Raw genomic sequence first — 103,440 nt, 5'->3', positions numbered from 1 at the left:
GTTCCGTGTGTTCCGGGATTGAAAGATCCCTTCACTTGAAAAGTATTTAATAGGGCCCCATCTTCCTAGCTTTTCTCACTTGCTCCCTCTATTTAGATATCAGCAACCTTTCTCTGTTTGGCTTAGACGACACCAGGACAATCTTATCACACACGTCGAAACCACACTGAGTGCTCCACATTCTTGAGTACCAATAATGTCAGTCTCTGATTCTCTCTACACATCTTAGCTCTCCACTAAACTGATTAGTATGCGTTTCGCAACTTTTGGTCTATTGGCTGTCCTGCCAACTTTTGGCTTGGCTAAAGACTGTGGTATCTTCTATGACTGGTCCGGTACCAGCAATTTAGATGTTTGGCGGGATCTGAAGGCTGTAAGCATGTGCAGCGACATTGGCGGCGACATACCTAACGACGAGCTTGCCCTGAAGAATGGAAATGGCGTACATCGCTGCGCCGTCTGTCGCAATGCTCGGGGTGGAACAAAGGACTACACCCGAACTATTACGCAGCAAAATGATAAAATCACTTACTCAGTCAGGTGTGGCTGGTTTGGAAAGAGCAAATGCTCTGCCTAGATGGAGAGATAGGACGGTGTGTAAAGGCCTTCTTGGGTTTCAGAGTTTAATATAGTCTTTGGAAGCATATATAAGCTGGCTAATACTAAGAGTACAATTTACACCATAATCACTCTTAATTCTTATTTAACTATAAGTACAAATAAATTAAGGCAATTAATAGGGGCGCATCGTCCTTAGGGGCGCTCCAGCGTTTATAACATCCGATTGGCCCAACTTTTCAAGATCCATAAATACTTCGCCATGAAGGCAGTGAAGCCAGCTCTCTTAACAATCGTAGCTCTTGTTGTTGAATTGCACAGAGATGCTAGGTGTGCTTAGTAAATTCAAGGTCATTATTCTTATTAACACGGTGAAATCTCTCTAGGGGTTTATATCCTATGTGATTCCATCTAGGACTTTGAAGCGTAATCTTGAAGTCAGGGGGAAGCTCCCGATTATTCCAACAGTACTTTCAAGTCCAGAAGCAACTGCGACATCAAGGCAATAACCAGCGAAGTGTCTAGAATTGTTTAGTTTTAGAGCTCTTTGGGCGTTGGTATACCGCGCGTAATAGACATGTGTGTGTGTGTGGAGATCTATAGTGCTGCTGATGTTGGACCAGCCGCTGTTTTGGGAACGTATCCTCGATAGCAGCACAATGATGATTTCAAATCTTTCCGTCATCAGTGGTCTAGCAATCCACCAATTCATGAGCGTGTGAATCTGTTCTCGGCGCCATTGACGGAAGTCACCCGTATCCAGGTTATGGAAGACGAGGAGCTTGACTTCTGCAAAGGCATCTTGTTGGATTACATTAATGGGGCTCGGCATGCGTCAGGAAACTGCCGGTTGGGCATAGACCGCGCAGACAGTTATCTTAACCCATCGCGCATATGCTATCACTCTGTTGGGTATGCATTAGGTACAAGGGGAGATATTCCTGCCGTTCGCGTCCAAGCTGGAAGCGATTCTGAACATCATCACGACGAAGACGACTGAGTTTGTTCAGCAATAGATGGTGTTGTCGAGTTTTGGTTTTTTTTTGAAAGAGCAAGCTGTTATTCGTCTGATGAAGTAGGTGCCCGAAGTGGGCCATGCTATCCCATTTGTGGCATAAAGTTGGAATTCTGCCTCATCCGATCAGTTCTAGATTAGAGAAGCCGTATACCAGCTGAAGGTCACGGATGTGATGCCTTATTGCCTTTAAGGTTCTTCGCTTCCCCTAAGAAGGCCATGGCACGAAGAATGCGACCATGGCTGTCCAAGTGTCATACGCACTCCTGTCTGGAGAAGTCAAAGCTAGGCTTATAGGGACAGGATAGACAACACCAATGCTCTTCTCGACCGCATTCTAGTCACGTTAGTTAATAAATAGTAATTTATAATTTCAGATGAAAGCTTTATATAAATTATGCAAGTTGTTATCTAGTTGTTTTACTACTCGGAAGTGGTATCAGTCTGGCCAAGCTCGGCAAAACAGGCGAGTTGAAAATCATGACATATTAAGACTTGATCCGTTTAAACGGCAGGTACGGTCCATCTTTGAGACTGCTAAACGCCCAGGATGTCTGATACTGGCCAGCAAACTTGCCCTTTTCCTCACCCACTTCTCCCAAGCTTGACTCGACCTTTCGGAAGTCATAACCTATAATAACAGCAGCCAGCGCGAAAGGAATCTCAATCAATGCTAGACTCTTACCGGGGCATCCCCGTGGCCCCTGGGAGAAAGCGTCAAAGGCAGAATGAGCCTTGGCCACAGCTTCATCACCAACCTCATCCGCAAGCCAGCGCTCCGGCCGAAACTCCAAGGGGTCGTGGTAGTACTCCTCATTGTGATGTACTGCATAGATGCCCGTACCGATCTCACAACCCCTGGATGTGAATGTCAAGATCGTTACTCGCGATTTGCATTCCACCTGGCATGACCTCGCGCCACATCGCACCTCCAGCCGGCGGGCTGAGGCATATTGACTCGAGAATACAAGCACGGAGATATGTGCACGAGAGCAGTTTTGCTCCCTGGCAAATGTCTTGGGGGGGTAGTGATTGTGGACCTGACCTCTTTGGTGACGCGGGCATATGCCGAGGGATTGCGAGACAAGTAGAACAGAGTCGCCGCAATGGCAGTGGACGAGGTGTCAGAGCCTAAGAGTGGTTAATACCAAGACGGCATGAAGGAAATGTCCTTCTCACCTGCAATTATCATCACGTTGCTCTCGGCCCACAGCTGCTTGTCAGGGAGGCCTTCTCCCGTCTCGGGATCTTTTGCGGCAAGCAGTTTGGAGAAGAGATCGACCTTGGTTTCTTGGCCTTCCATAGCTTTCTCTCTAATTTTCCTTGCCTCCATAATCTCCCTGCTCTTTACAGCAAACTGGTACGCCATGCGGCGAGCACCGGGGAACAAGAGTAGGTCGAACCTCATATCTTCAAGCTCAGGAAGCATTGTAAGGAAGCTCATACGACGCATTTGGCCGAGGACGCCATCGATGACCCAGTGGTTCTCTGAATTTGTAAGCAGGTTGTACGAGGTACCGAATACGAGATGGGACATGACATCAAAGGTAAAGTAATTACTCCAAGACGCCAAGTTCTTCGGAACGGTCCAGCCGTCTTCACCAACATCCGATTGATCAGGCTCAAAGTGATCCATAATCTCGCCTAACCTGGTCGCAAACAGTAGCGCACTCTGCCGCAGTTCCGGATCATAAGCTCGGATATGAGAGTTGGAGAGCCCTTGACTAATGAGTCTCTTGAGTTTGGCATGAACTTGATTGTCTACCGTACTGATGCTAGAATGCACGCCAGGCACTAGCGACATTTTGCTGTATGCCTTGGACTTTTGTGTCTTCTTGGGATGATTGTAAATTGCTATCACCACCCATTAACTGAATATTTTAATAGAATATAAGTGTATCTATACTGTAACATCCACAACCCCTCTTTCGCCACCACCCCTCTTTCGCCAGGCAAAATTAAAAAAAGCTCCACCAAAACTCATCAACTTCACTTATACGAAAGTCAGCCTGAATATATAGCTAACTGAGAGAAACTACCTCTTTTGATCATAAAAATGATTGGGTATGATGGTTTTGACCTTGTAAGGCTGTGCGGGGTACGAGATTCATGCATGCTGTGCTATGGAAATGTTGAAAGTTAGATAACCAAATTCCTCACCGCTCTTTTCCGTGTTTTCTATCCTATGTCTATGACAACGACAAGAAAATGTCTAGGTCAAGACTTCGATGGAAATACACAGAGGACGACATGGCAAAGGCCATATTAGATGTTACTGACAATGGCTTTTCACCCCCTCAAGCCGCTCATAGACGGGGAGTGCCCCGAAGGACTCTAATCGACAGACTTCACGGCCGCGGGGCCGTAAAAGAGCAGATCCACCCTCATCGACGCTTGTCCAAGAGCCAAGAGGATAGGCTGGCTTTCTGGATTCTCCGTCAGGAGTCCTTGGGCTATGCTCCGTCCCATAGTCAAATCCGCGCTTGCGTCATGGGCCTGCTGAGACAGCAGGGCGTACATCCCGACTTAGGACGCAACTGGGTGATCAAGTTTATCAATTGCCGTGCAGATCTAAAGACCAAGATGTGTAGACGTCAAGAAGCCAAGAGGTTCGACTCTTTCACACCTAGAGCGGTTCATTGGTACTTTGATATCCGGGATGGCCAGTATGGCTGGATCAAGCCTGAAAACACCGTCAACGTTGATGAAGGCGGTATTATGACTGGTTTTGGCAAGCATCTACCTCTATTCTTTATCAGTGCTTGAGTTTTGTCCGACTAACCCTCTGGATCTAGGTCTAAATAGCCTGGTTGTTGGAAGTGCGGACCCGAAGCGCAAGGCCTTTCTCAAGGACCACAAACTAGAAATTGGACATCATTTATCGAAGCTATCACTGCTGACGGCCGTGCTTTAGTTCCTGGCATAATATTCAAGGGGAAGGAACTGCAGAAACAATGGTTCCTTGACGAGTTCAAGCAGATAGCAGACTGGTATTACATAACTTCGCCCAACGGGTGGACTGAGGACCACATTGGCATCGAATGGCTTGAAAGAGTCTATCTGCCCCAGACTACGCCTGCCGACGACTCTGATGCGAGACTAGTCATTTTAGATGGTCACGGAAGCCATGCAACAGTATGTTCTCTATTTTCCCCACCTCAAGACCAGTGCTGAGTGATGGAAGGATGAATGGATGGCCACGTGCTTTTTGAACAACGTTTATTGCTGCTATCTACCAGCACACTGCTCTCATGGACTCCAGCCACTGGACAATGGAGTATTTAATGCGTCAAAGGCAGCATATCGACGACAGTTGGAAAAGTTCGCTTCGTTGACTGATTCCGCTCCAATGGACAAGGTCAATTTCATCAGGGCCTACGCCAAGGCTCGCCGAGCTGGAATGACCAAGAAGAACATACTGTCTGGCTGGAGGGTCACTGGAAACTGGCCACGTGCGAAAGCGTTACGGCACCCAGAAATCCAACAAGATAGGCCAAACGGCAGCCCAAGAGTGACTCCTGAACCAAGGCCATATCTTGGCTCGGACGATACGCCACAGACGAGCCGTCAAATTCGTGACCTTGGGTTGAACAAAACACCAAAGACGCGGAGACGGTACAACGTGATAGCCAAGGGCTTCGAGGCTCAACAGCAGACAGTAGCGGCGCATACTGCGAGGATTGCTAGCCTAGAGGAGGAATTGGCTCGCCTGAAGAGAGGGAAGAAGAGGAAGGCGGTGCCGAATCCTAACAAACCTTTCATGACTCTTGGAGAGACTCTAGCTGGTAAAGAATCCATACCAGAACGGGTGACTCGTTATACGCCTGTCGGGGTGGAATTTGTCTCTTCAAGCGAGCAAGAGTCAGAATCGGAGGCTGGCTCTGTCATCGAAGTCAGAGCGGAAAACATACCCCATCAACCAACCAGGCGGTCGCAGCGGATGGTGAAAAAAAACCAGAATACAATAGATTAATCTACTTATAACTCATTAAATGAATGATTTTATGCATTGCTGCCAATTTGGTCAAATTCTGTGTAAGTGAAGTTGATGAGTTTTGGTGGAGCTTTTTTAATTTTGCCTGGCGAAAGAGTGGTGGTGGCGAAAGAGGGGTTGTGGATGGTACCTTTGAGGCCTTCTGGGGTGTTGATCAAGACTCCGTTTGGCGCATATCGAACGCAATTGCCTGACACTTCTAGTCAGTCGTCGACATCAGCTCGAATCGTCGTACATACCATATTTCTGGTGACATTCCCAGATATCAAGGTGAAGATCGCCATAATACGTGTGGTAGACCGAATACCAGCTGGTCAGCTTGGCGAGGAATGGCCCAGGGTACTTGTGGTAAGGATGAAATAATAATCGATAGATGCAAATATACAGCAACTAAATTGACTTAGCACAGCACTCTCGTTGTCAGGGAATATTCGCAAATTTCTTACAATCACCAAGATTCCAAGGCCCGCTGAAGGCGCGAACAAGATCCATAAAGGAACAGGGCTGTTGGAGAATACGGCCATCTTGGCGGTTGAGTGTCCTGGAGCTCACAAAGAAGGTAAGAGACAAAGAGCCAAACGAGATGGAGAGTTGGTCTAAACCGGAATGAAATTTCAAAGGCGAAAGCCAGTTTATGTGGCCTCACACTTCCCGATGGTTCCAGTGCATTACGTGGCCAGCATTTAAGTTCACGTAGCGGGCGTACAGTACGATTAAAGTTTCTTATGGATCCTGACAAGTTTGTGTAGCACGACGCGTGCTGCTACCCCTGAATTACAGGTGAGCTTCATTTTGCGCTCTCAAAAGTGTGTATTAACCATCCAGTCTCAGGAAGAGGGACGTTGGTGCATTGGCCGGCGCGTATCAGTTTCAAGTGCCGGCCTTGCTGGTGATCATTCATATGTACCCTGGCAGAGGCACACACATGTACATGTGTCCTGATGAATTGCACTGCTACTGTAAGAGACGTGATTGCACTAATCATGGTCAGGAAATTTAACTAACGCGAGAAGGATCTCAGGGCTTCTAGTCAGCAAGTAAAGCGTGATGTCTTTGTTAGGGGTAGTTGTAACATGCCATGTTGGCTTGGCTCTTGTCGAACTGCAATGTTTCCCATTATTTCGCCTTGCTTTTAACTGATGCTCAGCGTCTTTATCCAAGCCCGACAACAGTCAACTACGATACGATGGCTCGTTTCCGAAGCCAAAGAGTCCATCTGGACTAAAAGGGAAACCAGACATCTTGAGAAAGCTTGGTCACATGTTGGTTCACAAGACCCATCTCACGCGTAAGACAGGAGAGCTGACAATAATAGTAAGAGTTTTCAATCAGCTCAGCATTCTCTAGGGCTCTACCTCCGTATGTTGGTTGCGCTATATCCTGCCGTTATGCGGTTCCAGAAGCACTTTTAACTTCGAACTTGTCCATTGAGAACATGGTTGAGCAAGCATTTGCCCGAGCTATTCTGCAGCATCCACTCTTCACGGTTGGTAGAGACAATGACGAGTCAAAGAAGCCATGCTGGGTACGACTGGACCGCATTGACTTAAACAACCATGTAGAGTGGAAGACAGTTCTTGAATCCGAAGACTACGACAGGGTCTTCCAAGATACACTGGAATTGCAGGTGAACAACAATTATACACACCTCAAAACCTGGCTACAATGGAGATCAGTCATATTAAGACCTGCCGAATCCAAGTTCATCGCTATCGTCTTTGCATGGGAGCATACAGCCGGCGATGGCAAAAGTGGAAGGTTTTGTCACGACAGCTTACTTGCTTGTCTTGACTATGATTCAATTGACAAAAAGACTGTAATATAGAAAGACCGATTATTCGAGGTCCCAATGATGGCCCTCACACCTGCACTGGATCCAGTATTGTTAGTAAATAAAGTAGTATATTGCAATATAATCCATATGCTATGGACTTTCTCATATTATGAAAATATGATACGCAGACCCTTGTAAAATTAAATTATAAGACATAAAAAAAGAATCGCATGTATGATACGCAAGCATGACAAAAATCCCTCACCTTACAACATTACTATTCAATCAGATAATTATCAACAATCCAATATGTTACAATCTTCGAATGAAGCCAGGATACTTCTTATACTTCAAGCCCTTCAAAATGACCCAAAGTTAAAGGTCAAACGCGCTGCAGAGATCTATAAAGTCATGCATATAATGCTATGGCGCCGATACCAGGGCATTCAATCGCGACGCAATACTATCCAAAAGTCAAGGCGACTATCTCATCTAGAAGAACAGATAATCTTCCAATTCATTCTTAATCTATATTCACAGGGATTTCCCTTGCGACTGCATTTTATAGAAGAAATAGCTAATTCTCTGCTAGCTAACCGCGATGCATTGCCTGTTAGCAAGCACTAGACATATAACTGTATAAAGCAATAACCACAGCTAAAGATGCATTTGTTTCGGAAACATGACTACCAGAGAGCCAAATGTAAAGATCCAACTATTATTTATGGTTGGTTTAGGCTTATATGGAATATAATCGCGAAGTATGGCATCCGATCAGATGATATCTGGAACTTTGATGAGACTGGCTTTATGATGGGCGTGATATCAAGCGGTATAGTCATCACCAGCTCGGAAAGGCGTGGACGGCCAAAATCAGTCCAGCCTGGAAACCGGGAATGGATTACCGTCATTCAAGCAATTAATGCCGAAGGCCAGGCGATCCCGCCGTTCATCGTAGGTGCGGGACAGTATCACCTCGCCAACTGGTACCGAGAAAGTAGCCTTCCGGGCGATTGGGCTATTGCAACAACCCAACATGGCTGGACCGATAATGAGATGGGTCTCGAGTGGCTAAAGCACTTTGACAGGTCTACAGCCAAGCGATCCAACAGTCGCTATTGTCTACTGATCCTTGATGGTCACGAAAGTCACCACTCGGTCGACTTCGAGAGATAGTGTAAGGAGAACAAGATTATTACGCTTTGTATGCCGCCTCATTCGTCTCATCTACTTCAGCCTCTTGATGCCGGGTGCTTTTCCGTGCTCAAGCAGGCATATGGCCGAGAAATCGAGCATCTGATCCGATGCTCTATAAACCATGTTTCCAAAACCGAGTTCTTCCCGGCTTTTTATGCCGCATTTCAGGCCACTATGACAGAAGAAAATATCAAAGAAGCTTTTAGAGGTGCTGGGCTTGTTCCACTTGACCTGGAACACGTGGTCTCGAAACTTGATGTGCAGCTACGGACTCCAACGCCGGTTGAGGAGGAGACTGGCCCCTCTACCCCATGGGTCTCAAAGACGCGAAAGACTGTGCTTGAGGCAGGGTCGCAATCGGAGTACCTCGCAAAACGAATCAGAAGGCATCACAGCAGCTCCCTGGAATCAGTTCTGGAAGCATTAAAGTCTCTTTCCAAGGGGACAAAGGCGGTTATGCATGAGGTTAGTTTATTGAGGGTCAGGGTCCAAGATCTTGAACGGGCGAATCAGATACTAAGCCGGCGGCGGAGGGCAAAAAGAACCCGACTACAGAGAGGAGGAGCAATTGCAGCAGAGGAAGGAAGGCAGGTGATTGGTCAGTTGGATGCTGATACGCAGGTAGTGGATGAATCGTCGAAAGGTTATGGTCGGGGAGGGTCGGCGCGAGGGAAGGAAAGGCGTTGTGGAGCATGCGGCAAGACAGGACATAATGCAAGAATATGTCATATAGTTGTTTCAATATCTGGTGAAGAGTCTGGCGATTAATTCCAATTCATCAGATGATTTGTGGTATTTTTGTGATGATTTCCATTTTGAAGGTTAAGATTTGTTGGTGCACATACTTGTTTGGTGCACATGCTTATCATGTACGTTAGATAAATTTTCGGACAATATTCACTGACTCAGTAATTTCCATGTCATTAGCGTTATAGCTTCGGAAATTGTTATCCGGTTACATGGGCGTCTCGGACCGTGGGAACTAGTCAGAAATATCTAGGTCGTGAGAGGGAGATGGCTAGCATTTAAAGGCATGATGTGATACCCGGAGTCCTTTATGAGCACTCACAAGCCCCGTACCTCTAACGCCGTCTTGATTTTATTATTTACCATATCTGCAGTTCAGTAGAAGCCCAACCCCCAACCGCAAACAATGAAAGCATTTCAATACAAAAAAGCCGAAACAGGTTTGCAGCTGTGCGATCTGCCCATCCCAGAACCTGGCCCTGAATACGTCCAAATTCAGGTCATGGCCGCTGGAATGTGTCATTCAGACTGCCATATTCTCACCGGCCAGAAAGACCATTGGTTCAAGAACCTGCCGCTCACCTTTGGTCATGAAGTTGCCGGGATCATCACCCAACTCGGCTCGTCAGCGAGCGGCGAGTTTCGGGTAGGCGACAGAGTTGCCGTCTGCCACATCTGTCATCCGATAGAAGAACGCCACTGGGACCTTAGCATTGGCCTTGGGTTCGACGGTGGCTATGCCGAGTATGCAGTTGCGCCCACGAAGCGGGTCATCAAAATCCCCGACAACGTGTCCTTTGCCCACGCAGCTGTGGCCATGGACGCATTGGCCACGTCCTATCATGCGGTCGTCACTGAGGCCGAGGCCAGACCCGGAAGAACCATTGGCGTCATCGGCCTTGGCGGCTTGGGAATGGCAGGACTCCATTTCGGCACCATCAAGGGGGCCAGCGTGTATGGATTCGACACCCAGAAAGACAAGTTCCATGAAGCCAGGCAGCTGGGAGCAAGTGGGTGTTTTGTGACTGTTAGGGATGCCAAGAGTGTTGTGTTTGATACAATCGTCGACTTTGCCGGCGTTGGAGTCACCACGGCAGCGGCTGTGAACGCCGTAAAGCGAGGCGGTAAGGTCGTGGTTGTTGGCTTGGGCGTCTCTACGATTCCCGTTCCGGTCGAGCCTTTGATCCTAAACTCGGTGACTATCGTCGGATCCCTTGGGGCACACTTGAATGACACACAAGATGTTCTAGCGCTGTTGGAGCAAAAGAAGATTGACCCGCTGTTGGTTGAGGTCCCCTTTCTTGATATTCCTGCGAGCTTGGATCTTTTAGCTAAAGGGTATGTTAAGGGAAGACTGTGGGCAGACCCAAGCAAGGGGGCTGATTAGCTAGTACCTAAAGCATATATCTCTTTATGATTGGTCAAGACTCTGTGATCATCGATATCAGCAAGACTGATCTTGGAAAATCTTTGCTTAGCTAACTAAATGGCGGTTTACCGGCCGATCTCTTCCAATCTTCAATTGAAATATCTACCATTTGACCAAGTGATGCGGCAATATATGCGCCGGCGCCTGTTACAAGAGCAACCCCGGGAAAGTACGTTTCTGTCTTGAGAAAAGATCTGTGAGCAGTGTGTAATGTTAAGTGAAAAAATGACCATGCTCCTCCAGAAATTACGAATGCCTCTTGTTGACATAAATGAAAGCCATCAGATGGTAATGATTTAGTGTCAAGGAACATGATCTTCGAGTCAAGCTCTTATCTTCCTCAGTCGTGGAGTAACAGAGATCACGCGATCCCGGCTCATCCGGAGTATGCCTGGCCTGCTACTCGAAGATACCAGGACTCAGGGTTGAGCATTAATAGTACCCCAACAGCCAATTTCTGGCAGTTGGCTTCTGCAAACAACAACATATCGTAAACTCGGTTTGTGTGATGTTTATATTGCGCAGTAGTGCTGGGTGAAAATATATTTTATTGAACTTGATCGTTCATTATTGAGATGAGAGTTCTTCTCGGGTTTATATATCTAAATGATTTCATCTAGGACTTTCAGACTGTTAGTCTGAATCCTGAAGGGAAGGGGGATCCCCGGATTTTCCAACACGCCCCCACCCACCTTGTCTTCAGGGCACAGAATCATCGTGCACTTCAGTACTCCAAATAATACGACCTGATTCCTCGACCGGACATGCACTAACTCGAATTGCTTCTAGAAAGTGACCATGGCTGACGGTGTTCAATGGTTTAGTGAGTCCGTCTGCTACCTGCTCGTGTGTGCTAACGTATTGCACATCAATGTTCCCGGCTTCAACTTCCTCTCGGATATGGTGCTCGACTAACGGAATGTGCTTTGTCCGTTGGTGGAGCTCAGGATTTCTGCATAGCTTTAGGGAACCGGATGGGCATATGTAGCAGAAGGAGCAGTTCGGAGAAGAGGTTCCTTGTCCAGGCCAATTCTCTGGCACACTGGGAGAGTGTTGTATATTCAGCCTCAGTGGTCGATAGTGCTAATTACTGTTTCGTGCCGTTTGGCTCTCCATGAGACTGTAGATCCTTCAAGTTGAACGAGCCATCCGAACGTCGATCTTCCCGTAGCATTGTTACCTTTCCAATCCGAGTCGGCCCAAGCTGTGATGCTCCAAGCGGACTCAGGATCTTTCTTGACGCCCCCAAGCACCAGGCCGTGGTCTCTTGTCTGCTGTAGATAGCGAAGACCTCTTTTGATCAGTCGTGAATGTACTGGTGATGGATTCGACCTGTATCTTGAGAGTACCGAGAGTAGAAAAGCTAGGTCGGGTCTGGTCTGGGTCATTCCATACATCAGCGAGCCCGTTTTCGAGCTATAGTCTTCTCGTTCTTCTGGAGAAACCGAGTCGCCATTGTCTCTTGGTTATAGCGTCGAGAGTGAATTTCGCTCCATGGGAGTCTTGACCGGTCGGCAATCCTCTAAGCCGAATTTCTTCAGTATTCCGGTAAAATATGCATCCTGGGAAAGATAGATCAGCCTTGAGTTCCTGTCTCGGGTTATTCTTACTCCAAGAAAATGGCTGGCGGGACCGAGATCAGTCATTGTGAAGATCTTTCCCAGACGGGCTTTGTACCTTGGATTGTTTCCTTGTTGCTGCCCATGATAAGGAAGCCATCCACATATGTGATGATGATCACTCCCGTTGTGGGATTGTGATATACGGCCGTGTCAGACGTTACTTGTCTGAAGTCAAGAGATTCTAAGGTCTTCTTCAGCTTCTTTTGCCATTGCCGAGGCGCCTGCTTGCGTCCATAGAGGGATTTGATCAATTTGCAGATCTTCTCAGTTGAGAATCCTGGCGGACCGTCTTCTGGGTGTTGGCCAAAATACTCGACAACTCCTTCCGGCATTCCGATGAAGTCTTCTTCGTCGAGATCCCCTTCCAAGAACGCCGTCGACACGTCCATCTGCTCAATCTCCCAGTCAAGACAGGCAGCAACGGTGAGGAGGATTCTCCAAGTCGCCGCTTTGGCAACAGAGGTAAAGGTCTGGTTGTAATCAAAGCCGAACGGTTGTTCAAAACCTCTGACCACTAGCCGCGCCTTGAACTTGTCGAGGTTGCTATCCTCGTCTTTCTTGACCTTGTATACCCACTTGACTGTAAGTGGCCTATTGTGAGCTTGGCTGCGGTCCAGCATGCGCCAGGCTCCTTTCTTGAGGAGGCTGCGCAGCTCACTGTGTATTGCTCTGAACCAATGGTCCCTTTGCGGAACTTGAAGTGCTTCAGTCATTGTTTTGGGCTCAGTGATCACCTCTTTTCGGAGATCGGGCAGCTTAGCTGATGTCATGGATGTTGTCGTCTGTCCATGCTGAAGATTGTTCACTTCAGACCTTTGTGGGCTTGGAGTCTTTGACTGCTCCGTGGCGGACTGTGGCCGGCTTGAGATGGGAGCTCCGTTCCTGCGGATTTCCGGCTCAACATCATGCTTAGTTTCGGTCAGGAGTTCTGTCTCCCCCACCTTTTCGTAGAGCCCTTACTATATTTCTACGACGCAGTCACAAAACACATGCAGTCAAGATATCGGTTTGCATGTAGGCGCCCAGGAGGTAGCATCGCTTTACAGATTATACTAAAGAAATAAACCAGCTAATAAGAAGGTTTATTACACACTTTTAACTAAAACCTCTGCTAGGACCTCTTAAAATACTATCCCTCTTTCAGTAAAAGAAGATTTTGCAAGGGTATAAGCTAATAAGAGGTGGTGAAGTTCCTCTTTTATTGAAATTGGGACGGACAATAGGGATGTAGGCACTAAGAGGATAGAATACTCCCTATCGAGCCACATTTAGCCGAAGAAGAAAGAGAGAGCTTGATTGCTGCTCCCTTCTTTCTAATTTACATAACGGAAATTACTACAGGCTATGATATCTATGTATCACACTGAGCGTGCTTAAAGGGTTAGAGTGAATATGATGAGCAGCAGCAAATGTGTTGATTGATTGTTCTTAAGTTGTCTCTTGTGCGGGGTATTCCATCCTGCACAGTTACTTAAAGCATATAGCTAGATTACTAATGCCTACCCTGCGACACAGATCTATTACGCCCGGTAGGCCACCGCCCATAGGACTAAAAACAAAAAATACATACATTTCGCTAATTGATGTCTTGATCTCGCAGAGCCCCTATGTTTCCCCCCTTGTTCTTCTCTGTCTCTTCATTGTTCTCCTAGATCCCCGTATCGGTTAGTGGTAGTAGATCAACTTGAAGCCCAATTCCTCCAAGTGTTCAGTTTCCTATCTTCGGCGGCTGAAGCGGTGCCTGCTTTTGGTTGTACGAAGGGTAGCTGTTGTTAGTAAGTGTGTTTTCGTAATCGGAAGCTCATCGGTCTTGTTGTCGTCTTTGCTCTAGGCGACCTGTAGCGATTGCAAATCTGATCGTGGCTCGCACCGCTTCAATATTCGGTGTCCAATTCTGTCCATCTGACGCTGCCTTGCCTCCCAGGTGAAAGGATAGGTTGCCACGCTTTTCTTCTACACATTGGTACATCATCTCCTTGCGCTGTGCTGTACATTTTACGCATCGAAAGAGAAAGTGCTCTACCGTTTCCTTTGCCTGTCCGCATGGACATTCATCTGTTGGTGCTGATCTGATCTGATACAGATATCCGTTTAGTCGCGCCATTCCGGTTCTGAGCTGTGCTAACACGCTGGCTTCTTTCCACGATAGCTGATTGTAGAGCAGACGAGTGTGTTTTCCGGGTAGAGCTAGGTCGACCTTCTTTGAATGCCTGCCAGCTCCATCTGGTAGCTTTCTCTCATTCCGCAGGCCTGCCCTTGTTCCACTGAGAATTGTAGTCTTTGCTTTAATCGCCCCTTTTCGCGGCGTGGCGCATGGCTCGGTCGCATGACGGGCTGACATCTTGGCTATCTTCTGGATTTTGAGTTCACCACCCGATGGTAGCAAGATGAGATCGACTCTGTTTCTGTCTTCTCGGAGCTTCCCTACGGCATCATATATCCTCCGAATATGGCTTTGGCCTGATTGTTGGCGAGGATTTCCTATAGCTTGTGCCGCCGATCTGTTACTCGTCACGATCACAACGACTCGATACTTCATCTCCGGGAGGTAGTTGAGACCATGAGCGATAGCTGCCAATTCGGCTGCGTAGGGGTTGTGTTCTTCTCTCGTGCCCAGCGTGACCGAAAAGTTCTCAATAATCTTGCCGGCCCTCGCGACAGCTACGGGAATCCGAACGGTTCCTCCCATGCCAACGAGATCGTTCCTCGCGGAGCTGCTTGTCGCTATTATGACCGCCCATCCTGCTTTGGCTAGTTCTTTGATCTGGTCTTCGTCTTCCCCTTCCTGTCCGCTCAGCACGGCTTGCATACGTGACTCCCACGGAGCGAGGGCGAACGGCTGAATGACTTCCATGGTATTTCTTGGTAGCTCTGTGCATACGTCTGCAGTGCGTCTAAGAGGAGATATGAAGCGCCGAAAAGCTTTGATCCCTCGTAAGAGGTTTCGGACTGGGTTAGTCCGCGGCAGCGTATGAATGTCTACCCAAAGCTTGCTTACTCTTCTCCAGAACCGTTCATGAATGGTCGCTATGTGAGATTCCGCTTCAGCTACCCCTGTAGCCACGCTTGTAAATGATCCTATGACTGCCTGTGCTCCTACTCTTTGTACTCGATAAATGGCATATGCCGACGCCGTTTTGCACGCATGCATCCGGACGTTGGAGGCATAGTCTACTACAGGAGCTACCATAGCTGTAAAAGGCTGCCTCGTTGTCGAGGGAGCCATTCCCTTCAGTCGTTTTAGTTCCATCGCAGCTCCTAAACCCTTTGTTGCTGCCCTTGCGATATGTTGCTTGTAGTGAAGTCGCGAGTCCATGACGACCCCGAGAATCTTGACCCGATCCTTCGGAAAGACTCTCTCACCCTCGATAGTAAATGGTTCTGAGTCTACTCTACCTGTGTACCTGGTGAAATGTATGATCGCCGTCTTTTCCGCCTCAAACGTCGCGCCGCTGCGTCTCTCCCAGTCAAGAGCTTTATCAATGACCGCTTGTATCCCTCTCCGGTTGCTCGGGCTGTGGGCCCAGACACCCACGCAGTGTAGTCATCAACAAATGCGATGGCTCCGCCATTCCTGTCGATTTGGGTCTGCACTAGATCCGCATTGAAGAATAGGAACAGCATCGGTGATAAGGGTGATTCTTGCGGAAGTCCGGCTTGCGGTAGAGGCCTGCTCTCGGAACTTTGCCCATTAATCACGATGGTCGCTGTTCGCTCGGAGCAAAATGCATCCACCCAGCGTAAAATCCCTTCAGGGATCCCTCTTCCTTTCATCTGCTGTAACAATCTCTCCTTACATACACCGTTATATGCGCCCTTCACGTCGAAGCTGATGGGACTCACAACGTGACGTGAGCGCCATGTCGAGAAGATGTGCTCCTGTAGAAGTACGAGTGCCTGCTCTGCTGACCGCTGCTTGCGCGCACCGAAATGATTGATCGGAAGAAGTCCGTGAGTCTCGACCGCATAGGAGATCCTCTCGGCAACAACCGACTCCAGCACCTTACCCAGCGTAGCGAGACGCGAGATCGGTCTCCAGGCTTTCGCGATCGTATAATCATCTTTGCCTGGCTTCTTGGGTGGGATGATTCGAGCATGTCTCCACTGTCTTGGTATAACGCCTTCTTTTAGTGATGTTTGAAAGATGTCGAGGACGTCGTGTTTGACCGATGGCCAGATCTGCTTCCAGACAATCGCTGGTAGTCCGTCTTCCCCTGGCGCCTTCCATGACTTTGTCGCCCATAGCTGACGCTCAACTTCCTCCAAAGTCAGGTCCGGCATAGTTACAGGGGCTCTCGGATGCTGCAGCCCTTCGCCTTCGATGTTGATATCAAAGGATCACAGGTAATGCTTCCTGGTGTTGAGAGGTCAAAGCAGAAGAGTAAGGGATGAAGCGAGGCATCTTTAGACGATATTAACCTTGTTTCTAATACTTAACGCGTCGTCGTTGCCCTATGCAATATGCTTCCTTGAGTGACATATCACGTCTTTCTCGATAACCTCTTCGTGTCGGCAACCCTCTTTAGACTGCTTCGTCAGTATAGTTACGGAGCTACAGGCACAGCACGCCCCAACTGCGGTATTCATCGCGAGCCACAACAAGCGAAGCTTCGTGATAAGCAAAGGAAGTCAGGGCTTGGCTTTAATGAGATCCGGGTTTTTACAACGCCTGACAACTTGGTAGGAAGCTTCGACAGGTCCTCATATATTTCCCTTACTAATTTATCCTCATCTTCCCCCTCTAGGTCCAGCAGGTTGCGTGGAAGGATAACAACCTCGTGCTCTTTATGACTACTGTATTCAGCTGTGATGAAGATGACCGCATTGTTACAGAGAGGAAAAGCCATCCGGCACAACACTAACAGCAAAACCTGCACAGCTTTTCTTTGGTAGGGAAGCTTCTAAAGTCATCCCTATACCGACAATCGCTGCTGCTTATAACCGTCACATCAACCACATCGGCAGGGGTGACCAGTTAAGGTCATATACAACATATAATCATCGACTTCGCCGAGGGACTTGGCAGGCTCTTATATGGACCTTCCTCCTTGATGTTATCCTTAATAATACATATATCTTACAGCGACGAGGTCATACAAAATGGAAGCCATTTACAGATCCAAAAGAGTGGGAAAAGCATATATATACCTCTCTTTTTAACACATATCACAGTCAAAGTCAGGCACGGAAGAGGAACCGTACAGGCATTGAAGAATATAATGATGACATTCAGGGGCAGCTTTTACACATACAAAGGAGCATCAATCGTATCAATCGGCATAAGAAGGCAGATTGCCTAGCTTGTAAGGGCTTTCGGAAAGGTCAACTGCGACCCAAACGCCAAAAAAGAAGCTATCTACAAGAGATATCAGGGAATACTACAAGACATCGCGGCGGCTTAAGTAGGCAGACTGTTAATGGGTGCGCTAAGTGCGATGAAGCAATTTGTAACAATCAATCAAGATTGTTGGGACTTCTATCATCACCTAAATATGTGGGGAAAGAAGTACCTTTAATTTCCTGCCTCGGAATTGGCTCTACCCCTCTCGAGTGACCTGCGCGGAGGGTTATGCCAGTTAAAGGGATAGTCTGTTCCTCTAAATCAGATAGTTTTCGTGACTCAGGGATAGTATCAGCCCGGGCTTGCATCCCGTTTTTGCGATCATAGAGACTGCTATAGCTGACTTGGTATATCTTTGCGGCTTGTCGCAGACTTAATTTGGGGCCATTCTGACAGCTCTGAAGAGTACGAGTAATCTTAGCTTCTTTATTAGGTTGTGATATTGTAAGTGGTTGGGAGCTAATTAATGAGATAGAGAGGAAGGTGTATGAGGGATTTTTGACCGACTCGCTTATTGTGCACGTGAATTAAAATACTAAATTCAAAATCATTCTACTTATTTATCTTTTTTTTCCCCTCACAAAATAGTTCATTGCGTGCTCATAAGATAACCCATGTAACTGTCAGAGATGTTGAAGAAGTCCATAAGAGCAATCACATCTGCCTACATCTCTTACGACCCGCACTGGGTTTGTACTTAGAAGCACCATCTCTATAGCTTTTGGACTGAGATCAATTAAGGAAGGGAACTAAATAAAGTTTGCTTACGGCTTGAAATCACTCAAAAATCTCCATCTGCTCTGCTCCTTCCATCCATTCTTCCTCCAATCATTTGCCTTCTTAGGGAAGAAATCGATCAGATCAAGGAGACCACTGTCGTGCGCAATGACAACAAAAACATCGTCCTTCGCGTCAAAATCTATCAATTTAGCTATTGATTTCTCCCCTTCAGAAACGTCCCGACCACGAGCTTCTGAGAGAGAGTCGTAGAATGGCTTGTCTCGGACGTGTTGTGGGTGAATTTTGACCAAAATCTCACCGGGGCAAATAGTTCCAGGCAAGAAAGGCGGGTTGGAAAACGGGGAGGGAGATACGGTGTCTGGTAGAGGTTCATATTGTGTTGGACGAATAGAGCCGCAGTGATGACAGGTATCGGCACCCATGAGCATGAAAGTTGAAGGGGTGGTTCGGGCAAGCGCGGCCATATGGCCAACAGCGTGCTGGGCAGATTAGTATATAGGACAGAATAATCTTGGAGGGTTGCTAACGCCGGGTGAGTTGAGAAGATAAAAGCTTCCATCTTGAAAGTAGTCAACGGCACAAATTCCTCCGAGTTTTGTGGCACCTGGATGGGTTTCGAAATCAATTTCGTGGAGATCACGACCCCTTCACATCAGCAGGCGTCACCGAGAGGAACATTAAAAGACTTACTGATAATCCGTCTCCAGGATCAACCCTTCGGGATTGGCGGGATAGCCGGGCAGAAAAGTGTCTTTGAAGCCAGGGCCTACAATAAGGGATGTTGAGCCTGGGAATGTCGAAGGATCCCCGGAATGATCGAGATGCCAGTGGCTGCAGCAAGGCTGGAAATTAGTGACCATACTTGACTTCCAAGAGAAAGGATCTTGACTTGCCTCCAGATGATAGCATTAATATCGCTTAGTGCAATAGAACCTTCATCTTGCAGGATAGAAGCGACATCCTTCTCAATTGTTACACCGGCTCCCGGAATCTTAGACTGTTTCTGCAGATCAGTAAGTATAGCCGGGGGGAAGCTTCCGAGATCTTTGCGAAGGGCCAAGTCAAAGAGCAGTTTCTGACCAGATGAATGCTCAATCAAGAAAGAGTAGGCAGGACATTCCAGAAATTCATGCCCCGGGAGGGGATTCTTGATGAACATTGCCATGGGCACTCGCAGCCGTACAGTGCTATCGATGACTCTTACCCCAACCACGTTCGGCGAGGTCGGGAGATCGAAGGTGGGAACAGATACGTTTTGCGCCATGACAAAGAGAGGAGAGTGTAGATGGGATTTTACGTGCGCGATTTAATTCGCCTCACTTGAAATTCCATTTGGTCAGTAGGATTCGCACTCACTATTTATGCCAAAACCTGCTCTATCCTCTCTTCAGGTGCGGATTTAACGTAAGACCTCATCCCCCATCCCCCCATCCCCCTCATCCCCTCCATTTCCCAGCTCAACCCGCAGGTATTCTCGCAAAGCATGCAATGGCAGCGCTAACAGGGCGCCACTACTAGAGACATGATACGTTCGAGACGCATAATCGACGTTCCATTCGCTCAATGAAAGTAAGGTCAATAGGGATTAGAAATGACATCACTCTCTTTTCAAACGGCCCATGGCCTGATTGCTTTAACCTTGGACTGAGCCGATGCAGCCGGGCCCAGGGTTGAATGGGTAGTGCCAGCAACTCTGGCTTCGCGCCTCTTATCGAGGGCCAAACTTGGGTTGATTGAATCGGCCTAATTTTTATGTGAAAGAACAGCAGGTTTTCAAATGCTAAACTGATAGTAATGTCTACATAACCTCAAATACAAAAGGAGGCTCAGCCTGAGCTTCACCTTCGTCTTTAAAGGCACATTCTGAAGAAAAGGACAGAAATCGCGCTTCGGACCCTATGTCTGATACCGTTCTTTACGTTACTACAAGTAGTTGAGGAGATGTTAGATACGCACGAATACGATGGGGTCAGTGTATCCAAGTGTGGACCAGAATGTGGTGATGTTATTTATCGTCGACTTGATTCTTTGATCAGTCTGTCAGAGAGGGGTTTCAGCCCTCCTTTGGATGCAATAAGGGAAGTGGAGCCCAGTTCCAGCCGCCAATCTAACAGGAGATAGCCCCACTGTTCATGACTAGACGCTTACGTTGACTGCATTTGGCCAAAGTATCGTAGGAACTCAAGAAATTGGCCCTTCTGGCATTTTCACTTTTGGCTCTAGCCGTGGAGCGTTCGTAGTTGCCGATAAAAAGAGTGGAGGAAAATTATCGGCTCAAATAGACTTTGGCTACTGCAAGTTCCGGATTTTTCGGATTTAAACCATAATATTCTCCGCGCTTTAACAGAAATGTAACTATGTCGGTAGCTTCTGCCACACACCTAGTTTCTTGGTAGTTGCGTTATGTCTATACACTCCATAGATGTTCCTTCTGTAAGACACATCTCGCTTAAACAATAACTTTTGAAATAAATTTTGGAGGAGAGATATCACACATTTATCTTCTTTATGACTTTTGAAATGGCAATTACTACACCGGCGTGACAGAATGGCTACACCGGCGTCACTCTTACACAGGCGTCATTTCTACGGCTTCTGATTGGTTCATCCATTTTTTGTTAGTGCATTTAGATTCTGCCAACACCGCTCGTTGTACCTCTAGCTTAGCTCCCCACCGCGACGATCGACGCGCCCGATGAAGCTCTTCACTAGCTAGCTACTGCACTCATTACCTCTTTGCCGCGTGTAGTGTTGGAGAAGTGGCATGCAAGATGGTGTTACACAGACAGCCACCTCAAGGGACGATGTCTCACGATGATACCAGAATTGTTTGAACAGCATTACAGATCTGTTGCAGGATCAGCAGGCCTCGTATCTTGGCCTCTCCTCATCAGATATTGAGACGAGGAGATACTTCCTTCGATAATGGTTAGAGCATAGCGAGATAGATAGCTGCTCTCTAGGGTATACTTGAATTGGCCTGGTTCTGCAGTGAAAACTAGACCTCGTTGTGATGTTCGCTTTAGAACTGGTTGACCCGATTGGTTCTACCAAAAGCGAGGACTTGTTAAGGGAGCTGCCTTCACCGCCTTTGCGTGGATGTACCTGTGGGTCGAAAGAAAAAAGAGCGAATCAGAAGCCACAAAAGCGACGCCTGTTTAAGAGTGACGCCGGTGTAGCCATTCTGTCACGCCGGTGTAGTAATTGCCTTTGAAATACCGGTAGCCGCTTGGCGGAGATTCAGCTTGTTGGTAGATATCTGATGCAGCGAACTCCGCTTCAGACGTCCTTATCGTCATAGAACGCGAACCGGACGTTCTGGCAGGAGAACATCATCATCCCCAGTGCAAAAGAGTCAGAATGATGAGGGCAAGGGAATCGGAGCAACAAGGATGCGACTTGCAATAGGAGGGGGAAAAGAGCAGTGAAGGGGCGCCGAGGAACAATCTAATCAAGAAAAGGACTGCCCTCAAGGCTGCAGACAGTATGGCCGAGGCCATTCAGAGCCTGGAACAAGAATTTTGTAAGAGAAATGAAATCATGAAGGCAAGGTTCCAGCCGGAGTTCACCACGCTTTACGACCGAATAACAGAAGAAGTCGCTAGGACCACGGCCCTGATGACACAAGAATTATCGCAGGTGCGAGAGCAGCTTACCCAGCTTTGCAGCCGGCTGGAGCGCATTCGACTACAGTTGGATACCGTGACCCGAGCTCATGCAACATGATCGCCTTGTCAGACATATGCGGATGCTATCAGAATGACTTCTGCTAGCACCACCACTCAAACACCATCTACGGTTCAATCGACAATCCCCCAACCGGCGTTCTGCATAGTCGACACTTCCAGGGTGCCTGAGGATCATATTGGAGATACTACACCAACAGTGCTTCGTAGGGCCATTAAATAGGAAATGCGAACAATCACCCTAGTTGGCGATATGCTGTCGTGATTAGATCACTGCGGATCCAAAGTATGGTGCGAATCGGCCACTTCATCCTATGCCTATTCATCAATATAAACTTGACACAGTTTCTAAGACTATACGGGGTCGTCACCACCGCTCCATCGATATTTAGGGCGTACGGTTCGGCCACGGCCAGTACCGCGTAGTCCCGTAAGTCTCTGTCATCCATCATATTAAGCTGTACCACATCTCTCTTCCGTACGTTGAGTTGGAAGACTCGTAGATTAGTGCATATCGCCGTGGAATCGCCCCACATGATAATTTAGACTGAACGACTTAGATGGTCCCCCGCAGAGAGTGCACTTTAGCTCGACAATCTACGTGACGATGTCCCGTCTCAGCGCATCTGCCGCATGATTGCGCCTTGCTGCACGCAAAAACACCGTGACCGGTCTCCTAGCAGTTGTAGCACTGAACTGGACCTTGGTGCAGCTCAAAGATGTTGGTGCTGGCTGACTCTCCGGCTGTGCTGATGATGGTTGTGACTGCTTACGACACAGCAAAATGAATGGGCTCTTACTCATCCCTAGCTGATTGTTCCCGTAGAACCTCCGTGTACCCGAGACAGTAAACACCAGGATGGATAGCGTGGTAGACTTCATGATAGACATGGCATGGCCACGAAATTTAATCAAGATGACTCGAAAGCTGTTTCTTTTAATTCAGTCTGATGTATCTGGCATGTTCCCTGAGTTTTTATCTGCGTTATGCACGGTTGGGTCGCATACTACCATGGCGCGTTGAGCATTGGGACTAATTCCAAGGCCAGCCCCAATGTCATTGAAAACATGAGCCTTCTCATAGATGGTGCAGTGAATAGTAGGGGGCAAAAAGTATTCGCAGGTGCGTAGGTAGGTCTGATGCTCGAACGCTAGTCAGGGGTAGCTTGCCAGTCCTCAATACCTTATATTACACCTAAAAAAGGGGGATAACCTAGGTGTCAAGTACCTAAGCAAAGCTAAGCTACTAACTAGAAGGGCTAGGGCGACTTACACATCTGCGAATACTTTTTGCATCCCACTGTATTCCTTTTTAGAAGTGAGATCGCTAACACGATTCCGGCAAAGCCACCGCCGATAATGGCAACTTCGAATTCTTTCTTCTGATTTCTTTTGCATAATTAAGACAATGGAAGATTGGATTTGGAATAAATTGTACAGGATCAAAACCATAATGCTGCCAGGTGTTGGCTTCCTTTATACGAATGCCTGGGGGGGGCCTGCGTAGCAAAGAATCACGGTAGTCAATGGTTGATGTGCTATCCTCAGACAGGCAGTTGTATGCGAAGGTTGGTTAGCCTGTATTAAACACACACTCTATCTGTGCGATTAAATACGGCTATTCGGAACCAAGGCCTCAAACCATAGGCTTGTAATGTACTTGTATCGGTGCATCAACTATAATAGAAATTAGGCGCAACATATGACCATAAGGACTGCATTTAATGCTGTGGGCTACGCATTCGGGCAAATCAGTGAAACCGAGCTTTGCTAAAATGGATGGCTTTAAAATCCGAATATCGTAAAGATTATCCAGCGGGCTGAAGCGTGGGTGCAACTGCCTGAACTTAAACGGAATTACATTTAGCATCAAGTTTCGTCGGGGGGCAACAAAGACAGCGGCTGCGACAGGGCTTGCGAATATAAAGTGGTGGAGCATTTGTTAGCCAAAAATCTGAACATTAATCGTACTTGATTGGCCACATGAGGCCCTGGCGGCCAGATGTTACTGTGGGTGCGGAGGTTGCAACGACGAAACAACAGTCTGGCAAAGTATAATTGAAGTTTTGCAGCATAAAGCACAGACTTGGGTATCATTATACACTAGATAACCTAAAATGAAGAGGGAGAAACAAGAAACGAAGCAAATAGAGCGACTTAAAACAAATCCGGCTAGAGGGCTAGTTCAATAAGGCTGCTGCCTAAACGCGCAAAGTCGAGCCCTATTTTCCGGGTGATTAGTTCCTCAAACCTAATTTCAAGTGTAATCGCGGACGCGCTGTTGCGATCAGAGCCCCACTGAGAATGATCTACATTGTAATCCACAATGCTAATACAATACAAGTCTATTACGCCCGGTAGGCCAACGCCCAATGGGCTCTGAAGCTAAAGGTACATACACTTCGCTAGTTATTGCCTTGCTCTCGCCAAGCCCATACAATTCTCACCTTGTTCCTTCCAGTCTAGTCATTGCTTTCCTTCTTAGTCCTCGTGATTGTTAGTAGTAGCAGGTCAACTTGAAGCCCAATCTCTCCAAGTGTTCAGTTTCCTATCTTCGGCGGCTGAAGCGGTGCCTGCTGTTGATTATTTGAGGGCGTCATAGGTTATCGGTTAGTGTTGATAAAATGTTACTAGGTTAGTAGTGTTCCCGTCATCTCCGTTCCAAGCGACCTGTAGCGATCGCGAACCTGATCGTGGCCCGCACCGCGTCCATGTCTGGCTTCCATTCCTGACCGTCTGATGCTGCCTTACCTCCCAGATGAAAGGAGAGGTTGCCGCGTTTCTCATTTATACTCTGAAACATCTCTTTGCGTTGTGTCGTCCATTTCACGCATCGAAAGAGGAAATGCTCTACCGTTTCCTTTGCCCGCCCGCACGGACATTCATCCGTCGGTGCTGCCCTGATCTGATATAGGTAACCGTTCAGTCGCGCCATTCCGGTTCTCAGTTGTGCCAGCACGCTGGCCTCTTTCCATGATAATTGATCGTATAACAGGCGGGTATGTTTACCAGGCAGAGCCGAGTCGACCCTTCTAGAATGCCTGCCCACTCCATCTGGTAGCTTCCTCTCCATTCGTAGATCTGCCCTCGTTCGATTAAGAATTGTGGTCTTTGCTTTGATCATTCCTCTCCGCGGTGTCATGTACGGCTCCGTTGCGTAACGAGCTGACATCTTGGCTGTCTTCTGGATTTTGAGCTCGCTGTCGCGTGGTAGCCAGATGATATTGACTCTGTTGCCGTTTCCTCGGAGCTTCTCTATAGCATCATATATCTCTCGGATGTGCCCTTGGCCTGACTGCTGGCGTGGGTTACCTATAGCTTGTGCAGCCGATTTGTTACTTGTCGCGATCATAATGACTCGATACTTCATCTCTGGCAGACAGCCGAGGCCATGAGCGATAGCTGCCAGTTCGGCTGTGTAGGGGTTGTGTTCTTCCCTCGAGCCCAGGGTGACCGAAAAGGTTTCGATGAGCTTGCCGGCTCTTGCTACGGATATGGGGATTCTGATAGTTCCTCCCATGCCGACTAAATCATTTCTTGCGGAGCTGCTTGTCGCTATCCTGACCGCCCATCCTGCCTTGGCAAGTTCTTTAATCTTGTCTTCTTCCTCTCCTTGACTGTTCAGTATGACTTGTAGGCGTGCCTCCCACGGAGCGAGGGTGAATGGCTGAATGACAAGTATTGATTTGTATTTTCAGAGAAAATAACTAGTAGAGGCGCAGCGCGTCTACCTACATAGACCCTCTACCTTGCATCCCCTTGGATCCTGTTCCGCTCTTTGCGCGGGGCACTGCCGGTTCGCAAGTCAATACCAGTTTGCTCCTTAAGCCCACCTCCACAGCCAACCCAAAGTCCCATCCTCGATGGCCATCTTTAGGCTCCTGTCCTCTCGGTAGACCGACACGCGCGTCCGTCCTCTCGGGCCATATAGAAAGTGTCGTAACTGCAGCCCGCCCGCCAAGCCTTCCGTCGCTTCCATTATATGCCGCGCCCCGCAGATTGTCAATTCTGTTTCGCGCTACCTCGCAAGATCTCTCTTGCGAGGCCGACCGTGTCTCGCAGGAGTTTATCCACTTGCATCCTTTCTGTACCCAGAACAGCCGAGCAACGCAGTGTCGTCCCTCCTACTAACCAAGGTGCCTTGTCGTTCTCTGTGCAAGTTCAAGAATGCCGTTCCTTCTCGTTCGTTTTCGCTGTGACCATTCACGCTTCCTGCCGCTTATTCGGCGCGTCTTGGTGTCCTTACAACAGAGCAGCCCAGAAGCACCCCAAGGGTGTCCTCTTCCACGACCCATATGTTCATCGTTTGTAGGCTCGATTTCGCGGTCGTGTCTCGGGTGGTTTTTAAAGTTTTCCCTTGTTGCTTGTGGGGGGTAGGGCTCGTGAGCCCTATCGCGCCACCACCGCCCAAACCAGCGGACAAGTGCTGGTTGGTGATGACTCTTCTTAGCTCTGCGAATGCCCCGGGGGCAAAGGGCATTCCCAGGTTCCCAGCCGGCACCACGAGGAGGTGAGAGTCATTGCCGGCCTCCACAATGCTAAGATCCATAAGGCTGCAAGGACGGAAAAAGGGCATTTGGTCAGACCAACGCTCGGGCCTCCTTCGAACATTCGACAGTCCAGAACAAGTCCTGCCACCTTACAGCTAGCCACCTCAGCTCAACGGTGGCAGTGTGCAACACGGCTGGGAAACTGTATGATTGCTTTTAGTGTGGCCGCTGGCTTAAGTATCAGGCAGCAATGGGCCGAGGAGACTTCGGCTACGTTGGTTCAGAAAATGGCGCACCCCCGCCACCATACACGAAGCAACTCGTCACTCATCGTATTCAGAATGGAGCGAGACAGGAAGCTCCAATATCTGCAATGCAGCAGGAGGCTTTTTTCTTTGAGCGCGAATTCATAATACAGGTTGTTTTCTCAGGCCTTAGTTATCTTCGCGGAGCGGGCCGATCTGCCTAACAACAACTTAATTCTAATATGGTTTGCGGGGTAAAGCGTGTCACCTTACGATTGAGGAAATATACGACAGCCAATGATTACCCATTCGGTTCCCCTCACTGCCATGCCGCAATTGTCCTCTCGCATCACTGAGTGACTCGCCGAGCCGCTTTTGAGTTGCTTGCCTGCACTTGCCAGTCTGTCACAAGTGCCACTGAACGCCTGATAGCCCTGCGTTGTCAGTCTATGCTGAGGGGCTTTTATGGCTGCAGCCGGTCAAGCAAGCCGTTTTGGGGGGTTTGACAGGGTTTGCATCAAAACCGAAAACGGCCATGGGCCAAGGTTGTTTTCTCTTTCCTCGAACAAGGAATAAACTCTGTCATCCGTAGCTTATCTACGCTAGCCAATTTGGGGAATCGTCACGCTCTCTAAAAACTGTACTAATTAATCCATAAGGGGAAATCGTCACGGTCGAGCAGTGACGGCATTGTTTCTTGAGTTTAACAAGAAGCTACAACAGGAATATTGACCTAATCATTAAAAAAAAAAATATCTTAATACTTTCCAATGGCTAAGTTTCCGGAAAGAGCTACATAAGATAAGAAATCTTAGTTGTGGTGTTGAAAACCTAAGTGCTGACTCCCTCCTGGATTTTTGTATGTGTTTTCCATTGGATTCAGACCTGTATCCGCCTCGCAGCTAGGATAGAGAACTTGCTTGTTGGTGGCGACTCTGGCATATCAATTGTGACTTGAGCGACATTCTTCGCAGCGCCAGGAATCATCTTGACAATGTCAACGCACTTTGCCAGGGAGCCTTGTCCAATGGCTACGGCACCTGCACACTTTCTGTCCTTCAAACTAGTCACCACATCGTCTATGACTGACGAGCTGCGATAGTCGAATACTGCAAATGCACAGAGATTACGCATAGTATCCCAGTTTTCGGGTGATGCCGTTGCAATAACATGGTAGCCAGCCGCGATAGCAAGCTGTATGGCGTTCTTCCCTATACTCGTGCCGGCTCCCTGAACCAGGACTGTCTTGCTAGTAGATTTGTGCTGTGCCTTGATCTAGGGCATTTGAAGTTCTAGTTGGTCCTTTTGGAACAACGCGCACGCAGCGGTGACCGCAGTCAGAGGCAACACGCTCGCACCAGCGCTCTTCATACCTGTAGGAACTTTGGTAGCCAAATGCTCTCTAACCACGACAAGCTTTTGGAAAGCGCCTTTATCTGGTCTTCTTCCACGCTTATCCATAGCTGCTGCGACTCCCACGATTCTATCACCGTCTATGAACCGAGTAACTCTGGAGCCAGTTTTGACGACTTGGCCCGCGACATCGTAACCAAGAACAAGGGGATAGGTAAGCCACTCAAACATTAAATTACCCATGGACTGTTTAACTGCATTGACTGGGTTAATAGCAACAGCTTGTGTTTTAACAAGTAGTTCATATGATCCAGGCTGTGGGACAGGTGCAGATTTGACCTCGATGGTGGGACCGTTAGGACTGTGAAGGTAGGCGGCTTTGTTGCAAAGTTCTATTGTTAAAATAAAGAATGAAATTAAGCGAAAATGTACTTAACGTGTTTGATAATCATGCTAACCAGACAAGTATGCTGACCAAAAATCTCATCCTTTTAACTTCAAATCGCTTTAAAACCACAACAAACGATCTGATCAGTTTAAACTACTCGCTATACTCTTCCCCAGATGTCTCAATCACTACCTGACAGGTCCTTGCATGTGTCCGGCCTTGCCGCATACACCACAGCGCCGATTGCCCGGTCGCACCGACCTTTCTTGACCACTACTTCTCGATGATTCTGCAACAGCCTGCGTATCAACATCTATCTGATCAGTTACTTGTGATGCTTCCTGTACAGTCATTACCCCTCCTTTCTGGAGTCTAGTCCTTTTTATCCTCCGGCGCCGGCTTAGTATCTCATTTGCTTCTCGAATGTTTCGGAGCTCACTCCTTAATAAGATAACCTCATGCATAACTGCCTTTGTTGCTTTAGTATTAGATTTTAAAGCTTCTATAATTGACTCTGGGGAGCTGCTTTTATGCCTTCTGATTCGTTTTTCAAGGTATTCAGATTGAGATTGGGCCTCAATTGCTGTCTTTGGGGTCTTTGAAACCCATGGGGTTAAAGGTTCAGCAGCCTCCTGTGGAAGCGTTGGAGTCCGTAGCTGCACATCAAGCTTTGAGATTACATTTTCCGAGTTAAAGAGAGCAAGTCCAGCTCCTCTAAAACCTCCCCGGATATTGCCTTCTGTTATAGTAGCTTGAAAAGCGGCATAAAAGGCCGGAAAGAACTCGGTCTTTGAAATATGGGTTATCGACCTGCTGATCAGATACTCTATTTCTCAGCCATATGCCTTTTTTAGCGGCCCAAAGCACCCGATGTCAAGAGGCTGGAGTAGATGAGACGAATGAGCTGGCATACAGAGTGTGATGATCTTCTTCTCCTCACAGTATCTCTCAAAGTCGGCCGAATGGTGACTTTCGTGACCATCAAGGATCAGAAGACGATAGCAACTATTTGATCGCTTAGCTGTAGATCGATCAAAGTGCTTTATGACCTTCTGTATTGATCGCCTGGATCACAGTAATCCATTCCCGGTTTCCAGGCTGCACTGATTCTGGTCTTCCTTGCCTTTCTGAACCAGTGGCGACCATTCCGGCCATAATGATGCCCATCATAAAGCTAGTCTCATCAATGTTCCAGATATTATCTGATCGGATACCGTACTTGGCGATTGTGTTCTGTACGAGCCTGAGCCAGCTACGAATAATAGTGGGATCTTCGCATTTTGCTCTCTGATAGTCGTATTTCCGAATTAAACGCATCTTTAGCTCCGGTTTTCGCTTTACGAAGTTATGAGCCCAGCGCTTGCCGACAGGTGATGCGTCGCGGTCTGCCAGCAGAGAATTGGCCATTTCTTCAACAAAACGCAGTCGCGAGGGAGATCCTCGCGAATCTAGGTCAAGGACGAATTGAACTATTATCTGCTCTTCTAGATCAGATAGTTTCCGTGACTTTGGAATCCAATTGCCTCGTGATTGAATGCCATTCTTTCGGTTACGGGGGGTACCATGGCCAACCTTATATGTACTTGCAGCCCATCGGATGCTTAGCTTTGGGTTATTTTGAAGGGCTTGAAGAGCAAGAAGGATCCTAGCTTCATTTGAGGACTGTGGCATGTTTTGTGGTTGAGAATTATTTGATTAGATAGTAATGATGTAGGATGAGGGATTCTTGGGCAGCATACTTGTCTAGCCAGTATGCTTACCAAACACGTTATATGTAGAAGATTAATTATTTATGGCCTAAACTATCTTCTGGGCCCTTTCGTTGTTGGTTGGAATTCACATTTGCCGATGAGTCAAAGCCAAATAGCTCTTGTCGAAGTTAAATATACCCTACGCGAGCGGGTTTTCCAAATTCAAGTCTACCCCAGGTCAAAAATCAAGTCTACGCCCTGTAAAACGGGGCAAAATAAATCAATTCTATAACAATTGATTCTCGACTGTAGGACTAGTGTAAAGCTAGGTTAATCGTAGCAATTGGTTTATTACTCTTCCTTAAAATCCATCTTGACTTTAGGGTAGTTACTGGGATATGTATACGAACTTGTTATCATAGGTCTATCACCAATGCGTGATTAGCCGCCTTTAGCTTTTTAAGTCACAAGGTACTTAGTTCCATTACTGCTGTCAGCCCACGATTATTCACAGGAACTGTAATATGTATTAATGATAAAATGCAATGTTTTTTTTTTTTGCATGAATTTGGAGGTATCAGCTCAGCTTACAGAAGTGTCTAGCTTGGTGATTGGTGGATGGCATTGCTGACTCATGCTGTCACTCGGTCAACAACACAAAGCCACTAGATCGTCATCGTCAATTTGACCATTTCCATTTCCACTTCCCATCCAACATCAACACTCATTAAGCATACAAACTTCCACCATCGAACGCAACATAACCATGTCCAACGCGACCGTCACGCCTTCAATGCGCGCTGTCGCTTGGAATGTCCATTTTACTATCGGCGAAGACGAGGACCCCGGCGCCTTTGCCGGAATCCACCAAGTTCCAGGGAGCAATTTGGTGACCTTTCGCAACGTTTGCGACGAGCTACGCCTTTGCTTCGAATGCCCATACGATATTTCCGATAACGAGAACGAGAAAACCTGGACTGACATTGCCTTCTCGTTGAATCAAGACAATTCCCCGAGTTCGTTGGATCCCGGTTTGTCTTTCGTGACGGAGGCAAAAATGGATCAAGCTGTACCAAGTCTGGCGCCTTTGCGCCCCAAAGAACAGAACGTCTTAACCTATCATATATACTATCATAAGAACTGCACTCTACCTCCCGGTTCACCACTCAAGTCTCACATGCAGGGTTAGCCATACAGTCCATCAATGTCCTCTCGCCATATAGTTTTACTAACTTTCTACCCAGCCAAATGCGCCAAACATCTCCCGAATCCTAGTCGCCGTCGCGATCGACGATACCTACCGCCGAACAAAACACCTTCCGATCCGAAACTCACAGTCATGCCTCTGCGAAAAAAGCTCAAAGCTCGCTCCGTATCTCCAGGCAAACGATCAGCATCTGGGTCGACTTCACCCACGAAAGAAGTCGATGACGAGTTCGAGAATGTAGTTGCACCTGCGAGCATGGAAATCGACCTCGATGAGGCTAGAAAGGTCATCAATGAATTTAGGTCCTCGTGCCTCAATAGAGCAACATCATGTGCTGTTTCGGGCGAAGGAGAGTCGTGGTGTCCAGGTCCCCCCATTGGTCCCGGCGTTCAGGCTTGCCATATCATCCCTCAGCACCATTACCATATATATCCCGTTGCTGGCGGGGACGCAGATGACGATGTACCTCTTGAAGCGAGTAATCGCAGGCTGAAAGAAGCATGGCAAAGCACATGGAGCCCGAGGAACGGCATCCTACTCATGAAGCACCTTCATGACTTTTTCGACGCACGACTCTTTTCCATACATCCTCGCACACTCCGCATCCGAGTTTTTGTCCCATATAATGCTCTGACGAGATTCAACGGCCAAAGAGCTTCAGTACCTAATACCATCGATCGAAAGGCCCTACGCCATCACTACGAAATGTCATGCATTGAAAATATGGCTGCTGAACGACCAATCCTAGATGTAATCTCACCTACAGCAAGTAGGATGACTTCAGGCATGGCGACGCCGCTTACCGCGAAAACTGACTTGCCTGCAACGCCGACCTCGGGAGATCCAGGCAATGGGAGGGTAGGCGACCCGACTAAGAAATCGCGACCGAACTATCCCGACCAAAGCCAACAAAAAAACGCTTCGATGCCGGGGGACTTGCTGCACACACTTAATATAGTAGAGTTGGTGGATGAGCGAGGGCAGAAACACAAGGGACTGGATGACGACGAGACTTGTTCGCTGGATGAGTGGCTAGAGCAGTATGCGGCGGATCGTTTCATTACATCCGACAATAGTGAGGAGTTCCTGAAAGACGTTAACTGGGAACTACGTAAGTTCAAGAAGAGACGTCAACTCATTAGTTAAAATGTGGGATTAAAAGACGACTTACCGCTATTAGTTCTAAGTAGATGGTAAATTGCTCTGTGACGAGAAAAGTACCTGCCTCATTCTATTAGACTAGATAGCTTCAGGATTCAGGATATATATATAATAAGTGACCGGTCTAAGTTATATATACACGCCTCGTGGAAGTATTATAAATATTTTTCTGCTTTAATATCTTTTCTATAGGTTAATAATAATCATTTCAGCAGAAAACAGCCGTTCCTGGATTTTATTAACTAGATGTTGTTGGGACTTTGCGAAGCATGCAAAGGGCTGAGCTGAGAATACTATCAAGATCTGAAGAAGTACAATAACTTGTTGTGCACTTTAATGCTTGCCGAGGGACAGCAGGAGAATTCGCTTAATATCACATTTGGACCAATAAGATTCGATCTCGACATCACGGGTTTTAGAAACTGAAGCATTGCCGTTGCATAGTCTCGAGAGGCTTTATGGAAGCCACCTTCGGGGCAAAATAAACAGATAAGAAATAAGAACAGGGCCCTCCGGATGACACCATGCAGTATATTATACTTATCCCGCAATTTACGCGACGGGACGCGTCGCGTTTCAATGTGAGCCCCTGTCCTGATCAGCGCCTCCATTTCTATTTATGTAAAAGTATAAAATCAACTCTACACCCTGGCAATAATCAACCCTACTAGGTTTAAAATGGATTAATAAAATCAACTCTAATCGTGTTGATTTGGTTATTGGTTACTAGGGCCACCTGTCCCATGCACACTCTTCCGCCCCAAATCACTCTGTCCTCCACTGATCAAGAACTCCATCCGTTTTCTTCGTGAAGGGGTGATGTGGCCCTAGGATTTTGTGTCGCCATTGGGAGCATTCCTTCATCAGCGTAATGGCTTCGTCGCCTCGGCCTCGGCTTCTCCATGTAAGAGCAAGGTCATGAATGGCTCGGAGAGTGTCGGGATGCTTCTGCCCCAGAACCTCCTGCCGCAGCGCCAGCACCTTGATTTGGATCTCCTCGGCCTCCTCATACCGGCCCTGTTCACGGTATGTCAGCGCGAGTTCCGACATGCTCCATATCGTATGCGGATGCTTGTCCCCTAGAACTTCCTGCTTTAGCGCCAGCACCTTGATTTGGATCTCCTCGGCCTCCTCATACCGGCCTTGCGCATGGTATGTCGTTGCGAGTTCCGACATGCTCCACATCGTATGTGGATGCTTCTCCCCTAGAGCCTCCCGCCGTATTCCCAATGCCCTCCTATCCACCGCCTCCTTCTCTCTCCAAGTTCCACGATCGAAGAGATAGCCAGAAAGTCGAGTCAGAAGACTAGATGCCTCCACCTCCTTCCCACAAGTCTCCGCCCAATCACACACCTGCGCTGCATGCCTCAAGTACTTCTCGCATTGTGTCCACACCTCTCGCTTGCTTTTGGGGAAGAGGTCTGTCATGACTTGTAGAGCAGCATTTGAGAAGTATACGTCATCCCTCTCGGCCTCACACTGCTTTCCTAAAGACACCCTCATCACGTCCCAGAGTCTTAACTTTAGCTTCGTCTTCCTTTCTAGGAGCCTCTTCGTGGTGAGACCGTACCGAGCAGCCTCCTGCACAAGCTTGTGCATCACAAAGCCCTGCTCATCCGCTTCTGTTCTGCGTGCGCCGAGGAACGAGAATTCCTTGAGTCGAACGATGGCCCTGTCCACCTGCTGCTCGTCCGTGGACAATCCTCCATTCGGCCTCTTCGTCCCAAACTTAGCAGCTGCCGCGATTACTTCGAACGGGATGTCCCGGTTGTCGAGATACGCAAGGATATTCAGGACCTTGTATGCCATCTCGTTCTCCTGCCGAATCTGCTCGATCGAGATACTCCACGTTTCCAGGATGCTATTAGGAACTTCGGCTCTTCGGTGCCTATCAAATTCGGTCTCTTTCAGAACACGCCATCGCTCCTTTCCTTCGGCTAGTCTTAACAAGTACTCCTTGATCGGCGTTGATGTCCTCCGCATGTATGCTCCTGCTTGGGAGATTGCTAGGGGGAGCCAATGAAGCTCTGCGAGCAATGCCGAAGCATCGTCAAGCTCTTTGATATCGGTCTTCTCGTTTCTCGCTGTCTCGAGGAGTCTTGTCGCCTCATCAATCGTCATCTGGGCAACCCGAACCCCTCGCCTCGGGCCAACAAGCGTACCCGCGATCCGCTCATCGCGACTAGTCCATAGGACCGTCCCCGTAGGACCCCGTGGGATATAGTGGAATAGGCTTGCCGTCTTCCGCGACGTGTTAGGTCTCTCGTCAACGCCAAAGAGCGCTAGGTCGTCGGCGTTATCGAGGATGAGCACCCATCGCGGCTCCGCCTCGATGCGATCACGTACTGCTGCGAGCAGCTCTTCGCCGTTGAGCTTACTATCTAAGCCAAGCTTCCTGGCGACTATTTTATAGTCTTGCGCGAAGGTTGTCTCGTTATCGGCGTGGGCCCAGAAGACGGAACAGGCGGGGTCGTCGCATCGACGGTGGGCGTATTCAAGCGCGATCTGGGTTTTGCTACTCTTGTCAGTGGGGAAATGTCAAAAGTGACGGGCGTCAAAACGACGTGCGGGGATGGTAGCCTACCCCGACCCGCCGAGGCCCCAGAGCGCGGCGCTGTGGTACTCGGGCGTCGTCGGCAGGAGCGTATCGAGCTTTGCGAAGAGATCGGGGCGGAGCACAACGTCTTCATTGCGGGGGAAGGGAAGGACGCGGCGGGGCCGAGGATCGATCAATCGCAGGTCAGCAAGACATCGGTTGTGATTCGGTTCGTGGTAGTTGTGGACGTCGATCGAATAACTGTTTCCCACTTGAACTCTGCCATGGCCCTTGACCCACAGGCTCGCAATGGAGTTTATTGTATATTCGTCATCGTTTAACACCGCCATTCTAGCATCATCGACAAGGTGGAACAATTCTCAGTCTGACCGAGCTGGTGTCTCAAAGTTGGCCGTTGCGGCGCTTAATGGGACTTAGGCGGTCCGAATTTACACGGAGAAATAACACACCTCTAGTCAAAAACGAACACTCGCCATTCCATTCTATCAACGGCCCCACATTGCACGGCCAATCTAGAACGCGAGGTCGCGCCACATATGTTGCGGTATCGTCAGATGCACCCACCCTCGCGTAGCAAGACTAGGAGAAGGTAAGACGGGGTACTCACTGGAGACGGTAACCAAACATATTTATCCTCCGGGGTTGCCGCTCAGCCTCATTCCCCACTCGTGGACGATCCCTTTGACTCTCTACTTGCAAAAAAACCGCAAACACCAGTTACTCCTCTTTGCCATAGTATATGATGGCTGAGATATTCGGCGTCGTTGCCGGTGCGCTGAGCGTTGCGGCACTCTTCAATAACGTGGTTGACTGCTTTGAATACATCCAACTGGGACGGAATTTCGGGACAGACTACCAGACTTGCCAGGTTAAACCCGACATTGCTCGACTGCGTCTTTCTCGTTGGGGAGATGCCGCCAAGATCAACAATGACAGCAGATTCACCGAAGTCAACCCCAGCAACGATCAGGTTTGCACAGCGAAGAACACATTGGAGCAGCTCCTCAACCTATTCGGAAATGTATATACAGAGTCGTCGAACTTCAAATTAGGTGCGGGAGAAGAGGAGTTGGCTCTATTCGATCCTAGCACGAATACCAACCAGACCGTCGTGGCACTGCGAAACACGATGCGCGATCTTGCGCACAAGCGGCAGAAGACCACGAGTCTATCGAAGAAGATATCCTGGGCACTCTATAAGCAGAAGTCCTTCATGCGGTTGATTGAGGATATTCAGGAACTCCTTGACGGCTTGGAGGCCATATTCCCGCAACAGGAAGCCTACAAACGGATGGTGGAGATCGAAATTGAAGAAGTTGGAGAAGGGCCAAGCCTACAGGTGTTGTCAGACGCGGCGCAAGAGACGGATGACCTCCTTCAAGAGGCAGCAAGTAGGAGACTAGAAGCACTAGGCAGCAGCAACACGATAGACCAAGCGAAGGTGGCGGAAACCGCAAAGGTAAAGGTGGTGAACGAATACATCTTTCAAGCAGTTCCCAGCAGGACTGGCGTTACGACGAACAAGATTAGGGATTTAGATGCGCAGGGAAGGTCGAGAGTGCTTGTCGGGGATAGCCATGGAACCAAGGGATTTATGGACAGCGACTAGGGCATGCTTAGAGAAATCCCCTCCAAGCTAGAACGATGTCATGTCCCGAGGATAGCAGCGCCGGGAACCATGTTACTGCACATGGGCATGCCATTTATTGATAAATGCTACCACTTCGCTTCGAGTGAGTCCTGCTATTTCACGGCCTGGTCTCGTGATTCGTACCTTCTCCCGCCAGCAAGCCCGTTGGTTTCATTTCTGGGCAAGCGACAAACCTCAAGCCGGCTGCGCGACCCTGGAGCCACTGGCGCTATGCCCTTGTCTGGAAAGCGCCCAGACCGCAGATGTCGATCCCTAAAAATAACCTAGCTGTTTCTTAAACTCCGTGGCGGCTTAGTGGCTTGTGCAGATGACCGTTCTGAGCATTGATTGGCTCCAATCTACAGAGTCAGAGTCAGAGTCAAAAAAAAAAGGACAGCTGATCTGTACGTACCAGTGCCCAAAATCTGCCTAATATGAGTCACTTTCCTGGACGAGGATGGCAGTGCGGTCAACATTGTCCACTTTGACTGGGTATAGCTGATCTTGGAGGACTCTCGTGTCCGGTGCCTAACCCGCGATGAGCTCGAAATGGCAACGAATGCCGAACGGGAAAAGGGGACTATCAATTCCCTAATCAAGCATGTAGACCAGAAATGCGCCGCATTTCCACTTCTGCACCAATCAGAATCTCCATTTTCATACCCCGAATTTCCCCTCTGGAAATGCGCCGCATTTCCATTTGGGCCTGTAAACCGAGAACGCGAAATGCGCCGCGTTTCTTCCACAAAGGCCCGTGCCAACCATGTAGACGATCGCGCTCTTAAACTTTACAGCGTGTAGTAATTTCGGTTGCGTCGATTAGGAGGAAGGAAGCAGCAATCAAGCTCTCTGTTTATTCTTGGCTAAATGTGGCTTCATAGAGGGTATCCGATCCTCTTGCTGCCTTCTCAACTTTATCAATATGACAGGCCTCGCGACGTACACTGATGTTATTGTCGCATTGCGGCCGAGTCAGCTCCAAAAGCTCGAGAGTCTCGGCTTGTACTACAATTCGCCAGAGCCAGCAATAATTTGCGTCGAATGCGGCTTCGCCATTAACCCTACACGCGCGCCGCGTCACCCAGGCGACAAGCATCATATAACTAAGTCTGCCCGCTGTGGTTTGAAGCCACTAATCTATTCTCTCAATCTTCCAAACCCAGAGACACTTCCACTGCGAACAAACGGCTCGCCGCCTCAACCAAACCTTACGGTTTACAAGGGTTCGGCCTATAAACATTGTGGTCTTCGCTCTATCAACGAAAAGGTCTTACTAGCCCATGTGAAGACAAAGCACAGCAAAGAGATTAAGCTCGCAGCTCGGCAGCAGACGCGACACTGGCTACATGATCACATCCAGCAAGGCTTGTTATTTCAGAGCTGGCCAGCGAACGATATCCGAAGGTCATGGGTTATCACCGATAATGACCCTAGTCGTGGCTCGCTATCTTGTAGTACTCTCCTACAAGCTTGTCCAGACGCCGTTAAGCACATGGCCCAAAAGCTCTTTGCTGATGAGCGTGGAAGATTAGGAGACATAGAGGGAGGCCATATGAGACCATATGACAGTGCAGCACCGGCATGTATTGCCTTACAGACGAATTGGATGCTGCGTACAGGCTGGGAAGTGATGTTTAAAGATACACGTCGTGATATCCTTGTTGCACTTACGGAGTTACCTAATTACAGGACCAACCAGCCTATGCCCCTGGGTATCCAGGAAGAAGAAGTAACCTATAGCCTAGCGCGAGATGAACGAAGGTTGGCATCGATGATGGTAGCGCTTGATCGCCTCCTCGATCAATGCGGCGAGACCGTTCGAAGGACTGATGTATGCCTGAGAAGGTGGCTTCGTGCCAGGTTCCCAGACCGTCCCTACAAAGCGCCCTTCGAGCTAGTGGCAAAGCCGTCTTCCGAGAAGCTTTACCGGAACGAGCTAAAACGCTTTATTTGCTTCTGGCTTCGATTGTCCAGATTGTTGCCGACCACTCTGCGGGCAATTACAGGACGAGGCTTGAACAAACATCAGTTTAGAGCTCTACGTGAGCTCTGGGTGGATGGTATCTGGCAGTCTGAGGAGCCTGCTGATATGGACCGTACCGAAGACCAGGATGGAGGGCAGAGTATGAATGATCATGAGAGTGGCGATGATGAGGGTGAAGAAAAGGAGAGTGATGATGATGATGAAGAGGATGAAGGCGAGGACGAAAGTGAATGTGAGGAGAGCAATAAACACGATACATCGAAATATGACAGTCAGAGTAGTGTGGCTATAGAAGCAGGTGATCTCTCTGACGCCGAGTCGACTTCTGCTAGGTCTTTGGACAACCAGGAACAACTCTCCCAAGACCCCGCGGCCGACATCTTACTGCGCTTTTGTTACTTTGCTATCACCGAGGACTTTGAAGGTGGGCTCGCGAGCTCGACGATGCTGGTGTACTTCAGTGCTGTACGCGGGCTGTCAACCCCTAACGGTAACGAATACCTCCAGCCTCACCGGTTCACCCCTACTCTTCTATTCCTAATTGTCGTGTACCCCTAATTGTCGCCTACCCCTGTTTATTTCTCACGTCTTTGTTTATCTCCCGTCTATTCCCATATGACCATACTATGGTGACTTATGTTTTCTCATTTCGATCGACAGTCTGCGGGCGCATTACTTACGCGTGTAAATACGCGTAAACGCGTACTTCAGCTTTCTTACATCATCTACTCTCTTTGCTGTAATTTCAATTCCAGGTTTCCTCCAACGATCTTTAAAAGCTCGTCCCATCGAACGGCTAGTAGAATATAACCGCCTTCTAATATGGAACTTGAAGATCTCTTTTACTACGATCCTTCTTGGCGTATCATTGTTTGCAAACAGTGTGGCGTTGTACCGCAAACCAATATCGCCCGGCATATCCGACGGCACCACAATGCGATGCGTGCCTTTAAGGTCGTTGCTATCAAGCTATTTCAGCGAAGTCGATAACTAAGAGAGGTAGTTGAACACCTTTTCTGTTTTCTAACGCCCCAAGGTTACAATGAGAACTCTGGTGCCCGATACGCCAATAGCAAGCCACCGTCGAGCCCATAGGACAAGACGAACAGGGAATACTGTGAATGACTATCCCTTAGGTAATTAACACTACATCCCTATTGCCCGTCCCATTTTCAGTAAAAGAGGAAATTCACTACCTCTCATTGGCTCATACCCTTATAAAATCCTCTTTTACTGAAAGAGGGACAGTACTTTGGAGGTCCCAGCAAAGTTTTAATTAAAATTGCGTAATAAACCTTCTCATTGGCTGGTTTGTTCCTTCGACGCAATCTGCGCAGCTAGCTTTACTTTTATAGCGCAGAGCGATACTACCTCCTAGGCGCCTACGTGCAAATCGATATCTTGACCGCGCGTGGTTCCTGACCGCGTCGTAGAAATATAGAAAGGGCTCTATTAACGCCGGTATATATGCAACTAAGATTTCGCCCTCCTCAATTGATTCTTATTCTTGTCAGTCGTCCACTTTTGCCATGATGCATTGACTTCACTGGCGACCCTGACTATCTTCAAACATGTGGCCTCCAAACCACCGTGAGCATCAGCCTGATGACCATGACGTCGAACAGAATGAAACAACCCCATGGCTGCAGCATACAGGATGGCCTCGCTTATTTCATGGCCGAGAGCTTGGCATCATTGCGGCCACGGCAAAAAAGCCCAAACCAGCATGGAACGAAGACTATTTATTGGGCCAATGGCGCGATACAGCACTCCGGAGTCCAGCTGCTGTAGATGCCCAGCTACGAGTTATACTCCGTGGTGTCGACCTCATGGTTGATCGAGCTATGCTCACGTTGGCCAAGGCTTCTTACAGATCTTAATGCTGGTTGAATACCTACTGGAAAGATAACTTTTGGCCCCACGAGTTCAAAGTTGTGAACCGCCTGAAAAGATATGTTGCTATGCAGAAAAGGTTCATTTGTTATGTGTTTAGAGTTCACCATTTTGAAACACATCGGCAGCAAGACATATACAGCTTACAACTCGGACGCAATGAAACCATTATGATGCGTCATATATTATATTTGGTTGCTCTTCTACAACGCGAGGCTATGAACTCTAACTGGAATCTGGATGAAGGACATGAGGAAGACGAGGATGAGCCTAGCAACTGTGACGATGGGGATGAAGATGAAGATGAAGATAACTATGGTGATGGAGCTGACGAGGAATATATCAACGAGTACGACCGAGTCGAGACTGAGAATAATTCCAACGAAAACGGTAAATATTGCGATACGAACTATGGTGAAGATGAGTTATCTGAAGATTCGGCGTTCTCTCTTCCATCTGGTCTTTGGTTGCACTCATCTAAGGCCATTTTTCAACTTTCGATGATGTTCTGGACGTACCAGAAACCTACCGGAGATATGTCTGCATCTACCATTATTCACTACACAGCTGTCTTAGGGATCCAGGGACTGTCCCTACTGCACCAAGGATAGACGGTAATTTATTAAAATACACACTTTTCGTCCGTGCGCGCTAACCTCGCCTTTCATACCTTCATGAAATCACACACAATTTGTAACCATGCAAGCTGATTTGGCCCTGGGGTTAATAACCCGTCGTCATCATCGTCGTTGTTTATTTGCCCTTCCTTTGCAGCGGATAACAAGCGGCGACAAAGCTCGCTCTCTCATCCATCTCAATCAGTACCACTCAACTGATATTATCTATCTATCTATCAGTATCTATTATTTAATCATATATGTGGTCATCATCTCCCATAATGACGACCTACTAAAGTATATAGACCGGAAATGTGTTGAGTTCCCTCCTTCCGTCTAATCACAGCCTATATATTTCTTCCCCGTATTTACCCCTCCAAATATGGCAAGCGGGGTTGGTGGTATACACCTTATGTAAATGCAGCGTCATATGCGAAATTTAGTTTTGGACTTTGCTTCCTCGTAAATAGCTATTTTTAGCCACTCCCCGGCTCGGAATATTGTTGAACCCACGCCAAAACGAGAGACAAGAGATGCCTTACAACTTAGATCTACTCAATCATGTTAATATGAAACGGAACGTGCTCCTTATTATAGACCAATAGCCACTCATGCTCTTCTACACCTTATTAAGCTCCCTGATAATCCTGTTATGTAGCAGAGAGTTTGTGGCTATTTAAGGTTTTATGGCTTATACTTATCCTCAAACGCATATTAGCCAATATGAACGAATAGTGTTATATTTCTATAATCAGGTGAGGCAACAATAGCATTATGGCTGAATATAGCTTGGGTTGCCCGCATATGCTGGCTGAGTGAAACTTCCCACTCTAGGCCAACACTTGCCAGCAACATTCGACTTGTAGGGGCAGTACACCCAAGATTGAATAGCCTGGATCTAGGCCTAAACCTTAAAGTGCTGGCCAGCAGCTTAAGTTTGTAGTTCAAAGGTAATACTATTGAATCTACAGAGTCTAAGACCATTCCTACAGATCCCTTTCATCAAAGCGTAATCCGCAACAGAGCGACATTAATGAAGTTATGATTCAACCCCTGAGGTGAGTTGATCCAGGATTTTTGGAACTGTTCCTAAAGTCACAGGCTTCTCTTACAAATTGCCACAGTGGAGCTCACTTCAGCATACGAGGAAAGGTGCATTACTTGCAGGTTAACGACCATAACGCGAACAGCTGAAGGAGAGAAATGGCTCAAGGATGACATTGAGATGCATATTGTGCTGAATAGTCAATATCGACATGATAATGAATAAGTGGCTGCCTGTGCGCAGCACGTGTCAAAAGATGATAGATAAGTTGTATACAGAAATGCTAAAACTTCTGCTGGAGTGTAAGCCGGTGCTGCGGAAATTGAAAAAGAATCAGGTAAGGATTAATAAAATGTTGGTAAGTCTGCCAGTGTAAGAATACATACGCCATTAATCACTTGTTACGCTCGAGATTGATATATACGTCAGGCGCAAGCCGCTCTAGGGCAATCATTTGATAAGACCGTTGAACAACGGTTTTAACCATTCATCAAGTTAATTGAGAGACCAAAGATGCATCTTTGCTTTTGCTAGAGCCTGGATGCTATAGAAATGACATTAGATAGTTCTACTAAACGCCTCTACGGAGCGGGTGCTCCGGGTGAAGGGTAACCAAGCGGGTGTCATGTAAGAATAGATACGCTATGTCGAAAGTCAAAACCACGTCTTAAGGCACATAAATTTTAAGCTAATTATATTGTGTATGGTAAGAGGGTTATTTCGATAGGGGATTGCAGCTAATAGGATATCAGTGCCTGTGCGGTTGCTAATAGGCCAGATCTTAATACACAGCCGTATCCCCTCCTACTTGCTAACGGAGCACTTAGCGAGGACCGGCCTAAAGATATGCGGCTCTGCTAATACGGTGATGCCCTAGTTATTGCCCTGCCTCTTATCGAACTTATTAGGCGCTTTGCTAATTAATGTTATGTGCGAATTTGACTCCCCGGTGGATCTGTCCTGCTATTTATAGACTCCACTACCTCCTTCTTGCGGCTGATAGAGAGCGCCTGCTTCTGATATTCCCATTCGACTTGCGCCTCGTACTTCGCGTCACTGGCATCGAAACTATCGTGATTAGCCATAACGAGCGCGGCGTCGATATTACCGCCTATGATAGCATACCGCTTCTTATATATTAGCTCTAATTTATCCTCGTTCTTAGTCTTGCGGATGCGCGTGCTCTAGCTAGCGGTATAGATATTCTTGCTGGTTGTGTTAGGAAACTGGGTACTCTGCTAGGTGGCGTGTGGGGCGTATCAAAGATCGAAAGGACGGTGCTCCTTGTTGTGGCTAAGGACTGCGGTGGGCTCGAGCAGGAGCTTGACCTCGTATTCGGGCGTCATATTTGGCGCTGCTTGCGTTGAGGGTTCGGCATTGGCGGTCATGGCAAACAGGAGGCCCTGGGAGGGCTGCATGGTATATTTTCGTTAGTGAACAAGGTTTGAATGAAGCGATGAGGGTGATTGGACAGCGGTAGTGTGCAAGAGCAGACCAAGTACATGCGGTGGTGGTGGTTCTTCAACAACATGCTAGGAATTCTCTTACTGAATACGAATAGGAGCAAGCGCCAGTCTGTCACCCTCACGATTCTGACTTCTCAAAGACAAGATAATAAAAATGAAATCAGGATGATGTAGTACAAAATTCATTGTTCTACATTTAGGTTATACAAGGAGGTAGAAAAGGTAATCGCAACATCATACGAATAATTCGAGCGTAAGACGTTAATGTTGGGTTGCATAATGACATTCTGTACTTGGTAGTCAGTTGTGGCGTAGTAATCTGGTGGCGTTATAAAATTTCAAATTTCAATGATTATGCTAATAGTGCTATAGTTAAAATATTTTACCTTCCTAATATCGAGGCATTTAAGGTTTCGGTCTTAGCCCCCTACACCCTTTAAAGAAGGGGAATATCGGCAGTTAAGTAAGAGCCTGGTTATAGTGTCTTGCTACTATTAGGGATAAAGTTAGGGAGGATTTAAGAATTCAAGGAGAGCAGATTAACAGGCTAGGAGGGATAGAGAGGGGTCCCTGTAAAAGCGAAATCGTATTCATTGCGCCTTATAACGTCATATCAATGGCTAGGGGTCTCAAGTAAGGAAAAGGCAGGATAGCCACAATATATAGGCTGGATCATCTGTGGCCTAAAGCGACGTAATCGCATTATCTCGATGGAGTCATATAGGCAGAGCTATTAAGCCAGGCCTAAGCAGACATAACTCTAGGGCTTTTTCCTACTCGCTGCTCATAAAGTTACTAGCTGGACACTTATCTCTCAGTATTAGCTGGCTTGTAAGCTGCATTAATCATCAGATATTGTCTTGCAGTGAGATAAACCAGATTTGCAAGTGGCTACAGGAGATGCATTGAGAGGTTATGTGTGCTCGCAGGAGGGCTGAGGTTGACTTTCTCGTGTCGACCGCCTGTTGGTAATTCTGCACATGGACTATATCGGAATAGGGCCTAGTTTCAGCAGAAGCAAGCATGTATATTTTGTACTGTGACCTTGCTTTGTTATAACAGAGGTGTGTAGCTATCTTGCAGCGTTGCTAGCTCAAGGCCCCCATCCAGATGTTGGAACACTAGCAGCTAGGAAAAATGAGACCATTTTCTGACTAGAAGCTATCTTGAACTTTTGCAGCCTACAAGGTCTTTTATATTTCTTTAACCACTATCAGCTATCCGACACATATGAAAATAGCGAATCCTCGTACCTTTTGGAAACGGTCGCGGCCCTCACCGAATCATCACCATACCATGCTTTCTATACAATCTATAAATAGGCAGGTTTTTCAACAGTATTGACTGGAGATACTACTGTCTCCAAGTGCCGTGCAGTGTTTGCTGGACGTGCCTCCCATCAAATATCCATAAATAAAACCCTGTGAACTCTTTTTCTTTTTTCTTTTGGCGTTCTATTTCTTTCTGCTGGACTGCAGTTTGGTTGTCGCAGGGTAGGCATTAGTAATCTAGCTATATGCTTTAAGTAACTCTGCGGGATGGAATACCCTGCACAAGAAATAACTCAAGAACAATCAATCACACATTTGCTGCTGCTCAACACATTTTACTTTAACCCTTTAAGCACGCGAAGTGCGAGACTGGTTGTTTAAAGTTGTGGCTGACTAGGTTTCAAACGACCCCGCAAACCTGGTGACAGATGCATGTGCTTATGAAGTTGAGATGTTACGCTCTGCGCTACCGTGTACGTATCACTCCACATCCCTATAAGTAATGGCCCAAATCCCTTTCCACCTCATCTGTTTTAGTTAGCAAACAACTTTCAATTATTTCTTTGAAGAAACGCTCACCGCAACACTTCCTAAGTACAGCTTCTTCAACTAACAACAACCATGGCTACTCCACCAATGCCAGATATTCTTCCGGTCCCTGCTCAAGTCGAGACCTCAAACTCAGGTGGCGATCCACCAGCCCCTCCATCTCACCCCGTTCATCCGCCGTTTGGCTCCCCCCCTGGCTGGCCCCCTTTGCATTTCAAATCCGTGAGACCTGGAGCCTGGATGCTTAATTACACACCAGTTGGATCTCCGTTGGTGACTTACGATGGCACGATCCGTGTCGAAACCATTGCTGACGGCCGGAGAGCGAGTGGAGACCTCTACCAACGGCCAACAATCAGGGTCCCGTCTCCATTTCCTCCCTCCTCTAGTGGCCCCGGAACAACTATTATGCTCCCGCCCCCCAACCCTGCAAATGGCATTCCCATCCAAGCAATCAGCAAATATCGCTACTATATTCGTGTTACCAAAATTCTTGAAAACGTAACGATTGAGAACTCATTTGAACTTGGACTTCAGATGTTTCTATTTACTCCGACCGCCAATGGTGTCGGAACTTGGTCTCCTCCATCAACAGCTCCCATCAACTGCACTGCAACTATGACATGGATGCCCGCGCCAGCCGGTTATCCATCCTCTAGTGACTATCTGGAGGGTGACTTGAAGCAGGATGTTGCCAATGTAACCATGGGCCGTCTGAAAATGGGGTGGCTTTCCAAATTCTTTCGGAAAGCCACAATCGAGATCGACACTGTAACGGGATCAGAACCGCCTTTGGATAGTGGAAATGGCCACAACTGGCAATCTGTTGGAGAGTCAATCGGATATGATCTCAAGGTCCTCTTCCCCAACGAACGAGATGTCCCAGAGGCAAGTGGTGAGAGCTGGGCCGACAACGAAATGCATAATGCAATGATTGTGCACCGCGAACCGACAACCCTTGACATTGAGTGGCATTACCATATCCTTGCCGTCCATAATATTGATTCTACTCCTCGAGGCATCATGTATGATTCTGGTGCGACGGATTCAAACAGCGTCCCTCGTGAAGGCCTTGGAATCTCGACCCACTGGATCATTGACTCTGGATGGGGAACTGTAAGCGGCATGCGATTTGGTCTGGCTAAAGCACCGCATTTCCGTACAGCAGTTCATGAGCTTGGACATGCTCTTGGTCTCCAGCACAATACTATCGATTTAGGATTCATGAACACTAGCGATGTGATTGCTGCTGCTGGGACCGCAGCTAACCCGTTCCCCAATAATATCAAATGGTCCTTCGCCGATAACGACCTGAAGCGTCTTCGTCACTGGCCAGACATATTTGTCCGCCCAGGGGGCGTTCCATTCGGGGATGCAAACGACTTTGTCCCTCTTCTATCGCCTGATGATCGCGCACTGTCACTTGATATGCCCGATCTGGGGCTCGTGATTACTCCACTGCTCACTGAGGTTCCGCTCGGTGCACCAGTCCGCGTGGAGCTCAAACTCAGCAACAACAACAACAACACGGCAGTCCAAATTCCAGCAAGAATCGATCTGAAATCCACTTGCCTTCGTGGGGTGGTAAAAGATCCAAATGGAACACTACGCAGATTCAGATCGATCATTGGGTGCGTGGATGAGCAGCATGTGACTGACCTTGAACCCGGGAGGTCTGTCACCAAATTCTTGACCCTGTTGCGTGGTGGTGATGGACCTTTGTTTCCGAGCTCTGGTGTTTTTGAAATTTCAGTGACTCTGCGCTGGGCTTTACCTTCCAACGGTGAGGCTGGCCCGTTGCCCGAGGCAGTTGTGCACGGGAGCACGACGGTGTTCATTACTGGAGCAAACACTGATGCTCATGCTAACGCCGCCCATAAAGTGCTCACCACGCCTGATACTCAATTGGTTCTGGCGCTTGGAGGCACTCATCTTAGCTCTGGAATTGCAGCCATAGAGACCGCCATTGGAGATGGGGTGTTGAGGCCGCACTGGAGAGTGGTAAATGCAAAGGCACTGGCTAAGGCAGGGGATAAGGCTAATGGTAGGCCGATTTTAGATGGCAACGAACAGTGTTTCATGAGTCCTGGTGAACGGGAGAAGCTGGCTCGTCTTTTGGAATAAGGAGTATGGCAAATTCGGGTCGTTTGGTTTCAGACAACGATGAATGGCTAGGGGTTGCTGATGGAGTTGGCTTGAATTTGGACATATGCTGGGGTTTCCATTGCCTACTGTACTGTACCAAGGACTGCTTATAATTTACTAAATTACACACGTTTTATCCGTGCACGTTGATTGGAATATTCGCTACAGTACTAATAACCACTGTTAATGGCACCCAATACCATTTTTCTGACCCGTGCACCATTCTTTTGATCTCAGGTTCTGGGTCGGAATACAAAAATTACTCGGCCTGTGTGCCTTTCCTCGCTTACATGGTATGGTTTCGTGTACTAATACCCTACTCTTCTATTCCTAATTGTCGTGTACCCCTAATTGTCGAATACCCCTGTCCATCTCTCAAGTCCATGTCTATCTCCTGTCTATTCCCATATGATCCATACTATTCTGATTTACTGCTTAACCCTACTCTTCTATTCCTAATTGTCGTGTACCCCCAATTGTCGCCTACCCCCTGTTTATTCTCACGTGTTTGTTTATCTCCCGTCTATTCCCATATGACCATACTACGGTGAATTATGTTTTCTCATTTCGATCGACAGTCTGCGGGCGCATTACTTACGCGTGTATACTCGCGTAAACGCGCACTTCAGCTTTTTTACGTCGTCTACTCTCTTTGCTGTAATTTCATTTCGAGGTTTCCTCCAACGATCTTTAAAAGCTCGTGCCATCAAAAGGCTAGTGGACTATAAACCGCTTTCACTATGGAACCTGAAGATCTCTTTTACTACGATCCTTCTTGGCGTATCATTGTTTGCAAACAGTGTCGCGTTGTACCGCAGACGAATATCGCCTGGCATATCCGGCGGCACCACAATGCGACGCGTGCCTTTAAGGTTGCTGCAATCAAGCTATTTGAGCGAAATTTCGACCATCTACCTCTTATTCGAGACATCGATGAGATATGCAGGAACGTGCGACCGTTGCCGATCGCCCATCCGATTCGGTTCCTTGATGTTTTTCACGATGGAATTTGTTGTCTACTTTGTCAAGACGACCAAGACCGGTATATCTGCCGAGGTCGCGCAGCAATAGAAGATCATCTCAAAAAGGTTCATAATCAACCATAGCGCCAACCAGGGCGTAGACGAAGTGGAGAGGCCGGAGGGATCAAGGGTTTGGCGCAGGCCGGTCTGGTCCGGACTCCAGTCTCTTGTCAAACCCTTTTTCACGGCTCCCGATGCAGGTACTTCATCGTCGAGGTCCGCAAAGTTCACGAGGAAATAGAGGAAAGCCCATCTGGATCTGATGCAGGAAGTGATGCGACCAACATGAGCCCTGCGTTTACTCAACCTAGACTCGAGGACATCATAAACCTTCAGCTTGCCCATCAAGAAAACGGAAACTCAGCAATATCAACACAGACTAGTTTTGACAGACCCCTTCTATCTTCCGACCCTCGACATCAATCCCAGTGGCTTCGAGTTACGGAATGGCCCCGCTTCCTAGAGCCCCACAAACAAGAACTGATGCAGGTTGCCGCTCTGGTTTCACTTCCGAACCTAGCCACATCGTATGAGCTAGGCTCCCCAGGCAGTCCTGAAACTTTACTGTCTATTCTTCTCGACTCTCTCTCACGTGTGATCACCTGATCACGGATCTCGCTCCAGAATGGCATGTTAAATGCTTTCGATTAACATTGACTCAACTCATTCATCGCTGGTCGCTCGTCCCGGAAGCCACTAATCCACAACCTAAGAGAGGACACGTATAAAAAATACAGCCGCGTCCTTCAGCATTTAATGTGCTATCTTTTTCGACTAGCATGGTTAAAGAGGGGTCCAAAATTACCCTACCGGCTTACTGAGGGACAGGCTGTAGCGATGATGGACGCCGTTCACACAGCGTCAGAAATGAGTGCTACCAGCGGCGATGGACAGAATCCCGATTACTCTGAAGAAATTAGAAAGAGACTGGATGATAAATGCCTTATCCTGATGGTTTTACTCTTAGATTACAAGTTATATGGCGATGTTTATGATAGCATTGTGGTTAGCTTTCTGGCAGTGATGGGAATCCGCCAAGATGCGACATCTAGCAACGCGCAGAAATTATCAGAGGCTGCTGAGTTTACTCCGAAGTTATCCGCGCTTATTAAGATGGGCCAGCTTCTTGTTGCCGAGAGGGCGCTTCTCGCGGTCGAACTCGACGAAGCAGACTTCCCAGCTTACGCACTAGAAGAAATGCAAGACAAGTTTATGACAAAAGACTCGAGGTTGCCGATAAGCTGGTCACTGAAGCTTCGTGCATACGGCAAAGCCATACAAGATAATACGACAAGTCTTGGCTACATAATGCGGTCGGACGACAACGAGATTTTGAGCTACAAAAAAATGCGCTTCTCGATGACTGGACTGCGCGACCTAGTTGCTGCAGAAGTAGAAGCGGCGCAGAACCAATTAGCAGATTTGCTCTTGGCGCCACCTGACGCAGAGAGAAAGCATATTGTGCCCCAGTTCAGCCTGCGATCAGTCGTGGATGATCCGTCGGAAGGGGCCCCAGGCTGGAACTTCACTTGCCATCCCCAGAACGAGGTCTTGCATAGCCATCGGAGATGGATACTTGACCGTATACTCAAAGAAGCTTTCCTTCGACGGGACTTCTTCTAGAATGAATCAACTGGTAAATGGAGGTTGCAAACTGTAGGCCGATACTTATCTACAGTCAACGCATTCCTTGAGCGGTTGCTACTTCTTGTACATATTACAGGGGGTCAGCCAGCACGTGGGACGGAACTACTTTGTATTCAGCACTCTAACCCTACTCTTCTATTCCTAATTGTCGTGTATCCCTAATTGTTGCATACCCCTGTCTACTTCTCAGGTGCTTGACTATCTCCGGTTTATTCCTATTTAATCCATAGCGACTGATTTGTCCCATTTCGATTGACAATCAGCGCGTCACACACGCGAGTGAACGCGTACTTTAGCTTTTATAGCTTATCCACCCTAGGTATTATTCGCAGACGATTCTACTGTACTAATTACCCCCAGTATCAGGTCCTGATACACGAAATCATGGCCCCTGCGTTTACGCTTTTTTTGGGTTATTATTTAGGCTGGAGCAACCCCTAATGTAGTGAGAAAACTATAGAGAACATACGTTTATAAACGCCTACTATTTGTTATACCTAGTTTTAGGAGCGTAAAGAAGTAACTAATAATATTTTCCTAAATGAACTTGACCTAAAGTCTTCCTCTATAAACATGCTCATTAAATCAACTCTACCCTATATAAAGTGTAGCAGAAAAATTAACTCTAGTATAATTGATATTATTATTAACTACTAGGCGAATCCCATCCGCGCCAACACCAGCTTGATAAAGCATACATCCCTAATATTACAACTTCAAGCATCACTCACAACAATGAAAACCCCGCAAAGAGGGCAGTTCGCAGAGCGTCATCCCCGAAACCTGCTCAAGCATGTCCAGAGTAGCTTGCCAGCCAGGTTCCAAGAACCGCGACATAACCATCAGTTGTTTTGCCGCCTTATCAACTCCCTCCTTCTCCTTCATGACCTCAGCCCTTTCAGCCTCGAGCTGAGTAAGCCTCTCAGTGACCAGCGCAATCTCGCTTTCGGTTTTGGAAAGTCTGTCTGAGCTCTTATCGAGTTGGCTTTTGACGATAGTATATACCTCTTGATGCTCATCGCTCGCTTTCTTTCGTTTTTCAATGAATATGAGAAGCTCCTTGTCTCCTGGACATTTGTTGTAGACATCTTCTAGGTCTCTGAGCATTTGATTCTCAGTGGCTATTGATGTCTCAACATCCTTGAGAGCGTCCGAGGCCTTTCTCTGGTCCTTGGCTAGCTCGACCCTTTGGGAAGAGAGACTGCCCTTAACGGCGGTAAGTTTGCTGTGTTCATCGTTGATAGATGTTAAAAGCTGCTCGAAGCCCTTGACGGATGGCGCCAAGGCAGTTGAGGCAGTCTTCAAGCTTTCTTTAAACTCATTTCCAGAGGGCTGTAGAGTAGTTAGGTTATGGCAGAATAAACTTGGTTGGGGGATCATTATTACTAGAAGTGCGTTCCAATCTAATAATCCAGACGTTTGAGATAGTCGGGACTGGACGTCATCAGTCTTTTGCCGCTTCACTGAAGGAGCCATGCGGGATTCGGCAAAAGACGCAGTCGTATGCTCCTCTGGTTCCCCAGAGCGGCGAACGGTGCTCTGAGGTGTATCGTGAACTAATCGGGAAGGCAGCTGATGGCTCCGCCGAAGGCGAGTGTTTGGTTCTGCTGCCTTGGAGTTGGATTTTGATGTTGCAAGACGGGCTTTAGATTGTCCATTCACTTGAGCCGGCTCTGGATTTTGATTTATGGCGATTGAATCATCGGTTGGCTCGTCGTATTGAATCTCAACATCTTTGCGGAGGTTGAGAGACGGCCTACTGCGTTTGCGCGCTGATGCAAGCTTAGAAGGCATAATAAACGATTAAAAATGTGCTCAAATTAGAGTTGGTCACAATGGTGGACGAGGCTACTAACGTACGCGATAAGCTTGTGGCACAGATAAGCATGTGGCACAAAATCCCTCATCCTACCCGTAATGGGTGCAATGAATTGTAGTAGAGTTCATAGAAAAGCCCATACAAAATGAAAAGGCGCTATTGATGACATGGGGTAGAGTTCATAGAAAACAGGAGACCGGCCCCCTCCGGGTTCCGCCAATGCCGTTGAGGAACGAGCTGAGTCCTAGACGCGGCGCAAAGGCGCTTACGGCTCCGACCCCGTTTTCGACAGCATTGCTATTTCATGCTTGCGTTTCTCTACCATTTCTATCTCATCTGCCCATCTATCCATCTACGTGTTCTTCAAGAGTATCATCGAATATCATCGAATTACATTACGAATTGCATTGAAGTATAAAGTTGTTCACCATGACCATTGATTACTCAAAATGGGACAACCTGGACACAGATTCAGAAAGAGAACCCCCCCCTCCAGCAGCACTACAATCAGGTGCGCCGGCTACAGCAGATCCAGTCACAGGCAGCACTCCGGGATCCATCCAAGCCATCACTGTCCGTTGCGATGGTGAGAGAGCCAGATTCACACCTTGGTCAGTGACATCGGTCAACAGGGTGGGGAATCTATCTACCAATGTAGACGAAATGTAGATGTAGATAGATGTAGATCTACATCTATCTATCTATCAGGGGGCCATGTGGGTCATCTATCTATCTATCTTACCGTCGGATATGTAGGCGAAATGTAGATAGACGCCAAGATGAAGACGGAAAGTAGAGGGACTTTTTTTGGTGCGCAATTCCCTTCCAAAGCAAGGTACCAGTACCCTCACCTTACTACCTACCAACACCCCCTGTCAGATCATTTCCCTTCCACTTTTTCCTCAAGCTCATCGCAAATTTTGGTCAATCTCTTGATACAGCTCCCCCTTTTCAAATGTCAAGTGGCATACCATACAGTCGACTCACAGTATAGAGCATTTGCCACAATGCCAACTCCAAGCGACTTGTCCAGCCAATCGGTAACTGATGCAAATAATTGCTCAGAGTTATCCAGCCAGCCAGATCTACGAAAACTAGATTCATCGTCGTCCCTCAGCACCTCAATTGCCGTCAAAGACTGGAGTACAGTTTCTCAAACCGTCCGTGGCCATTGGAATCTCTCAACTCGAACTGGACAAGCCACTGGATGGTTTTGGGCTCATGGTTACAATGTTCAAGCCAAAACTGCCACCACCGAACGGGGCCCATCCAGTTGGCTTTGCTGCAATTGCACCCAACAGAAAGTCCACAAACCAAAAGCCTATGTCGCGTCGAATACCCGGAACATTGAAAATCACCTCAGCAAAGCACACAGTGTCTTCCATCCAGATCCATCAAAAGCAAAGCGCTACGTATTGGAGAGGCCTTTAAATCAATGCAACCTCCATGAGTTTACCTCCAGGAAGCGGAAAAGGGATGACCTTCACGACGAGCTGGTTGCTCGATTTGACAAAGCAACATTCCAGCGCCTGCTTGTTCGGTGGATTACGGACGCAAACCTGTCTTTTCGCCTCTCAGAGCACGTGGGGCTCCATGAACTCTTTGACTATCTCAATCCGTTGGTGCGTGAGACTTCAGCCAACCTTACTCACAAAACAATTCGGGCCAAGGTTATTCATGAGTTCAACACTTACAAAGCCCATGTTACTGATACTTTGCTACGGAGCCCTAGCAAGGTCCACATTGCATTCGATGGCTGGACCTCTCGGAACAGGCATTCTTTCTTTTCCATCAATGCTTTCTTTCTCGACGACGAAACTTTCCAGCCTCGAAAAATCCTGCTAGGCCTCCCAAACGTAGCCATGGCCCACACCGGGGAAAATATCTGCGCAGCGGTCACGGAGGTACTGGAAGAATTCGAGCTTGTACAACACAATAAACTTGGATATTTTGTTCTTGACAATGCTTCGAACAACGATAAGGCTGTGGAGGAATTAGGGCGCAAGTTCGAGTGGCAGGAGCCTGCAACCAGGAGGATTCGCTGCTTTGGACATGTCCTTCACCTTGTCGCTACGGCTATGCTTTTCGTCCACGATACCCAAGCTCTCGAAGACCTTGACCCGGATGACTTTGACGAGTGGACAAAAAGAGGGCCGGTTGGGAAATTACACAACCTTGTCGTTTGGATTAATCGATCGAACAAGGCAACAGTCATCCTGCGCAGACTACAAGACGATGACCCTGACAAGAACTACCCCGGCACGCTTGATGTCGTTCTTGACAACTGCACACGCTGGCTATCGCAATATTACATGATTGAACGTGCAATTAAGCTCCGTCGCTACCTTGAAGAACTTGTGGATATCACGATTCAATCGAACAGGAAGTTGGCCCGATCTCGATCCAAAGTCGAAAAATCGCGAAGCTCGCTTCCTTCATGTCTTGAGGAGGACAATGTCCTTACTGATGCAGATTGGGAGGCTCTGAATTGGTTCAGTAACATTCTCGCCATGTTCAATTCTTGCCTTTTGAGGCTTGAAGGTGACTGTCAAGTTCGGCTTCGAAAAGGAGGTGCGGAAGCACAGTACGGTATGGTTTGGCAGGTCGCCATTGCATACGAGTTCCTCTTATCAACATTAGAGAGGGCCAAGACAGAGTCAGCGGATCGGCCAGAGTCCAGCTATCTTTCTGCCTGTATCAACTCTGCGTGGGCCAAACTTAATAAATATTACACCAAGCTCGATGAAACAACGATTTATTACGCAGCTACTGTCCTTCATCCTGGAATACAATGGGCGTTCTTGACAAGGGCGTACAGCGGAAGGGAGGGTTGGATTGACAAGGCTCGATATCTCATCCAAACGCTTTGGGAGGAAGAGTATAGGGATCTTCCCGCCCAGTGGGAGATCGCTGACAGCAATCTTCCTGTAGCCGTGAGGGCACGGGAGTACAATCCCTTTGACTCATTCCAAGACGAGCTTATGTCGTATCCGAACTCCGAAGACGAATCGGTCGCCGATGAGTTCGAAAGGTGGCAATTTACAAAGCAGGACACATTTTCAAAGCACGATAATCCGCTCGAATACTGGTCTGCCAAGCGGTTTGAGTATCCTCGTGTAGCGAAAATGGCGATTGACGTCTTATCAGTCCCTGCAATGGCTGCCGAATGTGAGAGAGCATTTTCCTCCGCTGGTAGTATGGTCTCTCCTCAGCGGACTCGTTTGGACGCGAGCACAATTGCAGTCACCCAAACGGTTAGGTCATGGCTGAAGGCAGGACTTCTAGAAGGATATGACGGGCTGCTGAAGGAGACGAGTGGCGAAGTGGCCGGGGTGGTTACTTAGTGGCTAGTGCATATCGTATTTAGAGTGGTAGATAGAAGCATCTATCTATATCTACATGTAGCCTACCTCTACCTATCTACATTCCGTTTTATGACTAAGCATCTACATCTATCTACCTTGGGTGTTGGTAGATAGATGTAGATAGATTCCCCACCCTGATTCCGGAGAGGACAGTATCATGAACAAGTCCCATGGTTTCGTGGAGGCTTGGTGTTGCAAAGATATTCTTGAGATCGTGGGCCTGAAATAGCAACTGTGGATTCTTGAAGTACGCAACACTATTTCCAGCCTTGGTCTGGACTCGAAACGAGTTGGCTCTTTGAGTGATGGACGACCAGAACGGTCCAAGATCATCGGTCGGCAACGTGTATTGTAAGTGGCAAGCCCTACCATCATCTCCTGCTCTCCATCTACCCGTCTCGGGCCGCTCCTGAAAGGAACGAGACTTTGCATAGGCAATGTCAAAAGATCCAGGGAGCTCTTGACGGAGAGGATCAGAGATGCTACTAAATGCCGCTGGAATGATTATACTGTCATAGAGATCCTTTTGGCGATCCAGAGATAATCCGTTCCGAGATGCAGATGTTTTGGAGGCCCCGGGAAAGAATAGATATACGTCAAAGCGAATCCCCGATGTATTCACTGACCCAAATAGAATATGTCGAGTAGTGGCAAGATCGAGACCGTGCGGCCGGATTACCTGATCCGTGGACAGGTTGCGCTTGAACGGCGGCATGAATGATAAACGGAAAATACCGGGTTTGCGAACAGCCTGAAGGCTCTTAGGCCCAAACCAAATGCTATCAATGTCCCACCGCCGTTCGATGCGGACTGGGCCGTGTTCCAGGCTGGCTTCGGTTTTGTGGAAAGATAAAGGCTCAACAGGCTTATCAGAAAGAAATGCCTTCCACTGGTGTAGGTAGTTGGCAGCTCCATGCGCAAAACGCTCGTCAAAGATGGTGTTGAGAGGCGGTAATAAACCTCGAAGGAACTGTGCCCTTTCTCCAAGGGTGTGAGCTTGCGTATGATCGTGATTATCATGCGAACCTGAACTGAGGAAGCTTTCGATCAGATATCTAGGACGAGTCATGTGCTGTAGCGCGGAGAACTCAGATGCCGGACTTACAGTGACACTCGGCAGAAAAGAATGTTTGGAAGATGCGCTCATACGTAGCGGTTTGGGATTTGAGGATTTCTAGGCCACACCGTGTCTCCTGGGCCCGAAGAGCGTCAACAAAGAAATGAAGATGAGGATACACGTGCATCCGGTCAGTAAGATCAATCGAGAGGCTTGGATTCTCTTTCGACGGGCGGTTGGGTGACACTGAGCAAGAGTCAACCGTGCGGAAGTCATGATCACCATCAGCATCAAACGGAGCATAGCCGTAGTCTGAAGTCGCTTCAGATATCGGGGAGCAAGACCTATTTCCCCCCGAGTTACTCGCTACCTTCTGTGCATCGACAGCTTGATACAATGGAACAGGCGAAGTCGCTGGACCGTTCTGAGCAGGGCATGAAGTATCCCGAGCGAAGCACTGATTTTCAGAATCAATCTGGGGGGGTGAAAGGCTGTCATGCCGAGATGGTGCAGCCTGTGGTATTCTTGACAGGTGTTGGCGGGCACGATAGGCCTGCACGCGGAGTCGTGTGAGTTCGCGTTCCGATAAGGCTGGGTCTCTCCGCGGACGGCCCATTGCTGGTTGTACCTCTTTGTCCGGGTTCGAATGTCCCGGAGTAGCTGCAGACTCAAACGTCGTTCGCTCCAACATCCTTCTCTCCTCCGTTCCATCAGCCTCGGCGTGGAATACACTCCTCGTTCGTCCTGTATCTTTCGGGGAATGCGCGACCGGAACAGCCAACGACATGTTCGCTGCAGATGGGCAATCGTGTAGGGAAGTATCGTTGCCAAGACTGGCATCTTCGAAATCCGAGTTTCCCTGCAGGAGACGCCGGCCGCCGGCCGATGATGCGGCAGGATCGCCCAGAAGGGAGTGTTCGCGGGAACGGCCTATCGGGAAACAACGCTGTGAGTAAATCGATGGAAAAGGAAGAGCTGTATTAGCAGGTCTACCGACAATCAGTAGCACCAGCCGCGGTGTGATGGACCTGGCTCACCAGCCGGACACTTTCGTGGCTGTCGGCTTCTCGAAGTCGCTCGGTCTGGCCCTGGCAACGCGACTGTTGACGTCGTTTTCTGCCACGCTCTCGCTCTCGCTGCTTCTTGACTTCGGTTGGGACCGATGGAGGCGCCACGGTGCTTCAACGCGGTTGATTCTGATGAGATATGTATACGATAGAAGAACGACACGTTCACATGTTCAGGAGACTTGTCAGGTTCCTCGGCTTCTTAATATGTTTTGGTTGAGGCGCTCTTTCCTTTTCCTCCTACGCGTCTCACCAATTTAGTCCTTACAAGACCTAGCAAAGGGGCGAACTTAATTTTAAGCCTAAAATAGTGATTGGCTGGGATGGACGCGTTGACAAGGCTACAGTGCAATCATTGGTTCTAGAGAGCACGCTGAGGGAAAAAGCAAACATGGTATAAGACTGAACCTGGTGAATCTACTTTCACAGAGCCCAAAGATGTGAGGGCGACGTGACAGGTCAAAATGAGCCGAAATTCATACCGACATAGGGTATAAAGAAAGTTTTACCCATTATCAATATGAATCCTCGGGAGTACGATATATTTGCTTGAATGCGTTGCGTAATCTGACAAAGTCTACATTGTTCGCTATGACATAATGATATCCATGAACGGTGTTTGTGTTGATGGAATGCATTCGGCTATGTACTGGGATATATTCTCTCTGCTGTTCAGTCAAACATTGCCTGGGACAAAGTCTAGCTAGTTTAGGACGTCGCTGTGGAGTCGACTAGGATATCGTCCGGCTCAAGCCCTGGGATCATTGGCTTATTCCTGGAGTAGATCACGATGCTATGGAGCTGACAGGGATACCGTCCGGTCCAAGCCCTCCTCCTATTGGTTTTACACCAAGAAAAACGACTAGGGTGTAACGATAACCTACAGGGCTGTAACGATATTTCGTAAGCAGCCTCTCTGAGCTTGGACCAAGCTTTCGTCCCGACACAGAGTTAGATGCATTCTTTTACGTATTTTGTGGCCAGAGGTGAATAAAAAATGGTTCAAAGGCTCTAAATCGTTTGAATACTTTCTTCTCTATCGTGCAATATAAGTATTTCTAGATGCATTGTTGTGGTTGAATTTTGACAAAATAAAATGCCTCTGTCAACTGCACGCGCGAATTCCACTAACACCTCCCAGGACGCAAGCCTGGGAGGAGCCGGATTCGCACGTCCTATATGGCAAGTTTACTAGCAAGGTTATAAAAATGTGGAGGCCTATCCCTTTGAGTGCCACAGCCCTTCAGAGGGGTCACAACAGGGGTATAGGACCAATCAAAATAAAGAAAACCAACGGTACTTCTCCCCGCATACTAATTTGTATGATGGTAAAAGTCCCAGCAGTTTTGATTGTTACAAAGAGCTACCTCACAGACTTGGCAGCCGTACCAGGTCTGCCTACCCGAGCCTCCTCGATGCCGGCTTTGTGTATTACCTGTTATCGGCTGCAAAATGAAGCTATTTTTAACCTTCCCTTTTTTAAAGGGTCGGGGCTGCCCCTGCCTAAAGCCTTTACAAGCAAGGCAATCTGAGAATATCCCCCTATTGACATGATTGATATCTCTTTGTAGGTGGTTTTGCCGTAACTGGGTATCGTTTATGTCCTCCTCTTTCCCTGCCCGAGATCTCTTCCTTGCGCCGCTTTCTTGGGCAAATTTGATGAATAGGGCGTCAGAAATGCACCTCTTCCAGCTCTCGAGGGTCTTGTAAGGCGGCCACCGCGGCTGTGAGGTCTTGAGCTGCAAAATGAAGCTATTCGCAAGTGCTACATCAAGAAGGAAGGACCAAAGAAGAGCCTGCCACGGGCCACGGCGAAATCGGTGCTCATAGCTTGTATAGGACCTTATCTGATCTCCTCGGTCTACATGATTCATTTCGTTATAAGAAGCAGATACAGTCGGTATAGGAATAACCTTTATTACGGCATCACCAAAGGTCTTCTGTATCGGCTTGGATTTTGCCCCTTTGTTGGCAGGCTTCTTCCTTCTCTTTGGGGTGCGTTGGTCATCGGCACCGCTGTATACGGTAGAGAGAAATAACACGAGGCTATTATCCTTCCAAGCGATTTGAGCGACCTAGGAAGGACGAATTAGTAAGGGAAATGCATATAAATAAGTCCCTCGGGCGTACGAGGCCATCAATTGTAGGGATTGACTTTACTTCATTATACTTAAAGCCTGAGGCACCTGCCTTATCCTTCCCTTTTGCAAGCTTAAGCTCCTTGGTGATGCCACAGTTAGGGCGGGCTGTGCCTGTAGCCCCGTGACCGGCTTCTCGAAGGGCACGGAAGAGATTAGGCGAGGAGAAGAGGTTATCCATAAAGACGTGATATGTCTGCTTTGGCAGCATATTAACTAGGTGAATAACGACTCCTGCTGTATTGCTAAGGGCCACAGTCTCCTTAGGCTTTCCCTTCCCCTTCCTCCCCTGTTGCGGCTTGGCAGCCAGCTTCTTCTTTGGCAGCTTGACGATAACAGCGGTATATGGTGATGCCTTTACATGCCACAGCCACCGGATAAAGAGACCGTTTTGGGTGATAACCCAGACTTTGAACCCTACAGGCGTAGGCTTATTCTTGACTAGGGTTGTATCCTTGCTCCTGCCTGTAAAAGGGATCATACACTCATCTACAGTGATGTTATTCCCTGGTATATAGAGCTGGGCCGACACCTTCTGTATAAGGTCAGACCACGGTTCAGCAGCTTGGAATGCCTTTGGAAGATCCTCCTCGTTATCAAGGTCAAGCAAGGTGTAGTCAAAAGTCCGTATATAGCGTGAGATTAACCGGAACCTCCATAGGGGCATGAACTTGATGATTGAATGCAGGGGGGCCTGTACACCTAGGGAAGGGGAGCTCCAATGGCTTGCAATCGTATTTTCCTTATGAATTCCCAGGTAAATTAGCACCCCGAGCCATACATATACTTGTGCGGCAGAGAGCCCGTCCCACCAGTTGATCCGTGAGTGGTCGGAAATGGCCGAGCTATGGCTGTCAATAACGCCATTTTGCGTAAGGTGAGAGACCCAGCTGTCACTGTAATATACCCATGATTGTACGAGAGATATAGGTATAAAAAGCTGGAATAGCTCGAGTGGTGTTGGGGGCAGTATGTTGATCTGAAAATCATGATCTTCTACGTTGAATGGGTTGAAGTTGTAGCCGGCCTCCTCGGGCGGGTTTATTATTATTCCGGTAGGGCCCTGGCCTCTTTGCTGTGCATGTGTGTGAAAGCTATGATCATCGAAGTCATATTCCTTAACTTGTATTTCATCAAGAATCGGTGGGAATTCATCGTTTCAATAGATATCAATTAGCATGAGTTTTTAGTAGTATTTTGCTGAAATTGAATATCTTACGAACTTCCGGTACCCCGCACGTACTAACCTTGTGACTAAGCAAAGTGGGGCGAGTGGGACCCAATAGGCCCACGGGTACCCGTCGCTATAAGATTTTCCAAACTTTTCAGAATATCTTACCTAAATTTACGAATAAAACTATGAAAACATTTCTATAAGTAGATGATGGCATTTTGAATATATCCGAAGCTTTCTCTCGGTTTTAAATCATTTATTGTAATTTATTTGGATTTTTACAACGTAGAGAATTTTATTCCCACGGGTACCCGTAACCAGAAGCGAGATGTGACGGTTGGGTTTCCAAACAGGTAAACTAGTCCGTACTAGGTTTATGTTTGCAGATAACGTAGGGCGTGATGCTGAGCGATGCGAAGTGTCACGTTTCTTAATGATCAAGTAATGCGTGTTAGGCTTATTGATGTAAAGATGCTTTATTGATAGCTGGTGAGCTAAGTTCTATGAAAGTGCAAATGAATGTGTTCTATATACTACTGTGTGTGATGTGAGGACGACGATATGTGCGGACGCTGTCGTCCTTGGGACGCTTCGTTCCATGGGACGACGGCGTCCCTACGCTGGTCGTCCCTGCATGGTTGCATCGTGATTGGTTCTTGAAAGGAGTGAAATTGTGGGGTACACGTGACGTAACCGCTGGGGTCGTAACACGATCTCTCCCCTCCGTTGGGCCTCGTCCTCGAGACCTGCATACCCTGTCCATCCCGAATTTCACTTGGTGCGTTCTAACCTAAACCTTTCATCATCATGTCGCGAAATGTCTGACCGTGTCTCCAAACAGTATTCTCGCAAGACCCACGCGGAACGTGAGTTAGAAAAATTAAAAAAGGAGCGTGACGTTGCCAAACTTGCTGAGTCCGTTGCGTTGTCCGGCGAGCAAGCGGATATGCCGTGCACCCGTTGTTTTAGGGCAGGTAATGGGGACAAATGTTTGATGTCTCCCGATTCCAGTCGTTGTAGCGAATGTGTGCGCAAGAGAAAACCTTGTGATGGTACGCGGGTGGCGTCCTCTCGTGAGTTCTTTTCTGTGTTTTCTTGTTTGTCGCTGATTGCTTTTAGTATCTTCCCTTATGAAGCAGGAGAAGAAACTGGAGGTGGATGAGGATGAAGCGAGCGATGACCTTTTGAAGCTTCATGAGGAAATGGCGGCCTTGCAATCTCGTCTTGCTGCGGCTGCTGGGCGTCTGTCTCGTATCCGGAAGATTCGTGCTAGGGTGAAGGAGAAACGTTCTGAGGCCACTCGCCGTGGTCTCCAAGAAGTCGAGAAGGAGGATGGTATCTTGTCCATGTTGGATGCTCATGAAGATGCCGTGGTGCGTGATCTCCAGGTGGATCATGTTCCTAATGATGTTGACTGGTCTTCTCTTGGTTTGGGGGATGATTTTCTGAACGCATCGCCTTTGTTTGATTTTGGTGAAAGTTCTTCAGGAGCCGCTGGGCACCAACAAGGTGCTTAGTTGGTTCCCACGTATTCTCGCTTTCTGGGTAGTTTTTCCATTTCACCAAGTATTCCTTTCTGCCGTTTTCTTTGCGCATCTTCCTGATTTCTTCTGCTTCGTATACCTCTGGTCCTGTGATTTGTCGGGGTTCGTTGCCGGTCTTGACATGTATTGTGTCGGCGGCTGATTCTAACATCGAGATATGGTAGATTGGGTGACATCTGATGTTCGGGGGTAGATCTAATTCGTATCTGTCTTCCCCTGTCTTCCGTTTGATCTTAACTGGTCCTAGGTACTTGTAGTCCAGTTTGTGACTTGGTCGGTCTGTTTTGATGTTTTTGGTGGATAAGTAGACCATGTCCCCTTCCTTAAAGGTTGGTCCCTTCAACCTTTTAGGGTCATAGTGTCTCTGCATCCTTTTTCTGACGAATTCTAGCTCTGTCTTGAGTTCGTCGTGTATTTCCTTCAGCTTGTCGCTTGCGATAATGGCTGCGGGGTTCACATTCTTGGGTTCTTGAGCGTCGTAGTACGCGTTTGGGGTGAATCCGGCGTTTGCGTCGAACGGCGTGAGTTTCGTACTTTCGTTGTAGGCGGTGTTGTAGGCTAGCTGGGCGTTCGGTAGTTTCTCAACCCAGTTATCCTGTTCGTAATTGATGTAACACCGAAGGTACTGTTCTAGCACTTGGTTCATTCGTTCTGTCTGTCCGTCTGCCTGTGGTCTGAAAGCCGTTGTGAGCCGGTGTTTGACTCCCATGAGTGCCATAAGCGATTGCCAAAATTTAGAGGCAAATGTCGGTCCTCTATCCGATAGGATTTCCTTGGGTAATCCTCGTTCTCTTACTACCCTGTCGTAGAAAATGTAGGCCATGACTTCTGCGTCCGTTGCCTCTCTGTAGGGTAAGTAGATTGAGAATTTCGTGAGTCTGTCCACGATAACCATGATACTGTCGTAAAAGATTCCGGTTGAGGGGTCTTCAGATAACGGTAATTTAGTTATGAAGTCCATAGTGATTGAACTCCATGGTCGTTCTGCAACTTCGATTGGTTGTAGTTCTCCGTAGGGTTTGTGTCGTCGTGCTTTCGTTCTAGCACAGACATCGCATTGTTTGACAACCTCTTCTACTACCTTTCGTGTCGTGCGATATCCTTGCTGTAATAGCCGTTTCAGGGTCTTGGTGACCCCTGGGTGTCCATGTAGTGGATGTGCGTGGAATTCTTGGATAAACTCTTGTGGATCTCCTGGAATTTCTTTGGTGTCTGCTGCTTGTATCCATCCCAATGTTTGCATTTGTTGGGTGAATCGGTATTCTCCCTTTTCGTTCTTTTCTAGCACTTGTTCTCTTGCTTTGGTAGTGCCAGTGTCGTAATCTGGTCGTCGACTGATTGCGTCTGCTCTTCCATTTTCGGATCCCTTGCGGTGGATGATTACAAAATCAAATTCGCATAGGTACTCTGCGTAGCGTAATTGTCGTCGGTTGAGTTCGTGTGTCGTGGCGAAGTACGAAATATTTTGATGGTCGGTGTAAACCTTGACCTGATGTCTACTTCCCATTAAGTAATGTCTGAACTCCTTGAAACAGTTGACAATTGCTAAGAACTCCTTGTCGTAGATTGGATAGTTAAGTTCTGCTCCGTGCAACTTGTGTGAATAGAAGGCAATAGGGTGCAATTTTCCTGTGTCGTCTCGTTGACCGATTTGCCCTCCTAGTGCGAAATCCGATGAATCCGTCTCTAGTTCGATTTCCTTGTCGGGATCGAACATCGCTAGTACGGGTTCGCTGAGGATTGATTGTTTGAGCCCGTCGAAGGCTTCTTGTGCCTTGTCGTTCCAGGTGAAGGGCTTATCCTTCTTCGTAAGTTCTGTTAAGGGGTTCGCGATCTTGCTGAAGTCCTTAATGAATCGTCTATAGTAGTTGGCAAAGCCTAAGAAGGCTTGCGTTTCTTTGACGTTGTTGGGTACTTTCCATTCTGCTACCGCGGATATCTTCTTCTTTTCCATTCGGATTTCTCCGGGTGTGATGGTGTGTCCCAGGAAGTCTACCTTCGTAACGTGAAAGTGACTTTTCTCTGGTTCGACCAATAGCTTGGCGTCTTGTAGTGTTTTCAAGACCTTGTGGACGTGTTCCTTGTGTTCTTTTTCGTTGTCCGAGAAGATTAGGATGTCGTCCAGGTAACAGACTACAAAGATGTCGAGGTATTGTCGAAGTACGCTGTTGATCATCCGCTGAAACGTTGCGGGTGCGTTGGTGAGACCGAAAGGCATTACCAGGTATTCGAACAGTCCGAATCTGGTTCTGAACGCCGTCTTCCATTCGTCTCCTTCCTTGATACGGATGAGGTTGTACGCGCCTTTAAGGTCTAGAGCTGTGAAGATCTTTTTGCCTTGTAACCGATCCTTGAGTTCCGTGATGAGCGGAAGCGGGGTTCGATCTTTGATGGTTTTCGCGTTGACCGGTCGGTAGTCGATGACGGGTCTATCCTTTCCGTTTTTTTTTGGTACAAAGAACATGGATGATGCTGAGGGTGAACTAGATTCCCTGATATAGCCTTTTGCTAGCATCTCGTCGATGTATTCCTTCTGTACTCGTAGCTCTTTTTCGTTGAGCGAATACAACTTCTGAAATGGTAAGTTGTCGTCTGTGAGATTGATTTCGTGGTCCCATTGGCTGTGTTCGGGGACTCCTGTTTCTAATTCTTCTCTGAACAGTTTGTCGTATATCCGGTATTCTTTCGGAATGTTTTTTAGTCGGTCCTGGCTTGTCGTTGGTGGTTCGTCCTTTCTTGGATCTTGTTGTTGGAGAATGCCTAGGATTTCTGTTTTATTTCTTTGGCCTTTCTTGTGCTTGTGTCGTACTCCTTTTGGAGGTGGTGGAATCTTTGTTCCATGCCGGTCCACGCTTTCTCCTTTAGTCGTGGATTGAGATCTCTTCTTGCTCATCGTGATCGTTTTACTATCGCTGTCGGGGTCACTGGGGAAAGTGATCTGGCCGGTCCTCCAGTCGATGTGCGGGTTTTGTCGTCTAAGCCAGTTCATACCAAGTAGAATGTCCATATTCTCTCCCAAAGGTATGATGTCGAAGCTTATCCCTTGATTCTTTCCTCCGATACGGACCTTGAGGTGATCAATCTCTTGATCCACAATACCGTTGTTGTAATCAAAGTACTGTCCTTCCGCATTCACAAGTCGGTATGACAGTCGCTTCTTCTTCCATGGTAATCCTAGCTTTGTGACTATTCTTGGGTCGATGAAGTTCTTCTTTGCTCCACTATCGATCCATGCGTTTAGCCATCTTCCCTTGATCTGAGCTCGTAGCACTAGGCGATCGGGTTTGTTGTCTTGTGTGGCTCCCAGAGCACTTGTAGGTACGGGTCTTGTCCGTCCTTGTCTGGCGCTTTCCTGTGGCTCTGTTGTTACAGGAAGCGTATCTCTTTTCCCGAGGCGTCCTTGTGAGTTTGTTCGCAGTCGCTGTCTGCGCATTCTTCGCCGTCGGTGCAATCGTTGCTGAATTCGTCGTCGAATAGTCGCTGTTGAAAGCGTATTTCCAATTCTTCGTATTGTTTTTCAGATGTCTTTAGACGTGCTTCATATTTTTCGGATTCCGTCATCTGTCTGTCATGTAACGCTCCGATGTTTTCGAGGTATAGTTGGTGACATTTTTCCGGATCCGTACATCCTTCGATGTGATCCACCTCGCTTAGTTCTTGTCGTTCTTTCATGAGTTCTAACTCATATCTGCACCATCGTCGCCATGCTTTCTTTTGTTCGTCTGTTGGCTTCCCTCTGGTGTCGTGAGGTTTTTTGAAGAATTCCTCTATGGCTTCGAGTTCGCTGTCTGGCATCGTGTCCTCCGAACTGGTGTCGTCGATTGAAGCCTGATCGAATCCTTCGCCGAAGTCGATGGATTTGAAGGTGCTTCCTTGTTTCGCACATTCTTTCAAGGTCAAGGCTTCGAGTTCTTTTTCAACTTCTGTGATTTCCAGCGTCATTTGCTTGATTCCTTCGCAGAGGTTCTTGTTCTTTTGGATCTCGCGATAGTACGGCATATGGAACCGTAATTCCACTACTCCGAGATTTTCGTACCATAGGTGTACTAGGTATCCTTCTGTTTCAGTTGCTAGGTAGGGCTTGTCGTTCGGTGTGCCAGGAATCGTCACAGGAAAGCAGTCGTTGTCTTCCTTGTTTTGTCTATGTTCCTTACACCAATGATATTTGCATGAGAGCCACGATAGTTCCTCATGTTCTGAATGCGTTGGAAATGTTCTTACATCGTCCTTGACGTTGAACTTTGGTTCCCTGTGGAGTGGGTTTGTAGCAGTGTCCATGTGGTAGGCGCGTATGTTCAGGGGTGCGAGTTTGTTTGTTTCGCCATGTTCTCTGGCTTCCTGGGTGTACCTGTCTTCGGGTGAGGTCCACATCCTGCTGCCTGTTTCGTCGAACAGTTGTTCGTAGGGTTGTTGCCATTTCTGTTCCAGGCGTTCATCTTGTTTGCGGAGGTATCGTGCGGTTTCTCGTGCTACTCCTCCTCTGTGTCCCATGTGGCGGGATTGTCGATGGTGGTAGGTGCGGATCTTTGCTCCTGCCTCTCGTGCCTTTTGGAATGCCTGCTCGGTGTCTTGTAGGGTGACTCTAACTGGGATATCATCCACTTGTTTGAGTACTTCGGGTTGCTTGCCCTTGTTAGGGGTAGCGTCCTTCCCTTGTAGACCCTCTAGGTATTCCTTTGTTCCTTGTTTTGAGAGTCTTTGTTCTCTCATCATGCCTAGGGTTTCGGTGGGTGCATCTTGTGTGCTATTCTTCTTGTCTTGCTTGTATTTTCTGTGTCGGGCGTTTGTTCGTTCTCTGTATTCAGGATCGTCGCGAAGTTTCTGTTTTCTCCTTTCGTTGTATTCTGCCATCCTTTTGCGGTATGCTTCTTCGTCTCGCATCCTTTGTGCATGCCTTTCTCTCTGGAGTTGATTTTGGATTTCCCTAGTTCGTGGTTCTAGTTTCTCTTTGTTTGCTTCCTCGTAAGTGGGAAATATATCCCGGGGCTCTCTGATTGAGCTGTCCGGGTGCGGGTTCCATTCTTTTGCTGGCGTGTAGTCTTCATACAGGGCGGTGGTTTCCGCCATGTCGTACAGACTTCGTGTCATTCCCAGTGTCTGGGTCTTGATGGCCATCTGAGGGTCCTGTTCGTTAGTTGCTCCTAGTGTTTGCTTACCTCGATTAGGGTCTCTAGGTTTCTTAGGTTCCGGGCATTTGCTGGCCATATGTCCCATCCTGTTGCAATTGTAACACCTGATTTTGGACATGTCGCGGGGTCTTCTGTTGTTGTCTCGCTGTGTGGCCCCGAGGACCATGGGTCCAGGCTCAGTTCCGTGTTGAGTGTCGACGTGTCTCTTGCGTCCTTGATTGGCATTTTGCTGTTTGGTGTTCCACCGGGGGTTGTATGATCCTCCGTGTTTCTCAGCCTGTTTTTCTTTACGTCGTTCATACTGCTGGTTGTCGATTTCTACAGCGATGCTGGCAAGTTCGTTTAAATCCTTGGGCTTGGGCCTAATGTTCACCATGGCATCCTTTACTTCGGACTTGAGTCCCAAGTATACCTGTGCCATATGGGCCTCTTCGCCCCAGTTTAACTTGGCTGCCTGGTAGCGGTATTCAGCTAGGTAGTCTGCAGCTGATCCTCTTTGTTTGAGTTGCCGGATCTTCATTTCCGCCATTCGTTTTTCGTCCATGATTCCGAAAGCATTCCTGAGTTCGGATTCGAAGTGTTCGTATTTCTCATAGACATATTTGGTCATTTGCTTCCGTTCGTGGGGTGGATTATTGACATAGTCGCGGATGATAGGCTCCATCATTCGTAACGCCTTGTCCTTGAGGAATCCCATCCCGTGTCGAACCCTCAGTTCCTCGGTGGTGAACTGAATCGGGTAGTACATTTGGTAACTCCGAAGGCTGGTGAGGAATCCTTGTAATTTATCGGCGTCGCCGTTGAACGAGTCAGGCTGACGGGGTCTAAGGATCTCTCCAGGGTCTTTTCCGGTAGCAGTAAGAGCTGCGGTGTGTTCGATATGTTCCTTGTACAGCTTCTGACTGTTCTCAGCTGTTTTTCCGAGTGACTCTGCAATCTCGGCGAGGTCGGCCACCTTCTTCTCCAAGGCCTCGATCCTGTTTTGCGCGATCTTGGCGTTGTTTTTGGCGTTGTCCAGGAGGGTGTCATGCTGTTTTCCCAGGTCACGAAGTCTTTTCTTGAGCTTCTTGACTTCGTCCTCATGGGAATTCGGATGAATAGGAGGACTCTGTATCTCGTCCTCTTCGTCCGTTTCCATTGGGACCTCCTGCAGTTCCTCTGCGAGGGGTCGTGGTTCCTCAGGGGGAGTAACGTGCTGGGCACGTCCTGCGGTTGAAGGGCGGTTTGGAGTAGCAGGTGCCATTGCGTGGATATTGCTCAGCGTTACGCGGTACGGTCTGAACAAGAGCTATCAACGTGTGACGGTTGGGTTTCCAAACAGGTAAACTAGTCCGTACTAGGTTTATGTTTGCAGATAACGTAGGGCGTGATGCTGAGCGATGCGAAGTGTCACGTTTCTTAATGATCAAGTAATGCGTGTTAGGCTTATTGATGTAAAGATGCTTTATTGATAGCTGGTGAGCTAAGTTCTATGAAAGTGCAAATGAATGTGTTCTATATACTACTGTGTGTGATGTGAGGACGACGATATGTGCGGACGCTGTCGTCCTTGGGACGCTTCGTTCCATGGGACGACGGCGTCCCTACGCTGGTCGTCCCTGCATGGTTGCATCGTGATTGGTTCTTGAAAGGAGTGAAATTGTGGGGTACACGTGACGTAACCGCTGGGGTCGTAACAGGGCCTATTGGGTCCCGGGGCGAGTGACCTCATGAAGGGCTGTGGCACTCAAAGGGATATATAGAAAAGATTAATTATCCTATTAATGTTTAATTTTAGTAAGAGGGTTAGTTTATGCTGGTAAATTATAAGTTAGCTAAATGTTTTTTTCCCTTTTTTGATTAACGTATTTGATAAGCGAACCGGCCAGACAACCGAACCGGCCAGTATACTGTGCAGCTAAAAATAGCTTACCCTATAGCATTTTAATACTTTAATAAATTAATTAAAAATTAAATATAATTATTTCTCATAATAGTGTAGCTTATTATATAATAAGGTATTTTTAAAAGATTTTTAATTGCTTTATTTTATATAGAAAACCTTAAAATACAGTGTATTTCACAGTGTAAATAGACTTTAAAGTTTATAGCTATATAGAGTTTTTTTAAAACTCTAGGAAAATTAACATAGCTTATTTTAGGACTTATTTATAAGTTATTAAAATTTTAGCCATTTTAGGCTTAATTTGAATTTTTAAGACTTATTTAAAAAATAGCTTTTAAGGTGAAAAATAGACTGGCTGGTTCGCTTATCAAATACGTTAATGATTTTCTAAAAATAAGGTTATGAAGGTTTAGCAAGTGCTGAGCACTGCGCTATGTCTCCCAAGAGTTAGACTCCTGGTTCGCCACGTCTGAGTTGTTACGTCAGACTGGCGTCACTGGCTTACTCTAAAAAACCGCCCTGGGTTCGAGAATAAAGAGGATGGTGAGAAGGATAAGCAGGAATACAAGAATTACACCATGCGGTGAATCGGTATCCAATCCGGTAGCCGCAAAGACAGCTAGTTCTTCAGCCTTCTGAGAGCTTCTTTGCTAATGCATCATATGAGGAGATAGACGCACTTCTCAGCCGGCAGTCGTATAGTTTATAATAGACGCCATCAAATCATCTTCTGTTTCTAATAGCGTTGCTCGCTGTCAATTTCGTGATTCATTGTGCATGAGGGCATACTGAAAGGGCACCATAATGAGAGAGATGCATCAGTTTATGGTTTGCTATTGCTGTAGCACCTGATCCATTCACGCTGCAAGAGCTCCGACTGTCGACGGATAGACACAATGGCTTGTTAAACAATCAGCAATGAGTCCTGCCATGCATGCAGGAAGCAAAACATGCTAAAACCTTTTAGTTATTTTCGGATAATTTTGCTAATTATGGAAACATAAGCGGCTTCATTGCACAGCCACCCCAACTGCACTTAGCCTTTACTCAGGTCACCCAATCATTATCCGCTGTGACTGATCTATCAGTCCCCCAAGGCTTCAGGGTTAAGCCAGAATGATGGATAAATATATCTATTAACACAACCCAAAACCAATCGTTATTACAGCCCTTGCTACTAGGTGCGCTTGTGTTTCAGCTCAACTAGAGCTAGGCGCTCCTTGGTCATGGTAGATGTGGCATTTCGTATTGCAGTTGAATTATATTTGTCTGTGGCAGTCGTCTGATGTCACTCTAGTATTTCAGAATGTCATCTGGTATCTTGAATATCTCATTGGATACCAAGTACCCATGATATAAACTCAAAAGACCGCGCTTTGTGAGCTGCTGAACAACTGAGATAAATATATTCTAGTTCCGTCTGCCCTGTTCTGTCTGCATCCGCTCGATTTGGATTCGACATATTTGTTCGAGAAGATGAAGCTGCAAACATTCGTCCTTTCTCTCACCGCGGCTAGACTTTCCGCAGCCTTTTTCCCCTCTCCCGCCTTCAAACGGAATGCAGACACTTGTAAACTATCGCTGGCATCCAGCTCCGGTGGCCGCAAGGTTGCCCTTGTCATTGACGCGTCCGGCTCCATGCTGACAAACGATCCGCAAGAGCTCAGAATCAAGGCTGGAAGGGCTCTCAACAGGCAGCTGGTATCCTCTGCAGAAGCTTCTGGTGGCAAAAGTGCCGACCAAGTCGCGGTCGTGGAGTAAGGCCACCACGCTGTTGCATACATATGAGATTTGTTGACTGATTCAGTCCAGGTTTAACACTCAGTCGACCCTGCTCTATCCGCTCGGGGACCCTGGTAAAGCCGATAGCTCTTTCGGTAAGATCGGTAGTGAAGGAGGAACTTCAATCGCCAGGTAAGTGTTGCACCTCCCACCTAAACAAGAAGGTGATGTTATTAGCTAATTGGGTTTCAGCGGCGTTGCGAAGGGCATTGAAGAGCTCACCAAGTCTGGGCATGGTACGACAAAAGATCGGTCCGGTATCATTATCCTAACCGATGGCGAAGACGCTGATGTCGCCGCGCTTATCAAACAAATTAAAAAGGCAGATTCCCTCGGCATCCGCGTAAGCTTCGGCTTCCTTGCTCCACCGGAAACCCCGCCCAAGCCAGATCTGCTGCGGGCCATTCTCCAGGCAGGCGGCACATACAACTCCTTCAACCAGCCTGAGAATATTCAACCCTGGCTCTACCTGCTCTTGGGCAATGGTATTACTGCCCTGGACAAGAAGTCCTCCAGCACAACGCAGCCGCTTCTGAGCGGCATCACGACTGTCAAACTGTCGGGCTCTAGGGACGTTGCCTTCTCGTACCTCGCGAGCGATGGGGAGAAGCTTGTCTTCACGGTGACTTCGATCTCCGCACAGGACCTTGACGTGAAATTAAGTCATGAAAACGGAAATTCGATCGGCAAAAAGTCCACGACGAGTGGGAACCAGCCAGCTGAGCTGTCGGTCAAGACTACGAAGGCTGAGACGCTCAAGGTCGTCGTCTCATCTGCTACGTTCAAGGAAGGCATCTTCCAGATATCAGTCAACTCCTCTTTGGGCATCTCCGCTTGTAACCTCGGCAATGGAAAGCCAGGCAAGAACAAGAGCATTCCTACCCCGACCCCAACCCCGACCTCAATCATCGCACCTCCAATCACTGGTGGGGCCTCTAAAATACTCGGGCATGTTTTGCCAATTATCATGGTTGCGTTATCCTTGGTGCTACTATAGATAGCTCCGTTCTCAGATAAAGTTTATAACCTTCGCTTACTGTTATATTGTCACCAAAATGGGTTACAGGGTTAACATGTTTAGCTTTTACTGCTTTTAGCTCATTTAAATAAACGCGAACAGAATGACGTCTGTTACTTCATTACATCTAATGACAGAAAGCAACTAAATAAAACATATAATAATTAAGGGCACTATCTATTGAAATGAGCAACATCAAATGCTACTTTGTCGGCTTTATGAAGCCGTTATTCTACCTGGTGACAGCATTTAGTCCAACTTTAAGTAAAAGTAACGTACATGATAAGCGAGCGTCGCAGACAAGCGAGCGTCGCACTTTTCCCACCTACATCTTACTTTTCATTTAATCAATTGATTCTCAACCATAAACTATGCCACAGCCTAATATTGAGGCTGATACTCTTCTTGCCCTTCAAGCCCTTCAAAATAACCCAAAACTAAGCACCCGACGAGCTGCAAATATCTATCAGGTTAATGAGCATAGGCTACGTCGCCGCCAGCAAGGGATTTAATCTCAACGCGATACCATGCCTAACTCACGAAAGCTATCGAATCTAGAAGAATATACTCTTCTTGAGTTCATCATCGACCTAGATTTACGAGGATATCCCCCGCGATTGAGTGGTGTTGAACAAATGGCTAATTGACTGCTTGATGCCTGCGACGCGCCACGCGTCGACACGCGCTGGGCTATGAACTTTGTCAAGCGATAACATTGCTTAAGATATGTTTTCAGCGGAGATATGACTATAAGAGGGCTAAATGTGAAAATCAGACTGTTATTCGTAATTGGTTTAAGCTCGTATAGAACATAATTGCGAAATATGGTATCCAATCAGATGATATCTCGAACTTTGATGAGACTGGCTTTATGATGGGCGTTATCTTAAGCGGCATGGTTGCTACATGTGCTGAAAGGCACGGACGACCTAAATCAGTACAGCCTGGAAACCGGGAATGGGTTACAGTAATCCAGGCGATTAATGCGGCAGGCTGGGCGATCGAGCCGTTTATCGTGGTTGCGGGCCAAAATCATCTTAGCAACTGGTATCAAGAATGCAACCTCCCGCGCGATTGGGCTATTATAACAACCCAAAATGGCTGGACGGATAACGACACGAGCCTCAAGTGGCTAAAGCACTTTGACCGATGTACAACTAACCGATTAGTTGGTACCCATCGTCTTCTAATCCTCGACGGCCACGAAAGTCACCACTCCGGTGACTTTGAGCTATATTGCCAGGAGAAGAAGATTATCACGCTCTGTATGCCGCCTCATTCGTCTCATCTACTTCAGCCACTTGATGTTGGGTGCTCTGGGCCGCTTAAAAAGGCCTATGGTCGAGAAATCGAGCAGTTTATCAGAAAGTCTGTAACCTATATTTCCAAGACCGAGTTCTTTCTGGCCTTTCGCGCCGCATTCCAAGCCACTATGACAGAGAGTAACATCAAAGGCGGTTTTAGAGGAGCCGGGATTGTTCCTCTTAACCCAGAAAGTGTGATTTCAAAGCTTGGTGTGCAGCTACGGACTTCAACACCTGTTGAGGAGGAGGCTAGCGCATCCACCTCGTGGGTTTCAAAGACACCAAAGACAATCCGCGAGGTGGAATCTCAGTCTAAATACCTCGAAAGAAGAATTAGACGGCATAATAGTAGCTCCCCAGAGTAAATTATAGGAGCATCAAAGTCTCTTGCAAAGGCAGCAACTAAAATACATCATAAGGTTACCTTATTGACTGCTGAGAACCAAGAACTTCGACGGGAAATTGAGGCACTAAGTCGACGCCGCAGGGCAAAAAGAACCCGATTACAGAAAGGAGGGGTACTGACAGTAGGGGAAGGTCAGGAACTAATTAATCAGATGGATGTTGATACGCAAGTAGTGGCCGAATCGTCGAGAAGTAGTGGTCGGGGAAGTTCGGCGCAACCGAGGGAAAGGCGCTGTGGAAGATGCGGCAAGACTGGACATAACGCAAGGATCTGTCAGGTAGTGATTGAGGCATCTGGGGAAGAGTATAGTAAGTAGTTTTAATTGATTGAATAGTTTGTTATATTTTTATAATGGTTTCTATCTAGAATGTTAAGAAAAGTGTGACGCTCGCTTGTCTGCGACGCTCGCTTATCATGTACGTTATATACTTATAAAATACTACTTTTACATCTCCTAAACTCACTCCTTTTAGTAACATATTAAGAGAATGAGATAACAAATAAAACCAATGGTTAAAAGTGTACCATGGTTGCAAGTATACAATTAAAATAAGGATATCTACAATACCTAAATAGTTAATTGCAACTAAAAGACTCAGTTCAACCCTGAACATTGGAAAACCCCTATCTCTTACTCAGGATCAAATGGGCAATGTGAGATATATATCTATGTCGCCCAACCACCTAGCTGCTACTCGTATCGGTATTCGACCAAGCCTGACGCCTAACTTGGAATTAAGCTAGGCAATTGATAGGGGGGCATGACTTTTATGGCCTCTGATTCGTCCAAAAAAAATTGTTAGTGTCAGCAGAATTCTGCCAGAACCTCCTTAGTACCTCGAGCCTTGCTCTCCTTTAACAGCTGGTGCGACGCGACCAAGCTCTCTCCATTCCTATCCACCATGTCTCCCAACCCTCAATGATTAGGATCTTCATTTTGTCCCGATCCGAGTCTCCTTCCGGCTCATAGAGAAATCTAAGACGTGGAACCCGCAGTCCTAGTCCTAGCGATCAATCACGCCGCCGAAAACGACAGTTGCAGGAGCTGACAAGCTGGCTGAAGCCCACTGTTACCACCGAATAGACCTCCCTCAGCGAGCAGTGTTGGGAACAAGTATCGGCCCATACTACGCAACCCAGCGTTCGGAGACGGAGGAGTTAATAGGAGCTGCATGGCAGCGACGAGGAGATTCTTCCTTCCATAGTAGTAAGAGTAAACAAGTAGATAGCTGCCCTTGAGAGCGTAAGGTAATTGGATTTTTCCTCTATTGAGAATAAGGCTTTGTTGCCTGACACCTGAATACAAGCCTGTCTAAGCACTCCCCCAACCTGATTGCTGCTGTAGCGATGACGAGATCTGGGCTTGTTAAGCGAGCTGGCTTCACCGCCTTTGCACAGAGGTATTTATAGGTCTAGAAGAATTTGGCCCAATCAGGTATTACAAAAAGTCATGCCCCCCTATCAATTGCCTTAAGCTATTCTATTCCCTTATGCTTGACATAAAAAATACTGCAAACCTACGTCTTCTCCGAGACTACAGGAGGTAAACAATCTAAGGAAGCCAGCTTCCAGCCCAGAAATGTTTTCGAGGGCAATGCTGCTTTTATGTATTGATCTCACGTCGCAATCCATGATCCATTTCTGACCATAAGCGGGTCCCTTTACACAAGCGTTGCTCTTTTGCTTACTGCGCGTTGATGCCTAGGTGACTCAAAGACGACAGTAGGCCTGGAGGGAGTGGAACAAGTCCACCTAGTAAGCCCGACGGGATGCATGTTTGCATGTCGCACGCTCCTGCTCATTCCTGGGTTTTCTTTTTCTTCTCTTTTCTTTTTATACAAAATGCTATTTGACTAGTGTTATATCTAGTGTTATATCAGGGATAATATAGCTAAGATCAGTGAGTAGCCAGACGTAAACTCATTTTATATTGTTTAATGCAAATGTGAGATATGGTGTCAGCCTGGAAATTACCAGATTCTTAGACTACTATAGTTGGGTAGTCTGCAACCACCCCTCTTTACCTTTCCCCCTGTCTCGCCGTCTTCGGCTGGCCAAAGAAGAGTTCTCACAGCCTATCCCTTGGACCCTAGGGCAAATGAGCTGGTTACATATTCTCAAAAATGTCTTGTCCTTAGAAGCTGCACTGTACTTTCTGGCCAAAGAGGGCTATTGCTAACTACCATCAGGATTCGCCTGCGCATCCACCAAATTCCTTATATTGGCCAGTTGCCCCTTCTGGGGCCTCGGTCCCTTCCTATCCCTTCCCGGATTGAACCAAACATATCCAGAGCCGTCCTTAGGCACCAAAGGGTTGTTACCGACCCAAGGGTCTTGAAATTCCGCCCCCTGCCAACTAGATGCCTCTTGGACCGCCGCTAGAAGATGCCCAATGTTTCTATCGACATTTTGTGCATCCTTCATAAATACGATAAAGAAGTATTGGGTCCTTCCATACAGGTAAAGGTCACCGTAGTCACCATATCCCCATATGACGAGCAGAAATTCTCTATGGCGACTCTTCACGCCGTACCATGCCTTCGGAGTGCCGAACTCGCCATCGAGTCTTGCCAGAACACGTTTATACATCTGCTCAAGGTCCGGTATCATTTTTGATCGACCAGTAAACACGATAAGGCATCCATGATCCACGGCACTGCCTATCCCGGCGTCCAAACTATTGAACAGACTACGACTTTCCCCGTTGATATTCAAATATCGCTCTTGCCCCTATTACTCATTAATTCGTTTGAAGTTACTTATTTTCCCCGGAATACCACTAAACAATTCCTGAGATTGACAAATAAACGTTTTTTCATTAAACTCCTTCTGTTTGGACATATCCTTTTAATTTGTTTTAGTTTTTTGGAACAGATTATCAAAACAGACTTCATGTCTAGGGTGCACCGCCTTATGTACCTCCAGTGCCCACAAGTCGCTATAATCCTAAAGTGGTCGGACCCTGGAATTCTGGACTGGTTCTTGCGTTTGTACCTCCAGTACCTCCCAAATTTATCTTTCATCCGGCCAAAAAGGCATATAAATCTATTTTCAGACTAAAATGGCCGTCATGCTTGCGTAGTAGGAACAAGCAAATACGAAGAAAGATAATGTTACTGTCCTCTTTTGGTATTTCACACGGATACACAAGTGCTTCAGCAAATTTAGGCATTTACTGAAACCCGTGGGTTTCTCATTGTCGGTGTTGTTCTTTGACGGTCATCCGCAACAAGGCTTTCCAGGTAGTGTAAATATAAGGTCCGTTTGCAACATGGCCAATGTAGAGATGGAATACAGTAGAGTCTGAAATTGATACTTCGACCTTCTCGACAAAGTCACAGAAATTTTCAATAGACAGAAGAGCAGGCTCTCACCAGGCCGCGTGATTAAGGGGGTGGCGTAAATTTGGCGCCTCTCTTCGTAGTGTTGCCGCAGGCTGAGCATCTTCCACACTTGATTGGCGATAGGCGTCCATCTCAACACCATAGCCTCTTTATTTAACGGCCGCATACGAGGGCTGAAACCCAACCGACAGGGGTTCCAGCACAAATGTGGCGCACTCAATGTTGCTTGTTGCAACCAGGTTGATCAACTAGCATGCCCTGATCGTTGGTTTGGAGCAGCAAGAGAGCCTATATGGGGCATGCGTTCAGACGCGTCGGTAATGCGTAGAGTAGCGATTGTAGTCGTTATAGAAATTGATGCATGGAAATCAGTCGGAGATAGACGCATACGTGAGAATGAACAAGGGGTAGGCGACAATTTGGGGTACACGACAATTAAGAATAGAAGAGTAGGGTTAATGGCGAAGCCGCATTCGATGCAAATTATTGCTGGCTCTGGCGAATTGTAGTATAAGTCGAGACTCGAGCTTTTGGAGCTGACTCGGCCGCAATGTGATAATAGCATCCGTGTACGTCGAGAGGCCTGTTATATTGATAAAGTTAAGAAGGCAGCAAGAGGATCGGATACCCTCTATGAAGCCACATTTAGCCAAGAATAAAGAGAGAGCTTGATTTCTGCTTCCTTCCTCCTAATCGACGCAACCGAAATCACTACATGCTGTAAAGTTTAAGAGCGCGGTCGTCTACATGGTTGGCACGGGCCTTCGTGGAAGAAACGCGGCGCATTTCGCGTTCTCAGTTTACAGGCCGCAGATGGAAATGCGGCGCATTTCCAGAAGGGAAATTCGGGGTAAGAATATGGAGATTCTGATTGGTGCAGAAGTGGAAATGCGGCGCATTTCTGGTCTACATGCTTGATTAGGGGTTCCACCGTAGCTCCGTGAACCCTGAAAGCGTGCACGGACGAAAAGAATGTATTATGACACAACTCTGTGTAATGTGGGGCGAATAATCCAAAGCTACTACAATTGATATTGTCATTGACTACTAGGCTTTTAATGTTGGCTATAGTTCACATTTGCAGTGATGTTGATGAACCTGAGCCAAAACTTTGCGCGCTGCATCATGGTGTCGCTGTACCGTGACGTGTAACCAAGCGCCAATCAGAAACTCAAACCTACCCCCCGGCTAGTGACTTTGGTAAATTCAATTTTACCCCCGGTCAAAAATCAACTCTACCCCATGTTATGTGGGGCAGAACTGTAGGACTAGGCTTAGTCGACCGTGAATTTAAGCTTACCTGCCGTTTGGGTGTGGATGCTGATTAATCGAACCTCCTCCACTTCCGGGGCTTGATTTCTAAGCCTCAACATCCTCCGAACGACCTCAAATTCACCCGAACTTAGTCGAAATATTCGACTGATCTATACCTGCTTACTTCGGCGTGACTCACAAATTCTCAGAAGTCGGAAGGAGACCTTAAGAAAATGCCACTCGCGGATGAATGACAGTCCGACTCGATGGCTTCAAGCATCATGAACCGTTCGCGAGGCAGCAGATTGCATAGCTCAAACAGAGATGACGCCGTAATGCGAAGGTAGCTATCGCCTGGACTGTAGTATAAAGAGATGGAAAGGTTCCATAGCAGCCATGAATCAACAAACATCTAGAATACCAACAAACACACTCAGCACTCATTGCTTATCACACTTGCAACGCTCAAAATGACCACTTCTCAATCTCTCACATTTCTCGGCCTCGGGAACATGGGTTGCGCCCTTGTACAAGCTCTTCTGAAGGCTTCTCACAAAGTGACGATCTGGAACCGCACGACAGCCCGACCTCAGGTCAGAGTCGCTGTTGAGGCGGGAGCTATCCTCGAAGCGGATGTCCAGAATGCTATCTCCATGAACAACATCATTGCCATCTGTCTCCTCGACTACTCCAGCATCAAAAATGTATTGGCTGACATTCCGACCTCTGCCTTCGAGGGAAAGACCATTGTCAATCTTACCAACGGTACCCCGAAACAAGCACGGGAGATGGCAAACTGGGCCGCCTCCCACTCTGCCAAACACTACTTCGACGGAGCGGTCATGGTAACGCCTCAAATGGTCGGAGGGCCCCAGTCATTCTTTGTCGTCAGTGGAGAAACCCCCGAAGCATTCAAACCCATCGCCTCATTCCTTGAACCCCTCGGAAGGCCGGAGTATCTCGGCACAGCCATAGATGCTGCTGCTCGATACGACCTTGCTGCTCTGTCGTCCATGTATGGCATGTTTAGCGGAATGTTCGTCGCTATGGCACTTCTCAAAAAGGGACATGCGACAGTCGACGAGAAGCTTGAACCTGTTGTGTCAGGCAGCCTGAACCCGTTCCTAGGCGCATTGATATCGTATAATGGACTTATTGCTCGGTCCTGGGATGACAAGGCGTGGGATGATAACCTGGGGAATCCAATTGGAATGCAAGCACAGGCTTTAAGGAATATTCTGGAAGCTTGTCATGATGATGGGATGGATGATGGGTTTCTGAAGAACTTGACGACGGCGATGGAGGGAGTGGTGAAGGACAGAGGAGAGAATGGCGGGATTACCGTAATTGGAGAGTATCTCTTGAACGGACGGTTAACAAATGAGTAATGGCTGGTTACTGAGAGCATTTCAACCCTAATAATAAATCCACGATAACCTGCGACAGAGTTCATAGAAAACACCATACAAACAAAATATGGGTCATTACAGGTAGGGGGCAGAGTTCATTAATGTTGGAAAATCCGGGAATCCCCCTTCCCTTCAGGATTCAGACTGTTAGTCTGAAAGTCCTAGATTTAAAGTTTAAAGTCCTAGACACAATCAAGTTTCATAAAAATATATTTTCACCCAGCACTACTGCGCAATACCATCCAGGACCACCTAGTGGGCACCCCCACCTAATGGACCACCAAAATTTCGATCTTCCCATACAAAATCCAAATATTGATGTCCGCAAAAACAGGCCCAATTCTCAATTGATAAACGAGGCTTTAAAGAGAGTTTCTATAAAGTTATTTGAATTTTACTCTCTACGTGGTTTTTTGACCTCCCGACCGCTGCGTGTGCGCTGGCAGTGCTTTGTTACGACCGTAGAGTCCTCACGTTCGTCCTCTAACCCGACACCCACCTCAATCACCGACTCGACCTCCTCATCCACATCTACCTCTATTTCTGCCCCCTTTGAGTCAGGAAGAGCTTCTCCAGTCGCTAGAGACTCCGCTAGAGCCATGAATCGTCGGTTCGGGTTCGGTACCGCCTTTCTTTTCTTCCCTCGCCGCAGCTGAGCCATCTGCTCCTCGAGGCCAGTAATCCGCGCATTCTGAACGGCCACCTTCATTTCTAAAGCTTCCAACCCCTTTGCAATCTTACTGTACTTCTGCCTGGTCGGGCGACTACGGTGTTTGGCCAAATCTCTCACCTGGCGGCTCGTTTTCGGCGTATCATCTGAGTGCAACTGAGGTGGGCTCGGCGTCTTGAACTCTTCCAGCACTTTTTCTTTGTCCGGTTGAATTTCTGGATGTGCTAGAGCTTTGTAACGATTTATTGGCCAATTTCCAGTAAACCTCCAGCCGGATAAGATAATCTTCTTCCTCATGCCCGCTTCCCTCGCTTTCGCTTATGCCCAAATAAAGTTGACTTTGTCAACCGGCGCAGAATCGATCAAACTAGCCAGCTTTTCGAGTTCTTTCCGATACGCACCTTTTATAACATTAAAAGTTCCATTATCTAACGGCTGCAAACCATGGGAACAATGTGCTGGTAGGTAACAGCAGTAGACGTTGTTCAGAAAGCACGTCGCCATCCACTCGTCCTGACTGCTTGTTAATGGTCCTATAGCGGGTAACTCTGCGGCGAAAACACCAAAATGCTTACCTGCGCATGGCTCCCGTGACCGTCAAGGATAATGAGTCTCGCATCCGATGCATCACGAGGCTCCGTTTGGGGTAGATAGACGTCTTTCAACCATTCAAGAGCTATATGGTTGTCGGTCCAGCCGTTCGGGGATGGGATGTAGTGCCAGTCCGCTATTAATTCGAATTCATTCAGAAACCACTGTTTCTGCAGCTATTTCCCTTTAAAGATAATTCCCGGTTTTAAAGAGCGGCCAGTTGCAGTGACAGCCTCAATAAATGAGGTCCACGTGCGCGACTGAACGCCTTTCAACATCGCCTTCTTCTTCGGGTCAGAGCTCCCGATTACGAGGCTGTCCAGGCCTCATGGACAATCAATTAGCTATGCCTTATAAAAGCCCATAGAGTACTTGTAGAAGACTTACCGAAACCCACCATTATGCCGCCCTCGTCCACGTTAACCGTGTTCTCAGGCTTGATCCAGCCGTACTCGTTCTCCCGGATATCGAAGTACCAATTGACCGCCTTCGGAGTATATCCATCAAACCTGGCCGCTTCCTGACGTTTTCCAAGCTTGGTAGATAGTTCTAGGTGACGTTTAACGAATCTCGTAGTCCAGTGCTTACCCAGAGGCTTGTTATCGCCTTGTTGTTTGAGGATGGCCTCGACACAGGCGCGGAGCTGGCTGTGCGATAGAGCATAGCCCAGAGACTCTTGTCGCAGCACCCAACGAAGGAGTGTCTCCTCCTGGCTCTTTGAAATACGCTGGTGGGCCTGGGTCCGTTCATTCCTGCTCGCTTGACCGGAAAGTCGCCCAGAAAGGGTCGACCGAGGTACTCCACGTTTCTGGGCCGCCCCCGTCTGTGACAGGCCTCTATCAGTAATATCGAGTATAGCCTCAGCTACATCATCTTCGGTATAGACACGGCGAACCATTGCGAAAGGAGTTCCGACAAGAAAATTAGGTGAAAATTCGGCTCAAGTGGATGGAGTTGCGTGGGGTAGATGAGGAGAAATGCGAAAGAATTCAAAGTGCTAGAGAACTAGGCCACGAGGCGGAACGGGGAAAAGTCAAGCCGATATGAAAATGTCATGAAAACTGCTATACAACATTGGTATAGGTTTGCGAGTATCTACGTTCTTGGCTGAATGCGATGTACTTGAAAATTCCGAGTTTGTATGGGAAGATTGAAATTTTGGTGGTCCATTAGGTGGGGGTGCCCACTAGGTGGTCCTGGATGGTACCATTAAGAGACGTGACACTTCGACAAGCTCAGTTACACGCCCTACGCAATCTGCCAACAATAAACCTAGCACGGCTTAGTTTACCATAGTTGGAAAACCCACCGTCACACGCTTGTCATGTACGTTATATAAATTAATAATATACTAATAGTTATAGTGGAGTAGACTTTATTCTTTCTCTAAAGAAAGAGAAAATAGCCTTAACTTATAGCTATTTTTAGTTTTAATATAAACCCTATTAAAACCTTTAAAACGGCTTACTTAACTGGCTGCAGCTATAAAAGCCCCTTAGTACAGACTGATAATGCAGGGCTTAATAGCAGGCAGCTAACTATATAGCAATAGAAGCATAGGGCTATCAGGCGTCCAGTAGCACTTATAACAGACTGATAAGTATAGGCAAGCAACTTAAAAGCGGGTTGGCGAGTCACTTAGTAGTATGAGAGGACAATTGCAGCACGGCAGCGAGGGGAACCGACCTGGGGCAAGCGACGCTCACCTAAAGGTAGACAAATCTGAGCCGCCGCACCTCGGTCTGCAGCCCTCCTAGTGTTTACTAGTATTAACATTCGCTAAGGTGGCGGATCTGGTTGGTTTAACTAGTCAAATGTCCTCCAAGTTATCACCCTACACTATCTACAACCAGTTGCAATTGCATGTGATTCGTCAGGACGAATAGGGTCTTGTGGAGCTGTAAAGGGTTTCCTCCGCCTCCAAGGAGACGTATCAGGCTGACACAGGCAACCGCCTATTGGTAGTGACGGCATTCAACGATCAAACCAATTCACCCGACACCAATGCGGCGAGGAACGGTGCGTGAGAGCTCGCAGGCGAGCTTCGATTGGGGTGGAAATTACTGCGAGGAATAGAGGTCGTTCCAGTTAGACTTCTCGGAAAGTGCTGCAGGTCTGTTGACCGGAAGAAGCCTTAATCCTCCGATTGCCACTTAGCATCCTAGCTTCTTTTATAAAGCCAGTCACATTACGACTATATCAGGTCATCGGAGTGAAATGCGTGGCAGCCTTAGGCTTCGGCTTCTGGGCTGACGCCACTGTTCCTTATACTTGTCGCAGGGTTGGTGGCTTGAGAGAATGATCTACTAATTACGTTGACTATCCCAGCCACCAGCGAGCGGTGGTATCCTTCCTTCTAAGTTTAGCCCTTTCAGTAGCCGGGCGCTCCAGATGATGTTTACGTGATGAGCCATGAGAAACGATGTGACAGACATGTGATGGGTCCCTCTGGTTAGATGGGTTATATTGTGTGATTTCCCGCCCCTTCTGCGTTTTGAAATTTATCACCCAGGAACGAATAAATTTTTCTGATTAACATCCAATTCAATCCTACTCGTCGCCATGTCTTACCCAACCAAGCCTTGCTTTGTTGGCTCTTTTAAGGGCTGGGACAACGAGGCCCTGAAACACCCTGCCATGAAGTACTTGAGAAACCTCAACTCTGACTTCTGCGAGACTAAGGCCGCGCATTCGGCACCCCATACCAACTGGTGCACCCAGGACTGGGAGTTCCAAACCCAAAGTGGGCAGCACCTTCGAGGGCAGGAAGCTTGGGAGAGGATCATTCATACGGCTCGATTCTATGATAAGTTTTCAACGGAGCCCCTCTCTGCTTTTATCCAGGATACGGAAGACGGGTATGATGGTATGGTGTATGGAAATCTGTATACCAACTTTGTGGAGCCAGGAGAAAAGAAGCATTCGGACAATAAGGGAATTGAGTGGGAGTTGCGGGTCTGTATAATCCTTCGGATGCGAGAGTCCACCAGTCAATTACTGAACGTGATTTAGATTCCAAGAGCTTATCGCCTAACCTTCGTGAAGGATTCTGATGGGCCACACGGCTTGAAAATCAGCAAATTGGCTATCGTTGGGGACGTCATGGGGACCATGGCAATGGCCGTCCGCAAGGGGCTGGTTTCACAAGAGAATGCGTTTGGATTCTAGGTAAACGGAATGACCGGCAATTAATATCAGCCGACTGCACAATACGAATCTCGACATTGACAGCAGTGATCGGAATGGTCTGGTCTGAGGATTTCTCAAGACCATGGTTGGACCGGTCTTAATGGTCTGGACCGATCTGGCTATAAATAGATCGGGGTGGCTGAATCTTAGACTAATGCAGTTAGAACATTGAGTACGGAATGAAATTATGAGCCCCTGAGAACAGCTTGAGTTTACCACTCACATAAAACAATCAAGTCCATAACAACCTGCTTGCAGCGCTGCCCACAAATCAAACAAATCAAATCCGTGGTCGAATTTGATTTATTTGATACTTTTGGACACTGGATTTGTTGTTTGAGATATTTATTCAAACATTTCAAATGTTCCAAATCTCGGCGTCGTACTTCTCCGGTGCTATTTCCGGCCTCCCTGTGGGGCACCACGCATGATCTCAAGCGCCGACTGGACTTATCAGGAGCCTCATAAGCCGCAGCTCGAAAACGGCCAAAAAAAGCCTCTTGATCATGATAGATTTTCTAGTACATCTATCTGCTTGCCCATCCGCAAGCACGGCACTCTACGTTACTGAACACCACGCCTTGCAGTTCTGTCAACTCAAAATCCCAGAACAGGCGAGCCTAGTTGGTTGGAAAGGGATCGTTATGGGTCTTCCTTTCTCCTAATTGCCGTCGGATTCAACCTCACAAAGTCGTAACTTTCCTCAGCATATGTCGTTCGTTACTCTCCGCTGCAGGTGGGGACTTTATTCTACTAGGGAGGTCTGGCGATGCTGCTGAGTGGTTGACGCTGGTGAAGGGTGAGCAAAACCAGGGGATGGAGAGGGATGAGTTTGCCGTCGAGCTCCACTGGACTAGTCCTTATTAGATAAGGACTGCCACACGCCATGACAAAGAAGCACCAATGACGACGCGTGTTCGATGTTGAGGGGCTTACATGAGGGGCCCCATAGGGACACGGGTACCCGTGGCTCCAAAAATTTCACGGGTACCCGTGGGCATTATGTAAGCGTCGACGGTTAACGCGAACAAGTCGCGTGTCTGCTTCGAATTTCTCTACAGTCTTTACGCTACTTTCAGATATTCGTCCACAGCATGGTGGAAAATGGGGTCGAGCGGAACGGCTGCTCGTTTTCCAGATGACTGTCTCCCTCCTGAATGCGATTACACAACCCGAGATGCCGTATTCAAGGCGATTAATAGCTGGGCAGCACCACGGGGCTATGCCTTTGTTACTGGAAGGTCCCACAAAGAGAAGACCGGGAGGCTTACGGTTACGTTCACTTGCGATCGAGCCTGTCGCCCTCCAGATGCATCAATAGAACGAAGACGGAAGACAAGCACCCGAGGCACAAGCTGCCAGTTTTCTGTGCTTGCAAAGCAGAGCCTTGACAAGACCACATGGACTTTAAGGCACCGTCCAGATAGCCGATTCGCCATTCATAATCATGAGCCAACCTGGCACCAGTCTGCTCATCCAACACATCGCACATTGTCCGACAATGATAAAACGACGATCAGTGGTCTCACAAATGCCGGCGTAGCGCCAAAGGATATTAGAACTTATATCCGCCAGAAATCAAACACCATTGCAACCCAGCAAGACATCTATAACCGCATTGCAGACAGCAAACGCGAGCTATGTGAGGGTCAAAGCACTATACACGCCTTTGCCAACCAGTTGGATAAGGAAGGGTTCTGGAACCGGATGCAGCTCGATTCACATGACCGAGTTACAGCAGTATTATTCGCCCACCCGGAGTCATTGGCGTACCTGAAGGCTTATCCAGACCTGCTCTTCTTGGATTGCACGTACAAGACGAATAAATATGGAATGCCGCTCCTCGATATCATTGGGGTGGATGCCTGCCAGCGATCTTTCTGTATCGCCTTTGCATTCTTGAGTGGCGAGAGCGAGGAGGACTATACCTGGGCTTTGGACCGACTTCGATCAATGTACGAGCTTTGCGGAGCAGCCCTCCCGTCTGTCATCCTCACGGATCGGTGCCTCGCTTGTATGAATGCTGTCGCTCGCTGCTTTCCTACTGCAATTTCGCTTTTATGCCTCTGGCATGCTAACAAGGCAGTCCTCCGCTACTGCCAGCAGACCTTTACACGCCATGACCAGGGGCTGGAGGCTCGCCGCGAGAGTCTCAACGATTGGAACGAGTTTTTCAATTGCTGGCATTCGATTGTAAGATCAGCAGACGAGGAGACCTTCGATCAGCGCGTCAAGGGGTTGGAAGAGCGCTACCTGCCGCAATATTTGGAAGAGGTTGGGTATATCAAGACCAACTGGCTTGATCTCTACAAGGAAAAGCTCGTTAAGGCTTGGGTGGACCAATACCCTCATTTTGGCAACGTAGTAACCTCGCGGGTCGAAGGTATCCACGCTCTCCTGAAGAGCCACCTGAAGAAATCTACACTAGACCTTTTCGAGGCTTGGAGGGCCGTGAAACATGCATTGCTCAATCAACTAGCTGAGCTACGATACAACCAAGCCAAACAGCAATCACGTGTGCCGATTGAGCTCTCTGGAGTTCTCTATAGTGCTGTACATGGCTGGGTATCTCACGAGGCTTTACGCAAGGTCGAAGAGCAGCGGAAACTGCTCTTGAAAGAAGACCTACCTGCTTGTACCGGCGCATTCTCTAGATCTCACGGTCTCCCTTGTGTCCATATGCTCAAGACCCTACAAGAGCAGGATCAGCCCCTTCGTCTGGAGCACTTCCACAGACACTGGCATCTTAGTCGCCCCGGGAGCGCTCAGCTGCTGCTTGAGCCTCGTCAGCACATTGATCGAGCAGATAATAATTCAGCCAAGCCACAGTCGAGCATTCGGCGGGAGCCTAGTGCGTTCGAGGTAGTTGAGGCAGCTATACAACCCAGAGCGCAGCCAACATGCAGCAAATGCCACGCAACAGGTCATAGAATGAGTTCAAAGTCATGCCCTTTGCGGCACACAGAGATTTCACAACGGGCAGCAACAGATGTGCCGGTAGCAACACCAACGTTGACAGCCATGTCTAATCCGCCAACAGTAGCCGAGACTTCCACAATCGCGTTGTTGCCAGCGACAACTAAAGGCCTGGCAGCGATAGAATCATCGGTGGAAGCGGTAGCGGTAACACCGGTACTGCGGTATGATGACCCACGAGCTATCTACCAGAGATATACTGCAGCAAGAGAAGATTGGTACAAGGCGCAGCCGCCTGGCAGCACCAAGACCGACCAGCGGTATCGTAAGGCGATGGGTCTACCTTTACAATATAGTAAAGCCGATTACGACTGGTGCCTCGACTGGAAGCATATGACTAGGTGCTGTGAGACGCCAACAGGCTCTAGGGAATGGACCAAAGAAGAGATGATGGCCTATCTTGACTGGGACAAGTCAGAGAACGATCGTCTCGATGTCAAAGTAGCCGATGAGATAGTAGTCGCACCTTTCTCGAGCAGACGAGGGCCAGGGGAGATATGGAGAGCATGTGAGGAAGATAGTAAGGAGCAGCAGGCATTGTATTCAGCTCTATAGCCGTAGTGGTAGTAGAATTTGTTACACCCGGGAGAACGGCCTCATAAGGCCATTTCATATACCAATCTGGCCGCGATCCCTCCGCATCAATCCGGTCTGCACAAACCCATAGCCGTTTCTCGTTGTAGTTGTAGTGTTAGCCATCGACGCTTACATAATGCCCACGGGTACCCGTGAAAATTTTGGAGCCACGGGTACCCGTGTCCCTATGGGGCCCCCTTACATGAGGGCGGCTGACTAACGTAAGAGCTCGGATAATGGCTCTGATTGGCCTGATCTAAGTGCCAGATCTTTGGCACCCCTTGAGTACCGGGTAAGTTGTGAGGAAAGGCGGCCATGAGCCTAACCAGCTATCTTCCATGGCATCATATCCTGTACCAAATATATCAAATGTTATCTCAAATCCAAGATTTTGGATTTGTTTGTTTGAAATAAGATTTTCGGGATATTTGATTGATTTGTTTGGTAATTTGTTTGATTGGATTTGATTTGTGGGCAGCGCTGCCTGCTTGTATGCTATTGTTATGGAGTCATCAGCTCCACCCTTACCGTCTCCATTGACTATAATGGTACAAAATTCAACGTCTCTTACACCATCTCCTGTCCCTACGTCGTCACCCACCCCTACTCTATCACCAGCCCCTGTTCGATATCACGAACCTCCGGATGAGTTCGTACAGGACCGTATCACCTACGTGAAACGCGCGACAATTACAAAGAAGGGATTTCGTCTAGGTTCATCACACATCTGGAAGTATGGCCTCCAATACATTCGAGGTAGCGATAAGAAAGAGGTGTATTACTGTCACGAGTGCACGGCTGGAAAGAACAAGCAAGAATTGTTTGTTATCAATGGCACTTCTAAGGTCAGAAATCACCTAGAACAGAAGCACCAGATTGATCCCCAGAGTGGTATCAAGAAACATAGTTCGACACGGAAGTCTGTACTAGATCAGCAGAAGAGCGCGGCTGCTACCAATACCTTCTTCTGGAAAGACTCAATGGAGAAGTTCAAAGAGCTTCTAATTCGTTGGATTGTGTACTGTCATATTGCTTTCTTTCAACTAGAAAATCGGTATTTCCGAGAACTACTCTTCTTCTTGAATCCGGCACTTCTCAACCACCTTCCAAAGGCAGCGAAAACTATTCGAAGTTGGGTTATGGACGCCTTTCTGTCGAAGAAGCAGCGGCTCAGAGAGGACCTCCAGCGCTCGCGGAGTAGAATCTCCATCTCCTTTGATCTCTGGACCTCGCCAAACCCTTACGCTATTCTAGGTGTCATCGCCATGTGGATTGACACTACTGGCAAGCGACGAACTACCGTTTTGGGTATACGACGTGTGTACGGCGAACACACTGGCGAGAATCTTGGATCAGTTGTTCTTGAATTGCTATAAGAATATGATATTGGCGGAGATGAGATTGGATATTTCATGCTGGATAATGCCTCGTCAAATGATACCGCTGTTGGATTCATACTCAAGGAGCTCTGCCCATGGATGGACTCGAAACAACGTCGCCATCGCCGACTTCGCTGCTTGGGCCACATTGTCAACCTCTGCTGCCAGGCGTTTCTCATGGGTCGGAACTGTAAGAAGTATCTAGCAAAGCTTGAAAAGCACTATCAACGCGGAGACTATGCGAAGGTGGAAGAGCTCTGGAAAAGATTTGGATGTTTAGGTCGGCTTCACAACCTCGTGCGATACATTTGGCTTACTCCACAACGCCGTGAGGAGTTTGCTGCAATCATTATCGGCGGAGATCTCTCTGAATTCGACGGGCTCGAGCTTATCCAGAACAACTCAACACGCTGGAATTCATGGTTTCATTCAATTACACGGGCATTGAATGTTCGGGAACGTTTAGAGATCTTCTCAGCTCGCCATGTACCTGGGAAAAGCTCTCAAGGGATTGCGAACTTTAAACTTGATGGACAGCACTGGTTCGAGCTTGAAAAGATTGAACTCGCTCTAAAAGACTTCTACGCTGCAACTTTGCTTTCTGAAGGTAAGAAGACGTCACTTGCTGACTGGTTTTCAACTTTGGACTGCCTTCTTCGAGAGATAAGCGAGACGAAGGATCACTACCACGACATCCACTCTGAGGACGATAATAACTTTACATGGAAGTACCTTCAAAGCTGCGCAGATGCCGCGTGGTCAAAATGTGCCGAGTACTACAACAACCAGCAGCTGAATTGGCAGAATCGATTCCCTGAAGATACTGACCTTCCACCGGCATACTATGCGGCTCAAATCCTCGATCCATATCGCAAGTGGGCGTGGTTCAGGCAAGAGTGGGTTCTTCACGGCGGCGAAGAGAAGAGGAGGTGGTTTGATAACGCACGATCAGCGGTGAAGCATCTCTGGGAGACAGAGTATAAGGGAAGACACCCTGTTGAGATGCTGCCACCACCGGCCAGGAAGGAGAGAGCTCCTGACCCAGCATTTGATCGCCAGCAGGAACATAAGCGTATTCGAACAGACGCTCCGGTCTCCACAACAGATTTGTATGAACAATATATTTCTACCGACAGGCTCCATGACGACGAGGCAGGTTACGATGATGCCATTGCGTACTGGCTATCTCGTTATGACTCCCAGAGAGATCTCGCTCGCTTCGCTCTGGATCTGTTTGCGATCTCACCCATGTCAGATGAGTGCGAACGCCTTTTTAGTAGCGCAAAGCTTACTATAGTTGATCGCCGTGGTAGGCTGAAAGCGGATATCATAGAAGCTTGTGAGTGTCTCCGGGCTTGGTATGGAAAGCCCCAGGTTGAGGATGACAGTGATAGCGAGGATAGTGAGAATGACAATGAATGGATTGATAGCTACTCGTAAAATACATTTCCTTTCTTCCTTCCACTACTTCAGCTGTCACGGGGCCAGAGGCTTTGCAGCAAGCATAGCGTGTATTGACGAAGAGGTCGCTCAGGGAGCAGAAAACGTTCTGCCCTTGAGCGACAATACCGTATTTATCTGAGCGTACACGTGACCTGTCACGTGGAGCCCTGACAGCCTCATTCTTGGCGGTCTTGTTGGTCTAACCGGTCTACCAGACCGGTTATTATGTAAGCAGCTGGTCTGGTCTGGTCTGGGGGTCCAGACCAGACCAGACCAGACCATTCCGATCACTGTGATTGATGATGGTAACGGAGCTTTCCAACTCGTTAGGTCCATATGCCTCAGCAGGTAGGTGGCTAGGGTACACGTCGTACGCGCGTCGACGCGTTCAGATTATTCGAATAGCTTTAAATTGAAACCCTTCAATAAAAAAGCAAACTCGGCCAATGAAATAGCGAGATGACCACTTTGGCTTGCCCTTTGCTCGGAGCACATTATTGAGAGGTCTCTTTCAAGTGAAAGTGGAATGCGGGGTAAGTACAGGGGTTATCAGCCAATGACAATGCGAAACGTCAACTTTCGTAGAAGGCGTTTTCTCTAGCGATGAGGGCTACATCGGTCCGGATTAATATTCTTGCAGTTTCCCTCTCATCTTAGCTTATCTATCCAAGGAAATGGTTTTGCCAAGTGGAGACTGTACGTTTTATTCGTAGCTTGATTGGTTGTTTGTTTTATTCCTGATTTGATTGGCTGAATCTCCCCAAGCACAAGCGAAAACCGAGAACCTAAACCCATGATTTATCCCTATTAAAAGCAGTATATCCGGTTTGCATGTGGATAACTAATAAGTTAGGATGTTAAAATTGCGGATTATTTGCTCTTGGCTTAACTAGTTCGAATTGACTGAAACTCTGCTCACTCTCAACGACCCCGTAAAACCAGGTAGGAAACGCCTTCCAGTTTCAAGCTTCGGCAATATGATATTAAACTTTCGCCATTCAATAAGGCTGACGAAACAATTAAACCGAGTCCTGCCACGTCACTGTAGGAGCACCTACCGGTTCCCCTTGGCCACCACGGCACTTCAATTGGCTTAATCAGCCGCTGAGTATGATGGTTAGGTGTTGATGTAGTACTCGACTCGTGTTTCGATATTATATTTGAGTTACGTCAGACATACGTAAATAAAAATAACTTTCCGAAATAGATATCGCCCCCGTAGTCTGGTTATTATTTGCTTCTTACTATTTATTATGGCTGCAGGAATTGAGTTTATCTGTCCTTGTCTTGTAGGTATTGGTCTGCATGAAAGCCATTAGCAAATTCTGAAATTATAGATTATGCAACACTTAATAGGCACTCTAATAGGTTGGTAGGTATTAGACAGTATGTGTATTTAGTCCATCGACGCAGGATGAGTGTGTTCGTGTTGCGTGTCTCTTGGGGAAGTGTTTCTGCCCCTGAAGGATTTCCTATATCAATGCGCAATCTTGAGACCCTTGGCCCGCACTTAATAACCCGGCATATACCTTCTGTTTAATAAGAACCCACTGGTCTATATAATCTCTGCCTATCACCCTCTCTAGACCCGTTTCTTAAATCCTCCCTAGCTAAGATACTGGGTATTCCCTCACTTATTCTTCTCATTCTTCATTATCAAGCAATACCTCCACTTTAGTACAGACCGCAGCTTTTCCCCCTAAAGGGCACACCGCTCGCCTATCATGCTTCTCAAACTCTTCGTCCTTAACACACTTCTTGCCCAAACCCCAGTTACTGCCCTCCCGAGACCTGGCACCGTAAATTACGGTCTCAATGTTAGAGATATCAATAGTGATCTTGCGGCTGACGACGTCATCCCCGTCAATTGTGGCCCTGACGCTTCCTGGGATGACAAGCTGCTCCAGTGTGTCTGCAACGGGAAAGGCCTGTTCTTCGATTCACATCAGAACAAATGCGTGTGCCCCAATGGCCTAGTATTCAACCCGAAGAACAAGAAATGCGAGTGTCCGGAAGGCAAGGTAGCCAACCTGAAGACTAAGGAATGCGAGTGCCTGGAAGGCAAATGTTGAGATCGTGTTATTAAGGTGGTCCGATCTGCTAGTGGCTGGATATATATAACTTAAAACTAATAACAACGCAATCAACCCAATTTGTTTTATAGCAAGGCAGTTAATCTGAAAGCTATCTCCAGCGCTGCCCACAAATCAAATCCAATCAAACAAACTGCCAAACAAATCAATCAAATGTGCCAAAATCTTATTTCAAATCAAACAAATGCAAAATACCGGATTTGAAATAACATTTGATATATTTGATACAGGCTATAAGATTGGGGATCTAACCTACTTCGCTGATGAGTGTGCCTCTTTATAGCCTACCCGGAACCTGGTCAATGCCTGGGGAGTGGATCTGGCCAATCAGAGTCTTCGCCATACTACCCATTAGTGAGCTACCCCCATCATCATTCCCAGACCCGCCAAAGAGAAAGTAGCTTCCTAATATTTCCCCTCTTCGCCCCCACATCGATAGATCGCGTCGTTGACAGCCTGTTTACTTCTCCCGACGCGTGCCCGACCCTCCCCCACCCTTCAACTTGACGCCGCTGACAGCTGCAATGCATCGATGACTAGGGTCAGGCAGGGGTAGTGCGGTGAGCTGAGCCTAATAGTGGCTAGGAGAGATGAGCTAAGAGCACAAATGGTGAGGTTTGGATATTTGAAATACTTGAATAAATATTTCAAACAACAAATCCAGCATCGCGGGCTGTCAAATATCTCAGATATGACCCCGGATTTGATTTGTTTGATTTGTGGGCAGCGCTGGATCTTCGACAGGCAAATGAGATACTTAGCCGGCGGCGCAGGGCGAAAAGAACCCACCTACAGAATAGAGGGAGTATGACTTTACAGGAAGGTCAGGATCTAATTGATCAAATGGATGTAGATACGCAGGTAGTGGCCGAATCATTAAGGTATATTGGTCAAGGAAGTTCGGCGCGACCGAGGGTTCGGCGTTGCGGGACTTGCGGTAAGACTGGGCATAATGCAAGAACCTGTCAGGAAGGTATTGAGGCCTCTGGAGATGAGTATAGTGCTTAGTTTCAATTAATTAGATGATTTGTCATATTTTTATTGCGATTTATCTTGAGAAGGTTGAGATATTTGTCCCGCTCGCTTATCGTGTACGTTAGCATTTGTTTTATTACAATAATCTAACCTATACTAGCTTGGCCCCCTTCATATTACCCAATCAAACACCTTCCTTTGTCATCTTACTTTCTTGGCATGCAGATGTTAAGAAAGTAGCCCTAATTACACCAATCTTCTTAACAAGTGCACCACAACAACCACAATCCTGCGCTTCGCGCAGCCCACAGCGGCGGCGATGGCATCCGCCACCTCCTGCCCGCCTATTGTCCCGGACCCTTCCCCTCTGCTGACCCTGCCCCGACTACTGAACAGCAACCAGTCTCCCTTACTGAAACAGCCACTAAGCTCGCACGCGACCGTGCGGAGGAGTACAATGCCAAGTTGAAGGTATTTCAGGCCTTCTGCCCTTGCCCACCAACCTCGACACCATCAACAACAACGTCAACAACAACAGCCCCCTCATCGCCAGGGACAACCGATCGTAGGCGCCCCACTGCGAGTGGACCTCCGTGTCTGCATCCGGCTGGACGCCGAAGCTCCGGCTAGGGCCTACAACGACTACCCAATCCGGGCCCATATATCCCGGAAACTCGGGGTGGATCCGCGCAAGATCCCGCGCGTACTCCAAGTCAGGTCCGGATGGGCCGTGCTTGCCGCCGACATAACCATCCGTGATCTCCTCGTGCAGAGACAGACCGAATGGGCACCCGACTTAGGGGCCGCCGCCGTAGAGACTAGGCAGGAGTGGTTTACCTACCTAGTCTCAAATTACCCTCGCAAGCTGACCGATCTCTATGGCAACGAAGCGGATAGCGACGCAGCCGTGGAGGAAGAAATAGAAATCCAGACAGGGCAGAAACCCGTCAACATACGGCCCGCGCGGCATCAACCTGACAACCCCGTAACGAAGACCTTACTTGTGTCCTTCCTGGAGCCAGTCAAGAAATACTGGCGCCTCTTCAGCAGCCGACCGGCAAGGCTGATCAAGAAAACCGACCGGCCAAGGCAGTGCAATGTATGCTTGGACTACCACCGGTCACGTACCTGCCATCGACTCCCCCTGTGCAAACGCTGCGGCAAGGCCGCCGGCCACGACTCCGGGGACTGTACCGCCCCCGAGCAATGCGCCAACTGCCTCGGCCCGCACAGCGCCAACTTCGCCGATTGCCCAGCACGCCCGAAGAAGGTACATGGCGTTTTCCGCCGACTGACCAAAGAACAGAGGGACCATATCCGAGTTGTGGGCGCTGAAACATCTCGCCAGCGCAACGTAGAAGCGCAACGGCACGCACCTGACCTACAGCAAAACGGCCCACAGCAGGATAGCGCCAGGTCCCTAGAAAGATCGAGCCCTCGGGCTCCGAGTCCGGCCGCGTCAAGAGCGCCGTCTTGCATCATGGTGGCTACTACCCCCGAGGCAGAGGAGGAACCCGAGCACCCGAGACCCGGGTCCCCAAGGAAGCGCCTCATCGTCCTGATCACGCGTCCCCACGATCATGGGCACGAGTAGGTGCCCGCGAGCACGAAGATGCGAGAAAAAAACCCTCAGGGTCTTTCAAGCCAACGTCGGCAAGATTCCCCCGTCCACGACTGTGCCCTTGCATTGGCAGACTCTGAACGATACGACATCGTGCTCCTCCAAGAACCATGGGCGACAACGGCAAACTCCCGCTGCCTCACGAAGACCCATCCTGCATACGACACCTACTCTCCAGTCGAAGCCTGGAACAGTAATTCCACTCGACCTAGAGTCATGACGTACGTCCGCCGAGACTCTAAGCTCTCGGCAGATCAGAATCGACCATACCAAAGCCGCGATATCCTGTGGCTTACCGTCAACGATACAATAATAGTCAACTTTTATCGCCAGAACGACGAACGGGATGCGCTGGATACTTTACTGCAATGGCCGATTCCTGAACGCTGCCTCGTGGCAGGCGACTTCAACGCTAGACATCATACATGGCAGACAGGCCCAACTACGAACCGCGGCCACGAGATTGCCTCCTGGGCATCGAAAAATGGCCTCGGCCTGCTGAACACCTCAGACATCCCCACAAACCCACATGGAAACACCATCGACCTCGCCTTTTCGAATGTACCTCTCGCTGAAGCTAGTGTCGAGGACCACCTTGCCACCAGCTCTGATCATTTCACCCTTAGCCTAACGCTCCCAAATGTCGAGCCGGCCCCAACACAGCCAGGCAAAATCCGGATAACAACAGACGACGAGCTCAAGCACTTCGTCGAAATCGTAGAGCTGGGGTCGACGGCGATCCCCGTCGCCGCCTCAAGCCCACTAGAACTAGACAAGCTCGCATCCACACTAGTGAGCCTCTTGCAATCAGCAGCAAAGGCAGCGGGCCGGCCTGCGAGGAAGGGAGCACGCAACGCTCCGTGGTGGACCGAAGAGTGCGCCCTTGCTGCTGCCGGGTATCGAGCGATCAGAAGGCTGTACCCTCTCGGATTCAACCAAGAGGTTCAAATAGCCAAGCGAGATTTCCACCGTGTGGTCCGCCGCGCCAAAAGGCTCTATTGGCGGAATCTGATCAACAGCTTCTCAGATAGCAGCTCCGTTTTCAAGGCCGTCCGATGGCTGAGATCGCCAGGAGCCTTCCAACCGCCTCCACTCCAAGTGGACGACGTGGTCTACGAAACCCAGCTCGACAAGGCCAACGCGCTCCGGCGAGCGACTCTAGAGCGTCGGACAGCTGAGGACGATATCCAGGATCCCTGGATCGAGGTCAGCCCTCGCAAAACGATCCCATTTCCGCATGAAATCTCCCTAGAAGAAGCGCAGGATGCGACTCTCCGCACCGGGAATACATCACCGGGGCAGATAACATCACAGTCAAGCTCCTCACAGCAGTATGGTATATTATCGGAACACACGTTCGCCGCCTCTTCGAGGGGTGCCTGGCCATAGGCCACCACCCAAAGCCTTTCAGAGCGGCCGAGGTGGTTATGATCGTCAAACCTGGACGCAGAGACCTGACGACCCCGCAAGCCTGGCGACCCATCTCTCTGCTCTCCTGTCTCGGCAAGGGACTGGAACGGTTAGTCGCGCGCCGTCTCGCGTGGGCATGCATTCACCATGGAGTCCTTCACCCGCAACAAGCTGAAGCGCTTCCAAAGAGGTCTGCGACAGACCTCGTAGCCGTCCTAGTTCACGACATGGAGGAGGCATTTGCTTGCAAGAAGGTGGCCACGCTGGACACGATGGATATCCAAGGCGCGTTCGACACTGTCCTGCGCAACAGACTGATTCTGCGACTTCGGGAACAGGGCTGGCCCGAACATCTCACCCGATGGGCCGGATCCTTTATGGATGACCGATCTGCTTGTGTTGGGTACCAAGATACAATCACCCCGCTCTCTCCTCTCCAGTGCGGTCTCCCTCAGGGATCGCCGGTATCGCCGATCCTCTTTCTGTTATATACAGAGCCCATTTACCGACTGAGCAACCCACAAGGCCGGTTCGGCTATGCAGATGACACAGCCATCCTGTGCGTCGGCGACACGGTCGAGGAAACGGCCGCTGCGGCATCACGTTCTGTCGAAGAAATGGTCCGCTGGGGCGCCGCAAACGGGGTATCTTTCGACCCCAAGAAGACCGAAGTCATGCACTTCTCTCGGAGCAAGCTCGAGACCGCACCGGCAATACGCCATGGCGATGTCGAAAAGCACCCCGAGGCAGCAATGCGCTGGCTAGGCATCTGGCTGGACAGCAGCCTGTCATTCCGAGTTCACGCAGAGAAGTGGACGGCTAAGTCACAGGCTGTCGCCTACCATCTGCGAGGACTCACCAACACGATACACGGCCCGCTTCCCAGCGCTGTACGGAGCGCCGTCAGGGCCTGCGTTGAACCAGTCCTGCTCTACGGCACCGAAGTATGGTACCCAGGGGCAACCCGACCGCGGTGGGACCAACCGTCTAAAGACCGGCCGTCAAGCATCCAACATCTCTTGCAGAGAATGAACAAGGCTATAGTTCAATCTATGCGAGCTATACTCCCTGCCTGGAAGACGACACCAATCGCCATCCTCCATCGGGAAAGCGGGATACCACCTATCACTCAGCTTCTTGAAGCACGTCGATACCGTTTCTCCGCCCGGCTCAAATCCCTTGATGAGGCTCACCCCCTCGCGAAGCGCACGCTTCCACCCAAGCAACCGACATACCATCTGCTCATCAAGCGGAAGTACCAAGCTCCAACAGAGAGCAACTTCAGAACCCGTCTTCGGAGGACCAATGAACTGCTCGCACCTTGTCCACGACCAGCCCTCATGCAGAAATGCTTCGGCAAGGGACAAGATACACCTCTACAGACAGCCCCGAAAGAGGAATCGGCCGAGGCCTTTCTCCAGTGGGTTGAGACAGTAGACCCAACCACCTGGATCGTATACTCGGACGGCTCATTGTCCTCGGAGGGAGCAGCCGGCTATGGCTTCGCCATTCACCAGAAGGACCTCTCCATCTGCGACGGCTCGGGCCGTCTTGGACCTGCCGAGATCTTTGACGCTGAAGCTACAGGAGCACTGGAGGGCCTCAAGGCCGCTCTGAACCTCCCAGGATCAGCAGCACGGGACATTTTAGTCTGTCTAGACAATCTGGCAGCCGCCACATGCCTACGGGGCACACCGTCTGATTCTTCACAAGCAGTCTTCGTCGAGTTCCAGGCGTTAGCTGCATCACACGGAGCGACACAAGTACGCTGGATACCTGGACACACGGACATTCCCGGCAACGAACAAGCCGATAAACTAGCAAAGGCAGCGTCCTCGCTGCCAGAACAGGAAGGCGCTCAGCCGACGCTAGCATACCTGCGAAAGGTGGCGAGGCAGAAACCAAAAGAAGCTTACGAAACATAGTGGACAACCTCCGTTCCCGAGCAATATAAGAGATTGAATCTCAAGGCGACTATACGCTGCCCACCGGAACTCTCGCTCCCTCGGGCTGCCCTGCACCACCTACTCGCGGCAAGGTCCCTCCATGGGGATTTCGCCGCATACCACGAACGATTCAACCACGACGACGCGCGGATGACTTGCTCGTGCGGACGACGCAAAGCACCTGACCATGTCTTCTACTGCAGGAAAGTACCGCGGCGGTGTCGAATAAGGCTCGTCCCCTCGCCGACTGCGGCGGTCAACCCCGCAATAGGAAGGAACTTCGACAAGTACATCAAGTTGACCAAGTCAAGCGCCTTCTTCGAAAGGATTTGCACTCGTCACTAGATGAGGCAGATCGGAGATGCATTTGTGTCTCCTCCTCTCCTTCTATCCTCTTTTCCCTCCTTTTTCTCTGTTTCTTTTCTTTATTCTCACGGCTCGGCCGCCTCGTGCGGTCATGCCGCCGCCCTCTCCCCAGTCTCACTAAAGACTGACCGATATAGCGGCTACCGCTATGATAGCCGCACCTGGTCATCCCGCTGACGGGTAACAGGCTCGACAGGACGCGCTTTTGAGCCGATGATATGCTGGATAGTGGTCTGTTCTGTAATTTGCGAATGCTTTACGTAGATTTTAGCACTAGAGACTCTAGCTCAGCACGTCCTGTGCCCCAATAGGGGACTTTACGGGCCTCACGGCCCCCGGACGAAAAATATACATACATACATACATACATACATACAGACTAGCTAGCTTTCAGCCATGGCACTGAACCGCAAATAATACATCTAGCTCACGGCTTTGGCAAGAGAGCGTTGAAGAGAGAGTGATTGCCAAGATAGCAATAAAATAATTACATGCATAATATTAATGTCAAAAAAATGATAATTTATAGCATCTCCTGCGCAATAATTTTCCTGGTATTCTATATATTAGCAATTAGGTTATCCATTTCCCAAAATACTGAACTTGGACCAACGTCAGCACAAGTCGTGGAAAACACTTCTAGACTTTGCGACACTCCAACTATTCTTAATGACGCAGATGTTGGTTTCGCGACGCTATGTTTAATTCGCATTTTCAGGTGCATAGTGGGAGTACCGCCGTTGACAATAAACGTATGATGCTGCGACACCATCACCTTGTTCATAACGGCTCCCTGCTTTCATTTGACAACTGATTCCGGTATACTCGTACTCTTAAGAGCCCTGCGAAAGCCTTTGCCAGCAGAGTGAATTCGAGATTGAGGTTAGACTCGCTTCAGAGTAGGAACTCGAGCAGACAAGGCAGTCCTCACCAGTCAGTTACAGGCATCAAGCCCTCAAAGTAGTTAACGGTATTGTTTTTCTATGACATAATTCTCTACTCTGACGTCCCAACATTGTGTGCAAATTTAACAAGCTCAAGTCCAAAAGCATACCCCAGGGTTGCTGCATAATTGATCCTGTTCTTATGCTCCCAATCATACCTCATTCTAAAGCGCTCACGAGGCACCGCACGTAGCTCGACTTCTAGCATTACATGGTTCCCCGGCTCTTCCGCGGCAAGATTCCCCACACTGAGGATACTTGCAAATCACAGTGAAGCGTTCCGTCACCAACCCAGACATTCCCGCCAGTGTCATCGACCAATTCAATTTGGATAGATCGGACAGCTTGCTTGGCTTATATCACGAATTCTTGCAGTGGTGGAAGCGGCATGCTTTGGTGTAATACTAATGTATTATGGCCTTGGCTATCTCCTTGAAGCTGAAAGCTGGAAACCGAGGCTCCTGAGTCAATGTTTGCCGTCCAGCTATTTGCTATAGGCCTTTTATCGCCCCTTGAGTCTCTGAGTCGACGAAGGACCTGTAGCACGATGATTCTGTCGGCCGGCTTGCGATGGGCGACTTCCATGACCTCATCGTGTACTTCATGGACACAGATCTACGCACAATGTTTGTCCAGGCTACGACCCCCGTTCTCAGCCAGGCTGCTCTGACTGTTGCAACTGATGATGCTGCATATGGCAACGGAGAGAACAAACTATTCTACCAGAAGCTGCAGGTGCCGTATATTGTGTCGATGCTGGCTGCGGGTATGTCATGTCACAGGTCAGGACTTATTAACTCGACCAAGATATTAAGAGTATTCAGAAGCACATTTGACCAAGGCAAGTACTGCAACGGTAGGCGGGCCGACGCTAAGCTGAAAGAAATTCCAACGGATAGTGCCGTGTTTCAACGACACTCAGCCAAGTTATATCGTGCGCACTACATGGAACAACTCCCCAGTATTAACGATCTCCTGCAGGAACAACATGACAATGAATATTCAGATAGAATAGACGACTTTGTATCTGGAATGAAGGAAAACATTGCTGCCAAGAGTGCCAACCTGAAAGTCCCGAGCAACTCCAAATACGATGCCCAGCTCGCGGCGGCGCAGAAAGACATCGACAACCTTATCACCTGGGCCAAGCAGCGATCGCTCTGGTGGGATGAATAATTCATTCTTTGGTTGTATTTTCTAGCTTTGCTTGGGGTTATCGGCGTTATCTGGGGTTCTCCAACCTGGGGTTAATTTTTGGGCCAATCAGCTTGGCTGTCCTGGAGGAATGGCCGCTCGCGAATGTTCAGCCAGAACAACAGCCGGACTGTAGGACTAGGGTGTCCAGCCGAAGGAAAGGAATGGTTCGAGGATGAACACTAGATGCATAGTGTGCTTAATAGCCTATGTTGACGTGATATTGAATAAGTGGCTGCCCGTGCGCAGGATGTGTGAAAGGATGATAGACATATTTTGCACAAAAATAATAAAATTTCTATCGGAGCATAAGCCGGTGCCGCAGAAATTAAAAAGGAAACAGATAGCGATGAATAAATTGTTGGTCAGTCTGCCAGTGCATGAATATCTATGCTATTGGTCACTCGTCGGGCTCGAGATTGATTTACTAGTCAAGGGCATGCCGCTCCGGGGCAATCACTTGATAAAACCGTTAAAGAATAGGTTTAGTCACTCATCAGGTTAATTGGGAGACTAATTATGTATCTCGTGCTTATAGTTTTTGCTAGGAGCCTAGGTATTATAGAAAGGATATTAGACAGTTCTACTAAACGCCTCCGTGGAGCGGGTGTTCCGGGTGAGGGCTAACATGGCAGGTGTCATATTAGAGCAGAAATGCCTAAAGTTAAAACTACGTCACAAGGCAGATAAATCATAACCTAATTATGTCATGTATTGTAAGAGGGTCATCTCGATAGTGAATTGCAGCTAATAGGATAATGTTTCGTCTATAGTTCGGAACCGGTTGTTTTATTCTTCTAGAGTCCATTATTGCAGAGGCTAAATTAAGAACTATTTCTACATCTAGTAACTCTCTAATTAATAACGCTCCATAATGAGCTGCGTCTTCAGTGAGTCCTTGCAGAGAAACCAACCCTTGTCCTGCAGGTAGGAGATAAAGCTGTCGTGCTTCGCCGAGGCTATCATGCGGCTCTCAGTCTTGAAAGATGCTTCGACGAGGTAGTCGATTTCAGTGCTCGCACGTTTGCCGATAGGCCAAACCTCGATGTAGAGCCGCATCCCCTCCCACTTGCCAACGGAGCGCTTGGCGCGGACCGGCCCAAATATACGCGACTCTTTCAACATGCTAGTGCCCCAGTTGTTGCCTTGCCAGTCATCGAACTTATCAGGTGCTTCGTCAATTAACATTGCACGCGAGTTTGACTCCCCCGGCAGATCCATCTCGCTGTTCGTAGACTCTGCCACCTTCTTCTTGCGGCTGATAGAGAGCGTCTGCTTCTGATAGCCCCATTCGACTTGCGCCTCGTACTTCACTTCGCCGGTGTTGAAACCGTCGTTATTAGCCGTAGTGAGCGCGGCGTCGATGTCGCCGCCCACGATGGTATACCGCTTCTTATACGTCAGCTCCAAACCATCGTCGTTCTCAGTCTTGCGGATGCGTGCGCTCCAGCCGGCGGTATAGATGTCCTTGCTGTCCGTGTCGAGAAACTGAATACTCTGCTTAGTGACGCTTGGAGGCATATCGAAGGTCGATAGGACGGTGCTCTTAAGCTCCTTATCTGGGCCGAGGACTGCGGTGGGTTTGAGCAGAAGCTTGACCTCGTACTCGGGCGTCATATTTGGCGCTGCTTGCGTTGAGGGTTCGGCATTGGCAGTCATAGCGAAGAGGGGGGGAAGGGCTGTATGGTATTTGTGCGTTAACGGACAGGGTTTGAATGAAGCGACAAGGGCGCTGAGCTGTAGTAATTACAAGACTGGGCCAAGTATATGCGATGGTGATGGTTCTTGAATAAAATGGTAGAACTCTCTCACTGAATACGAATAGGAGCAAGCGCCAGTCTGTCACCATTGCGATTCTTACTTTTCAAGCTTCAGCACAAGGGAGTAATAATGAAATCAGGATGATT

General features: G+C 48.1%; 26 protein-coding genes across 26 annotated transcripts; 14 read left to right on the top strand and 12 right to left on the bottom strand.

The window, feature by feature from the left end:
* Positions 1 to 250: 250 nt before the first annotated feature.
* On the top strand, positions 251 to 577 carry FOBCDRAFT_276745 (uncharacterized protein; the record flags this gene model as incomplete). The annotated part of the gene is made up of 1 exon (XM_059611523.1): positions 251 to 577. The coding sequence occupies one exon, from the start codon at positions 251 to 253 to the stop codon at positions 575 to 577; it is 327 nt and encodes a 108-aa protein (XP_059467525.1).
* Positions 578 to 2,061: 1,484 nt separating this feature from the next.
* Positions 2,062 to 3,377, bottom strand: FOBCDRAFT_276744 (cytochrome P450; the record flags this gene model as incomplete). Its single annotated transcript, XM_054705656.1, has 3 exons — positions 2,062 to 2,431; positions 2,503 to 2,704; positions 2,753 to 3,377. The coding sequence occupies 3 exons, from the start codon at positions 3,375 to 3,377 to the stop codon at positions 2,062 to 2,064; spliced, it is 1,197 nt and encodes a 398-aa protein (XP_054561631.1).
* A 2,198-nt stretch (positions 3,378 to 5,575) lies between these two features.
* On the bottom strand, positions 5,576 to 6,091 carry FOBCDRAFT_276742 (uncharacterized protein; the record flags this gene model as incomplete). The annotated part of the gene is made up of 3 exons (XM_054705655.1): positions 5,576 to 5,757; positions 5,807 to 5,957; positions 6,014 to 6,091. The coding sequence occupies 3 exons, from the start codon at positions 6,089 to 6,091 to the stop codon at positions 5,576 to 5,578; spliced, it is 411 nt and encodes a 136-aa protein (XP_054561630.1).
* A 3,600-nt stretch (positions 6,092 to 9,691) lies between these two features.
* On the top strand, positions 9,692 to 10,672 carry FOBCDRAFT_241746 (chaperonin 10-like protein; the record flags this gene model as incomplete). The annotated part of the gene is made up of 1 exon (XM_054705654.1): positions 9,692 to 10,672. The coding sequence occupies one exon, from the start codon at positions 9,692 to 9,694 to the stop codon at positions 10,670 to 10,672; it is 981 nt and encodes a 326-aa protein (XP_054561629.1).
* A 2,359-nt stretch (positions 10,673 to 13,031) lies between these two features.
* On the bottom strand, positions 13,032 to 13,289 carry FOBCDRAFT_119195 (uncharacterized protein; the record flags this gene model as incomplete). Its single annotated transcript, XM_059607740.1, has 1 exon — positions 13,032 to 13,289. A coding segment is annotated over one exon (258 nt), but the record flags the coding sequence as incomplete, so codon positions are not given.
* Positions 13,290 to 18,441: 5,152 nt separating this feature from the next.
* FOBCDRAFT_138711 (uncharacterized protein) lies at positions 18,442 to 19,682 on the bottom strand (the record flags this gene model as incomplete). The annotated part of the gene is made up of 4 exons (XM_059608005.1): positions 18,442 to 18,897; positions 18,946 to 19,063; positions 19,109 to 19,260; positions 19,308 to 19,682. The coding sequence occupies 4 exons, from the start codon at positions 19,680 to 19,682 to the stop codon at positions 18,442 to 18,444; spliced, it is 1,101 nt and encodes a 366-aa protein (XP_059465358.1).
* A 6,153-nt stretch (positions 19,683 to 25,835) lies between these two features.
* On the bottom strand, positions 25,836 to 27,173 carry FOBCDRAFT_262648 (uncharacterized protein; the record flags this gene model as incomplete). Its single annotated transcript, XM_059611306.1, has 2 exons — positions 26,351 to 27,173; positions 25,836 to 26,189 (listed from the first exon to the last, which is right to left on the bottom strand). The coding sequence occupies exons 1-2, from the start codon at positions 26,678 to 26,680 to the stop codon at positions 25,836 to 25,838; spliced, it is 684 nt and encodes a 227-aa protein (XP_059467523.1). The 5' UTR covers positions 26,681 to 27,173.
* FOBCDRAFT_139596 (uncharacterized protein) lies at positions 27,033 to 27,285 on the bottom strand (the record flags this gene model as incomplete). The annotated part of the gene is made up of 2 exons (XM_059608055.1): positions 27,033 to 27,055; positions 27,129 to 27,285. Coding segments are annotated over 2 exons (180 nt in total), but the record flags the coding sequence as incomplete, so codon positions are not given.
* A 433-nt stretch (positions 27,286 to 27,718) lies between these two features.
* Positions 27,719 to 28,435, bottom strand: FOBCDRAFT_276735 (chaperonin 10-like protein; the record flags this gene model as incomplete). The annotated part of the gene is made up of 2 exons (XM_059611522.1): positions 27,719 to 28,088; positions 28,161 to 28,435. The coding sequence occupies 2 exons, from the start codon at positions 28,433 to 28,435 to the stop codon at positions 27,719 to 27,721; spliced, it is 645 nt and encodes a 214-aa protein (XP_059465357.1).
* A 2,602-nt stretch (positions 28,436 to 31,037) lies between these two features.
* Positions 31,038 to 31,460, top strand: FOBCDRAFT_139852 (uncharacterized protein; the record flags this gene model as incomplete). The annotated part of the gene is made up of 1 exon (XM_054705650.2): positions 31,038 to 31,460. The coding sequence occupies one exon, from the start codon at positions 31,038 to 31,040 to the stop codon at positions 31,458 to 31,460; it is 423 nt and encodes a 140-aa protein (XP_054561625.2).
* Positions 31,461 to 31,610: 150 nt separating this feature from the next.
* On the top strand, positions 31,611 to 32,624 carry FOBCDRAFT_138932 (uncharacterized protein; the record flags this gene model as incomplete). The annotated part of the gene is made up of 1 exon (XM_059608018.1): positions 31,611 to 32,624. The coding sequence occupies one exon, from the start codon at positions 31,611 to 31,613 to the stop codon at positions 32,622 to 32,624; it is 1,014 nt and encodes a 337-aa protein (XP_059467521.1).
* A 780-nt stretch (positions 32,625 to 33,404) lies between these two features.
* On the bottom strand, positions 33,405 to 35,153 carry FOBCDRAFT_139794 (uncharacterized protein; the record flags this gene model as incomplete). The annotated part of the gene is made up of 1 exon (XM_054705649.2): positions 33,405 to 35,153. A coding segment is annotated over one exon (1,749 nt), but the record flags the coding sequence as incomplete, so codon positions are not given.
* Positions 35,154 to 35,870: 717 nt separating this feature from the next.
* Positions 35,871 to 36,913, top strand: FOBCDRAFT_227676 (prion-inhibition and propagation-domain-containing protein). Its single transcript, XM_054705648.2, has one exon. The coding sequence runs from the start codon at positions 35,936 to 35,938 to the stop codon at positions 36,803 to 36,805; it is 870 nt and encodes a 289-aa protein (XP_054561623.2). The 5' UTR covers positions 35,871 to 35,935; the 3' UTR covers positions 36,806 to 36,913.
* A 1,543-nt stretch (positions 36,914 to 38,456) lies between these two features.
* FOBCDRAFT_140668 (uncharacterized protein) lies at positions 38,457 to 39,368 on the top strand (the record flags this gene model as incomplete). Its single annotated transcript, XM_059608102.1, has 1 exon — positions 38,457 to 39,368. One exon carries the CDS (start codon positions 38,457 to 38,459, stop codon positions 39,366 to 39,368), a length of 912 nt encoding a protein of 303 aa, XP_059467520.1.
* A 1,067-nt stretch (positions 39,369 to 40,435) lies between these two features.
* On the top strand, positions 40,436 to 40,684 carry FOBCDRAFT_114359 (uncharacterized protein; the record flags this gene model as incomplete). The annotated part of the gene is made up of 1 exon (XM_054705647.2): positions 40,436 to 40,684. A coding segment is annotated over one exon (249 nt), but the record flags the coding sequence as incomplete, so codon positions are not given.
* Positions 40,685 to 40,873: 189 nt separating this feature from the next.
* On the top strand, positions 40,874 to 41,314 carry FOBCDRAFT_139582 (uncharacterized protein; the record flags this gene model as incomplete). Its single annotated transcript, XM_054705646.1, has 1 exon — positions 40,874 to 41,314. The coding sequence occupies one exon, from the start codon at positions 40,874 to 40,876 to the stop codon at positions 41,312 to 41,314; it is 441 nt and encodes a 146-aa protein (XP_054561621.1).
* A 4,409-nt stretch (positions 41,315 to 45,723) lies between these two features.
* FOBCDRAFT_204119 (uncharacterized protein) lies at positions 45,724 to 47,775 on the top strand (the record flags this gene model as incomplete). Its single annotated transcript, XM_054705645.1, has 1 exon — positions 45,724 to 47,775. One exon carries the CDS (start codon positions 45,724 to 45,726, stop codon positions 47,773 to 47,775), a length of 2,052 nt encoding a protein of 683 aa, XP_054561620.1.
* Positions 47,776 to 51,188: 3,413 nt separating this feature from the next.
* Positions 51,189 to 51,572, bottom strand: FOBCDRAFT_139183 (uncharacterized protein; the record flags this gene model as incomplete). Its single annotated transcript, XM_059608034.1, has 1 exon — positions 51,189 to 51,572. One exon carries the CDS (start codon positions 51,570 to 51,572, stop codon positions 51,189 to 51,191), a length of 384 nt encoding a protein of 127 aa, XP_059467519.1.
* A 99-nt stretch (positions 51,573 to 51,671) lies between these two features.
* FOBCDRAFT_114852 (uncharacterized protein) lies at positions 51,672 to 52,259 on the bottom strand (the record flags this gene model as incomplete). Its single annotated transcript, XM_054705643.2, has 2 exons — positions 51,672 to 51,797; positions 51,852 to 52,259. Coding segments are annotated over 2 exons (534 nt in total), but the record flags the coding sequence as incomplete, so codon positions are not given.
* A 3,760-nt stretch (positions 52,260 to 56,019) lies between these two features.
* Positions 56,020 to 57,875, bottom strand: FOBCDRAFT_115419 (uncharacterized protein; the record flags this gene model as incomplete). Its single annotated transcript, XM_059607729.1, has 3 exons — positions 56,020 to 56,645; positions 56,755 to 57,636; positions 57,704 to 57,875. Coding segments are annotated over 3 exons (1,680 nt in total), but the record flags the coding sequence as incomplete, so codon positions are not given.
* Positions 57,876 to 71,119: 13,244 nt separating this feature from the next.
* On the top strand, positions 71,120 to 72,422 carry FOBCDRAFT_139060 (uncharacterized protein; the record flags this gene model as incomplete). Its single annotated transcript, XM_031195408.2, has 3 exons — positions 71,120 to 71,400; positions 71,456 to 71,557; positions 71,618 to 72,422. The coding sequence occupies 3 exons, from the start codon at positions 71,120 to 71,122 to the stop codon at positions 72,420 to 72,422; spliced, it is 1,188 nt and encodes a 395-aa protein (XP_031028645.2).
* Positions 72,423 to 79,185: 6,763 nt separating this feature from the next.
* FOBCDRAFT_262643 (uncharacterized protein) lies at positions 79,186 to 80,275 on the top strand. Its single transcript, XM_054705638.2, has one exon. The coding sequence runs from the start codon at positions 79,222 to 79,224 to the stop codon at positions 80,137 to 80,139; it is 918 nt and encodes a 305-aa protein (XP_054561613.1). The 5' UTR covers positions 79,186 to 79,221; the 3' UTR covers positions 80,140 to 80,275.
* Positions 80,276 to 83,744: 3,469 nt separating this feature from the next.
* Positions 83,745 to 84,839, top strand: FOBCDRAFT_227662 (uncharacterized protein). Its single transcript, XM_054705636.2, has 2 exons — positions 83,745 to 84,376; positions 84,434 to 84,839. Exons 1-2 carry the CDS (start codon positions 83,984 to 83,986, stop codon positions 84,587 to 84,589), a joined length of 549 nt encoding a protein of 182 aa, XP_054561611.1. The 5' UTR covers positions 83,745 to 83,983; the 3' UTR covers positions 84,590 to 84,839.
* Positions 84,840 to 92,561: 7,722 nt separating this feature from the next.
* On the top strand, positions 92,562 to 93,118 carry FOBCDRAFT_227657 (uncharacterized protein). Its single transcript, XM_059609755.1, has one exon. It carries the CDS (start codon positions 92,709 to 92,711, stop codon positions 93,054 to 93,056), a length of 348 nt encoding a protein of 115 aa, XP_059465355.1. The 5' UTR covers positions 92,562 to 92,708; the 3' UTR covers positions 93,057 to 93,118.
* A 7,791-nt stretch (positions 93,119 to 100,909) lies between these two features.
* Positions 100,910 to 101,515, top strand: FOBCDRAFT_204107 (uncharacterized protein; the record flags this gene model as incomplete). Its single annotated transcript, XM_059609106.1, has 2 exons — positions 100,910 to 101,105; positions 101,181 to 101,515. The coding sequence occupies 2 exons, from the start codon at positions 100,910 to 100,912 to the stop codon at positions 101,513 to 101,515; spliced, it is 531 nt and encodes a 176-aa protein (XP_059465354.1).
* An 876-nt stretch (positions 101,516 to 102,391) lies between these two features.
* FOBCDRAFT_276709 (uncharacterized protein) lies at positions 102,392 to 103,192 on the bottom strand (the record flags this gene model as incomplete). Its single annotated transcript, XM_054705631.1, has 1 exon — positions 102,392 to 103,192. One exon carries the CDS (start codon positions 103,190 to 103,192, stop codon positions 102,392 to 102,394), a length of 801 nt encoding a protein of 266 aa, XP_054561606.1.
* Between the last annotated feature and the right edge of the window lie 248 nt (positions 103,193 to 103,440).

This window comes from Fusarium oxysporum, chromosome VII, assembly GCF_013085055.1.
Source record: "Fusarium oxysporum Fo47 chromosome VII, complete sequence".
Classification (NCBI taxonomy): Eukaryota; Fungi; Ascomycota; class Sordariomycetes; order Hypocreales; family Nectriaceae; genus Fusarium; species Fusarium oxysporum.
The sequence above is the reverse complement of the archived record's forward strand: the minus strand, read 5'-3'. Positions and strand labels throughout refer to the sequence as shown.

Excerpts from the sequence above, each read along its gene's own strand:
- FOBCDRAFT_227676 (XM_054705648.2), top strand. The coding sequence starts at position 35,936 with ATGATGGCTGAGATATTCGGCGTCGTTGCCGGTGCGCTGAGCGTTGCG.
- FOBCDRAFT_262643 (XM_054705638.2), top strand. The coding sequence starts at position 79,222 with ATGACCACTTCTCAATCTCTCACATTTCTCGGCCTCGGGAACATGGGT.
- FOBCDRAFT_227662 (XM_054705636.2), top strand. The coding sequence starts at position 83,984 with ATGTCTTACCCAACCAAGCCTTGCTTTGTTGGCTCTTTTAAGGGCTGG. Across the intron at positions 84,377-84,433 it reads GAATTGAGTGGGAGTTGCGG|ATTCCAAGAGCTTATCGCCT; the intron begins GTCTGTATAATC and ends AACGTGATTTAG.
- FOBCDRAFT_227657 (XM_059609755.1), top strand. The coding sequence starts at position 92,709 with ATGCTTCTCAAACTCTTCGTCCTTAACACACTTCTTGCCCAAACCCCA.